The sequence below is a fragment of the Gorilla gorilla genome, chromosome 12, assembly GCF_029281585.2.
Source record: "Gorilla gorilla gorilla isolate KB3781 chromosome 12, NHGRI_mGorGor1-v2.1_pri, whole genome shotgun sequence".
In the NCBI taxonomy this organism is placed as follows: domain Eukaryota; kingdom Metazoa; phylum Chordata; class Mammalia; order Primates; family Hominidae; genus Gorilla; species Gorilla gorilla.
This window is the reverse complement of record NC_073236.2, coordinates 104,899,991-105,044,169: the sequence shown is the minus strand read 5'-3', so window position 1 is coordinate 105,044,169 and position 144,179 is coordinate 104,899,991.

Below are 144,179 nucleotides of genomic sequence, written 5' to 3'. Positions count from 1 at the left end.
ATTCACCAGAGAAATGTAAATAAAAACCACAAATACGTACCATTGCACACTAGTCAGGATGGTTATTATTAAAAAGTCAGAAAATACCAGATATTGGCAGGGCTATGGAGAAAAGCGAATACTTATATACTGTTGGTGGAAATGTAAATTAGTGCTGCCACTGTGGAATGTAGTTTGTAGATTTAGGAAAGAACTAAAAATAGTACTACTTTTTGACCCAGCAATCTCATTGCTTGCTGTATAACCAAAGCAGAAGAGATCATTCTACCAAAAAGACACATGCACCTGTATGTTCACCACAGTATTCACAATAACAAAGATATGGATCAACCTAGGTAACTATCAACAATAGATTGGATAAAGAAAGTGTGGTACACATACATATAGTACATGCATACACTGTGCATCCATGAAAAAGAATTAAATGTTTCCTTTGTAGCAACATGAATGTACCTGGAGCTTATTATCCTAAAGTAGCTATCGCAGAAACTGAAACCCAAATACCACATGTTCTCACTTATAAGTGGTAGCCAAACATTGGGTACATGTTGATGTAAAGATGGGAACAATAGAAGCTGAGGGCTACAAGAGCAGGGATCAAGGGATCAAGTGTTAAAAAAAATACCTATGGAGTACTATGCTCCCTACTTGGGTGATGGGTTTAATCACATCCCAAACCTCAGCATCACATAATATACCCTTGTAGCAAATCTGCATATGTACCTTCTGAATCTAAAGTAAAAGTTGAAAAAATTATGTAGCTATTCAATCCTAAATGAAGGCAAGCACAACTCCCCGATCTTTAAGTGTGGGCTGCATTTAGTGCTTTTTTTGAGTACAGTTTGAGTAGAGAGAAAAAAAAGGGTAACTCTGAGAAACTTTACAGTGGAGAGATCTGATAAACACAACTTTAGCCAATTGATCAAGATCAATATTAACAGTTATAAATGATGTTAGTAGTATGTACTTATGACATGATTTGATGAAAATGGTACTTTACCTCTCTATTCTTCCCCAAAACCCATGAGAAATCATGAGAAAAATATTAGACTAATACCACCAGAGAGGCATTCTACCTAATAGCTGACTAGTATGTAATAACTTACACAACAACAACAACAAAAAAAACTACAGGCCAATATCACTGATGAAGATAGATTCAAAAATCATCAAAAAATACTAGCAAACCAAATTCATTTAAAAAGATCACTCTCTATGATCAAGTCAGAATCATCCCAGGAATGCAAGGATGGTTCAACATATGCAAATCAATAAACTTGATACATCACATTAACAGAACCAGTAACAAAACCATATGATCAATAGATACTGAAAAAAGCATTTAATGTAATTCAACATCCCTTTATCAGGAAAACCCTTAACACACTGGGTAGAAGAAACTTTTCTCAAAATGATAAAGGCTGTATATGACAAACCTACGGCTAACATCATATTTAATAGAAAAAAAGCTTAAAGCCTTTCCTCTAAAATATAAAACAAGACAAGGGTGTCCAGTGTTATTTTATTCAAGATAATACTAGAAATCTTGGCCAGGGCAATTAGATAAGTGAAAAAAATAAAGAACATACAAATTGGAAAGAAAGATTTCAAATTAGCCTTGTTTTCATGTGACATGATGTTATATTTAGAAAAACCTGAAAACTTCACCAAAAAAAACTGTTAGGACTGATCAAGAAATTTAGTAAAATTGCAGGACACAAAATCAGCATACCTAAATCGGTAGAATTTACATACATCAACAGGGAGAAATCTGAAAAATAAATATAAAAAGCAATCCCATTTACAATAGCTACAAACTATAAAATACCTAGGAATTAATTTAACCAAAGAAGTGAAAGATCTATGCAAATAATACTATAAAATACCTATGTAAGAAATTAAGGAGGACACAAAAAATGAAAAGACATTCCATGCTCATGGATTGGAAGAATTAATATTGTTGCATTGACAATTCTACCAAAAGCAATTTACAGACTCAATGCAACCTCGAAAGCACAGGCAACCAAAGCAAAAATAGACAAATGGGATTACTTTGAGCTAAAAAGCCCAGCAAAGGAAACACTTAACAAAGTGAAGAGACAACCCACAGAATGGGAGAAAATATTTGCAAATTACCCATCTGACAAGGGATTGGTAACTAGAATATATGAGTTCAAATAACTCCATAGCAAATCATCATCATCATTATCTGGCTAAAAAATTGGCAAACAATCTGAATAGACTTTTTTAGAAAAACTTTTGTTTTAGGTTTGGGAGTACAAGTGAAGGTTTATTACATAGGTAGACATGTGTCATGGGGTTTTGTTGTAATACTATTTCAATACCCAGGTATTAAGCCCGGTACCCAATAGTTATCTTTTCTGCTCTTCTCCCTCCTCCCACCTTCACCCTTCAAGTAGACACCAGTGTCTGTTGTTCCCCTCTTTGTGCTCATAAGTTTTTATCATTTTGTTCCCACTTATAAGTGAGAACAGTATTTGGTTTTTCTGTTCCTGCATTAGTTTGCTAAGGATAAGACTCTCCATGTTCCCATAAAAGCTTGGAGTTAAAAAGAATGATCTCGTTATTTTTTATGGTTGCATAGTATTCCATGGTGTATATGAATTAAATTTTCTTTATCCAATCTGTCATTAATGGGCATTTAGGTTGATTGCATGTCCTTGTTATTGTGAATAGGGTTACAATGAACATTTGCATCATGTGTCTTTACATTAGACATACAAATATATGAAAAATGTTCAACATCACTAATCATCAGAGAAATAAAAATCAAAATCACAATGAGATATCATCTCACCTCACTTAAAATGACTTTTATTGAAAAGAAAGGGAATAACAAATACTGGTGAGGATGCTGAGAAAGGGAACCTGTCTTCCACTGTTGGTGGGAATGTACATTTGTTCAGCCACTATTGAAAACCCTACGGAGGTTCCTCAAAAAACTAAAAATAGAATCACCATAAAATTCAGCAATTCCATGACTGGGTATCTATCCAAAAGAAAGAAAATTAATACATCAGAAAGATATCTGCATTCCTGTGTTTATTGCTGTGCTTTTTGCAATAACCAAAATATAGAATCTACCTCAGTGCCCATCAGGATAAATGAATGGATTAATAAAATATGGCATATATACACAATAGAATATTATTCAGTCATAAAAAGAATAAAATCCTGTCATTTGCAGCAATATGGATGAAACTGGAGGTCACTCTGTTACCTAAAATAAGCCAAACACAAAAAGACAAATATGGCATGGGTTCACTCATATATGAGCGCTAACATAATGAATCTCATGAAGATAGAGTAGATTGGTGGTTACCAGAGGCCAGGAAGGATTGGTGGGGGAAGATGAAGGCAGGTTAATTAATGAGTGCAAATACACTGTTTCATAACAGAAATAAAACCCAGTGTTTGATAAATCAGTAGGCTGACTATAGTTATAATAACCAATTGTATATTTTAAAAAATCTTGAAATGAGTAATTGGAATATTTCTAGCATTAAAAAAAGACAAAATATAAAGTGATGGATATTATAATTATACTTATTTGATGTTCACAAATTATACTAATGTATTAAATGATCACATATACCACAAAATATATACATCTATTTTGTATCAAATTTAAACAACAAAAAAATAAGTGGTCTCCTGTTCGTGAGGTCCCAACTGGTGCTTTGCAGTTGTCACTATTAAAGGGCCTTTGTACATTGAACATGGAGGTTTAAAAGTAGCAAAGCATTCGACTGTAATGTATAGGTCCCAGATTTCTGTGTGGAGGCCTAAACTAAATAAAATTATAATAAATGGGTATGTGGTTGTAACATGCGCATCATGCTCATAAAACTTTAACTAATTTATGTATACCCATGTAGAAACTGGAAGAAATATGTAAAAATAATAAAAGTTGCATTATTGTTGTGGGACTACAAGTAACTTTCAAAATTTCTTTAAAAGAAAGAAATCATGTAAAGAAGAAAAAAAGCATTAAGTACAAACTAAGGAAATCTGAATAACCTATGGACTTCAGTTAATAATAGTTTATGACTACTGATTCATTAATTGTAACAAATGTACCAAACTAATGTAAGAGCCATAATAGAGGAAACTAAGATTGGGATACGTGGGAACTCTGTATTATCTGTTCCAATTCGTTTGTAAGCCTGAAACTAACGTGAAAAATAAAATCTATTAAAATTGTCACAGAATCCTGGTTTCCAACCAGAAAGCTTGGAGTTCATATTTTATTTCCTGACCATCCAATTCTGTTTCAGTGTCACTGTGGGTTATCAGCCTCCCAGAGGTGCCAGGAAAATAAGCACAGGGTGCTGGAATCACTGACAACCAGGTGTTCAGACTCAAAGCCAAGAACACAAATTGGGCACTCAGCAGATGTGTCTGGTTTGGCCATAAGCATTTTTGGCAGATTCTAATGAAAGATCCGGGGAAATGTGTTGGGCATGAAACAATGTAATTTGACTCTCTAAAGTTTCCGTGCCAGCAATAAGCTGTCCATTGTGGCAATTTTAATACAGGATGTGTTCCAGGTTTTGTCCATTTCTATTTCTATTTTGGCTATTTATCATCTCTCATATTTGTGAAAAGCAACGTACAAGCAAGATGTTTTTTTTTTTTTTTAATGTGGCCTAGATATACCATTCCAACAGCATGGGACTAACTCAGCATGGGTTAGTTTAATTCCATGGGGTCGGCCATGCATTAAGAAAGATTGTTTCTCAATCTTAGGCTTTGAAAGACACTGAAAATACAGGTGTGAATAGAACAGAAAATTAAGGGAGGTGGGCTAGCTTTATTCAAATGGTTAGAAATGTAATGCAGGCATGCTTGGAAAAGGTGCATCAAGGTAAATATATTTTAACTTTCCAGACCTACAATATATATTAATACTCACAGGCAATTTATGTTGACATATATATAGTCCCGGAATAAAAATAATTTCAGATGCAATAATGATAATAATAAATATTCAGATGACTTTAGTAAAACTATGCACTTGAACGATAATGAGCCTTCAGGTTATTAATATGTAATCAGAAATAATCAGAAGGGAAATGTGTAATGAAAGGTACACATATTAAAGACAAATACACCTTTTGTTGATAGATGAGGACAAGGATAGAGACAATTCCTCGATCATAGATTATTTGTATCACAATTGGAGGTGAGGACTACAATTAAGAATAGAAGCTTGACTGAACTCATAATCATGGAATTTTTAAAAACATAAAAGTATATTTTATTATTTTTTTATCTTTCATAGGAATCAATTCCCAGTGCATCAGAAATGCTCAATACAAGAGAAAGGAATGATGAAATATTGTTAGACTCCTTCGTTTGTGCATATGTGTTTGTGGATGATTTGGAATGACTCCTTAGTGATTTTACTGAAATAATGTTCTCTGGGCTTGTCAGTAGACAACTTCAGAATATCTGTGAGTTACAGGAGATTCAATAATCATCATGGGTTAATTAATTATGTGTTTTCTGACTTTATGTCGAGAGAAATATTTCCTTTTAAAGGCCCATACTATTACTATCATTCATAAAGGTGATTGATCTTGGTTTAAACATTAAACATTCAATAATTCGTGCTTACTGGCATATTTTTTCAGTATTATTGTGATTTTCTATCTTCAAATTCAACACTACGTTGAGGTAAGTGAGGCATTGGGTACAAATTTACAGGGATATGAAAAAAACTTCAATAATCCAGATAAATACAATTTTACTCCAATACTTTAAAATGTTAAGATACAAACATTTTAAATAAAGACAGCCCTATGCCAAGATGTACTGAATCTTGAAGCCAAAGAAAAGATGTTCTCGTGTATATGTTATACTAGTTTCCTGGTTTTAATGAAAGCATGCTCATAAACAATATTTTCAAAATCTATATTTGGAAAAAAATTAAAAACAAAAATTAAAAAGAATTAGAGTAAATAAAATATTTAACCTTAAAATAATGTGAGTTCTAATACACCTAATTTTTAATTTTTAAACATTTTTAAGCTACATTAATGTTATGGAAAAATATAAAAATTAAAAAATATAAGCTGGGTTCAGTGGCTCATTCCTGCAATCTTAGCCCTTTGGGAGGCTGAGGCAGGAAGATTGCTTGAAGCGAGGATTTTGAGACCAGCCTGAGCAATAGAGTGAGACCCTTTCTCTACAAAAAAAAAACTTTTTTAATTAGCTGGGTGTGGTGGCACTAGTCCCACCTATTTAGGAGGCTGAGGTGGTAGGATTGCTTGAGCCCAAAAGTTTGAGGCTGCAGTGAGCTATCATCACACCACTGCATTCCAGCCTGGGTGACAAAGCAAGGCCACCTCTTAAAAACAAAATAAAAGAAAAAAGAAAAAGAAACATATAACATGTACCCGATGAATAAATATGTCTTCTTTGTACCCACAAAATTAAAAATTAAAAACGTATGAAGACATGTATACAGGGGCACATTTTTTCTTTTTCCTTTTTGCCCTATCTTATGCTACTGAACATTTTTCTAATTTCCTCAAGATTCACCATGGCGTGGTAATGTCAGATCCTATCTTTATTTTTTTATATTTTATTCATCATATTTTTTCTCATTAACTTTGATTTTTAAAGTGTTTCACTCAAATATGATGTATCTGAAATATTTTCTTGGATTTCTCAAGTTTAGTGCCCAAGACAAGTGTCTCACTCTCCTCAACCTAACCCTAGCATTGTGTTGGATGAACGATTTATCTTTCTATCATTCGATACCCTCAGGCACTGTAAAGATTGGTACTTTTAACAAGTAGCTTTCTTTCAAAGACAGCACAGCTTTTGTTTACCTTAACAAGGACCAAAGAAACTCTGATCTGCAACTTTAAAGAAGTAGTAGTTCATTTGAGGAAAAGAGTCTAACCTGTACCATAAGATTTAAAAAAAACCTTGTCCTGTTATAATAAATAATAGTTTGGACTAAATTTTTAAAAAGTGAATAATAATTTCTATCACTTTGAAGAAGATGTCTTTTGATTCTTAATCTTAGGATATCCTATTTTCCTGTCTCATCTTTTGTGTATATCTTTGCCAGTTTTAATGAGGGATGTTAGCTTTTGAGGTCAGGTGTCTGTCTACTATTGTTTTAAATATTTCTGTCCCTGGCTATTGCCTCAAGAAATAAATTCAAACTTTCTGGGTAAAAATTATACATGAATTAAAAAAAAAAACTAAAAAGGTTACTTAACTCTTTCCTGCTTTTTTTTCCCAAATTTTATGAGGTGGTTTTTTTCTTCCTGCTACTAAATCATTCCTAAGAGCAGAGAAAGCAAGTTATGCTGGAGCAGATTTCGTTTGTTTAGAGAAAGCCAACAGAATGGCCCTATTAGTCACTCAAATGTAGGATATAAATGGAATAGTTATTTTTGCGGAAGCCCAGGTAGTAAAGTAATTAGTCTAAATTAGCAAATATATCAGACCTAATACTCTACATTATAATGTCTAATTGTTGGGAAAAAATCTTCCCAGCTTTGAAGACACCTTGAACATCTTTTTAGTGAATTTTTGATTTTCACCTCCTACATGAAAGCAAGTATGAGAGAGAGAAAGAGCGACTGCTGAAGTGCTGGAGAGAACTAGGAAGTCAAAAAGAGGAGGGAGGGAGGAGGGAAGAAGAAAGCGGAAAAATGGAAGGCAGCCTGGAATGGCTGAGTGGAAAGATTGCAAATATAATCAAAACTTAGAGTTGGGGAACTAGTGTTGAGCGTAAGAACAGCAGGTATTGGAAATAAAACAGCTTCAAGGTTAGATTTGAGATTACGTTATTTTTCTTTTTTGACCTCTGAGAGTTTTCTGCCTTGCTTTTTGTAGGGTAGCTGCTACTAATCTGCTGTGTAAATGAACTCTATTTGGTCAGTTGATATTGTGTCATTGTAAATGCATAAAATTGAATGATAGTGCTTTGGTGAACCTGGGTAGTTTTTTTTTTTCCATGTAAAGCATACACTAAAGTGCATACCCTGTTCAATCAATATTGTATATCATTAAATTTAGAAAGACACATCTATTTTCCAGGCTAGTCAAATAAGTAAATATATTCTATGTCATGTTTTGGTATAAATTTATGAGGTACGAGTGCAATTTTGTTACATGCATAGATTGCCTAGTGGTGAAGTCAGGGCTTTTAGAATATCCATCACCTAAATAATGTACATTGTATCCATTAAGTGATTTTTCTCATCATTTACTCCCCTTCATTTGTTACCTATAATTGGATAGATAGAGAGAAGGAAGGGAGAGATTTTTTTATAAGAAATTGGCTCATGTTAATACAGATGCTGAAAAGTCCCAAGACCTGTCTTTGGCAGTCCCAGAAGAGCCAATGCTGTAGTGCAACTCTGATTCTGAAGGCTCTAATTATGTAAATTTGACTTCAAAAGCTAGCAGGCTCAAGACCCAGAAAGAGCTGATGTTTCCATTTGAATCTTAAGGCAAGAAAAAAAACCTGTATCCTGCCTCAAAGCAGTCAGGCAGAAGTTCCATTTTACTCTTAGGAAGATCAGCCTTTTTGTTCTATTCTGAGCTTCAACTGATTGGATGGGACCTACTCATTAGAGAGTACTATCTGCTTTACTGTCTACTTATTCCAGTGTTAATCTCATCCAGAAAAACCCTAACAGGCACATCCAGAATAACATTTGATCACATATCTAGGCACCAAGTGGTCCAAACTAGTTGTCATATGAAAATAAACATCACGACTTCTGACACCAAAAACTACAAGATAATAAATTTGTATTATGTTAAACCACTGTGTTTGTGGTAATTTGTTACAGCAAGAATAGGTAATTAAGAAATAGTCTTAGCAAAAAAATGCATACTCAATAGGAGAGAATGGAAGAGAAGACCCCTTAGTGATTCTCTGTATTCCAGAGAATATTTCCTGTTTCATTTCTAATTGACTTTATTTGCATCTTCTCTCATCTATTCTTGGCTAATCTCGCTAATGGTCCATCAATTTTATTTATCTATTAAAAGAATCAGCTTTTGATTTCATTTATCTTTTGTATTTTTTTCTTTCAATTTAATTTAGTTCTGTTGTGATGTTCGTTATTTCTTTTCTTCTGCTGGGTTTTGGTTTGGATTATTCTTGTTTCTCCAGTTCCACGAAGTGTGACATTAAATTGTCTATTTGCGCTCTTTCAAACTTTTTGATGTAGGCATTTAATGCTATGAACTTTCCTCTTAGCACTGCTTTTGCTATATGTCAGAGGTTTTGATAGGTTGTGTCACTATTATCATTTAGTTCAAAGAATTTTTTTTTTTTTTTTTTTTTGAGATGGAGTCTCGCTCTGTCCCCACGCTGGAGTGCAGTGGCGCGATCTCTGCTCACTGCAAGCTCCGCCTCCTGGGTTCATGCCATTCTCCTGCCTCAGCCTCCCAAGTAGCTGGGACTACAGGCCCCCACTACCACGCCTGGCTAATTTTTTGTATTTTTAGTACAGACGGGGTTTCATCGTGTTAGCCAGGATGGTCTCCATCTCCTGACCTCGTGATCCGCCTGCCTCGGCCTCCCGAAGTGCTGGGATTACAGGCATGAGCCACTGCACCCAGCCAGTTCAAAGAATTTTTTAACTCCCATCTTGATTTCATTGTTGACTCAGTGATCATTCAGGAGCAGGTTACTTAATTTCCATGTATTTGTATGGCTTTGAGGGTTCCTTTCAGAGTTGTTTTCCAATTTTATTACACTGTGGTCTGAGAGAGTACTTGATAAAATTTCAATTTTCTTAAATTTACAGAGACTTAATTGTGGCCTATTATGTGGTCTATCTTGTAGAATTTTTCATGTGCTGATGAATAGAATGTATATTCTGCAGTTGTTGGGTAGAATGTTCTGTAAATATCTGTTGAGTGCATTTGTTGTAGGGTATAGTTTAAGTCCATTGTTTCTTTGTTGACTTTCTGTCTTGGTGACCTGTCTAGTGTTGTCAGTGGAGTATCAAAGTTCTTCAATATCATTGTGTCACTGTCAATCTCATTTCTTAGGTATAGTAGTAATTGTTTTTATAAATTTGGGAGCTCCAGTGTTAGGTGCATGTATATGTAGAATTGTGATATTTTCCTGTTGGATTAGTTCTTTTATCATTATATAATGTCCCTCTTTGTCTTTTTAAACTGCTATTGCTTTAACGTTTGTTTTGTCTGCTGTAAGAATAGCTACTCCTGCTTGCTTTGGGTGTCCATTTGCATGGAATGTCTTTTTCCACTACTTTACCTTAAGCTTATGTGAGTTCTTAGGAGTTAGGTGAGTCTCCTGAAGATAGCAGAAACTTGGTTGGTGGTTTCTTATACATTCCATCTTTCTGCACCTTTTAAGTGGAGCATTTAGGTCATGTGTATTTCATGTTAGTAATGAGATGTGAGGTGCTATTCTATTCATTGTGGTATTTGTTGCCTGAATAACTTGGTTTTTTTTTTGTTGTGTTATGTATGTCCTGTGAGATTTATGCTTTAAACAGGTTCTAATTTGGTATATTTTGAGGATTTGTTTCAAACTGTAAAACTCCTTTTAGCAGTTCTTGTAGTGCTGGCTTGGTAGTGGCAAATTCTCTCAGCATTTGTTTGTCTAGAAAAGACTGTATCTTTCCTTTATTTATGAATCTTAGTTTCACTGGATACAAAATTCTTAGCTGATAATTGTTTTGTTTAAGAAGCGTAAAAATAGAACCCTATTCTCCTACCTTGTAAGGTTTCTGCTGAGAAATCTGCTGTTAATCTGGTAAATTTTCCTTTATAGGTTACCTGATGCTTTTGCTTCCCAGCCCTTAAGATTCTTTCCTCTTCATCTTGATTTTAGATAACCTGATGACTAATGTGCCTAGGTGATGATCTTTTTGCAATAAATTTCCCAGGTGTTCTTTGAACTATTTGTATTTGGATGTCTAGATCTGTAGCAAGGCTGGGGAAGTTTTTTTTCATTTATTCCCTCAAACAAGTTTTCCAAAGTTTCAGATTCCTCTTCTTCCTCGGGAATACCAATTATTCTTAGGTTTGAACAGTTAACATATGTCCAACCTTCTTGGAGGCTTTGTTCAATTTAAAAAGTTATTTTTTATTTGTCTTTAATGGATTGGGTTAATTCAAAAGTCTTGTCTTTGAACTCTGAAGTTCTTTCTTTTGCTTGTTCAATTCTACTGCTGAGACTTTCCAGCGCAATTTGCATTTCTCTAAGTGGGTCCTTGATTTCCAGAAGTTGTGATTGTTGTTTACTTATAGTATCTATTTCACTGAAGAATTTTTCTGTCATAACCTGTATCATGTTTTTGGTTTCTTTATGTTGGACTTCACCTATCTCTGGTGCCTCCTTGATTAGCTTAATAATCAACCTTATGAATTCTTTTTCTGGCAATTAAGATAGTTCACCTTTGTTGGATCCATTGTGGCTGAACCAGTATGATCTTTTGGGGGTGTTAAAAAACCTAGTTTTGTCATATTATCAGAATTGTTTTCCCGGTTCATTCTCTTTTGAGTAGAGTGTCAGAGGGAAGAACTGGGATTCAAGGGTTGCTGTTCAGGTTCTTTTGTCCCACAAGGTGTTCCCTTGATGTGGTGTTCTCCCCCTTTTCCTAGGAATGGGGCTTCCTGAGAGCCAAACTGTAGTTATTGTTTTTGGTCTTCTGGGTCTAGCCACCCAACAGAGCTCCCGAGCTCCGGGCTGCTACTAGGGAGTGTCTGCAAAGAGTCCTATGATGTGATCCATCTTCAGTTTTTGCAGCCATGGATACCTGCACCTGCTCTGGTGGAGGTAGCAGAGGAGTAAAGTGGAACTTGGTGTCTTGGTTGTGTTTTTGTTTTAGGGCACTGGTTTGTTTTTGTGTTAGTTGGCCTCCATCCAAGAGGTGGCACTTTCAAGAGCATATCAGCTGCAGTCCTATAGGGAGGATGCAAACTTGCCCTAGAGACATCTGGTTAAGTATTTGGGTTTCTCAGGGGTGGGCAGGGCCATAGAGCTCCCAAGAGATTATGACCTTTGTCTTTGGTTACCAGGGTGGGTAGAGAAAGACCACTAGTAGAGGGCAGGGACAGGCTTGCCTGAGCTTAGCCTCTTCTTGAGCGGGGCTTGCTGCGGCTGTGTGGGGAATGGGGATGTGGTTACCAGTCCAATGGAGTTGTATTCCCAGGGGGATTATGGCTGCCTCTGTTGAGTCATACAGGTAACTAGGGAAGTGGGGGAAAACTGGCAGTCCCAGGCCTAACCCCACTTCCATGCAGCCTGCAGTCCTAAAGAGGCCAGACTCATTCCCACCGTGTCCCCTCAACAGCACCAACTCTATTTCCAGGCAGCTGATGGCCAGGGCTGAGAACCTGCTCCGGACCACCAGCTTCTCCATTGAGAAAGCAAGCAGACTCACAGTTTTTTGGCATCACAGGGAGCCTGCAGCAGTGATCCATTTCCTTCAAAGGTAGGGTGCATTTTCTCAGCTTTCCTGGTATGTTCCTGTGGTAATTCTTGAAGCAGAAGTTCACAATGTGAGTTTCCACATGCTGCTCTGTCCATTCGAATAGGAGCTGCAAACTAGTTCTGCATCTTATCCAAGAGTTTCTTAAATTGTGTTAAACATACAACTTTGTTTGTTAGTTCTCTGTTGGAGTCTAGAGCTTTTATCAACTTTTCAAATGGGCGAGATTCAGTGGCGTCTTGATAACCAGTGGCTTTCTAGAAAACAACAAAACGCCTGATTGGCTGTTTTTGTTGATATCCATGGTATAAATAGTCCTGTGTTGACTGATTTCAAGCTACCAAATATTTATAAAGCCTTCATAAAATTTCTGAATATTTAATAATTGGCTCTTGTGAGGTAGTCAGTTCTGGCTACAACCCAATATCAGGTAAGAATAGGGGAAAAAGGCACTATGGAATTGCCCATGATTATCAGTATATAATTTAGATCTTGTGTATCAATTGCCCTTTAAAATCTTCTATTAATGTATTCAAATATTTTAAGCTCAATTCATCCCAAACTAAATTTATAATGTTTCTCCTCATGTTACTGACAGTTCTAATTTATAAAACCTTACATAATACCCTCAATAGCTTTTGACTGCATAATAATAAATGCCCAGTTTACTGTAGTGGGTTGGATAGTGTCTCCACTCCCAAAATTCATATCCATTTAGAAACTCAAAATAGGACCTTATTAGAAAATGGCGTCTTTGCAAATCTGCTTTGTTAAGGATTTTGGGATGAAATCATCTTGGATTTAGGGTGAGCCCCAAATTCCTTGACTGGTGACTGTATTAGAGAGGAAGAGGACACAGAGACACATGATGGGGAAAGGCTTGTGAAATGGAAGCAGAGACCGGAGTTATGCTGCCACAAGCCAAGGAACACCTGGAGCCACGAGAAGCTGGAAAAGACCAGGGGAGGTTCCTCCCTAGAGTCTTTGGAGGAACTGTGGTCCTGATGCACCTTGATTTTGTATTTGTGACCCCCAGAACTGTGAGAGAATACACTTCTATTGTTTTAGGCTACCCAGTTTGTCAGTTTGTGATAAGTTGCCATGGCGGCCCCAGGAAATGGAAACTCTTACCACGGCATGCAAATGTCTTCATGGCCTAACCACTGTTTATTGCCACAGGCTCATTTTATGATTCATGTCCTATTTTCCAGAACCTCTAAACTACTTACGGATCTCTAAATATATCATGCATGTTTTACTTCCAGTTGTTCGTTCCCTTTGCCCATTCTCTCTGGAAGATGTCAACAACCCTTCTTAGTGTGGCCATTTCCTCCTTCAGTTGTACTTTAATGTTACCTTCTCTGGAAAGTCCTTGTGGACCCTTTAAAGATATATGAGGTTACAATGGATTCTTAGAGTATCTTGTGTCTATCTCATCACAACACAATATTATAATTCCCTGTTTACTCTTATTGTCCTCTAGACTGATTGGCTCTGTAGAACAAAGACTGTGCCTTTAATATCATTCTAATTTCTGTGCCTATCACAATGAAAGTCATCTAGAGATGACTCTATAAATATTTGTTAAATGAATTGATGACACAGAAAGATTAGGCACACACACACACCCCACCCCTCACTCCGCCAGGGAAGAAACTTATGTTGAGAAGTAACAGTGCGTCGATACCTTCAAGTGAAGGCAAGCTTTAAATGTATAAACACATCATAGTATGTCCAAATGAATGTGATCATACATATAAGAGCACAAAAAGAAAACCTATTTTATGTGCGTAGCAATAGAGGAAATGGGTGGGAAAGCTGAAGATGCAAATTTCAGGTAATTTCAACAGGTATCAAATAGTATATGCAGGAACCATATTCACTCAGTGGTTTTCAGTGTCACCATGGTATCAATGGATAGCCATTGGAATTATTAAAAAGCTATTGTAAGAATATATTCTATAATTATAAAAATCATTCCAAAATCTAATGAACTTACTTGTGAAGTAATGTACATTCTCCCGCAGGGGAAGAAAGGTCGGGATAAATAACTTTAAGGATATTTATATAAGTGCTGTACAGCAAGAGATTGGATTAGAAGAAAAACCAGTAATTTTACTCTAATTTTCATCGAGGGACACAAGCAAATACATTATTGATTCCTATACTCAGCAATACCGAAGAACACTTTTTCCTGAAGCATTACTGCTCTATACACTTTGAAATTCTTTTACCACTGGTGATAACACAGTAATAAGAGTTAGGGCAATTTAGCTGAATGGTTCAGTATATTGTACTGTCATGAAGTATAGATATGCTGAAGTGAGACAATCCCAAAATATGAAATCAACTTAGTTATAGTCATCTTTCATTATTGAATTGTTTTGTTAATTATTGGATGACCTCATATTCTCACTTACATACTGAATTTGTGTTTTGATTTACTTGTTTATCCTGTTATAATAGATAATAATATTCAGAAATAATAAAATCTGGCATTAGTCTCTTTTTTTATCTAACAGGCATGTTTCTCTGCTATCAACTTTCTTAAAATTATTATCTTTTCATCCTCAAAAATCGCTGATTGCCCCAGGAGTCTGTTAATGGTATAAAGAATAAAATATCTTCTTGTAATTTATGTCATTGGATATAAATATAAATTGAAAATAACCTTTCAATGCATGAGAGAAGCCTCTTGGAACATTTGTTTTCAAGTACCTGATCAATAAAAATAGTATTTGGAATTAAAATCTGAGTCAATAAAACAGCATTTTCTGCTAAGTACACACACACACACACATGCGTGCATACACTCACATATACACATAATTTCTCAGCAGGCAATAGCCAAGGGGGCAACAGAATTCAACTGCAGTGAGGCTAATAGGGGCATCTGATACTGAAATAGAATTAAATTGAGAGTCAGGAATTAAACTTGACAGAGAGATTAATAATTCAGCTGGAAACATAGAAAGAAACACACATGGTTTCAGCCTTTGCTTGGTGATTGAAAGAAACACACATGGTTTTAGCCTTTGCTTGATGATTGTGTCATCTGAAAAGTAAATAAATAAAATAATGTGAAATGAAATCAATCACACTGTAGACCTTGATACTTTTGGAAGTAGAATACTGAATCCCTGCCAGAGTCCCTGAAGTTAATCCTGTGCCCCGTGGAAGGCTGCTTTCACCAGTTTTTCCTTATGCTGATTTATTGATTGGTCATAGCTGGCAAGCATTAGAGGGAGAAAGAAACTTACTGGCATCATATAATAATGTATATATTACATATTATATATACAATATATTAAATATATTTATATATACACATTTAAATAGATGCATTATAATTTTACATATTTATTAAGTATAGAATGATATATCCATACCTATAGACAAATGCAATGATTAATTTAGGGTTACTAGCATATCTATCACCTCAAACATTTATTATTTTTTGTGTTAGGAACATTCAAAATTATCTCTTCTAGCTGTTTGAAAATAGACAATAAATTATTGTTAACTATAGTCATCCTATAGTGCTGTAGAAAACTAGAACTTATTCCTCCTATCTAGCTGTAATTTTGTATTTATTTGCTATCCTCTCCTTACTTTCTCTCCCTTCTCTTCTTCACAGCCTCTGGTAGCCAGTATTCTACTCTCTACTTCTCCAAGCAAAACTCTTTTAGCACCCATGTATGAGTGAGAAAATGTGGCATTTGTCTTTCTGTGCCTGCCTTATTTTACTTAACTATGTTCCCCAGGCTTATTCATGTTGCTGTGAGTGACTGGATTTTATTACTTGTTATGACTGAATAGTATTCCATTATATATAATCCAATATATAATATATATTAATATACATATAATATACATTTATATATTATATATAAATATATTCTACGTAATATATAATAAATAGGAATATATATAATATTATATATATATCCCATTTTCTTTATCCATGTGTCCATTGATTGACACTATATCTTAGCTATTGTGAATAGTGCTGCAGTAAACATGGGATTGCATATTTCTTGTTGATATACTGATTTTATTCCCTTTGAATAAATATCCAGTAGTGAGATTGCTGAATCATAGGGTAGTTCTATTTTTAGTTTTTTGAGGAATCATCATACTGTTTCCATTAAGATTATACTAATTTACATTCTCATCAGCAACATATAAAATCTTCTTTTTCTCAGCATGCTTGTTAACATTTGTTATTTTCCGTATTTTTTAAAATAGCCATTCTAACTGAGGTGAGATGCTATCATATTATGGTTTTGCTTTGCATTTGCATTTCCCCAATGATTAATGATGTTTAACATTTTTAATATACCTGTAGGCCATTTGCATTTCTTGTTTTTGAGAAATAAATATTCAGCTAATTTGCTCACTTTTAATCAGATTTTTGACGTGTTTGAATTCCTTGTATATTCTAGATATTAATCCCTTGACAGATGAATACTTTGCAAATCATTTCTCCCATTCTGTACATTGTCTCTTCACTCTGTTGACTGTTTCTTTTGCTGTACGAAATATGTTAAAACCAAAAACAAACACTACCCGTCTTATTTGTATGATTCTATTACTCCTAGTCAAAATGGTGGTCAGGAAGGAGAGGCAGAGCTAGATGGCAGAATAGAAAGTTCAACCAACTGTGCACCCCCCATGCAAGGACACCAAGTTACCAACCATCTACACAGAAAAAATACCTGCATAAGAACCAAAAATCAGGTGAGCATTTGTAGTACCTGTTTTTAAATTCATATGGTAAGAAAGGCACTGAAGAGATAGAAAAAAACAGTCCTGAATCGTCGATGCCACTCCTGCCCCAGCCTTGGCAGTGGTGGACTGGTGCCAAGAGCTTCTTGTGGCACTGGGGAAGGGAAAACACCACAATTATGAGGCATTAAACTCAGTGCTGTTCTGTTAGAACAAAAAGGAGAACCAAAGAAAACTCAGCTGAGCCTGCCCACAGAGGGAGCATTTAAACCAGCCCTAGCTAGAGGGGAGTCTCAAATCCCAGTGATCCAAACTTGAGTGCCCACAAACCTCACCAGCGAGAGCCAATGTGTTCTCAGTCTCTAAGTAAACTTGACAGGCAATCTAGGCCATAAGAACTGGAACCCTTAGGCAAGACCAGAGTCGGTGAACCAGGGGGCACACAACATACTGATACACTGGCTGGGGCAGCGAGGAGTTCTGGCATCACCCATGTCCTAACCTCAGGCTGCGCAGCTCATGGCTCCAAAAGAGACCCCTTCCTTCTACTTTAAGAAAGGAGAGGGGGCCGGGCACGGTGGCTCACGCCTGTAATCCCAGCACTTTGGGAGGCCGAGGCGGGCGGATCACGAGGTCAGGAGATCGAGACCATCCTGGCTAACAAAGTGAAACCCCGTCTCTACTAAAAATACAAAAAATTAGCCGGGCGTGGTAGTGGGCGCCTGTAGTCCCAGCTACTCGGGAGGCTGAGGCAGGAGAATGGCGTGAACCCGGGAGGTGGAGCTTGCAGTGAGCTGAGATCGCGCCACTGCACTCCAGCCTGGGCGACAAAGCAAGACTCTGTCTCAAAAAAAAAAAAAAAAAAAAAAAAAAAAAAAAAAAAAAAAGGAGAGGGAAGAGTGAGAAGAACTTTTTCTTGCATCTTGGATACCAGCTCAGCCACAGCAGGATAGGGAACTGGTCAGAATCATGAGGCACTAGCTCCCAGATGACATTTCTAGACATATCTTGGGCCAGAATGAAACCCGCCAGCTTGAAGAAAAGGAAACAACCCTGCCAGCATCTATCACCTGCTAACTGATGAGCCCTTGGGTCCTGAAAAACAAACAACGATACCCAGGTACTTCATCAAAGGCCTTGGTGAGCCTCTGAGACTTGGCTGGCTTCAGGTGAGACTCAGCACATTATCAGCTATGGTGGTTACAGGGCAAAACTCTTCCTGCTTGAGAAAAGAAGAGGGAAGAGTAAAGGAGACTTTGTCTTGCACCTTAGGTGTCAACATTGCCGCAGGAGGGTAGAGCACCACCTGGATTCTTGAGGTCACTGATTCTAGAACTTCACTCTTGTACAGCATTTCTAGACCTGCCCTGGAGCAGAGAGGAGACCACTGAGCTGAAGGGTGAGCCCCAGGCCAGGCAACATTCACCAAAAGCTGACTTAAGAGAACTTGAGCCTTAAGGGAACATCGGTGGTAGTCTAGCAGGATTTCTCATGGCCAGGAGTGGTCATGGCTACCAGGTGAGGTACCACTGCCTTTGGAAAGGAGAGAAAAGAGTAGAAGGACTATGTCTTGTGCTTTGAGTGCCAGCTCAGCCACAATACAATAGAACAGCAAGTAGAGTTCTAAGGTTTTGACTCTAATCCCTGACTCCCAGATGGCACTTCTGGATCCACTCAGGGCCTCAGGGGAACTTGCCACCATGAAGGGAAGGACATAGGCCTGGCTGGCTTTGCCACCTGCTAATTGTACAGCCATGGGGCCTTGAGTGAACATAGGCAGTAGCCAGGAATTGGTTACAGCAGGCCTTGGGCAAGACAGCGTTGTCCTGGCTTCAGGACTGACACAATGCAGTCATAGTGGTGGTGGTCACAAGGGTGCTTTTGTCACTCCACCACCAGACTTAAGTGGCTCAGAACAAACAGAGAGACTCTGCATGTTTGGGAGAATGTAAGGGAAGAGAACAAGAGTCTCTGACTGGTAATACAGAGAATTATCTGGGAACTTGTCCAAGACCATCAAGGCAGTACCTCTATGTGTCTGCAAGAACCACAGTGCTACTGGGCTTGAGATATTGCCTAGAGCAGAAACAACTTAGATCATAGCTCCCAAGTCCTTTCAAGTATCTGGAAAGCCTTCCCAAGAGGGATATCTACAAATAGGCCAAGAGAGTGAAGACTAGCATAAATACGTAACTCTTCAATGCCCAGAAACTGAAGAACAACTACTAGCATCATCAACATCTAGGAAAACATGGCCTTACCAAATGAACTGAATAAGGCATCAGGAAACAATCCTTGAGAAACAGAGATATGTGACCATTCAGACAGAGAATTCAAAATAGCTGTGTTGAGGAAACCCAAAGAAATTTAGGATAACAAAAATAGAGAAGGAATTCATAATTCTATCAGAAAAATTTAACAAAAAGATTAAAATAAGTAAAAAGAATCAAGCAGAAATTCTGGAGCTGAAAAATAATGTAATTGGCATACTGAAGAATGCATCAGAGATCTTTAACAACAGAATGGATCAAGCAGAAGAAAGAATTAATGAGTTTGAAGACAGACTACTTGGAAATACACAGTGAGAGGAAATTAAAAAAAGAGTAAAAATCAATTCAGCATGCCTACAGGATCTAGCCAATAGCCTCAAAATGGCAAATCTAAGGGTTATTGGTCTTAAAAAGGAGGTAGAGAAATAAATAGGGGTAGAAAGTTTATTCAAAGTGATAATAACAGAGACCTTTCCAAATCTAGAGAAAGATATCAATATCCAAGGACAAGAAATTTATAGAACTCCAAGCATATTTAACATAAAGAAGACTACCTAAAGGCATTTAATAATCAAACTCCCAAAGGTCAAAGATAGAGAATCATTTCTTTATCTCTGGATAAAGAAGAGCAAGACAAGCAGCAAGATAAAAAGAAAAGAATAGCGTAGAATGGAGCTCCACTATGTTTGGCAGCAGACTTTTCAATGGAAACCTTACAGACCAGGAGAGACTGACATGACATATTTAAAGAGATGAAGGAAAAAGATATTTTACCCTAGAAGAGCATATCCAGTAAAAATATCTTTCAAAGATGAAAGAGAAATAAAGAATTTTCCAGGTATACAAAACCTGAGGTATTTCATCAATACCAGACCTGTCCTTCAAGAAATACTAAAGGGAGTACTTCAATCAGAAAGAAATGGTCATTAATGCACAATAACTAATCACCTGAAGGTACAAAACTTACTGGTAATAGTAAGTATGCAAAAAAACACAAAATATTATAACATGGTAACTGTGGTGGGTAAACTATTCTTATCCTAATTAAAAAGACTAAATTATGACCCAATCAAAAATAATAGCTACAACAACCTTTCAAGACATACTCAGTATAATAAGATAGAAACAACAAAAAATAAAAAAGCTGGCAGGGGGAAGTTAGGGCGCGTTTTTACTAGTGTTTATTTATTTATTTTTTGCTTATTTGTTTATGCAAATAGTGTTAAGTTGTTATCAAGTTAAAATAATGGGTTATGATAGCATCTGCAAACCTCATGGTAACCTCAATCCAAAAAACATACAATAGATACACAAAATATAAAAAGCAAGAAACTAAATCATATCACCAGAGAAAATCATCTTTACTAGAGGAAGACAGGAATAAAAGGAAGAATGAAGAGAATACCACAAAATAACCAGAAAACAAATAACAAAATGACGGGAATATGTTCTTACTTATCAATAATAATATTGAATGTTAGTGGACTAAATTCTGCAATCCAAAGACATAGACTGGCTGAATGGACGGAAAAACAAGACCCATTGATCTGTTGCCTACAAGTAACACACTTCACCTATAAAGACACACATAGACCGAAAATAAAGAAATGGGAAAAGATATTCCATGCCAATGGAAATGAAAAAGTATCAGGAATCACTATACTTACATTAAAAGAAAGAGATTTCAAGGCAAAAGCTATAAAAAGACACAAGGAAGGTCACTATAAAGCAGTCAATTCAGCAAGAGGGTATAGCAATTTTAAGTGTATATGCACCCAACACTGGAGCACACAAATATGAAAAGGAAATATTATTAGAGCTACAGAAAGAGATAGGTCCCAGTACAAAATAGCTGGAAGTTTCAACTTCCCACTTTTAGCTTTGGACAGATCTTCCAGACAGAAAATCAATAAAGAAACATCACACTTAATCTGCACTATAGACCAAATGGATCTAATATATACTTAGAGAACATTTCATTCAAGAGATGTAGACTACACATTTTTTTCTTCAGCACATGGATCATTTTCAAGAATAGAATATATTGTAGGTCACAAAACAAGTCTTAAAACATTAAAAAAAACTGAAATATCAGACAAGATTGGACGTTTTCAGGATGGTATGTTCATAGACAAAAAGACTGAAATTATATCAACCATCTTCTCTAATCCCATTGGAATAAAACTAGAAATTAATAACCAGAGGAATTTTGGAAACTGTACATATACATGGAAATTAAACAGTATGCCTCTGAATGATCAGTAGGTCAGTGAAATAAGAAGGAAACTGAAAAATATCTTGAAACAAATGATAATTGAAACACTTCATACCAAAACCTGTGAGACACAGCAAAAGCAGTACTAAGAGGGAAGTTTACATCTGCAAGTGCCTACATCAAAAAGATGAAAAACTTCAAATAAGCAATGTAATGAAGGATCCTACAATACTAGAAAAGCAAGAGCAAACCAAACCCAAAAATAGTAGAAGAAAATAAATAATAATGATCAGACCAGAAATAAATGAAATCAAAGTGAAAAAATTACAAAAGATCAATGAAATAAAAATTGTTTTTTTTTGAAAAGTTAAACAAAAGTGACAAATCTTTAGCAGGACTAAGAAAAAAGAATAAAAAGATCCAAATAAACAGAATCAGAAATGACAAAGGAGACATTAAAACCAATTGTAGAAATTCAAAGCATCATTAGTGGGTACTATGAGCAACTCTGTACCAATAAACTGGAAAATCTAGAAGAAATGGACAATTTCTTTTTTTTTTTTTTTTTGAGGCAGAGTCTCACTCTGTCACTCAGGCTGGAGTGCAGTGGCACTATCTCGGCTTACTGAAAGCTCTGCCTCCCAGGTTCACATCATTCTCCTGCCTCAGCCTCCCGAGTAGCTGGGCCTACAGACGCCCGCCACCACACCCGGCTAAATTTTTTTGTATTTTTAGTGGAGATGGGGTTTTGCCGTGTTAGCCAGGATGGTCTCTGTCTCCTGACGTTGTGATCCGCCTGCCTCGGCCTCCCAAAGTGCTGGGATTACAGGCGTGAGCCACCACGCCCAGCCAAAATGGACAAATTTTTAGACACATACACCTATCAAGATTGGACCAGAAAGAAATCCAAAACCTGAAGGGTTCATAACAGATAATTAGACTGAAGCCATAATTTAAAAAAAAAAAAAAAAAGTCTTTTTATAGGAAAGCCCAGGGCCTGACAACTTCACTACTAATTTCTACCAAACATTTAAAGAACTAATACCACTTCTACTCAAACTATTCTGAAAAACAGAGGAAGAGGGAATACATCCAAACTCATTTTACAAAGCCAGTATTACATTGATACCAAAACCAGACAAAGACCCATTAAAAAAAGAAACTAAAGGCCACTATATCTGATGAATATTGATGTGAAAATCCTTAACAAAATACTAGCAAACTGAATTCAACAATACATTAGAAAGATCATTCATCATGACCAAGTGGCATTTATCTATAGGATGCAAGGATGGTTCAACATATGCAAATAAATCAATGGGAACATCATATCAATATAATGAAAGATAAAAACAATATGATCATTTCAATTGATACTGAAAAAGCATATGATAAAATTCAACATCTCTTCATGATAAAAACTCTCAAAAACCTGGATACAGAAGGAATACACCTCAACATTATAAAAGCCATATGTGACAGACCCGCAGCTAGTATCATACTGAATGGGGAAAATCTGAAAGTCTCTCCTCTAAGATGTGGAACACAACATGGATACCAACTGTCACCACTATTATTCAACGTAGTGCTGGAAATTTTAGACTGAGTTATTAGAAAAGAGAAAGATAAAAAAGGTATCCAAAATGGAATGGAAGAAGTCAAATTATTTTTGTTTGCTGCTGTTATGAATTTATATTTGGAAAAACCTAAAGACTCTATAGGAAAGCTATTAGAATTGATAAATTAAGTACAGTTGCATGATAAAAATCATCAGTAGATATAGAAATCAGTAGTATTTCTATATGCCAACAGTGAATATTGTGAAAAAGAAATCAAAATGAGTAATCCCATTTACAGTAGCCACACATGAAATTAAATGCCTAGGAACTAACCAAAGAAGCAAAAGATCTCTGTAATAAAAACTATAAAATATTGATGAAATAATTTGAAGAGGACACAAATATTGGAAGAATACTCCACGTTTATGCATTGAAAAAATCAATATTGTTAAAATGTTCTTATTACCCAAAGCAATCTACAGATTCAATGCAATCCCTATCAAAATAGCAATAACATTCTTCATGAGGAAAAAAAATTCTAAAGTTTATATGAAATAACAAAAGACCAAGAATAGCCAGAGCTATCCTAAGCAAAAAGAACAAAACTGGAGGAATCACATTACCTGACTTCAAATTATACTGCAGAGCAATACTAACCCAAACAGCATGGTACCTGTATAAAAACAGACACAAAGACCAATGGACATAATACAGAACCCAGATGCAAATTCACACACCTACAGTGAACTCATTTTTGACAAAGGTGCCAAGAACATACACTGGAGGAAAGATTGTTTCTTCAATAAATGGTGCTGGGAAAACTAGATGTGTATATGCAGAAGAATGAAACTAGACCCTTATCTCTCACCATATACAAATATCAAATCCAAATTAATTAATTACTTAAATCTAATACCTGAAACTATGAAACTACTACAAGAAAACATTAGGGAAAATCACCAGGACATCAGTCTTGGGTCTTGGCAAAAGTTTCTTGAGCAATACCCCACAAACACAGGCAACTAAATAAAAAATGGACAAATGGGATCACATCAAGTTGAAAAGCTTCTGCACAGCAAAGGAAACAATCAACAAAGTGAAGAGACCACCCACACAATGGGAGAAAACATTTGCAAACTACCAGTCTCACAAAGGATTAATAACCAGAATGTGTAAGTAGCTCAAACAACTCTATAGGAAAACATTGAATAATTTAATTAAAAATGGACAAAAGATTTGAGTAGACATTTCTCAAAAGAAGACATACAAATGACAATCAGGCATAAGAAAAGGTGGTTAACATAACTGATCATCAGATAAATGCGAATCAAAATTACAATGAGATAACATCTCAACCCAGTTAAAATGGCTTACATCCAAAAGACAATAACAAATGCTGGTGAGGATGTGGAGAAAAGTAGACACTTGTACACTTTTGGTGGGAATGTAAATTAGTATAACCACTATGGAGAACATTTGGGGGTTCCTCCAAAAACTAAAAGTTGAGCTACTGTATAATCCAGGAATCCCACTCTTGGGTATATACCCAAAAGAAAGGAAATCAGTATATTGAAGAGATATCTACACTCCTTTGTTTGTTGCAGCACTGTTCACGATAGCCAAGATTTGGAGGCAACCTAAGTGTCCATTAACAGATGAATAAAGAAAATGTGGTACATACACACAATGGAATACAATATAGCCATAAAAAAGAATAAGATCCAGTCATTTGCAACAACATGGATGGAAGTGGTGATCATTATATTAAGTGAAATAAGACTGGCACAGGTAGACAAACATCACATGTTCTCACTTATTTATGGGATCTAAAAATCAAAACAATTGAACACAAGGACACAGAGAGTTAAATGACAGCTACTTATTTGTGGGATCTAAAAATCAAAAGAATTGAACACATGGACACAGAGAGTTAAAGGACAGCTACCAGAATCCTCAAAGAATGGGTCGTTGAGGGGGAAGGTGTGAACGGTTAGTGGGTTAAAAGAAATAGAAAGAATAAGACCTAGTATTTCATAGCACAACAAGGTGACTATAGTCAATAATAACTGTACATTTTAAAATATTAGGTTGGTGCAAATGTTATTATCGTTTTGACATTTTAAAGTAATTGCAAAAACCATAATTTCTTTTGCACCTACCTAATAAGTTGAAGGGTGTAATTGGATTGTTTGCAATTGAATGGATAAATGCTTGAGGGGATGGACACCCCATTCTTCATGATGTGCTATGTCACATTGCGTGCTTGTATCAAAACACATCAGGTACCCGATAAGTATATACACCTACTATGTACCCACAAAAATTGAAAAATAAATTTAAAAAGTTAAAAAAAATGTGGTGTTTAGGTTTCTCTGCCTAGGGTTACACCAGATTTCATTTTCTTCCTATGATATCAATAGGAAAATTAGTTGCAAACCAGTACAGACTGAATGAGCTGACAGAATGTAGTATACAAGTTTAAAATATATAAACAAATCCATAAAAGCTACTATATAAAATGTGTAGCCACAAGTTGAATAATGCACATTAAGTTTATAAGGGTGTAAGAAAAGAAATGAGTAGTCTATGCAGGCAAGCCAGAATACTTCAGAATTCTCTCCTCAACTCCCACCAATCACACCCCAGCATTTCATAGTCACTGTTTCCACAGTACATTGTACATTGACCCACCTTGAAAGGTGTATTATTTTTCTAGGGCTCCCATAACGAAGTACCGTAGACTGGATGGCTTAAGAAACAAATTTATTTTCTCACATTTCTGAAGGCTAGAAGTCCAAGATTATTGTATTGGCAGCTTGATTTTCTCTGAGGCCGCTCCTTGGCTTATAGATGGCCATCTTCTTCCTATGTCTTCTCATGGTCTTTCCTTTATAATTGTATGTGTCCAAATTTCCTCTTCTTATAAGACACCAGTCATATTGGATTAGAGACCACCCTAATGATTTTATCATAACTTAAGTACCACTTTAAAGACCTATTTCCAATTGCAGACATGTTCTTAAGTGCCAAGGTTTAGTACTTCCATATACGAATTGAAGGGACACAATTCAGTCCATAACAGAGGGTTTTGGATTTGTTCAGGTAGAAAACTATCTTTTAACATCTTAACAGGAGTCCAGTTTCCCTGTCCCTCACACTCCTCATTCTTGAACAGCTAAGTGTGTTGGAGTGATGTGAGGGTGTTTTGCACATGAGGTAATGATAGGAAGATGAACTATTCTTCCTGGCATGAGCATCATTAACTCTTACTGGACAGGTAATGAGTTCAATGCTAGATGCTGATGACTTTATACCTTTGTAAGTAATAGAAGAGAAAAAAAAATTAGTGTATTCCATGGATTCATGGGTACTCTATGGTCATATAATTACAATTCTCTTACAAAGCTGAGGTGTTTATTTTATTTCATTTTTGTCCATAGACATTCACATACCTCATATGGACCCCTCTAGTGTATAATATTAGCCAAAGAGTTTTAACTCCAAAAGCAACAGATGGGTCAACACTAGAAATTCTGAAGTACAAAATGGGGAGGTGTCAAAGACATCATAATGTATACACAGCTATGGCAAAGATGTATCTCAGTATTTTCCTCTTTTCACTATACACCTGAAAGAGTGAGTTTCTGTGATCCACATAGACTTGAGTCAGTTTATTCTCTTGAGACCAAGTTAAAGCATTACTTTACTTTTTCATATAGTCTCTCAACTTTGGGAGGATATTAAAGTCCCTAAGTTATTACTCATCCCTTTATATTTTCTAGGTTAATACAGGACTGTCAAAAAGCTGTGGTTGTTTTTATAAAAGGGTGGCTGTAGAACTTAAAAATTATTAAGTTGTATCTAGTTATTTTCCAGTGGCAAAATACAATGTAACAGCCTAAGCAAAATTATTAGGTACACATAGAAGCAGTGCAGGTAAGCAGAATTCTTGAGTACCTATTATGACCAGGAACATAACTAGTTATTTGCATGTAGTATCTTAATCTTCACAATAACCTTATAGGTAAATGTTATAATAAGCATTTACAGATGGAGAAAGAGCTGACAGAAGTAACTAAACAATATGCTCCAAGTCACTATATAGTAAGGACCAGAAATTGAACAACTCTACTCTTCTCAAAATCCATGCTCTTATCATTACACATTAAGACTGCTTTTGCTAGTAAAACCATCATCCAGTTCAGTATACTGTGGTTCCTCAAACAACTGGTTCCATGGGACTGGTGTAACTGCATATTAATTTCTTCTTGTCTTCTTCCTTTTTCCAGGTGTTGTATTATTGTTAGGGAATTCAGTTAACCACCATGGGGGTAATGCCAACATGTCTTATTTTTTATTTCATATCAAACAGTTTATCAAGAAAATAGCACATTTAAACTCAAATGTAATTCAGCATAGCCATCAGACAATGACTTTTACTAATGCTCAATTTTTTTTTTTTTTAAACTCGGTTTCCTCCTTGTCACCCAGGCTAGAGTGCAATGGTGCGATCTCGGCTCACTGCAACCGTTGCCTCCTGGGTTCAAGCAATTCTCCTGCCTCAGCCTCCCGTGTAGCTGGGGTTATAAGCATGTGCCCACACTCCTGGCTAATTTTTTGTATTTTTAGTAGAAACAGGGTTTCACCGTGTTGGCCAGGCTGGTCTCAAACTTCTGACTTCAAGTGATCCGCCAGCCTGCTCAAGTTCTTCTACCATTCATGATTCAGGTATCTGGCACACACCCACATGCACGCACATACACACACACAGAGACACATGCACACTATCTCTTCACATAAGACAAACTTTCAAATCAATTTAATTCTAGCACTGAAGATAGTAATAATTAGTTTCATATAGGTCTGTGAGTGTTTGAAAACTTTCCTAAATACACTCTGGCTCCACCTGGCAGAGCAGTCCCTAAGTGCCAGGCTACAGTTTTCTATGTCAGGAAATGACTTAAAACCAAAGCCAAGAGTATAACTACCTGCTCCGGATTAAAAGTCATTCATTTGTTTTAATATTGGATACATTTACCCATATTCTTAGATTCTGAAGTATTTTCTCCAATATCCAAGTTGGCTTTCCATTTCCTTCATCATTTCCCAGTTTATATGTGTCTAGCTTGAACTTCGGGCCAGATCTGTATATTTGGAGTCACTACTGACTGTCTCTCTTCTCTTAACTCATTAACTTATTTATTTATAAATATTTATTAATCAATTGAAATGTGGGTGTTTTTTAGTTGCTGGGGTAGAGTACTCTAAAAAGACAAAGTTGCTGTTTTTATGTAGCTTATACATAATTAGGATGTACAGATAAAAATAATGGTATGGATGTATAAATCTAGGTAGAAATTCAAACTTTAAAGATAAATTAAAGAGTAAAAGGAGATAAAGATATATAGGCCCTAATAATTTGTTAGGGTGGCAGGGAATGTACTCCTAGGGAGCTGATATTTGAACAAAGACCTGAATGGAGTGAGGAAGAAAACTTCTAGATTATCTGGAGGGAGAGTTTCTAGTCAAAAAGGCAACAAGTGCACATGCCCTAAGGCGGTAGCTTTTTGGGGGTCCTTGAAGAACAGCAAAGAAGATGATGTGATTGGAACATTAAGACCAAAGGAAAACATGGTAGGAATGTGAATACACAAAGTTGTAGTGGTATCCAGAGGCTAGAATATGTAGCCTTTGTGAGTTATGGAAAAACATTTAGATTTTGCTTTCTGTGCTATGAGAAGCCACTAGAAGTGTTTGATTTACTTGGAATCATCCGATCTGATCATGCCTTAAAAAATTACTCTGGCTGCTGTTACTCTGACTGCAGTAAGTAGTGTGGACTGAGAGGTCAAAGCAGCAACAGGAAAAGCAATGAAGAGGTCATATCTGTATGTATACCATAGCATCATGTTGTAAACCTCAAATACACACAATAAATTTTATTTTGCTTTTAGTAAGAGGCTGGCATAGCAATCTGTGTGAAATATAGTGGTGACTTAAAATGTAACAGGAACACTGCTGGTGGTAATAAGAGGTCAAATTCTGGATATAATTTACACACACATATTTAGTGTCAACAGAACTTACTAATGGAAAATCAAGAAAAATCTCCAGGTTTGGTATTTGAATTATAACATTAACAGAGATGATGGTGATAGCAAAAACAACATCTTTGGGAGGGTAATGAAGAGCTCATGTTATATTTCAGATATGTACTAGGAATCCTAGTGGATATAACAATTAAGTAGTAATATATGGAAGCATGAAATACAGGAGAAAATTTATGGCTAAACTTGTCATAAATAGGGAAATAGTACCTTTACAGTTATGACCTTAGATGAGACCAAGAAGAGAGGAAATGTAGATCCAGAAAGAACAAAGTTTGAGAATTGGGCCCTAGAACTATCCAATTTTATAGATTAGACTAAGACAGAGTTTTCTACAAGGAAAACTGGGAAGGAGTGGCCAAGGAAGTATGTGGAAAATCAGGAAAGTGAAATAACTTAGAAGTCAAGTGAAAAAAGTGATTCGAGTTAAAGGACATGCTAAATGATGCCAAATGTTACTGAGAATGTAAGATGATAACCTAGAATGTGGAAATGTGGAGGCATTTGGTATTATTTGCAATAGCAATTCCAAAGGATGAACAGAGACACGATGCTGGTTGGAGGGAGTTCAAGCAATAATAGGAGGAGAATAAAAATAACAAATATAGGCACTTTCTTTGAAGGAAACAGAGAAATGAAATTGTGCATGAAGAAAAATATAATATATGGGGGTGTGTGCGCACATGTGCTTATAAACAATCTTTCTCATTGTTTATACACACAATAATTATACACAATGAGAAAGATACAGTAGATACTGAATTAAATTATAGATTCTGAAGAAAGAGGTAATTTTATTATCCACATTCTTACTAGGATCCAGTATACAAAGGAGGGATTTCTTAGGATCAAACAGATGTTATTTGTCATAACTGGGGAGCAGATACAGTAGATGGGTTCAAATACAGTAATCTAGGAAGTAGACATGGTCATGGAAATATGTTTCAATTTTCTTCACTTTGCTTTTTTTCCCCCCGGTAAAATGAAAATCAAGGTCATAAACTGAAATGTGAACTAGTTGCCTGGGACAGGAGGAGAATGGATTGACAAGAGGAATCTAATAGGAGTCTTGGGCAGCACAGAGTCCCCACTTGTCATTGAAAACATTGATTTGTAAGTTAAGTCACCAGCTTTTCTCTAGTTACATGAGACTGTTGGGTTCACTTATGGAGTAGGCAAAGAATAAACATGTTCTGCCTTGACAGCACAATATGTTGGAGGGGCAAAGGACCAAGACAGTGGAGTATGAATGAAAATGGATTAGTATAGAGATGAATCATGGAAACAGAGTGGATATAGATGAAATTGAGGAGGTAAAGAGAATGATGGGTAGTGAAATGTTGGTAGGGTCAAGGAGTCTTAAATACTGATAGGACTGGGGATTGTGATTCTAGACTGCTAAGTTAGAAAGACAGGTCATACTGTAAAAGCGGACCCATGAAGTGAGCATTATGAGGTACAATAGTAATTGGGAAAAATAGTGTTCAGTAAATAATCCTGAGAATGAGCAATTGAGAAGGGATGGAAGATAAAAGCATCAGTAGTGGGGAGAAAAAGGATGAGAAACACAGTGAGATGGATGAATTATTTTAAAACACCAGCAATAGTGGCCAACATCAGAGTGGAGAGAGAGCAGTAAGCCAAGGGCAAAAAAATCTTCCATGGAAGAGTATATGCCCAGGAAAAAGGAAGTGCCTTCAAAGGAACATAGATGAAGTATCTGATGACAGATAATTTAATTTTTTTATTTTTTTTTGTTTTAGGGATGAGGCAATGAGAAATGAGAAAAAAAGTTCTCTACAGATCCACTATAGTTGTGTTGCTGAGGAAACACCAGCAGCACCATGAGAGGCCTATTGGGGATGTAGTAGTATCTTCAGCCAACACCAACATTACATTCAGAGCAAAAATAAAATGAAGGGGAACTTCAGAGAGGCAGTGGGTATAAGAGGTTTTGCTGATAATAAACAGTGTGCTCTGGACAGCACAGTGTAAAGAATAAGACCATGAGTCCAGCAATGGTTAGTACACTCTAATGGATATGGAAACCTTTATGATATGGGATAGCTAAAAAAACAAAACAAAACAAACAAAAATCAGGCTTCTGGTGGTGACTTGGTAATCAAGGAATCAGTCAGTATTAATAGTCTCTAAAAGAAATATAGACAATCAGTTATTACATTAGTTATATTTCTTGGGACTTCTAGGTGGTTTAGAGACTTTAGGAAGGTCAGAGTTCTATGGGTCTCCCTTGAAATCCTGCTGAGAGCAAGACTGAGACAGGTAGAGATGCAATCTAATCAGAAATACTTGTCCTTGGAACAGTTCCTTCCCCCTCCCATTCTGCTACCATAACCCGATGGGAAAATGTGTCTCCTTTTCTTTTTTATTTTTGTGAATATAGTGCCTATGTCAGAAATGATTAAAGTATATGGCTTACACTTTAACCAGAACAATAGATTATAAGCTCTAGAGGTTTCTATTAGATAATCCAATCATAGATTTACACCTGCCAAATGCTTGCCTAAGACGTATGATATTTGAGAGGAAGAATAGCTGGAGAGAGAGACTGTGTATCCATGAGGGTCTCTCTTAAGTCACTATCCTTATAATTTAGATCACTAGAATACAACAGAGCCTAACACATAATTATCTCAGCTTCTCACTGAGCTGTGATTTAGTAATATGTCTTCTCCTTTATAAAGATTCAATAGTAGATGCATGCATTTGAAAATTTCTGTCTTTTAGGAAACCATAGATTATCCATTGTGTTAATTGCTGTCTCTTAAGCAGAGACTTTTGCTATGAATTCATTTTTATCTTTATTTCAAGAAAATAATTGAACTCTATAAAGGAATTTTTGCTAGATGTCTGGCATTTTGCCAGAGGAAAAAAAATTATTTAACGACTCACATTTCCCTCTTTTTCTAGATCTTGGGAGGCCTGGGTCCTAGAAAGCTTAGGATCCTATGCAAAACCCTACTCTAACTCATTTCAAGTGTCTGGAAATGTAGTACATGCCGTGGATGTACGTCAGGTATTCTCTTCTGAACCTTAACTATACTATTAAACTTTATGACAGAATTCAGACTATCTCAAGTTCTTTAAGAAGTAGGCTAAGAACAAATACTTAGAAACTTAGAATATATAAAATATATCTATTCCATCAATTTTACTCTATGTTAAGAAAAACCCATATTGCTTTTTATGTTATATAAACATAGATTTTCTATGTTCCCAGATAAATCTGAAAAAAAAAATCGTATGCCTTTATGAGAATGCATCGATCTTAGAGTATGAGGAAAGCAGATAAAATAATGTTAATAATACTCTTAATAGCAGATTCAATTAGTCTATTTTTTGTGTGTACTTTTAAATACCTTCTTTAGTCATGACAACTTTACAATTTATGATTGTTATTAACCGTGGCAGCTTAGAGAGAGTAATTAAAATTTCTGCTCTCACATTGCCTGTAGATAGCAGAATGGGAATAAGAATTCATGTCTGTTTGCCTTCAAAGTTTATGCTCTTAACCTTTCACCTGTTACCTCCTCACTTCATTAAAGATACTCCATTTTTTCCTGCATTCATATTTTTACTACCTCTGCTTCCAGCCAAAGTTCTTGCAAAGACCCTGGTACAGAGGCAGAGCAAACCCTCATTACATTGCTGACCTTGTGATTAGAGACCAACTGAAATGGCCCAGGAAGTTTTGCGATTCTCAAGTGTCTTACAAAGCTCAGTAAACATCAATAACAGAAATTCTACTAAGGACTAATACAGTACAATTTTTCCCAAGTGGATATGCTGCCTTCGTTGATTTTACTTTAAAAAGTAGAGGGAAGGTTTAGATCAGAATGCATCAGCACCTGAAACAAAAGCCAAGAGGAAAACAGACGGGGATAAGCATCTTTGTAACATTTGAATTGTCTAAAATAATTTTTGAAAAATATCTAACAAAACCTTATTCATTTGATCAGTCAATTGAAAAGCTGTGTGGCTCAGTGGGGATTTCATGGGGTTTGAGCTGTTACAACTGGGTTTTCAATTTTGATGTGAGCCTTGATCAGTTGTAACAACTTGGATCAGTCAGTCAGTCAGTCAGTCAGTTATTCTAAACATGGGATACTCATGAGTAGCATAATGATGATAAAATAATATCTAACTCATAAACTGTCCCAAAGATCAAAGGATATTATACTTATGAAGACATTATACTGAGAGGTTTGTGGTAACTTTTTTTTCTATTTTAATACACAATGTAAATAAAAGTAGTGGTTTCTACTTTAATGAATGTTTCCATCATGATTCTATAGATTAAAAATATTTATAATGGTGTATTCTTTCAGAAAATACTTTTCTCATATCCCTGAAGCTTAATTTTAGTAGAAAAATGTGGTATAGTTTATCTCAGAAAGGAGATTCTTTTACATGCACTACGTCTTTTTTAATTCTTAAGGAACATGTGGATTCAGAAATGTATATGGGGCTCCTTTCACTAGTTTTAATTCTTTCTTTTCTGGTTCATGTCCTGAATGCTTTTGAAAAGTAAAAGACCATTGTGGAACTCAGGATCCTCTAAGAGTATGCAGCTCATTTAATAAGAAACTCTGAGAAGTTAAATTTATCGTGAGCTAGCTTTCCCTGTTCTGTCCTGGGATACATCCTGAATTTACCCTGCAACTCTTTCTTCCTTCTCATTTCTCTCACCCACGCTAAAACTCTTTATTTTTTTCCATCCTAAAGGTAGGCATTGAACAATTTGAACAATGGCTTTCTAAGTAAAATCTTTGAAAATGTGGTTTCAAAGATTACTTCAATGCTCTGAACTAACAGAGGTAGTTTTCTGCAATGCCCTGTTAGTGCTAGCCTTCTAGTATTTACATGTAACTTTACTTGAGTCTGAAATGAGTATTCATTATATAGTAAATTCTAGCAAGGCAGGGGTTGTTGTTTGTTTCTTTTTAATTTGTATGTTTGTTTATTTTTTTCCCTTTTTGTATGTTTATTCACTGATTAACCCCTATTACCCAAAACAGAGGTTAGCGCCTAGAAAATATTGCTGAAGAAATAAGTGAATGCATTTCAATTTCAAAAATAAACCTTATGACAAGCATTTCTCAGTACTTTCAGCTAAACAATTATGGACTCATACTGGATTTCATCTCAGAATGAGAAAATACATAGTAGTTTTCTAGGAAAGTAGGTAACAAGGCAAATGCAAAAGCCTATAAGAAGTACCGGCTTTTGATTTGACATTAATGGAGATTAGTTAAAAATAAAAGCAGCTGCTCTGCAATAATAAACAAAAATTTCAACACCCCTCTTTCCCTTACCATTCTGTCACTCTAGTCTTATCTTTTAATTAAAACTGAACTTTAAAATAAATGTGTCTGGCTTCCAAGTTTATTAAATGGAATATCAATGGAGATTCTAGATTCAGCAATTGGTATGCTATAGAATGCCTTTTAAAAATAAATGGCCACATCAAAAGCTCTGATTTTATTGAAAGTTCATTTATAGTTCTTCTAATAGAAAGAGTAAAAGAAAGTTGTGAAAATTGAAGCAGCTTAATTTTAGACTCCTTTATAGTATTTTAAAGTGCTCACACAGCTTTTATTTAAAGAATTATTAACTTTTATTAAACATGGAAATTTTGCCAAGAAATGTAAAGTTCATTATGGTTTATATAATGCAAGCCAACTTGAAACTTCAGAATTTACGCTTGCTAATTTTTTATACATTATTTTTGTGCTTTGCTTAAAAGCCATCTGTATTAGTCCATTTTCACACTGCTATGATGACATACCTGAAACTGGGTAATTTATAAAGAAAAGAGTTTTAATTTACTCTCAGTTCCATATGGCTGGGGAGGCCTCAGGAAACTTACAATCATGGTGGAAGGTGAAACAGGCATGTCTTACATGGTGACAGGCAGGAGAAGTGCAGAGCAAAGGCGGGGAAAGCCCCTTATAAAACCTTCAGATCTTGTGAGAATTCACTCACTATTATGAAAACAGCACAGGGGAACCGACCCTATGATCTAATCACCTCCCACAAGGTCCCTCCCCAAACATGTGGGAATTACAATTCAGATTACAAGTCAAGGTGAGATTTGGGTGGGGACACAGAGCCAGACCATATCACCATCATAACCAAATGCACTGAAGATTATCTCAATCATATAACCATTGAGTTAGCAGTGATCAGTGGTTGCTATTTCATCTATTATTTTATCACTAGCCAATGCCATAAACTTGTTAATAATAAAAAATTAAAGGTAATAATTTTGTTTATAGGCATATGTGAACCACATACAGACACTTAATTTTCGATTATGCTGTGGTATATTTAAAGAGCATTGGGTATCTGGAGTATGATTTTTAGTTCTGGTTTTATTACTTTGTGTGACTTTGGCTAGTTTAGCATTTTATAGCACCATTATTATTTATAAAAAAAGAATAGTGATATTTAACCTCGATTAACCCTTTGGATAGGTAGAAGGATAGAATATATGTTGAAATATTTTAGATAATTTAAATTATATCAATGCAGAGCATTAAATATTAATCCTTCAGACATAAGATTTTCAAAACAGAAGAGATAATAGTTTTACTATTATATTGATCTTTGTTGCTGTGGTAGTCATTGTTTTATCAATTTGATCTGTTATAAACAATCTGTATCTGCGTATTTGTGAGTATGTTCAGGAGTGAGTGACAGTGCCATATTTAGGTCTTCAAATTTTTGTTGTACCATTTATATCCACTGGGTAGAAACAGAAGTTAAAAAAAGGCAAAAATAGAGAAAAAAGCAAAGGTTAATTGTAGAAATATAGATGATATTAAATCCTACAATTGACAACATCATAGGAGGTGACATTGGTCATTTAAAAATAAAATATATAATTACAATGTAATATCATAGAAGAAAGACAAGAGGGTGGTTGTATCTTTTGGCATAAATTCATAAGACTTGCTTGTAAACATAAGCATGTATTATTACCTAGGCTTTGAATTTCAAAATATGGTGTAAACTACTCATGGTAATATAGATCTGGTTAGACAAATGTTCATGTAAAAAATGATCTGCAAGCATTATTGTAAAAGAAAAATAACTTGGACTACTTGAATAGAATGGTTTACAGTGTTCAGTTAAAGTTGATACTTCTTCTACATTGCAGTATTAGGGTTTTTTTTCTCTTTTTTTTAACTTTTAAGTTCAGGGGTACAAATGCAGGTTTGTTACATAGGTAAACTTGTGTCATGGAGGTTTGTTGTGCAGGTTATTTCATTATCCAGGTATTAAGCCTATGACCCACCAGTTATCCTTCCTGATTCTCTCCCTCGTCCCACCCTCCATCCTCTGAAAAGTTCCAGTGTGTGTTGTTCCCCTCTATGTGTCCGTGTGTTCTCATCATTTGGCTCCCACTTATCAGTAAGAACATATATTTGGTTTTCTGTTTCTGTGTTAGTTTGCTAAGGATAACAGCCTCTAAAAAGAGGCAATTTACAATTTAGTGAGTATCTGGGATGGTAAGAAGTCCGTAAGCCATACACACAAGGAACACGTTAAATACTAGGCCTGATAGAATGCTCCGCCAAAATGCTATCATAGCACTGGGGCACTTTATCATTCTCTGTAACCACATTAAGCTGTCAACCCTATGATATATCATGTTGCTTATTCACTGTAGAATCCCTAGTACCTACTGTATATTAATTCTACAGTATTAATTTTTCTTCTGGAGAAAAAAATCTAAAAGTGTTGTAAGATTGGTGCATTCAAAGTAAGAATGGGCAAAACAAAAAGAATGAACATTAATATGGAATGCTCAAAAAAATAGAATTGATCAAATGGATGGTTCAATGAGATTAGTTTCAGCTCAATTTAAAGGAAGATATAACCAGAAGACAAGTCTAAATATTGAGCAGGATATTTCCAAAAGTAAAACCCAATCCATCAACAACAATATTTAACCAGAGACTCAATAAACACAGATCAAGATTATTCTGGTAAGGAAATTTCTGTCCTGGGATTGAAGTTTGAATTAAGTAGCATCTAAAAGTCTTTATAGCCTAAATCTCTATTGTTATGTGATTCAGCTCACAAAACAAGAGCCAATAGAAGCATCATCCAAAAGCAAAGATCACGGATCTTTCCCCACCAAAGATGAATCACAGTATGGACTGGCCCAGGGCTACCAAAGATGGTCACTTCCAGATTGGTTGGTTTCCTTACTCCATAGAAGACAGGGACCTGATGTCAACACATTTTGGCTTATCTTGTGCTCACCAGCTTCACATTCTGCTTGTAAAGAATGGCACAATTGCCTTTCCAGGACCTTTTCTTGTCCTGTACTTGTATTATATCTCATTGTCCTTTATGAGATCATTAAAATGAATAAACACAGTAATTACATTGCCAGCAAGTAGGGTTAATCTTACTACATGTATCCTAAATGTCCTAACTGTTTTGAAAACCAGCTTGTCTGTGTTTCAAATGCTGAACAACAAAGGTAATGGCTTTTACACCTAGTCAAGGCAATGGTTTTCTTATATGGGATTTTAGATTTGCCACAGGGGAAAAACTGTAATCACTTTTTTCACAATGATAATAGCTTAATGTACATCATTTATTGTGAGGCAGCTGAAATGGTGGTGTAGTTCACAATTGCATTATCTCTGAGGGCCAGAGCAGGACTGCCATTTTTGGCAAGGAACGGCTAGCTATCCATTTCCTGCCACTTTATTGGAATAATACAGAGATTCATTTGCTTGCTAGGATTTTTTTTTTTTTTGGCTATGAAATCTAGAAAATGTATTCTTTGTTACTGCAGTGATGCTCATTTTTGGGTCCATGCTTTTGTTTCTCTCTTCAGTACTTTCTCTCACCTCTTTACTTCATTCACAACCTAGAAAGAACTACAGGGAAAGGATGCAGTACTCCCACCTGAACTCAGCATTGAAAGGTCTTTTGTTCCCTATCTGAGAATGAGATGGAAATCATTCAAAAGGGAATTATGTGAACACAGCTGCCTTATACCAATTTGTGCCCATGTGGATTCTGGTTCTTGGTTCTCCAGAAGCCTCTCCACCTCTACTATGCAAAGGCCTACATAGCCATGAAGAACCCCATGAAAACACTCCAAGACTGATTTCTACTTGCATTAAGAAGGTCTGCGTTTCCCCTTTTGGAAGGTAGCTGGATTCAATAACTCACTAAATTATAACACCTACATAAGGAGCAAACTTTCCAGCCTATGGGTGAGAGTTGAGAGCACTGAACGATATTGCTACAGTTTAGTGTAGTGATTGAGAGTGCAGTTTCTAATCAGACTGGTTGGGTTTGAATCTCTGCTCCAGCTCTTATTAGCTGTGTGACTTCAGGCAATTTAATAAACTCCCTCTGAAATAGAATTATAAATAGTACCAGTATCAAGGGATTGTTATGAGAATTAAATGTGATAATGTCTCTGGAGCACTTAGAACAGTTCCTATTTCATCATAAGTGTTTAATAAATTCCAACACACTATTACTATTGTTGTCACTCTGCTCCTACTAATAATATTACTATTATAGTGTAAAAGTATTTAATCTCCCACAGATAACAAAGGTAGATAGTCTTATAAGGAAATAAAAATGCAGGAAATGAATTATCCACCTCACCCATAATAAGCCCTCAGTTGTATTTCTGGTGGACTGATATTCATTTGTGGATGTACTTTTGATGAGCTGGTAACCCAGTATAGGCACAGCTGCTCAGGCACTTAAATGACAATCTTACCCAGCGTAGCATGAGAAAAGAGAAAGATTTATACTTTGTGTCATTGTTACTTTTGTCATAGTTGGTTTCGTTTTAAATCTCCTGCCTTATCTCCAGGGCTTGCTGAGTACAGAGCCAGCTGGAAAGAAAAGCTCCAATAAGTACTTATTTATCCACTCCTAGTGCATAACATCCTCAATATGTTGGAGGATACAGGGAAAAGGAAATTACGGGTTGCATTTTGCCAAATATTTCTGTCATTTCACATGATAATTTTGGCTTTTCTTGCCATCAGTTTGATGTATCTAAAAATACGGACAAATTGTCCACGAACAAGGCCACTCAATTGGAGCTGTGTGTGTTAGATTTTGGAGCAAATCCAGATTCCAAAAGTTTGGTTGGTTTCCATTCTCAAGCATGAATTTTTTAGTGTCATTTATATTGAAATGTATCTGAAAATGGATGCATTAGGGAGTTGGTGGAAGTGGCATTTCCTCCAGGGAGCATTCCGTTTGCAGCAACACAGTTACATCCTGGAAAGAACTCTACTTGTCTCACTGCATGATAATAACCTATTTCAAATGGTAAAACAAAATTTCTTTTATGTGTTTGTATTTATGCTTTCTCTGGTATATACATAGCTTATCTTCCTGACATAACATTTTGAAATTCAAAAAAATAGAGGCAAACAAATTGCATGTAACTTTTTCGGTTTTTATTTTATTTATTTATTTCTGTTTGTTTGTTTGTTTGTTTATTTGAGATGTCGCCCAGGCTGGAGTGTAGTGGCATGATCTCAGCTCACTGCAAGCTCCGCCTCCTGGGTTCAAGCAATTCTCCTGCCTCAGCCTCCCGAGTAGCTGGGATTACAGTCGCATGCCACCGTGCACCGCTAATTTTTTGTATTGTTAGTAGAAACAGGGTTTCACCATGGTGGCCAGGCCAGTCTCAAACTTCTGACCTCAAGTGATCCATCTACCCTGAATTTCCTAGTCAGCAGCCTCATTCTAGCTTGTCAAGATCAGGTTCTGGGAAAGTTCCTTAACGGCTCCTTCTTCATTAGTTTTCCCTATAGTTATCTCTCACACATGGTACTTATTACTGTAAGTAACTAGAAAGAATTAGTAATCTTTATTTTTGAAGTTGGTTACATAGTTAATGACCTGGCACCAATGGTATGCAACAATTAACATTTGTATGATAACATTCTGATTCCACAAGTAACTTATTTTGCTTTAATGCTCTCAAATTAGACTAGGTGGCATATATTTAAGGATTAGAGAATTGTGATGAAATAATATAAAACTTCAGTGCACTTTTCATTAGTTCTCTACAGTTTATCAACAGCATATAATAGATAAAATATTAAATAGAATACATTCAGATTATAAGTGCAATTTATAAAACATTTCATATGAATTAGATTAATGGTAGTGCAGTCCTTATACATGAAAGCAAAATAATAGAATATTTCTATTGAATTGGCATTGGTACATTTTTTAAAAATTTATATTACATAAAACGCTTTATTTTAAATAATTTTGCACACAATTAGAAAGCTAACTAAATACGTGGGGTTGTCCTTGTTATAGTATAGGGGAAGCCCTGCTATAAAATGGAGAAACTGGAAAAACATTGAGACGTGAGTTCTAACCTCAATTCAGTTATTTTTGTGAAGGCAGCCATCTCTCTTTTTATCAGTCTTCCAATCTCCTCACCTAGTGATGCTTGCTTTGTTTCAGCTTCTAAACTTTTACTACCTGACTATTCTATTGTACTATCCTATTAGTAGATATTTTACTAAACAGCTTATGCTTATTAAAATCAAGAAGCATATATTATATATGTATATATCAGAAAGCCTATGCTATGTGTCTTTGATTCCTGTTATCACCTTGTATAATACTATATGGAAAAAAGACTCTGAATAATGATTTCCTTAAATAACATAAAATGATCATTAGCAGAATTACCTCTATGAAAGTCAGATAAAAATGCTCTCAAGTAATGATATTAACACAGATTCTTGTCATCATGGTGAAATTTCCAGAATGACTTTCTCTTTGAAAATGTGACATTTAAAATCAAGGCATTCTTACTCTGTCAGTAAGCTGCTTAATCAAATTGCTTTGTGGCTTTTAACTTAACATTCTTTCTCCTTGAGTCTCTCCTATTCAAGTTATGGGCTAGGGGTGAGTACTAGGAAAGGAGGGGGCAACATATGCCACTGGAAGTTCCTGACAGGCCGATACATGGTCCTGATTATCATGTTCTGGCACAGTGCCTAGTGAATAACTGATATTCAGTAGATATGTGTTTAATGAATAACAATACACACTCATAAAATGGTATACGAGAAAAGCTGAGGTTCTTCACAATCTCTAAATCCATTTCTAAAATATATATTTTCTGGGGAAGAAAATTGGAGAGTGAAGAGAATATGGCAAAACATCATCCATTTCAGTTCTTTAAAAATAAACCACAGGAAAGCAATTCCAGAGAAGTGAAGACTTCTGAAAATCTTTTCCTTCCAAAAAACAAGGAGAAACTGGTAAAAATGGTCAAAATCAAGTTTTTCAGAACTACTGAAATTAGTCAAAAACTTAGAACAATTCAGAGGAGTTTCTTAAGAGAGTAAAAACAGTGTACTTTGTGTCAATTTAACACTTTCAAACTCATTTTGGGTGGCCACTATTACTCTGATACCAAAACCAGACAAAAAAAATAGCACACATACAACTACAGACAAATATTACTTTGACTATAGATGCAAAACACCATAACAATACACTATTAAACCAAATCCAGCTGAATATTAAAAGGATTATACATTATGACAAGTTGGCATTTATTCCAAGAACTGCAAGTTCAGTTTAATATATGTAAATCAATCAATGTAAAACACCACATTTACAGAATAAAGGACAAAAAAGACACAATCATCCTAATTGATACACAAAAACACCCTTTGACAAAATTTAAGAACGTTTCCTGACAAAAACACTGAGCAGATTAAAAATATAAGGGAATTCCTTCAGCCTGATAAAGGGCATCTGTGAAATACCCACAGCTAATATCATACTTAATAACGAACTGCTGAATGTTTTGACCCTAATGTCAGAAACAGGACAAGGTTGTCTGCTCTTATTACTTTCACTCAACATAGTACTGAAGGTGTTAACCAGGGAAATTAGAAAAGGAAGAGAAATAAAGAACATCCATACTAGAAATATAAAGAGATAAAATGATTTCTATTTGCAGATGACATGATCTTTTATCTAGAAAATCCTAGAGTCTACACACAAAATGTAACCTAGAGTTAATGAGTTTAGCAGATCGGCAGCATCAAAGACATTGAACAGATATTTCTTTAAAGAACATATACGAATTGCCATTAAGCACATGAATTTATGTTCAATATCATTAGATTTTAGAGAAATACATATTAAAAATATGATGAAATACAACTGCATACCCAGTGAGAAAATAAAAAAGACAAACTATAGCAAGTCCTGATAAGGATGTGAGTCAGCTGAAATGCTTATATATGACTGGTGGGGTTATAAAAACGCTGCAGCCACTTTGAAAAAGGGTTTGCCATTTCCTCAAACAGTTAAACACAGGATTACAATATTATTCAGCAATTTCAATCATAGTTATATATCCAAGAGAAATGAAAACAAATGTTCACATAAAAATTTGTACACAGATATTAATAGCAGCATTATTCGTAGTAGTTAAGAAGTAAAAATAACCCAAATATCTATCAACTGAATGAATAAACAAAATATAAAATATGCATAAAATGAAATTTCATAAAGAAATGAAGTACTTGTACGTGCAATAACATAAATAAGCCTTGAAAATATGCTAACTGAAAGAACTGAGTCACAATAGGCCACATATTATGATTTTATTTATATTAATATGCAGAATAGACAAATAGAATGCAGATTAAGGGTTATTAGTGGATAGGGAGAGGGGACAGGAGAGAGGAGTGACTGCTAAGAGGAATGGGGTTTCTTAAAAGGGTTAAAATGTTTTAAAATTAGCTAGTGAGAATGGTAGCATACCTCTATCTATACAATAAAAAGCACCGAATTGTGCACTTTAAAGGTGTGAGTTTTAAAGTATGTAAATACACTTGAATGAAACTGTTTTAAAATTACAATTTGAAAAGGCAACACAGTTGCTGAAAATCAAATCCCCACAGATCAATATTTTCTGGTTTTAAACTCACTCATTTTCCAATAATTGATTTGACACCTAAACTTTCAGATTGTATGGATTGGATTATAAAGTATGGATCTTGCCATATGGCAACTCAAAATCCCACATAAAGATTAGCATGTGAAAACAAAAAGCTAAATAAAATGTCCTAAGAAGTAACATATGCTTACAAAGTAATCTGGTGAAACAGGGTGGGGAAGAGAATTTTCTTTCCACTTTGGGGTAAGGAAAGTTGTCAGACAAGCTTCACAGAAAAATTAACATTGAGGTCTTTCACAAAGAAAAAGCAAAGGATCTTTCAAATTAATTAGATGAATCTGAATAAAACAGCATTGTAAAATTATGTGGGTTCTTTGGAGGGTAGAAGAATGCGATGTCTTCTCTGATCTGTGATCTCTTTTTATGATCACAGAAGATTGTCATTTGTATTTTCCAGTAGTAGAATAGATCCATCATGTTTAACCAAACAGTAGAGTACCTTACCTATTTGGAACAAAGAAGATGATTTAAAATTTTAAATTGTTTTTCAAATGAGGAATTTCCTTTTCATAAAGAAAATGTTATGATAATAAAGCACTCAAAGTTGAAGCATTGAAATGCTTAATGAAGCTACTTTGAAAATATGAAAGAAAAGAGATGAATAAATTTTGTGGAAAGCTCAAAGGACCAAGATCTAATTGAAATTGTACCTATAAGTTCTATGGCTTGGATTGTACACTGTTGTCAGAAAATCTCTAGAGATTGTGGACAATATTCAACTACTTATAGGCAAAGAGAACTTTTGCATTTCCTTGCAGTAAATCCAGTTTTTTATTAAACTAAATATGTAAAGACATTGAAACATATCCTACCCAATCTTCATATTAAGACATTTCTTTAGGATGTGGTATATAATAGGTGGAAAAAAAGAGTCAATAACGTTTCCGTTTACTCAAATTGCAGATATCTTGTTCTGTATCAAGTTCCATATTCATTTTTCTCATTACTGTTATTAGTTAATAAAATAGAAAACTGCATTCATGTTGCTATTTCCGCTTTTAAAATAAAAAGGTATAGGTTCACATGATGAAGTTTGTGCTCTCTAAGGAACTATACTAATGAAAAATATCAATAAGTTAAGTACATCTTTTTCTTTCTCTAATATGATTTTTTAAATTAAGGTATAAAATTACATACAGTGACATGCACATATCTTGAGTATTACAATTACATAATTTTAACAATTGGCAATGAACATTCCTCAATGTTCATGAGGAATATTCTAAAATTTTCTTTGTCTGCTATGTATTTTTCTGAATCTTAACAGAGTATTGTTGGTCTCATTAAACGACCTGGGTGGTTGGGTGCAGTGGCTCACGCCTATAATCCTAGCACTTTGGGAGGCTGAGGCAGGCGGGTCACGAGGTCAAGAGTTCAAGACCAGCCTGACTAACACGGTGAAACCCCATCTCTACTAAAAATACAAAAATTAACCAGGTGTGGTGGCAGGTGCCTATAATCCCAGCTGCTCGGGAGGCTGAGGCAGGAGAATTGCTTGAACCTGGAAGGTGGAGGTTGCAGTGAGCCAAGATTGTGCCACTGGACTCCAGCCTGGGCAACAGAGCAAGACTCCATCTCAGAGGAAAAAAAGAAAAAAAACCTGGGTAGTGTTCTTTCCTATTTCATGTTCTAAACAAGTTTACCTAAAATTTCCCTTCCTTCCTTTTGCTCCTTCTTTAATGTTCAGTATTAATAGTATTCATGAGTAATACCATCTTGGCCTGGAATTCTCCATGTGGAAGTTATTTATTACTAATAATTTAATTCTATTACAAATACAGAATTATTCTCTTATTTGTTTCCTCTTGAATGGGCTTTGCTAATTTGAGTCTTTAAAATAATCTATTTTATCGAAGGTAACATATCTACTGGAATAAACATTTTCATGATGATTTCTTATTAGCTTTTTAATGTTTCTATGATGTATGGTGATGTCCTGTCTTTCATTCCTGAAATCAATAATCTATGTTCTTATTCTTGTTTACATGACCAGTCAGTTGATATTTGTTATCTTGTTAGTTATTTTATTTCATCTCTATGTATTACTTGTAAAATACCTTTTCTTCTGGTTTTGATTGAATTAATTGAGTATTATTTATGATTGAATATTATCTTTACTCTTATTTGTCATTTCTAAATTTTATTTTTATTCATTTAGCAGATGAATATAATTTATTTAGGATTTTTAACTTTAACTTATGACAGCCCACATTCAAATACTATTCTGTATTTTCATGTGTAGTCTAGGAACTGTACATAATATTTCTTTTTTATCATTCCCATTATTTCTATTATTGCTATCACTTGTTTTACTTCTACACATGTTACAAACTACACAGTATTTTGCTATTATTTTACATTAAACAATCATTTTTTAAAAATCTTATATATTTACTCACATTTTTCATAATTGTTTCCAGTGTACTTCCTTTTTTAAAATTTTTGTTTTTGTTTTGTTTGGTATAGTTCCAAGTTTCCACTTAATATCATTTTCTTTCTGCCTTAAGAACTTCCTTTAGCACTTTTTGTAGTGCTTTCTACATAAATTCATTTCACTTTTGTATACCTGAGAAAGTCTTTATTTGGCCTTTGTTTTGGGGATATATTTTCAATAAGGGTAAAATTCAAAGTTGACAAATTTTTATTTATTATTATTGTCAGGACTTAAAGCTGTTGCTCCTTTGTCTCCTACATTGCATTGTTTCTACTAGAAGTTTCCTTACTTTTGTTCATCTTTACATATTGCATCTGCTTTTTTTCTGACTTAAGACCCATTTTATCATCTGTTTTAAGCAGTTAACTGTTACGTACTTGATATAATTTTCATCACATTTTGTATGTTTGGATCTCTGTGTTCATAATTTTCATCAAGTTCAGAAAATGTTTGGCCATTATTTTTTAAAAAATATTTATTCTGCCCCACTCCAGCAGCTCACTTGTGGAATTCCAACTTGCACAAATATTAGAACCCTTAATATCGCCTCAGAGTTCTTCAATGTGCTTTGCTTTTTGTTCAAATGTTTTAACCTCTATTTTATGTTTCTGTTTCTGTTTGGGAAATTTCTATTGACCTATCTTAGAGTTCTCTGATTTTTTTCCTTCTGTCACTTCCAGTGCGCTGATTGAAGAATTTTTCTTCTCTAATATTTAATTCTGAATTTAAGCATTTTTATTTGAAACATTTTTCATAGTTTCCATCTCTCTGCTGAAACTTTATATATTTTTATCTGTTTTCTATCAGTTCCATTAACATATTATTCATGGTTACTCTAAAATCCTTGTCTGAAATTTTCAACCTATGTGTTATCTCTTTGTCTGGATTTGTTGAGTACTGTATGTTTTGACAGTGGGTCACTTTTTCTTGATTTTATTGTGTCTCATAAAGACATTCAATGCCAGACATATTAAAATATATTAGCAACAAAGATGAATATTAATTACATCCCAGAATATGCACACTTCTTCTTTTATCTGTTTTTGGGTGTTGAGTCAGAATATTCAGTAATTGAGTTTGAGTTTGGGATTTGTTTCTGCATAGTTACCTCCAATGCACCCCAGGATTCAAACTGTCCTGGAAATGGGCTGCCACTCCCTTATGCATCCTGTGTGACTGATGATTTTTTTCTCATTGTACTGGATTCACCCTCAGCTTTCAGAATGCATTTCATGTCTACTCCATAGAGAAGATCCTCTCTGGTATTTTCCCCTCCTGCTGTTCTTTATTACTTCTTAGCTCAAGGTTTGGTTGGGAGGCAGAGAGAGTCTCTAGAGCCTTCTGTTCCAGATTCAGTCTTATGGAAGCGCCACTTACCTGGACCACCAGAATAACCTTTGTCAAAATGTCTGTGTTCTTCTTTCCTGTGGTAATTGGTGCCACAATGAGATTTGTATCAAATCGGATGGGGGAAGTACCTTATGCAGGCACAGGTTTTCTGCCCTGCCCTTAATGGTCATTGCCTCTCCTTTTATTAAGGCAGCATGCTGCACCCAAGCAGGTTTCCTCTCCCCATGACAGACAGCCTTTTACTATATCTCTCCCTTAACTTCAGTAGACATTTGCATGGGAATGAGGGAGGAGGATTATCTTTTTTTTTTTTTTCTCCAGAAGTGGATAAACTTTGCTTCTACTTCTCCCCTAGAGACATTCAATCTTTGCTTAGGAAAAGTATCCTTTCACTTACCTACTGTGTCTGTGAACCACTTGGAGAGTCCCTTTCAGGTACCCGACCTTGACTTCAATCAATCTTTCTCTCTCTTTCTTTCCTTTCTTTCTTTCCTTTCTTTCTTTCTTTCTTTCTTTCTTTCTTTCTTTCTTTCTTTCTTTCTTTCTTTCTTTCTTTCTTTCCTTCCTTCCTTCCTTCCTTCCTTCCCTCCCTCCCTCCCTCCCTTCCTTCTTTCCTTCCTCCCTTCCTTCCTTCCTCCCTTCCTTCCTTCTTTCTTTTATGGAGTTTCACTCTTGTTGCCTAGGCTGGAATGCAGTGGCGTGATCTCAGCTTACTGCAACCTCTGCCTCACAGGTTCAAGAGATTCTCCTGCCTCAGCCTCCTAAGAAGCTGGAATGACAGGCAACTGCCACCACGCCCAGCTAATTTTGTATTTTTAGTAGAGACGGGGTTTTGCCAAGTTGACCAGGCTGGTCTCAAACCCCTGACCTCATGATCCACCTGCCTCGGATTCCTAAAGTGTTGGGATTACAGGCATGAGCCACCATGCCCAGCTGCCTTCAGTCTTTCTTGTAAGCACCTGGTAGTCTGGAGTGGAACAAATGATATAATGAGAACTTGCCTCACATCTGAGACTCACAGTTTTCCAATCTGACACAACATCCTGCCTATACTTGGCCTTTAAAAATAGGTTAAAAATTCAGGTATGGAATTTAGTTCCTTTGGTTGCCTTGCAACTGTATGTCTCTGATTGGCTCAAAATAAGTTATTATTTAATAGATTATCCTAGTTTTAACTTGCTATTAGAGTGAGAATAGCTTCTTCTGCTTTCTAATTTCAAAAGCTTTCTAAACCTAAGAATGCTTCTTAGCTTTCTTAAGTCTAAGTGAAAGTGGAACACCACATGTATTTGATATACTAAATTAATATTATTATCTTCCAGTGTAAAATCTTGCTATTAACTTTCTCTTTATGTCTTTCCCTCATATCTTTATTTTATTTTCTCTCCTTTTCTTCCTTCTTTTCAATATATTAAGTATATTTTAATATTTTATCTTCATTTAGCTTTACCTCTTTGTTGTTTTTAAATGACTGTTTTAGGAATTTATTTTACTGTTTTTTTAAATTTTTTATTTTATTTTATTTTATTTTATTTTTGAGGCAGAGTCTCGCTCTGTTGCCCAGGGTGGAGTGCAGTGGCACCATCTCAGCTCACTGCAACCTCTGCCTCCTGGGTTCAAACGATTCTTCTGCCTCAGCCTCCTGAGTAGCTGGGACTACAGGTGCACGCCACCATGCCCAGCTAATTTTTGTATTTTTAGTAGAGATGGGGTTTCACCATATTGGCCAGGCTGGTCTGGAACTCCTGACCTCGTGCTCCACCCGACTCGGCCTCTGAAAGTGCTGGGATTACAGGCATGAGCCACCGCACCCGGCCTACATTTTTTAATTTTTTAAAAATTGTTGTGGGTACATATTAGGTTTATGTATTTGTGGGGTACATGAGATGTTTTGATACAAGCATGCAATGTGAAATGATCACATCATGAAGAATATGGTATCCATCTCCTCAAGCATTTATACTTTGTTTTAAAAATAATCCAGTTACACTCTTTTGGTTATTTTAAAATGTACAATTAAGTTATTATTGACAATAGTCACACTGTTGTACTATGAAATAGAGGATCTTTTTCAGTCGTTCTATTTTTCGTACCAATTAACCATCCCCGCTTTCCTCCATTCCCTCTACTACCCTTCCCAGCCCCTAGTAAACATCTTTATACTCTCTAGGTCCATGAGTTCAATCGATTTTTAGATCCCACAAATAAGTGAGAACGTGAGATGTTTAGATGTGCCTGGTTTAGTTCACTTAACAATATGATCTCCAGTTTCATCCACATTGTTGCAAGTAACTGGCTCTCTTTCTTTTTTATCACTGAATAGTACTCCCTTATGTATATGTACCACATTTTCTTTCTTTATCTGTTGACGGCACTTACGTTACTCCAGATCTTAGCTATTTTGAATAGTGCTGCAACAAACATGGGAGTGCAGGTATCTCTTTGATATACTGATTTCCTTTCTTTTGGGTATATCCCCAGCAGTGGGATTGCTGGATCATATGGTAGCTCAGCTCTAATTTTAGTTTTTTGAGGAATGTCCAAACTGTTCTCCATAACGATTGTACTAATTTACATTCCCACCAGTGTAGGAGGGTTCCCTTTTCTCGACATCCTTGCCGGCTTTGCTATTGCCTGTTTCTTGGATAAGGATCATTTTAACTAGGGTGAGATGACATCTCATTGTAGTTTTGATTTGCATTTCTCTGATGATCAATGATGTTGAGCACCTTTCCATATGCCTATTTTTCATTTACATGTCTTCTTTTGAAAAATGTCTATTCAAATATTTTGCCCAGTTTTTGATTAGATTATTATATTTTTTCCTATAGAGTTTTTTGAGCTCCTTTTATATTCTTATATATTCTAGTATTAATCCCTTGTCAGATGGATAGTTTGCAAATATTTTCTCCCATTTTTGCTTTGGTTGCCTATGCTTGTGGGGTATTGCCCAAGATGTGTTTGCCCCATTACTCCAGACCAATGTCCTGGAGCATTTCCATAATGTTTTCTTGTAGTAGTTTTAAAGTTTGAGGTATTAGATTTAACACTTTAATCCATCTTGATTTGATTTTTGTATATGGTAAGAGATAGAGGTCTAGTTTCATTCTTCTGCATATGTATTTCCAGTTTCCCCAGCACTATTAATTGAAGAGATTGTCTTTTCCCCAGAGTATGTTCTTGGCACCATTGTCAAAAAAGAATTCATCGTAAGTATGGACATTTGTTTCTGGGTTCTCTATTCTGTTCCCTTGGTCTATTTGTTGGTTTTTATGCCAGTATCATTCCGTTTTGTTTACTACAGCTCTGTAGTATAATTCAAAGTCAGGCAATGTGATTACTCCAGTTTTGCTCTCTTTGCTTAGAAAAGATTTTGCTGTTCTTGGTCTTTTGTTGCTCCATACATTTTTTGTATTTCTTTTCCTATTTCTGTCAAGAATATTATTGGCATTTTGATAGAGATTGCATTAAATCTGTAGATTGCTTGTGGTAATATAAATATTTTAACTATATTGAATCTTTTAGTCCTTGAACATGGAATATTTTTCCATTTTGTTGGTGTCCTCAATTTCTTTCATCAGTGTTTTTTAATTTTTGTTATGGAGAGGTTTCATTTCTTTGGTTAATTGCTATGTATTTAATTATATTTGTGGCTATAGTACATGGGATTACTTTTAAAATTTATTTTTCAGATTGCTCTCTGTTGGCATGTATAAATGCTACCCATTTTTGTGTGTTGATTTTTGTATCCTGCAACTGTACTGAATTTATCAGTTCTAATAGATTTTTGGGGAAGCTTTAGTTTTTTTCAAATATAAGATCATATAATCTGCAAACAAGGAAATTTGACGTGTTCTTTTCCAATATGGATGCTTTTTATTTCTTTCTTTTGTCTGATTGCTGTAACTGGGAATTCCAGTACTACTTTGAATAACAGTGATGAAAGTGCACATCCTTGTCATGTTACTACCATCTTTGTTCCCTTATGTCCCAAAGGCTCTTATATCAGCTTGTGGTGAATGTTTGGCCTGAGACTCACCTTCATAACAGTGGGCTCCCCTCTGGCTCAGGTCAGGTCCAGAAATGCTTTTCAAGGGTCAAGTCGTGAAATTAGGGACCCGAAGAGCCTGCTTGGTGCTCTACCTTCCTGTGGCACCTACGGTGCAAGAAAAAGTCCCCTTGACTTTCCCTCTGCTTTTCTCAAGCAGAAGGAACTTTTCCCCGCAGCCATCACAGCTGGAAATGTGCTGTCTCTCACTTGAAGCCAGCAAATCTCAGAGGCTCACCCAAGTCCCTCGACATAGCACCTGGGTATTGCTGCTGGTTATTCAAGGCCCAAGGGCTCTTCGGTTAGCAGGGGATGAATGCTGCCAGGATGGAGTCCTGCCTTCAAGGCATTGGGTTCCCTTCTGGCCTGGGTTATGTTGTCTGGGAGCTAGGGCTTGGAATGGGGGTCTCATGACCCTGACAGTTACCCTATCCTGCTGCGGCTGAGCTGGTATCCAAAATGTAAAATAAAGTCCTCCTCACTTTTCCCTCTCCTCTCCTCAAGTGGAAGAAAGGGATCTCTTTTAGAGCAGAGAGCTGTGCAGCCTGGGGCTGAGGGAGGAGTGATGCCAGCGCTCCCTTGGTTGCCCCAGCTGATGTCTCAGTATGTTGCATGGCCCTTCAGTCCGGTCTCTGGGTCAAGTTCAGCACAAGGACTCCCCTAAGAGTTACAGTCCTTATGGGCTAGGCTGGCTTTCAAGTCTGCTTTGAAAGGCACTTTGGCTCTCAGTGATGAGGTTCATGGGAACTCAACTTCGGACTGCTGGGATGGGTGATTCCCCTCTGGCTATGGCTGATTTAAATGCTCCTTCCATGGGTGGGCATCAGCGGAGTTTGGTCTGGTTTTCCTTTCTGCTCTAACAAAACAACACTGAGTTCAATGCCTCACAATTGCAGTGTTCTCCCTCCCCTAGAGCCCAGAAATGCATCTCACTGTAACTGCTATGGGTTGAGGGATAATAGGTGGCACTGGCAATTCAAGACTGTTTTTCTAACTCTTCAGTTCCTCTTTCAGCCATATATAGTTAAACGCCAGTACCATAAGGGCTCACCTGATTTTTGATTCTTATGAAGGTGTTTTCTGTGTGTGTAGATAGTTGTTAAGTTGTTGTACCTGCAGGGGGTGGGGGTAAGGGAACGATTAGTGGAGCTTTCTATTCTGCCATTTGCTCTGCCTCCTCAAGCCTGTTTTAGGAATTTAAAAATGCACCTATAACTTTTTACAACACAATATAAATTAAAGTGACATAATTTAATGTATAATATAAAAACTCTTTGATGGTTTACTTCCACTTACTTCTCTTGCTTACTTTGTGCTGTTGTAGTCATGCATTTTAATTCTGTCTATATTATAAACCTCACATTTTACTTCTCTATGTGTTACAAACCCCAGAATACATTATTAACATATTTTGCTTTAAGTAGTCAATTGTTTTGAAATTAAGAAACAGTAAAAAATGTCTTCAATATTTTCACTCATATTTATTATATCCAGTGCTCTTAATTCCTTTGTGTAGATGCAGATTGAACCTGGCATTCTATTCCTTGTACATAAATATTTACTTATAACATTTCTTGCATTATGTATCTATGCAAGAAATTAATTTATCTTTGGTTTATTTTTAAATGTCTTTACATTGTCTTTCTTTATGTAACAACATTTTCACTTGGTATGGAATTCTAGAATGGCAATTTTCCCCCACCCCCAAATTTTAAAGATGTTATTCTATGGAGGTCTGAGCTTGCATTAATTAGTGAGGAGAAGTTAGTAGTATTGCTTATCATTGTTCTCAGCTACATAATTTCTTTAGCTTCCTGTCTTAAAAATTTTCTGTTTTTGCTTTTTAGCACTTTGACTATTATATGGCTGGTAAGGTTTGCTCATTGCTTAGTTTTCTTAGCATTCATTGAGATTTTTGTACCTGTTGAGTTGATATTCTCTATCACAAGTGAACAATTTTTAGCATTATTTCCTCAATTATTTTTTCTATTCTTATCTCTCTCTCTCTCCTACTTCCTATACTACAATCACGAAAATGTTAGAATTCTTCATATTTTCTCATAAATTACAAACTTTTTATTTTCTAACAGACTTTTTTCTCTCGAAATTTTTGTTTGAGTAGTTTCTCTTGCCACCTCTTTAAACTTCACTGATTTTCTTCCTTTGCAGGTTTCAGTTTGCTATTATTATATCCAATGTATTTTTATTTAAATGCTTTTATCTTTTAGTTCAATAAATTTTATTTCATTTTGTTTTATTCTTTATATGACTTTACAGAGAGTACCATTTTTCTCAAACAGTATATTTATTATTCAAAAAATTGACTAAATATTGATCTTTTATATCCCTTAGATCATTTCAATATGATTTTGATATGGTCTGGCTGTGTCCTCACCCAAATCTCATCTTGTATTATAGCTCTCACAATTCCCACATGTTGTAGGAGGGGCCTGGTGGAGATAACTGAATCATGGGAGTGGTTCCCCCCATACTATTCTCATGGTAGTGAATACGTCTCACGAGATCTGATGGTTTTATAAGGGATTTCCTCTTTTGCTTGGCTCTCATCCTCTCTTTGCCTGCCACCCCATAAGACATGACTTTGTTTCTCATTCACCTTTTGCCATGATTGTGAGGCCTCCCCAGCCATGTGGAACTGTGAGTCCATAAAACCTCTCTCCTTTACAAGTTACCCAGTCTCAGATATGTCTTTATTAGTAGCGTGAGAACAGATAAATACAGATTTTATGTGTAGCTTTATTCATATTGGTTTTGTTTTTCTTAATTACAGGCAAAACTTCTCTGATTCTTTATGTGCTTAGCATTTTTTATGTTTTTAAAAATAATTTCAACGCTATAGTGTTCAAAGTCTGGATTTTGTTGTCTTTCTTTAAAAAGAATTGAGTTTCATTCTAAGAAGCAATTAATTTAATTGTGGAATAATATGCTACTAATTAGGGATTGATTTAAAGCTTTGTACGGATAAGTATAGGTTAGGTCTTAATGAATTTCTCAAGTAGTTCTCCTTTTATAGCATGAACTTTTGGAATCTCAGCTGAAAACCTGGGGTATTCAGCATATTCTCTCTACTCTGTCAGATTGGAATTCTTATGTTTGCTTGTACTTGTGGCCTCTGAGATCTCTGTTCAGTGCTTAGTTTCCCAGTAACTTTTTCTTTTTCCTACAATTCATTAAACTTCATCTTCTATATGTGTAGTGTAGTGTTTGTACAAATACCTAACTAGAACCATCCGCAAATTCATAGAACTCCTTCTTTGTGCAGCAACCTCCTTTTCAAGACCCTACACAGCAAATTCCAGCCACTTCTGTAGGTCTGGGGTCAGAATATTGCTTCTTCAGCTCATTAATATTACCATGCTTTGCTTAGGCTCCATTTCATTATATTGTTGTGTGAAAAATGTTTCAAGGCAGACAACTGGGGTAACCATGGGGGAATACCTCATGTGTTTCTCTTCCCTCAGGAATGATGTTTCTGCACTGCCTCTTTTCCAATGTCTGAAAAGTATTGCTTTGTGTATTTTGTCCTGTTTTATAGTTGTTTATAATGGAAAGATAATGGGGTACAAGTTACTCTATCACGGCCATAAGAAAAGACATTTGATTTTACTTTTGGTATTTAAGAGTGTGTAATGAGCCCAGTAGTTAGCTTGAGTAAAAATCATCTACCCTAACTAGATCAACTTATTTTAATGGTTACTAACAACAACTAGTATGTTGACAGATGGTTGTAAAAGCATGTATAAATCCGTGGAAGGAACATTTTGGCAATCAGAAGTTAAAACTAAAGAACATAAAACTAGGAAAGTGGTATCTTTTTCCCTTTCACACAGCTATTTGGTTGTTCTTTAATCACCCTGGTGTACCCATCAATAAACTACCCCAAGTTTTTCATTGAAAAAAATAATAAAATTATTATCCAATGGTCTTAGAGAAAAAGTAAGCACACAATAAATAAGAATATGATCATGTCCAATCTAGACTGGAATGCCAATATTTTCACTACCTATTTTAGAATGCAGAAATGACAGCAAATAATAACCTTAAATATCCTTAAGTTATATGTCAGAACAATATAATATTAATTTGGTTGGAATTACCAGATTTCACTGTCAGATATACTAGCTCGGTCCCATCATGGGCAGTTTCTATCTTTGAGGCCAGTTTTTTTTTTTACTATTTATACAAATTAATATATATATAAACAAGGCATTTAAATTAGGCTTTAATTTATGACTGTATTTGTATACCCAACCACATGTTCTACAAAAAAAGGCCTTTTATTGTAATTAAAATAGTATGTGTTAACATTAATACACTAAATCAGGAAGGGATTAGGTAATTTCATGATACAGACAAAGATTTATGGTGTTCTTTACAGCTGTGCAACCAAAGAGGTTTACATTTGAAGAGATGAGTAGGTTGTATCTTGAGAGAAGACAGAAAAAAAGTATTTGTTTGCAGCTTACATGAAGTAATGACATATGATCATTTTATCATTTTAACTAAGTTGTACAAGTGAATTATAAAGTGAACTGGCTGCACCTTGTGGGTAGAAGGTGGCAAGAATAAGTGAAGTGATACTTATTTTATATTCTTTAACAACCCATTAGTGGACTGTATGGACGAATAGCTACTGGTTATTACTATTTGTCTGAAAAGTCACAGCAGTTGGACATTAAAGGAACCTCAAAAAACTATTTGGTCTAGTCCTCAATATTGAACTAGCTGGAGGCGAAACATTCAAATTTCTATTGCTTTAATTTAGCCCATGGCTTGTTTGGAGTACTTAACCTGTATGGAATAAAGATACTTGGCATTACTTTAATTATGGTTTTTCATCGAAAGGTGGGTATATTAATCTTTATCTGTCTCCTAAATTAAGTCATTTGAAGTTACAATTATTTTAGCATATATATCAGCATATAAGCAAAGCTTGAGAAGAGGCAAAATTTTCTTTATTGTCCCAGAGCAGTTTCAGCCTCATTAATTCGTCCTTTATCTGTGACCTGATTTCTCTTTCCTTTTCTTGGTGGCCTTTCCTTCTGTCATCAGAGCTCTATTATTACAATTCTCTGTTCCTCTACTAGAGCCCTCTTTTCACTTTCGAGGCAGTTAGAATGGTGTCCCCATCCCATTCTCATCCACCACACTCACACTGTTAAATTCAAAGCCAGCTAAACAGCTTTACACATCACGACACTCTCTAAACTCTAACTTGAAAATAGTATAACTGCAAGCTCACATATAATAAATTCAAATAAAACATTCTTTTCAATTCAGGAGATTTTTCTGTGTGTTTATGTTCACAAGTAAACCTCTGAAAGGGAAGAAAGAAATAATTTTAGGATCATTCTTTACAGAGCAGATTTCCTACCTTTGTGAAAAATGAAAATTACAACCCTGGTAAAAACATATGGATCAGCAAATGCTCTGGTCTAAATATTACTTTGGCGTTTATGGCACAAAATGCCTCCCTGTTCTGGCTTTCAGCTTTTTCCTATAATAGCACACAGAGGAGCAGTGCCAGCTTGAAGTGCCAAATAAGGTATCTCTCCTAGGGTCTGGTACTAATTGGACAATGCCTGCCCACTGGCCATCAGTGTTGTGTTAGTATGAGTATCTTTATGCACATAAGTGAGAAATCAAAAAGCCAAGGTTTCTGGTTTTACAAACGTACCTTTCCAGGGTTCTTTTTGACTAGTGGGCAATATTTCAGGTATGGGAAAAGTGCTATAACTGGACCAATCTCTAAGTTAGCAGATTTTTGAATTTAATAATTCAAAATACAGAATGAAGTCCAGGGATCAAAGGTTTAAATGAGGCAAATATGTCTAATTAAGGCAAGTTACATTATTTAGAAAGACATATGAGGCAGTCATAAATATTTTGCAGGTTAAAATAAAATTCAAGGCCATGCTAATTTTCCCCATCTCAAATATAATTGCTGAAGTCCTCTAAATATTACCAAAAAAATAGTGCATCAACAGGAGTAAGCTCTTTGTGACAAATTCAACAGCATCTGTGGAGAAATCCTTTCTGTGTCTCTGTCCCTCTGCTGCAATGCCTGATCCATTCATAACTGGCACTCAATCTCTCTGCTCTCAGCAGCACCAGGCTGCCATTACCAAGGATGCAGGGTTTTAACACACTCCACTTCAAAGATTTCTTCAGGGAGAAAAGGGGGATCGCTAAAGAGAGTGGAAAGAAGTAGGGAATGAAATCAGCAGTACCTTCTATTCTGCTCAGACCCCTTCAGTCAGACTTGGAACACTGTTAAGACCTATTGGCTGACAGAGGCCATGATTTCAAATGAGATGCAAATCAGAGGTCCCGACCTTGCACACCTGAAATGGATTCATAGCGCTTTTTGACAGAGAAATGATCCTGGGATCTTGGCCAGAGTCCAGTATGGTGATTGCATTCATTTACTCATCTTCTCCCAGCAGTTTTTATTATTAACTGGAATTCTAATACATTGTGAAGTGACTCATAGAAAAATTTGCCATGATGTTTCAAAAAGAGTATGTACATAAATTAAGAAGGAGAAAATTAATAATAATTGACATTATTTTATTCTCCATGTGTTCATCTTTTGATATTTATGATGTATTTGTATTAAATTCTTGTAAGATACCTTTGTTGTAGCTAAGCAAGAGATTACCATTAGCTATACTTTACTAAGAAAGACACTAAATAATAGAAAGCAAGGATATTTACCCAAAGTTAAGCAGGTAATCTGTGAAGATAAAAAGAAACCAAGCATGTTCCAGTGGACTAAAAAAAATGTGAGAGTGCCTCTGCTTTTGGTTATATGAAGGAAAGTAAATTATTTACCTAAATGTACTTTTTAGTATCCATTACACTTTAACTAGATTTTGCTTACACAAGAAATGAACAAATTCATTCTCTGCCTAAAAAATGAATGTCATTACCTCCATCCTGTTACACTTCTCAGAGGAAAACCAGTGCTCTCAGTGTGATTTGTTTCTTTTCAGAAAACATACATGTCTGCATCATCACATATGCACACCTATAAGAAAAATTTTTTGTATGTAACTTTTTTGGTACTAATGACACCATACTTTTTCTGGGCTCTGTGCATTTTTCTCACTTAAAAACATAATCTTAAAACGCTGCAACATCTTTGCAGCTGTCACTTTGTATACATGGGTGAATGCTTCTCGGGCTAGTTACTGAGACACAAAATTGCTGAGTTAATTGATGTACATAAGTTAATTCTAAGATATCTCCAGAATTGTTTTTGGCTACATATCCATTCTGATTCTTATAGATCCCTATACCTACTGCATTTCTCCCTTTGTAGCAGTTGATGTGGAGTACCCTGCCCCACTAAGGCTACGGACCCACCCTTTAAGTCCTGGTTCAAACACCAGCTTCTAGTGAAACATTCCTATCTCACAACTGTAATCAAACTTTCTCTCAGGTGAAACCACACAGTACTTTATCTGTACTCAGGCCATGACACTAACTATGTAACTCATTGCATTATAATCATTTATATGCAGAGCTTATCTCCCTCTTATCCCCCATTAGATGTTGTAAACTCTCTAAGGGCAGGATGCATGCCATCGTTTTTATATTTGAATCCCCACATCTAGTTGTATGCCTTGCATAGGGTTATTCAAAAATCTCAATGAAATAAACAAATTGATAAATAAATTGATGCATAATGTAACATTTCATATCAGGCCAGTGGCTACAAAATTCCAGGAAATATCAGTATCACTGTCTATTGTCAATTTCATGGAAGCTTGGTCTAATCTCTAGTTGTCATGTTTCAGTCTAATTACATATTTGCCTTGTTTATGCATCATTTTTTATTACTGATAATGGAAATGATCCTATGTATTTTCATGGTAGTCCTTGTTATACCTAGAAATGAATCCTTGTAAACCATTTCTGAATTGTTTTTCTCCACCAGCACCATTCTCAGCTGCAGTGAGAGATAAACTTGTTTTAGATATTCTGAGCATGTGTTTCATTCTGCAAGGCTGATATGACATCACAACAACTCACATCTCTCCCCATAACCCAGTCAGCAAAAGTGATTTTCAAATCACTCAACAACAGCTGGATATCAAGATGAGACGTGTTTTAGTGGATGCAGAAAAACCTCTTTTCTCCCTCCTTCCTTTCTTTTCTCCTTCCCTCCCACTTTCTCTCTGTGTCCCTCCATCTATAAAGACTGGAATCAATTGAAACAAGTTTGAGTTTGGAATACATACAAATTTTAATATACCCACATTAAACCAAAGGCATTCTGGGTAACCCATATGATTTTTAAGGGGAAAATATTCTAGCATTCAAAAATTCATATATGTACCAAAATGAGTATGTGGAGTTGGTTAAAATTAGTTTTATGAAGAACAGCAGTCCAGCCTGCAGCATCTCCCATCTGCAGGCTCCACTGAAACTTCCATTTGAAGATTTTTAAAATAAACTTACAAAATAGTTTTCTCTAGAGTTTTCTATCTCCTTTTTATTATGAAACAGCCAGTATTTGTGTAAAGACCTGCATTGATTCTAATCTTTATCTTTAAAGAAATTTCTATAATTTAATTCCAACAATATGTTCTATATCTTAAGTTTATGGTACTATACCTGGTTTAGAATATGATTACATAATGGTGACTTACTCATGTGGTCTGATTTAGTCCTTCTAGATTGCATTCTGTTTTATGAATTTATAACAGTCCTTCAAACTTACTAAAATTAAATGCTTCTTCTATAATAGTGAATATCTTAATTGTTGTGTTTTAAATTTTGCTTTCTTCCTCTCTCCTTTCCTCTCTCCCTGCCTCTCTCTCTCTCTCTCTGTCTCTGTGTCCCTCTACCTGTAAGCACTGGAATCAACAGAAACAAGTTTGAGTTTGGAATACATACAAATTTTAATATACTTTCATTACACTTAAGGTATTATGAGCAACTTATACGATTTATGTTATCCTTATTTATATCAACTTATATAATCCTTATTATACAAATAAAGATCAGCCTTAGATATAACCCTCAAACGTATGTCCATTCATGGTTGGAACAAATATATTTCATTGTGTAGATCTTTACATGTTTTCATCAGGAATTTTAGAATTTTAATTAAGAGTAAGATTTAAATTCGATAACTAAAATAGTGATATTATTTCTGGTTTTCATGATGCTACTTTTAAAATATAAAACACATTTAAATTTATCTAGATTGTTATTTCTTTCCTGTTTATGCACCAAGCTCTTCAATTTATGTTTACTTTCCCAAGAAAATTTCAAAATATCTTTAATGATAACTTTGAAATAATAAGACCTTGTTATAAAAATGTTTGGTGTATGTATAATATGATAATTGGATCTTCAATTAGATTGATTAGTTCAAAATTAAAATTGTGTCCATTTTCTAAATCGTTACGTTTAGAATGACAGCATTCTACAACAGTTCTTCCTTGGAATACGTTAAACACTAGACATACATAATTTACATAATATGGTGTGCCATATATAATACATTTATCTTTACTGTCTCAAAAAGAGAAAAAAGAACTTGGTCATCGCTTCTGGAGGCTGACTTTGTTCTTTGAAAGGTTTCTGGACATTCCTTGTGTAGTGCCTTAAAGGAGATAATCAGGGTCTTCAAATCAGGCTTTGAAGTATATTTCAGGAAACTCATCTTTCAAATGCTTGAATTGGAAATTTGATTGAACACTAAACTCAACATAGGTCTCCATTTAGCTTAGTAAAAAACTTCCTTTAAAACCATTCTTGCCTTCACAGCTGCCAGGAATATTTTTCAAAAATATTTATTGACTGCTTTATAAGGTTAATTGAAATGAAAGACTGGTATTTTTTTTCTTGAAAAATAGTGGGCATTTGACCTCCACCTGTAAAATAAATAACAGATATCTTATGACTTCTTGATTTATTAGAGAGATGAAATTTTCTTCCTCTCCGTTTTAAAAGATGCTTTTTTTTTTTTCTTTTCTGGAAGACTGAGTTTTGGTCTCTGTTATCTGCTTTGTGCCACTTTGGAAGACATTTCTTCTCTTTGCACTAATTGAGTACTGGACTTAGTGGTATCCTTTAGAAAGAAAGTGGATTCTTCTAATGGGGCCAGTGTCTACAATTAGCTTAAGACTGTTAGAGAAAGGAACTAAAACATATTTTTCACTGCAATAACGGTTACGCAGACTTTGAAAATTAAGTAGATTCTTCCCAAAACACTAAGCTACTTGGACTGACATGACAGAAGCAGACTGATCATTAAATTAAACAAAAGATGAGGTGGGCATCAACACAAGTGGTATTAGGGTAAATATTTGCGCATTGGGGTGGTTAAAGGAATGTCTTTGCCTTGGAATAGGTCACAGAATGAGGAGAAATTGACACAATAGAGCATTCCTTCTCTTTTTTAAACTTTGATTTTAGGTTTACGGATCTATGTGCAGGTTTGTTATATAGGCCAATTCATGTTATGGGGGTTTGTTGTGCAGATTATTTCATCACCTGGGTACCAAGCCTAGTATCCAATAGGTATAGTTTCTAATCCTCTTCCACCCCCAACCCTTCACTTTCAAGTAGGTCCCAGAGTCTGTTTTTCCCCTCTCTGTGTCCGTGAATTCTCCTTATTTAGCTCTTTCATATAAATGAGAACAGAGCATTCTTTCCATATCACGAATTAAAGCATCATATATTTTCTTTTCTCCTTTTAGTTTTTCATCCTGTCACTTTTTTCATCTACTGAGTGACTACTATGATATAGTTACTACACAAGATATTCTCCACATTCTTTCCTTCACATGCTTTATTTTGTTTCCCCCTTGTAATTCTTTTTCTTTCCCCTCATTCATTGTTCCCTGGTCCTGTGTCATCAAGCAGAGTCTATGCTGGCACCTCATGACAAATGCTGTATAGCAAGTTGTTTGGTCATAGGTAGTGACAAAACAAAATCTAAAGCACTAAATTGAAACAAAATTCTTGTTATAAAAAGGCAAGAACCCTGCCATTTTACTGAGTTATAACTCTATTTTATATAAGCAACTAACTGAGTATATTGAGCTACTTTTGTTAGCTTTTCCTTACTTTCCAGCTATATAATATCTTCTTACCCATGGGATAAAATGAAATACAATAGATAAAGGAAACAGGGAACAGAACTGTAACTTTTGAATTATTACCATTTGAAATTTTTTTCAGTTATACACTGACTTTTTGATTAAATATTTTATTTCGTGTTTAATGATTACATTGTGAATTTTTAGATCACTTAAATTGTGTGTTTTTAATGAGTTCTAGTCTAATATAGTCAGTGAGGATATGGTTGTTGATATTATTCAGTATAGATAGCTCAAGTTTTGAAAGGATATTTCTACTCAAACTACTTATAACTATCTACATACAGGAGATGATGCTAGCATTTCTTTTGCAAACAACCAATATGATGTACTTTCCATTCGATATTGGGCTAAATATTTCAAAGTTTTGGGCATAACTTTTCACTTGACTATGAATTTTTATGTTTTAGACCATAGGAGGTTGTCCACACTCTCTAATCCCTTCCATGAGAGGTTTGCAGATGGAAACGTGAGGGCTATTAAGCTAAATTATCCATTTTGTTTTTTAGTTTCTGGGTTTTAGGCATGCAGTATTGAAATGCAAGGAGAATCTGCAACCCATTATTTTACTTTTGAGTAATCTAGAATATGTCTTCTTTCCACACAGGAAAGAATAATTTCCCTGTTACAGCATTCCCTGAAGAAAAACAGAATTGGATGTTCTGACCCAGCTATGTATTTTTTAAAAATAACTGAGTTACTGAGTCACTGCACACTCTACCCTCTCTGCACAGTTCCAGACTGCTGCCACTCAGAAACCCAGGCCTCTGCACCACTCATATGGAACACAAGCACTCAGCAATGGCAGGTTGTTGATCCCTAGCATTCTCTGATATTTTTCTGTTTATTTCTAATCAATCACTCTGAATGGTGCTGTGGAATCACCACTAATCAATGTCCATGAAATGCTAATATGAGAAGGTGATGTACAAACTGTTTTCATAAATTAACTTATTTAATCATTGACACATATGGTATAAAAAAAGAAAGACACATAGAATTAAAAATGATGTAATATTAATTATACATATATTGATTATATATATGCATATATGTCTATGTCTATATGTACCTAGGTACATATATATGTAAAAAATATGTAAAGACTTTCTGCCTCCCCTCTTGCCTCTGCCTTTAGTCATTTTCCCCATTATAGCTATAGCAATCTTTCAAAAAACACAAATATCCTATCTCACACCTGTATAAACTAATGGATCCCCATGACTTTTAAAATATTGTGCATCTTCCTTATCAAGGATTACAAGATCCTTTGTTACATGGCTCCTTCACAGCTATCCATTCTGAGCAACTGCCACCCACTTCTCACCCTACTCTGTGCACTCCTCAATTCAATTACTCCGAATGTCACGAATATCTTGATCCCTCTCAACCCTCAGCCTTTACATGAGTCATTCTCTGAGTGAAGCATCATTTAACTTCTCTTCCTCCAATGTTTGCCTGGCTAAACAGATACATTCTCTAAAAAAAGAGTATATTTAAAGGTATACAATATGCTGTTATAAGATACATATGTATATAGTAAAATGGTTACTATTGTGGAACGAATTAACATATCTATAATCTCTCATAGCTACCTATTTTTCCCTCCTGAAGCAAAGAGCAGTGGTTATCTACTTATTTAGCAAAAATCCTGAATCCAAAACACTACTATTAACTATAGTCTTCATATGGTATATTAGATCTTTAGACTTATTCATCCTATGTATCTGCCACTCTGTATTCTTTGACCATGGCATCCTTGACACGTCAGCTTATATGGACAGCATTCCCTGATCGCTTTTATACACCCTCAAATGCACATGGAAGACATTGAATAGTGCCTCTCCCCTACATGTACTCTCATGATATTCTCTACTACCCCACCAATAGCTCTCATTGCTTCGTGTTATTATTTCCTGTTTACTCATCTGGATCTCTCACTAGGCTTTTATTATAATGAGGCAGGGAAAGTTTTGACCCCGCTCATCATTGCACATAATGGAAGCAGCATAATGCTATCACATAGCAGAGTAGAATCAATGTTTGCTAAACAAATAAGTAAATAAGTAAATGAGGTTATAGGTAGGGGTTATTTCTGAGTCATACACTATGTAATTATGAAGATTATTTTACAAACTTCAACAAAATGGTGCTGTTTCCTCAGGCAGGATTTTCAAGAAAGAGAAGCTTACAAGTGTAGGAGGATGAGACTACATCCCTAATTTATGATTCTAGCGGCAAAGTCCAATTAGATGCTAACATCTTCATGTAATTTATATGGTAACTGTCCACCCCTCACTCCAATCCCAACCTTCCACTTTCTTACACCACAGGATACACTCTATTTAGGGCTTTATGTTCTAGATATTTTGTGAAAATTTGAGGCATTATTTTTATAATTGCAAAACTAGATAGTAAGCCATTATTGCTATTATCAATTAATGAAATCTACAAATAAGCCAACACTGAAGAACTTAATAATGAAAGTGTTAATCTACAATTGCCACAAAAGCTGCCTGCAAAATTTTCTCCCTCAAATTTTGCTACCAATAACAACATTATGGGAGAGATAACATGGTGTTACAATAAGAAATGTTATAAAATGTCATAGCTCTATAGTTTAGACCGTGCTGGGTTGTAAAATGGTACAAGGAATTCTCAAAATTTTTTGCTGCTATATACTGGGAGCTCTTTGTAAAATTGGTGTTGTTCTATGGATAGATAAGATCACAGTTTTCTTGTTGGTGTGATGTTTGTATGCTTCTATTTGACATAGATCACTTACATCTATAAATATAATGAATGAATTAGAAACAGAACCAAGAACCACATTTAATTTCCAGTTAGATTTGTTTATTAGAATTTTACAGTAATATGACATTTTTCCTTCAGGATTAGAAATCTGTTATATTTACCTTTGAGATCTCATAGTGCCATGTATAATTTATTTCTACATAGAGTGTATCACTGTATGTTTGTTGAATTTGGTTGAAATCAAAATACCTATAGAGTATGTAAAAGAATTAAATGTATTTTGGCAGAGATTTTCAGTGTTTAAACATATATTTACCACCAACATATTAAAAATTATGACCTATATGGTCTATATGATCCAGTAATTAAAATATAGGAATGTGTTATCTAAAACAATGTACATATCTGGAGGATGCATAAACATAATTTAGTTGCTTCCACGAAGTAAAAAGGGCAAGTGTATTGTAGTAATTCAGAATATGGGTGTTGGATTCCAATGACCTGGGTTCTAATCCCAGCTCTGCCACTTAATAGGCAACTTTATTTTCAAAAGCATCAGCGAGTTCATCCAAAATAAGAGTAATACAAATGCCAACCCCGTAAGTATGTTCTAAATATAAACATCACAAATGCAAAGTATTTGGCACAGAGCTTGGCTCAGTAAGTACTAACAAAGATTTGCTGTTGTTAGATACACTTACATTATCTCTTTCTTTCTCAACCTGTAGAAGGGAAGCTGTTGGTAAATAGGAAAAGTAATATAAAATTACTCTGCAGCATGTTGTATGATTTTGAGTGAGCATGTGTCCTTATTTACAAATTAATAACAGAAAGTTTGAAGCCCCAGCAAGGAGATCTAGAATAAATCACTTAAATTTTATAAATTCGTACCTATAAATTGAGAAAAACAATAGCTACTTTGGTTAGCTTAAGTAATTGCCATCAAAAGGAATTTTAAAATATAAAACATTAAACAAATGAAATGGACACAAAACATGCTCTTGACTGTGACAGTTTGCACATAGTGACTTTCAATTTTAAATTGTTCACAGACATCAGAGGATATTAAAAATATGGATGGCAAGAGCCAGATAAGTGGAAAATTAGTTCTGGAAATAATGTTTGTTCAGGTTGTTAGAGCAAGTCCATTTTTTTCCCTCAGGCAGATATTCTGAAGGTTGTACTGGCTTCATTTTCTAAAGAGAAGGGAAAAGAACAGGAAGTTAATCATCTCTGTTCATGTGTCATGTACCTGAGAAGCTGCTCAATAAATATTAATTGATGAAGATGATATTGTAAGGACGATGTTTTTTGAAATTGATTCATAAAAGTCAGCCTTCGGCGACTCTACCAATGTGATTGGGTGTGTCCGGCATGTTTTATTTAACTCTTTTTGTAAGAAGATCATGTTAAATTAAACACGTTTGATTGGGATCCTGAGCCTAGGTATTTATTTCCTTCCTTCCTTCCTTCCTTTCTTCCTTCCTTCCTTCCTTCCTTCCTTCCTTCCTTCCCCCATCACACTTTCTCTATTTATCTCTCTTTTCCTTTTTAACTTTTTTGTATCCCTACATTGCTTGTTTATATACTGTACACTTAAACCATAATTCTATCTGGTAGAGATAGCAACTAGATCAGGTTTGAAACATGTTTTCTCTTTAGATGTAGCCCTTGAAAATTTTTACTTGATAAACTTGGAAGATCAGAGAAGAGGGATAAGCTAATGTGTTTTTCTTCAATTGCCGTTCACAGACACTCAAGACTGAGATGGTCTTTCTGAGAAGCCCATTTTATGGAACATTATGTGACTGTCACGACCTGCAGACATGAGCACTGGGCATAGTAAGCTGGGAATGGATCTGGCCCAGAGACTGGTCTGAAACTTTAGTTTAAAAAATAGCAGTGAGAACACATGGACACAGGGAGAGGAACATCACACAGTGGGGCCTGTCAGGGGGTGGAGGGCAAGGGGAGAGAGAGCATTAGGACAAATACTTAATGCGTGCGGGGCTTAAAACCTAGATGATGGGTTGATAGGTGCAGCAAACCACCATGGCACATGTATACCCAGGTAACAAACCTGCACATTCTGCACATGTATCCCAGAACTTAAAGTAGTAAAAAAAAATAGCAGCCTGACTCCCTGGAACATTATCTTAGTGCTATATATGCCTGAACCAGTACCTAGAATACGTTCCTGCCTTGTATTAATGCCTCATTATTTCACACGACTTTGGCTTACACACAAAGGAATATTTATCACATAAAACCATACCAGAATAGCCTTTTTTAAAAACTCTTTGTTTATCCAAGAGTTTTATTTTTCATGAAATGCAATTATTAATAATTAGAGAAGTCATGGAATTCCTGATTGTGATCTCAAAATATTTATCACTGAGTTGCAGCTTTGCCTTGAGCCCAATCTATGTGCAAAAAAGAGGGGCTTAGCTATGGACGAGAAAGCCAAGTACACAAATAACTAGAACACCTAACAAAATGTCTTAGACTATAGGAATAATCCATGTTATCTAGCAGACTAGAAGGAAATATTGTTTCTGACTTGGTGAGACTGCTGTATTTGTGTGTGTGTGTATGTGTGTGTGTGTGTGTGTGTGGAATATCTATTTTACGATTTTCTTCATTCCCTCTATAGCCATTTGTCTTGATTAGATTTCTAATAATAGCCCTCTCTTCTAACATGGGAATTTTTTTGTATACATGTCTGAGAGCTGCCTATTTTTATTACCTTTTCCTGTACATACAAGGATCTCTGTCTCTGCCTCTCTCTTCTCACATCTTTGGAATCACAACAGTTTATCCGAAAAAGTCTTGAAATGTATCATGTGGAATCAGTTATTCTGGAGACATGCTGTACTGCCTCTTCAAAGCTTAGATTCAAGCTTTGAATGATTTCTGAATGGTATTCTCATTAAATAAATTAAAATATGTATTGTTTTACTTTTCTTCGTCTCTCATCTTTACAGAGGCCACATCTCCCATTTTATGTGTTTTTTAACTTTTTATTTATTTTCAGTTATTTTGTTAATTGTTTCTTTTTTTTTTTTTTTTTTTGAGACGGAGTCTCACTCTGTCACCCAGGCTGGAATGCAGCGGCGCGATCTCGACTCACTGCAAGCTCTGCCTCCTGGGTTCACGCCATTCTCCTGCCTCAGCTTCCGGAGTAGCTGGGACTACAAGCGCCCGCCACCACACCCGGCTAATTTTTTGTATATTTAGTAGAGACAGGGTTTCACTGTGTTAGCCAGGATGGTTTGCTAATCGTTTCTTAGTCTCGTCCATTCTGGCATTTATTTGTTCAATTGTACTCAGTCTCCTCTTTTTTTTTTTTAAATATCTCAAAGTGACCCTTATTTTTGTGCCATTTAATTTTTCTCTTCAATGGCATCTCCAAACAATGGCAGCTTTTTTTTTAATGTCCTTCCCCTGCCATGTCATTTTGTCTTTGTTTTCTTTGTGTGCCTGCTTTAAGCTCTTCTTGTCCGAAGACTATTACTCATATTTGAACGATTTACATTCTTCTGAGAGAAGTTATTTTAGGCAGTTTATGTGAAGGAAGGGCTAGCATTCTGATCTAGAAAAAATTAAAACCTGGATCAGAGTGTGTGTTGGGCGGGAGGGTGGGTGGGGAGGGTGAGAGAGAGAGAGAGAGAACAAGAGAATTCAAGCGCTTTGGTTTGATTTTCTTTACATCTAGACATTCCTTATTCTGACAGATAGCTGGCTGGTCACAACTTGGCCTCTCCTCCTCTCTGCTTTACCTTTGGATAAATCCTTCATTAATGCTGCTTCTGTGGATTCTCTTATTTATTCCAGCAGCTCTAATCTGTAGTATCTAGCAGGATCCAGAGAAATACACTCAGCAGCGCATGTCTCTTGTTGCCTTTATTCCTAACAACAGTGTTGGCTTCTTCTGTCAGGGTGAGGCACCTGCCTTGAGACTCTTTGGATTCTCCTAATCCTGTCTGCTGCACCTGTGGCAGCAGCCATGTTTGATATAAACTTTTCTTGGCCTGACAACCCTCCTCAAATGTTGCATGTGGCGTTACAGTGTGTCCTAGTTAGATAGAAGAGTTTACGTGTGTACTTCTTATCCTCCCTCTAATTTCAGAGATAAAAATAGAAAAACATATCCTTATTCTGCCACCTTAAAATGAAAAGTCTTGATAGTCTTTTTAAAAAAATTCTAGCTGTAATTTTATGACATTTATTTGGGATAAAATGGGAAATAGAGTTGTCAGTCTCTTTAGTGGAATCTTTACTGAGGACTATTCATATGTTTGGCATTGTCCTGACAACACAAACACAATGAAATAAAAATGATACTAGCTGAGGTTTGAGTGTGCTTACAATATTGTCCTAAGCCTTTACACATATCAGCTGATTTAATCTTCACAATCACCCTATGAAGTAGATGTTATTTTGGGCTGGACTAACTTTAAATACTCAGAAAATAGTATATTGCAGCTTGCAGTGTATAGTGTAGCAGAGTTTATGTCGTACTCAGCAACGCAACTTTACCAGATTCATTATTCAATTTTTACCATTGCTAAATGTGTTTCCCAAGTCAGACAAAACAGTGAGGTCAATAACAGATATACATTTCCTTATCAATCGATTCTTAGAAATATGTCATTAAACAATTATCACACTTGACAGTGGAAGGACTATGGAAGAGCTAATCCTTTTGAAATTGACAGGAGCTTGGAGATTGGGGCTGGACAGATCATGTAACAGGCTGCTAAGTGCAGGCTTTGCCTAATCAGGAAAAGTTTGGATGCCCACCTCACTTAGTGTGATCTTTCATGAGAAAAAAAAACCCAAATAACTGAAACAGAGGCCTACATCAGCAAATTTCTGTTCCAATATATATGGTAGCATCTCACTCTTTCCAGTTATTTTCTAGTGTTCTCAGTGTGATAATATTCTACCATGGAATGAGGAAAAAGCAATGAAGTAAAGAGGAGATGAAGGCTATTACCATGCATTTTTCTGAAATATTTTTAATTTATTTGCTGCACCCAAAGGAGGAGGCCTCCTCCTTTCTTAATTAGATGTCTGGTGATTATATACGTTTAATTTAGTTGAAACTTTCTGGTGGTCCAGAAAAATATTGGAATTGGCTGTCTGTATAGGAAGTTAGCCCAGAAACCATTCTGTACTATTTCCTTTCTGCATTACTTTTAATATCAAGTTCATGTTGATTCATATGGTGCTTAGCACAGTAAGTCTTACATAGTGCAAAATCAATAAGTGTTTTTTGAATTAAATGTAAATTCTAGTATGGGTTAAACTATTGCCCTCTTTGTGGTATTCTGTCTGATCAGAATTCTTAATCAAGGTAAGTATCAGGCTAACCACAATCATATGACAAAAGAAAAGAAAGTTCCTTAAGAAATGACCAGCAAAAAGCTTCTTAGCATTCTTGCTATATAACAGTCAAGACTGTGGCACTCAAGATTATATTATTTAGATTCAAACTGACCTGCTTTTAAATTCAAGAGCTACCTTTCCTTGTTGTGAAAATTTGGGTAAATTATTCATATTTTCATTTTCTTCGTTTCTAAAGTGAAGCTAATACGTGTTTCCAAGAACTTTATGAGGATTAACAGAGAAAAATTAATTGAAACACCTTTCATCAAGGCCACACATTTACTAAAGCAAAAGAGATGAATGCTGTCTCCAAGACTCTTGAAGTTCAAGAGTCTGGGCAGGCCAGGCTGAGAACAAAGTCCCTGAAATTCTGCTAATGCCCTTTTGCTTTTTATTGGGCTAAAAAGCACTTTTTATTGGGCCACTTTAAAATCTATTGCTGCATCTTAAGTCTCATATAGGATGGCATCCTTATAGAATCACCTAACCTTTTCTGCAGTAAAAAAAGGTCATTACCCGTTCTCATACAACATCGGTAAGGCAAATCAACATGTGTTCTTATAACAACCAATATATTGAGTAGATCTTTATTACTGAGTGGGAAGATGGCGATAAAAAAATTAGACAAACAAATATTTCTGCCACTTTTTAAAACCATTGATCTCAAGACAAAATATTCTCATAATCTCGGATATGATATACAATGCATGTGGTGTTCCTATCTTCTTTTGGACCGTGTATTGCCTTCTCCTGAGCTCCTTCTGGAAGCTTCCATGCTCTTGTCACCAAGAAAGCTGATGAACATGTTTTCATCTCCATCATTTGAGAAAATGATTTTTAATCCACCAAGTGCTAGAGCTCTGACCCATAACCAGATCTTGTTCTTTCTAAATCTCAATTTCCTGCTTCTGCCATCAGAAATGGAGTCTGCTTCTCTAGCCCACCTTGCACAAGATTTCTTAAATGTAGGTTCATTGATAATTAGCTTAATTATTCTTTTTTTTTTTTTTTTTTTGAGACGGAGTCTCGCTCTGTCGCCCAGGCTGGAGTGCAGTGGTGCAATCTCGGCTCACTGCAAGCTCCGCCTCCCGGGTTCACGCCATTCTCCTGCCTCAGCCTCCCGAGTAGCTGGGACTACAGGTGCCCGCCACTGCGCCCGGCTAATTTTTTGTATTTTTAGTAGAGATGGGGTTTCACCGTGGTCTCGATCTCCTGACCTCGTGATCCGCCCACCTCGGCCTCCCAAAGTGCTGGGATTACAGGCGTAAGCCACCGCGCCCGGCCGCTTAATTATTCTTAGAAAAATTTATTACGGATTATTTCGTATGTATTCCACATGTTTATCTTCTATTTTACAGCAAATTTTAGATAATAAAAAAAGGAACATCTAGTCATGAACACACAAAGATATATAATTCCTTTACTCATGAGAGTTCATGAGTTCATTGTAAACAGTTTCAGTCATTTCAAAGTATCATTTTCTTTCCTTTTGTTTTTGTTTTGTTTTTGTTTTTGGTAAAATTATTACCAGGTATTCTTAAGACAGTTTCCTAACCAACATCAAACTTGATATGTGATACATTCAATTAAGAGTAACTGTTGATTATTATTATTTATTGTTTAAGATAATATGGCATTGCGCATACAGATGGCGCTCTTTCAACCAAAATCTAAGATTTATAAGGCTTTCTTGTTGCCATACTAAGAATAAACAAAAAACACAAGTTTTTTTGTGAAGGAAGGAAGGAAAGAAAAAAAAAGTCCCTGGAAAAGTCAGGCAGAGATTCAAAGATTGCTACTTAGTGGCACTTTGATCTGAGGCAAGTTTGTTTGTTAACCATTTTGAGCCTCAATATTCTCAGTTCTATGTACCTGTATCTCAAGTATATGGTAGTAGCCAAGTGAGTTAATTTATATAAGCACTTATTGCTGTGCTTAAGAAACATAAGGCAGGCCAGGCGCGGGGGCTCATGCCCGTAATCTCAGCACTTTGGGAAGCTGAGGTGGGTGTATCGCTTGAGGTCAGGAGTTCAAGATCAGCCTGACCAACATGGTGAAACCCCGCTTCTACTAAAAATACAAAAATTAGCAGGACTTGGTGGTGCTCACCTGTAATCCCAGCTACTCAGGAGGCTGAGGCAGGAGAATCGCTTGAACTGGGAGGTGGAGGTTTCAGTGAGTCGACATTGTGTCACTTTACTCCAGCCTGAGTGACAGAGTGAGACTCAATCTCAAAACAACAATAACAAAAAAAAAAAAAGAAAGAAAAGAAATTTAAGGCACAATGTCCATTATTTTTCTTTTGCTCCTCCCCCTATCCTATAGTCATGGACTTTGGCACTTGCAGAGTGAGAGAAAATAATATCTACTGAAACGTATGCTCCTTTTCATCCTGAGTCAAAATAATTCTTTTGGGATATTTTTTAAAAGGGAGACACCTAATGAGATAAGCCCAGTTTATAATTTCATCAAGACTGTAGTGCCTAGTACAAATAAAAGTCTTCCTCATTCGATGAAGAAGAATTGCATTCTCTTGAGGTGTATCACATATACAGATGAACAAAACTGAACACCGAGGATCGGGGGAAGGAAAGAACTGTACCCCAATAATAGGATGAACAAATAATTAAGGATGTTTCAGGAAATGTAGAAAAATAATGATTACCAGTAACTTACATTTAATTCTATTGCTCCGATTATACCAAAGTGAATAACAAACCTTATACTTAACCTGTATATGTTCTTACTGTGAAAGGGCTGCCAGAAAACACATGCTGCCGTGGTCTGGATATTGGGAGTGGGATGTCTTACAATATCGTTTTGCTAGGGTTCATCTGTCTAAGGGTTAAAGTGAGAGAAAAACTGTAGCAAGGACAAGGAGACAAAAGGTCCTTAGCCACTGAAAACACAAGAAGATCATCACTGGTTTTAGCCACTTAGGCAGCCACAGAAAATGTTGCTTTTAGAACAGAGTTTCATTCCTTTGACCTTAGGTATCTAATGCTTGGATTTGGGAGAGGAGGACTAATCAAGCTGTATTATCTTCAGTAGGTTCTGGAAACCCTGATGGCAGGAAATGACTTGGAAGGAAACAGATGTCATTAGGACAGTATGTAATGTTGGCTCCTTTCAATATTAAGCACCAGCAACTTCAGAAAAGGCAGGGCCAACAGCAGGAATGGTGACATCTTAAGCAAGTGTCAGTAGCCCAGCATTGCATTTGGTGTTAGCAGGGGCAGAGGCATTATACAATTTTGAATGAAGAAAAGTAAAAAAGCTGACTTTATGTAACAAGAGGATTTCATAGAGCATAGCGTGGTCATCTATGAAGACTTCCAGCACGACTTAGGAAGAATTTGAGTGCAAATGCTTTCTCATGACCTTCTAATGATGGGAGAACATTACAGTCTTTTCAAAAGCAAGAAGTGGAATAGAAGTAAAAATATAATAATTTATTATGCCATTTGATATTTCTTTTCATCCTTTTTTCTCACATCAACATCTCATCCCCAAAATAACTTAAGAAACAAAACAAAGCTTAAGTATGTTGATTTGTAAACTAGCCGCATGATCTGCTTCTAGATTGCATGTAGATATTCATAAAAAGTAGACAGTTTTAACTGTGAGTCATAAATTAATTTGCTGAATGCATTAGATGAGAGAGATGAAAGTATTAGTAAAGGAGAGTTTTTAATTATTTTATTTTTACTTTTAGTCTTCCTCCTTTTTAAAAGATTCTAATAGTGAATTTTACTTGGAAAAAGTTAGTTAACCTAACGTTACTGGCCTCACTGCCAGAGGCTGACTTGTTTGGCAAATAGCAAGTATTTCATTTTAAATGTTCACCAAAGAGCACCACCAAGAGGGAGGAAGTAATTGCCTCTGCTTTTAAAACATGTTCTCAAATATATATTTTTAGCACAATGTCAATTTTTGTAAACTGGATTGTTTTTCTCCTCCTTTTGGAGAAACTGAAGTTCAGATTATCAGTTATTTTTGAGTTTCTTGAAAGCAAATGCCTAGAACTCTTTACAATAGAAAAAGCAGATGGTCCCCACACAAAGCAAGCTGAACTGATTTCACTCCAACATTTTTGGGCTATAGTAACATACTTGAAATCGTGTTATTTATGATGTACTCCTTTTCTTCAGCCAAAATTTTGCCAGTGACTTTGAACACATTTATTAACATTTCACAGCACAGTATGTAATCTGTCTTTGCTTTTGATATTTTGTTCAAAACTAACAGAAGGGCTGCCTCAGAGAATAACAGACAATGATTTGGGAAAAAAATAGGGCATAAAAAGTTCACTGTTTTCTTCCCTTTAAAAAAAAATCTGTGCATTAGGGGAAAGAGCCCAGTGGATCATAGAATGCAACCTAGAAGATCATAGCAATGATATCTCATGGGAACCATCAAGGTTGTAGAAACCAGATGATGTTTCAGATACTGTACAAATCCCTAACAAACTCTGTGATATCATGTGGCATCTGAATCAGTTGAGCCGATGGCTGGAGGTTTGGTTTCTTCCTCATTTGAACTTTGTTTTCCTATTAGCTGACATGCTGGTTAAGGGTGTAAAAACTCTAATTAAATCCTGGTTCTGACCTTAGTACTTGCAGGTCCTCAAACTCATAAAGCATCACTTTCCTTATCTTTACAATGGCAATAAGGAAATAATAAATATTTCATAGGGCTGTTATAAGGTTTAAGTGAGTTAAATAGTGGAAAGTGCTTAGCACAGTTGTTTGCAGATATATAACTCTCAGTAAGTGTTAGTAATTTTAATAAAGCGGGAGCAGGAATCATAACACAAAGATATTCTGTTAATTGTGTGCATATTCCAACACCCATCACAGTCATTGTTATTGGAGGGTTTTCCCTTCTGCACAGCGGATAGGCAGCTTCTCCATCTATGAGATGATCTCCCTTTCTAAGAAAGAAAATACAGGAGGAAAAAATTAAGACTTTGTGTTTTTGGTTTTGTGGCAAAGGAAAATGATTAACAATATTGACTTTGGCTATATTATGTTGGGAGTGCTCACATGTGAAAAGAAAAGGAGAGATACAAGGGTTTCTAAACTGAATGTTATAAATGAGCTTCATCACTGGAAAAAGAAAATTTCCATGGCAGCAGCAGATTAAAAGCAAACAATAATAATGAATGGTTGCATAGTGACATAAAAATTTTTTCGATGTATATATTGATTTTCTTTTCTATTATTTTATCTAATTCCCATAGATACTCTCCATTCTAGAGTTCTTTGTTTTGATTTGTTTTGTTTTGTTTTTTGTTTTGAGACAAGGTCTCACTCTGTTGTCCAGGCTGGAATGCAGTGGCATGATCATGACTCAGTGCAGCCTCGACCTCCTGGACTCAAGTGCTGCTTGAGCCTCCTGAGGAGCTGGGACTACACGCATGGATCACCATGCCTAGCTAACTTTATTTTTAAATGTTGGAGAGACAGAGTCTCACTTTGTTATTCAGTCTTCTAGATATTATTATTATTATATTCATTAGATAAGAAAAAGTGTGGTTTAGAAAGGTTAAGTAAATTGCTTAACATCTCATAGCTGGGCCTACTGACTTGAAACTCCACACTAAACACACACACACACACACACACACACAGACACAAGGACGCATTAACATACATGAACATATATGCATATATATGCACAACACATTTATACACACACACATATTTGAGAGTGAATATGCTATCTGTACCACTGTGTTGAATATACCCAAAGATATTCTGCCAAATATAAACGCATAATTTGGGGCCATGTAAATTAAGATGTTAGTTGCAAAGATAAAGAATTCACATACACAAATTGTACTTGAAAATGAATTAGAAGTACAGTAGTACTGCCTTATGCACAGTTTCAATTTCAGTTTCAGTGGTTTCAGTTACCCACGGTGAACTGCTGTCCAAAAATAGTTCAGTACAACGCAATATGAATTTTGAGAGACGGGGAGAGACGACCTTACATAGCTATTATTATAGTTTGTTATAATTTTTCTATTATTAATTGTTGTTAATCTCTTAGTGGACCTAATTTATAAATTAAACTTCATCACAGATATGTATGTATAGGAAAAAACATAATATATATATGTGTGTATATATATATGTGTGTGTATATATATATTTACATATATATTTACATATATACACATATATATATTCACATATATATATACACATATCTATATAATTTAGCATTATCCTCAGTTTCAGGCATTCACTGGTGGTCTTGGAACATATACCCCACCGATCATGGAGGACTACTGTAATTGTCCTAGCTCCGTTTGTTCAAATGATTTTTAACATTTCCGATATGAGATTCAGGTGAGTAAAAATATATACAGCTTATATTGAAGCACATTACCTATTAGATTCATTTTATTTGTATCTTTTTTGAAGAATATAATCAATTTTAACAAATTGAATTCATTACTTACTCTGAATTGAATTAAAAATATTTCTTGCCTATCTTATGTGGAAGAGGTCACTGGGGTTTTCAGTCCTCTCAAACACAAGTTATGAATTCATTTCCATTCTTAGGTTGATTCTAGGTATAATGAAAGGCTTTGAACAGAATTCAGAAAACATCTTAAAAATTAAGATTTTAGCATTATTCTAAGCAAAAAATGAAGTCGAAAAGCAGGAAATGGAATTACAATTACTGAGCACTAATATGTTAGAGAGATTTTCACTTATATTGCCGCATTTAATCCTAGTAACATCACAACACTACAACTATTATCCCCATTTGAAAATGAGGAAATACATTTACAGATAAGGCATTGAGAACACCTTACCTAGTAAATGGCAAAACTAGTAAATGGCCTTCAATTGAATATTTTCCCAAGTCCTGAGACCACGCTATTGTTACAAAATTACTAGTTTTCTTTCTAATTGAATTTGTCAACCCATAATCATTTTAATAAACTAAAAAGATGAAGCATTAACATTCTCATGTGGCCACTTCTCAATCCTTTCTGCGTTTTCCATTCTCTGTGAGTCCTCAGCTCTCTCTGAATTTCTGAGTGTGCTTTACTGTTAAATCTTACGAGAAAGTTAGGAAACAACCCACTGAAGTTGTTACCACTAATTTGCTTGATAACCTTGGAAAAGATTTTGTATTTCACTGAGCCTCCGTACATAGGCACATAAATTGAATATAATCCTGCCTAATGCAATTAATTAAGAGGAGAAAATAAGACTATACGTACAAAATGTACGCTACAAAATATTTTTATCATGTCTATTTATCCTGTTTTAGGGAATTAATTTGTTGTGAATTAGTGGAAAAGGTAAGTTTGAATTTTATTTTTCATTAGAGAACCAAGGAAAAATAAAGGAATAAACAATGACTAAACCATAAGAAAGACACAAACCAAAAAAAAAAAAATAGAGACAAACTACTGGATTGTAATGATAAATTATACTGAAATAGTTCAGTAAAAATCTTGGCTAAACATCTTGACCCATGCTTCCTTTCTTCCTTTTCCTTTTCCTGTATCAGTCTTGTCTCTCAATGGATATTGTTCAAAGATACTTGGAGTTTTTTTTTTTTTTTTTTTGAGATGGAGTCTCGCTCTGTCGCCCAGGCTGGAGTGAAGTGGTGCGATCTCAGCTCACTGCAACCTCTGCCTCCTGGGTTCAAGTGATTCTCCTGCCTCAGCCTCCTCAGTAGCTGGGATTGCAGGCACACGCCACCACGCCCAGCTAATTTTTATATTTTTAGTAGATATGGGGTTTCACCCTGTTGGTCAGGCTGGTGTCAAACTCCTGACCTCGTGGTCCGCCCACCTCGGCCTCCCAAAGTGCTGGGTTAACAGGCTTGAGCTACCATGTCCGGCCATACCCAGAGTTCCTATCTGATGTAAATAAACTTATTACCATTGCAGTTCTGACAGAATATTTAGTTCACACCAAAACCTCCTTCTAGATTTGCTTTCAAAGTCAGGATTTTCAGGCTGTGCCTTGCCTGAAATTGCTACCAAGTAGGTCAGCACTTAAACTGGCTTTTTTGGAACCTGGTTTCTCCCTTCCTTCTCTCTCTCTCTGTCTCTCTCATCCCCAGGTAAAATGTACAGAATGTTTGCATTTCTCCAAAGCTTTAATCCCAATGTGATGGTATTAGAAAGGCAGGCTTTTGGAAAGTATAATTAGATCATCAGAGCGGAGACATCATGATGGGATTACTGCCCTTACAAGATGCACCTGAGAGCTGGCTAGCTCTCTGTCTGCCATGTAAAGGCACAGCAAGAAAATGGCTTTGTAAACTAGGAGAAGGCGCCTTGCCAATAACCCAATCCTGCTAACACATTGATCTTGGAATTCCAGCCTCTAGCACTGTTAGAAGTAAATGTCGATAATTTAAGCCACAGAGTCTACGGTATTCAGTTACAGCAGCCTGAGCTAAGAAACCAGGTTATATGGTAAGTGCTGTTAATACTTGGCAAAAGTCACTAAAACCCAATTCATGCCTTCAAATACTTAGGAACATTTTGAAGAGACAAGAGTGTAAACAGACAATTTCAATATATTGTAATTAGAACTAGAGCAATTATTCCAGCCTGGTGTTCAGACTAGAGTTCCCACAGAGATAACAGCTTACACTTGAAGGATGAGTAGGTAATGAGCCAATCAATAAGGCATACAAAGGGCTTTCCAGGTAAGAGGAAAAGCAAAAATAAAAGCTCAGTCGGAGGAGCAGTATAGTTCCTGAGATCACATATGCCACACTTTGGCATATAGGATAAAGGTTATCTTTCTTTCTTCCTTTTACATTTTAAATTTTGATGCTGATTTTTAGCAGTTGTTTACATAATATAAAAGTAACCATTTTAAAGTGACCAATTCAGTGGCATTTAGTGCATTTGAGGTAGGGAAACTGGCAGGACTTGTTTCTGGTGATAACCCTGCTGACCAAAACAATATTTGACCCGGAAAGTATAAAGTGAAGAAACTGACAGGAACCAGCAGATGGTGACAAAAGTGATCTCTAGCTGCCCTCATTGCTCATTGACATAAGACACTCCCACCAACACCATGACAATTTATGAATGCCATGGCAACCACCCCAAAGTTACTGCCCCTTTTGTAGAAAGCTGTAAGTAATTCACACCTTAATTTGGATTGCTCAGCCCATTAATCTGCATGTAACTGAAAGTGAGTTTACTTGAGTATAAATGCAGTTGCCAAGAGCCTGCACATTGTTGACTCTGAGAGCACAGCCTATGAGTTAATCCTGCTCCTCAAGAAGCAATACTGTTTAATAAAAGATAGGCGCCTAACACCACCAGCTTACCCTTGAATTTTTTTCCTTGGCAAAGCCAAGAACCCTCTTGGGTTAAGCCCCAAATATGGGGCTCACAATCCCAGTAGAGTGAGCTTTAAAATTTCCTCTGTGTGGCAGTTGTGTTTATTTTAAAACTGTCCTGCATCACATTCATAATGTTGTGCAACTGTCACCTATATCTAATTCTAAAACATTTTCATCTCACTAAGAAAAAACTCTGTACCCACTAAGCAGTTGCTCCCCATTGCTCCTCCCCTTAACTCCTGGTAGCAACAATCTTGTTTTTTGTCTTTATGGATTTACCTAATCTAGACATTTCATAGAAATGGAATCACATAATATGTAAACTTTTGTGACTGATGTCTTTCACTTAACATGATTTCAATGCTCATTCATGTGGCATTTCTCAGTACTTCATTTATTTTTATGGCTGAATAAACAAAACATCATGTATTTATATCACTTATAATATATAATTAAACATGATACAGGAAAGAATGTCAGCACTCAAACACTGGTTCCCTGAGATAATTCAGTCAGACAAAAATAAGGAAAAAACACTAAAGAATACTGAGCAGCTTCCAAGAAATATGGGTCTATGTAAAGAGACCAAATATACCACTCACTGGCATCCTCAAAAGACAGGGAGAGAAAGCAACAACTTGGAAAACATATTTGAGTATATCATCCATGAAAAATTTCCCAACCTTACTAGAGAAATTAACTTCCAATTTAGGAAATGCAGAGAACTACTGTGAGATACTATATAAGACAGCCATCTTGAATACATATAGACATCAGATTCTTCAAGGTTGAAATGAAAGAATTAATGTTAAAGTCAGCAAGAGAGCAGGGAAAGTGACATAAAAAGAAACTCCCATTAGGCAAACAACAGGCCTTTCATCAGAAACCTTACAAGCCAGAAGAGATTGGGATCCTATATTCAGCATTATTAAAGAAAAAAATTACAACCAGTAATTTCATATCCAGCCAAACTAAGCTTCATAAGCAAGTTTGAAAAATAAAATACTTTTGAATACTTATTATTCATAAGCAAAGTATGAAAAATAAAATACTTTTGAATACTTATTATTCATAAGCAAAGTCTGAAAAATAAAATACTTTTCAGACAAAAAAAGACTGAGGGAATTTGCACACAAACTAGAAAATCTAGAAGAAATGGGTAAATTTCTGGAAGCATGCAGCCTCTTATGGTTGAATCAGGAAAAAATTAAATGCCTAAGCAGACCAATTTTGAGTTCTCATATTGAATCTGTAATAAAAAGCCTACCTATCAGAAAAAGCCCAGGACCAGGTGGATTCACAGCTGAATTCTACTTGATGTATAAAGAAGAGCTGGTACGATTCCTACTGAAACTATTATAAAGAATTGAGGAGGAGGGACTCCTTTCTAACTCATTCTGTGAGGCCAGCATCATTCTGCCACTGAAACCTGACAGAGACACAACAAAAGAACTTCAGGACAATATCCTTGATGAACTTAGATGAAAATATCCTGAACAAAATACTAGCAAACAACATTCAGCAGCACATCAAAAAGCTAATCCACTGGCTGGGCACAGTGGCTCACACCTGTAATCTCAGCACTTTGGGAGGCAGAGGAGGGCAGATTCTGAGGTCAAGAGATCAAGACCATCCTGGCCAACATGGTGAAACCCTGTCTCTACTACAAATTCAAAAATTAGCTGGGAGTGGTGGCAAGTGCCTGTAGTCCTAGCTACTCGGGAGGCTGAGGCAGGAGAATCGCTTGAACCTGAGAGGCAGAGGTTGCAGTGAGCCAAGATCATGCCACTGCACTCCAGTCTGGTGACAGAGTGAGACTCCATCTCAAAAAAAAAAAAAAAAGCTAAAAGCTAATCCACCATTATCAAGTAGATTTTATCCCTGGGATGCAAGGATGGTTTGATAAAATGCCAATTATCCTTAAGTGATCTTTAAATACAATTCAATCTCCAATCAAAATTGGGTGAGCCTTTTAAAAAAAGTGATTGGCAAGCTGATTCTGAAATTTACACAGTGAATCCAAAGGTGTAGAATAACACAATGAAAGAGAAAAACAATGCTGGAAAACTTGCCTTACATGATTACCAGCCTTACAATAAAGTTACAGTAATCTAAACAGTTTATTGGCATAAGGATAGCAAATAGATCCATGAAACAAAAGGGTACCCAGAATTATACCTGCACTTATATGGTCAATTGTTTTTTTAAATAAATGATTTGAGGTAATTTTAGATTCACATGCAGCTGTGAAAAATATCTTCAGTAACTTTCCCTCAGTTTCTCCCTCTGCTAGCATCTTGCATAGCTATGATATCATATTAAACCAGAAAATTGACCATGATACAATCAACTAAACTTATTCACCTTTTCACCATTCTATATGCCCTAATTTGTGGGTATTTGTATATTTAGTTCCAAGTAATTTTAGCGTATGTGCACATTTGTGTAACTGCTATCACAGTTAACATACAGAACAGTTACATCACAACAAAAATTCCTCATGCTATTTTTTAGAAGCCACTTTTCTACTTAACTACTGTTCCCGTCTTGAACCACTAGCTAACAACTAATTATTTTTTGATCTCTAGAATTTTGTTATTTCAAGAATGTTGTATAAGACAAATAATGCAGTATACAGTATAATAACCTTTTATGGTTGGATTTTTTTTCACTAGGCACAATGCAGTTAAGATCCATTCAAATAGCTGCATGTATCAATAATTTGAATAAGATTTCCAAATATATTGGGCATTGATGGTTTCCAAATTACAAACCACAATCATATGTTTTCATTTCATAAGATTAAGGATTAAAATACTGCTGGATGAAGATTACATCAGGGGACTGTTATGTAAGAATGGTCAAGTAACATTATTTCTTATGACTTAATAATTGCTAAAGATTATTTTTTTGGCGTATTCAAATTTTAAGTCATATGGCACTGTAAGATTCAATAAACTAGGTGAAAGGTCTGAGAATTCTTCAGCAAATTTAGCAGAAGCTGCAATTGTTCTCAGGAAGAAGAATATCCTTTGCATATTGGATCAATAGACAGACTAGAAGAATTGGTCTTGAGTAAATGCCTCTAGAACATGATCTAGGCTGAACTTTCATAGACATAGCGTTTTTTGTATTATATATTTTTTATGAATGATATGTTTCCTAATTTCCTCCAACACACAAATTGTTATTTTTAATAAGCTTTGATTTTTTAGTTTTAGGTTCATAGTAAAATTGAATGGAAGGGGCAGAGATTTTTTTTTAAATTTTACTTTAAGTTCCAGGATACATGTGTGTACACCCCCTAATCCTTAAATGCATAGCCTATCCCATTGTCAACATCTCCTACCAGAATGGTACATTTATTACAGCTGACACATCACTATCACTCAGAGACCATAGTTTGCACCATGGTTTACTCTCAGTGTTGTATATTTGGTAGGTTTAGACAAATTTATAGTGACCACAATTGTTGTATCAATCAGTCATTTAATTGCTCCCCAAATCCTTTACACTCTGCCTATTCATTCCTCCCTTCCCCCAATCTCTAGTAAGCACCGATCATTTTACTGTCTCCATTGTTTTGCCTTTTCCAAAATGTTATCTAGATGAAATCATTCATTATGTAGTCTTTTTCAGTTAGCAGTATGCATGTATATAGTTTCTTTCACTCAGTAATATGTATTTGAGTTCCCTCCATGTCTTTTTGTGGCTTGATTACGAATTTCTTTTTAGAGCTAAATAATATTCCATTATCTGGATGTACTGCAGTTTATCCATTTAACTACTAAAGGACAGCTTGGTTGCTTCCAACTTTTGGCACTTATAAACAAAACTTCTATAAGTTTCCTTATTCAGGTTTTTTATGGACATAAGTCCATGCATAATTTTTCAACTCCTGGTAAATATTGTAGAGTGCAGTTGCTGGGTCATATGGTAAGAATATGTTTGGTTTTGTAAGTAATCTTCAAACTGTCTCCCAAAGTGGCTGTACCAGTTTGCATTCCCAGTGGCAATGAATGATATTTCCTATTGGTTTTACATCCTCTCATCATTTGGTTTTGTCAATGTTTTAAATTTTGGCCACTTTAACAGGTGTGCAGTGGTATCTTACTCTTGTTTTACTTTGCATTTCGCTGATGACAAGATACAGAGCGTCTTCCCATATGCTTATTTTATATATCTCTTTGGTGAGGTGTCTGTTAAGGTCTCACGTCCATTTTAAAATCAGTTTGTCTGTTTTCTGATTGCTGAGTTTTAAGAGTCATTTGTATGTTTTGGATAACAGTCTTTTATCAGATATGACTGTTGCAAATATTTTCTCCCATTATGTGGATTGTCTTTTCATGCTCTTGAAAATGTCTCTTGTAGTGCAGATATTTTTAATTTTAATGAAGTCCAGCTTATTGTTTTCTTTATGAATCATGCCTTTGATATTGTATCTAGAAATTTACTGCCAAATACAAGCACTTGTTCATTGTACTATATAGGAAATTGACTAATTTTGTATATTAATCTTGCATCTAACAACTTGGCTATAATTGTGTATAAGTTGAAAACATTTTTGTTGTTTATTTCAGATTTTCTACAAAGGTAATTATGTCTTTTATTTCTTCCTTTCCAACCTATATCCATTTTATTTATTTCTATTTCCTTTTTTTCTATTATTACATTAGTTAAGGCTTCTAGTATGATATAAAAAAGTGAGTGGCGAGAAGGGACAGCTTTGTCTTGTTTCTGATCTTAGTGGGAAAGCTTTGAGTTTCTCACCATTAAATCAATGTTTTTGATAATGTGGAAGACATAATTCATGTGATTTTGAGGTGGCATTGTGAAGTAATTGAAGGCAGTGTTGATTTCTGAGTTCCATGGAACAAAACATAGATGGGTCTTATTAGTTCAGATAAGTTTTAAACTTATTGTCTACAACACTCGATCTTAGATATTTTCTATACCGTCTTTTTAAAAAATGTTTGTATAATTTTTAATATTCATAGGTTTGTCTTTATGTAATTTTTTCCAATATCTGTCAAATAATGAACTGCTTTTAAAATACTAAAATTTTTCCTCAGAAACTTAGCCAATTCAATCAACAAATGTATAGAATGCATTTTAGAACTATCCAAATATGTATAACTTGGAAAGATTAAAGTATCAGCTTGAAATAGACACAGAAGGAAACTTTATAATTTCAGAGTTCTAACTTAAAGCCTGAAAGAAATAAGATGTCCCTTGGTAAAGCCTTGAACCATTACTGTCTATATAATAACTTTTCCCAAGGCAAATATTGACTATCTGTATACAATAAGAAACCAAAAATTGTCAATTGCATGTATTACTGTGGAGAATTTTGTAGAAGAGACTAGCTGATATATCATATTTGCACTAGGCACTACAGAAAAGTGAGGAATATATATTTTAATTGCTTGCATTTTTTTTAATTTTTTTTGAGACGGAGTCTCACTGTGTCACCCAGGCTGGGGAGTGCAGTTGGGTGATCTCGGCTCACTGCATGCTCTGTCTCCCAGGTTCATGCAATTCTCCTGCCTCAGCTTCCCGAGTAGCTGGGACTACAGGTGCCCGCCATCACACCTGGCTAATTTTTTTTTGTATTTTTAGTAAAGACGAGGTTTCACCGTGTTAGCCAGGGTGGTCTCGATTTCCTGACCTCGTGATCCACCCGCCTCGGCCTCCCAAAGCGCTGGGATTGTGCTTGCAAATCTTGAACAAACATATAACTTTATAATTTGGTTACTGGTAAAATAAGTATTATACACACAAGTACTAGGGATGATTATTTTCTTTTCTATTAAAATAGTCAGGATAGATCTGTGTACTCCTCAAGTTAAAACCTGAGGAGAAAGATTATGCAACTTGTTACTTGAGAAAGTAACAAACTTGTTACTGACAAAGATTATATAATAACTAAAAATATCAACCTGAATGTTAACTTGTTTACCTTATATTTTTAACAATATTAATACATTCGTTTGTTCATAAATATTTTGTAAGATTATCTAATTCTCAATTGCTGATTAAAGATTTTCTAATATTTACTTTAGGAAAACAAACATTAAAATACCAGCTATAAAATAATTAAAGGTATAACATATTCTGGGAACTCTGTTCACGGTCTTTCAGTTAAACATTTTTTGGCAGTTTTAGTTACACAGTAAATCTCTGTGTATAAATTTGATAATAAATTTGATAGGGTAGTTTCTTAAAAGATAAGTACTCTGGAGATAATGGTCACAGCAGGACAGTTAAAGGTTTATACATAAAGAGAGTTGAAATTATTAGAAATTCATACTATTCAAGTGAGAGTAGAACAAGGGATCTGCCTTTTTATAATAGTGAAATTTATGATTGAAACAATGGCTACCATATCTACAAGAAAATGCCATTTTTGTTGAGTAATTTCTTGGAAGTTAAAGGGATAGGCAGTTATTGAATGCTAAATGTCTTCTTCAAGGCAGCATCACTGAGTAGGTTTGGGTGAATTGGCACATTTTTGTGCTAATATTGATACTAGCTGTCTCAATAAACTGTTTCATTACAGAGTCTGAAAGTAAACTTATCAATAGGCCCTTAGGTCTTAGACGATGTAGAAATTTTGGATTATTTTTCTATTGGGGATCAGTTATTTATTTGAGAGGCCATATGTTTGTCTTAAATGCCAGTTTTTTAGGTCCCTTTGGAAATATCCTTTTACATGATAGAGATATACCAGATCTATAATTTTCCATCCCAATTTAGTCTTCTGACCAAATTCTCATTTAGGTCTTATATTAATTACAAAAAGAGAGGATAAGGAAAAATTTTTATCAGTTGCGACCAATCCAATGTAAAATCTAAAAATATCTTGAAGTCAGTTACTAAAGTCTTCTGGGGATTCATCTATTCCATGTTTAAAGTTTGGATTTTATCAAACGATCTTTTAAATAAAAAACTTTATATATATGTGTGTGTATATATAGAGATTATACATACATATTATACATATAATGTTTTATATATATACACATAATATATAGTTTTGCCATCTGTTTCTTGTTCTCTAATCTCTGTTGAGAATTACATAGTTGGAATTCTTACTTTCTTTTGTTTTCCACACAGTGGGAAACAAAAAAGACTTCCACCATCTTTGTCCACTGAGGGACTCACACTTAAAAGGATAAATGAATAAAAGTCTTAGAGCCCTGGAATACAGGGGTTGAATATGATTTGAACTTCAGTGGTAAACTTCTTATCTATCCTCTTGTTTTCTTTGAACTTTTTAAACAGCTCTACGAGGTATCATTTATGTATCATAAAATGTATCCATCATAATCGTATAATGTGATGAATTTTACTGAAAAGAATTGTGCAACTGTTAACACAGTCAAGGCTATGAAATTCTGGTGACACCCAAAATTCCTTCATGAACCTTTACAGGCAGACCCTATATCTACCATGAGACCCAAGTGACCACTGATGTTCTTTGTGTCTTTATATTGTTGCCTTTGCTACTAATACCATGTAAATGGAATGACATAAAATGTAGAATTTTACATCTGGCTATTTTCACTTAGCATAACAAATTTGAGGTCCATCTGTGTTGCAGCATGTATCAATAGTTTGTTTCTTTTCATTGCTGAATAGTGTTGGTTGTACGGATATTCCACATTTTGTTTATCCTTTCACTTGATGAACATTTGAGTTGTTTCCAGATTTTGGCTAACAAAAATAAAACTTTTAGGAATGTTTGAATACAAGTATTTGTATGAACATCTGCTTTCATTTATTTGGGTAGAAATGATGGATTAGAATAGATTGTCTTGGGGTAGCTGAATATTTAATTTATAATGAATAGTCAAAATTGTTTTTTTTAATTGATTGTAATATTTTACACTAACTGGCAATGTATCAGTAAGAGTTCTAATTTTTCCACATCCTTTCGTAACTTAGTTTTGTTAGATTTCTAGTTAAAATCTTTCGGCTGGCCAGGTTGCTCACGCCTGTAATCCCAGCACTTTGGGAGGCCGAGGTGAGTGGATCACCTGAGGTCAGGAGTTTGAGACCAGCCCGACCAACATGGTGAAACCCCTTCTCTACTAAAAATACAAAAATTAGCTGGGCATGGTGGTGGGCACCTGTAATCCAAGCTACTCAGGAGGCCAAGGCAGGAGAAATGCTTGAACCTGGGAGGCAGAGGTTGCAGTGAGCTGAGATCGTGCCATTGCACTCCAGCCTGGGCAACAAGAGCAAAACTCCATCTCAACAACAACCACAAAAATCTTTCTAGTAGGTATGGAATGGTCTTAAATTCTGATTTTAATTGCAAATTAATTGATCACATTTTGATGTGTTTATTAATCTTTCCTATACATTGTTTGGTAAAATGCCTATTCAAAACTTTTGTCCGTTTTAAAAATTAGGCCATTTCCTTATTATTTAGTTTTGAGAGTTTGTTTCATATTCAGATATAAGTTCTTTATGAGATATGTGATTTACAAATTTCTCCTAAGAAGTGGTTTATATTATTGTTCACTTAATAGTGTTTTCAAGGAGCAGAACATTTTAATTTTGAAAAAATCCCATTTATCACTTTTTAAATGGATTCTGTGTTTGGTAGTGTATCTAAGAACTTTTACCCTAACCCAAGGCCATGAAAACTTTCTCCTAATTTTTCTCCCAGGACTTTTAGGATTTTCATTCTTACATTTAGATCTTTGATTTATTTTTAGTTACTTTGTATGCATGGTATATAGGATGGACTAAGTTAAGCAAAGGAAAATAGATAACTAGGTTTGATTAAAATTAAAACCCTTTGCTCACCAAAATATGCTGTTAATAAAATAATACATAAGCAAGAATACATAAGCCACAACTGGGAAAAATATTTGCAAAATCTCTCTCTAACAAAGAACCACTATTCACTATATACAAATTACTCCTATAACTCAATATTAAAATGACAATCCAGTAAAAATGTGCAAAATATTTGAACACACACTTCACTTAAGAAGATGTATAAATGATGAGCAAGATATGAAAAGTATCCAACTTCATTTAGTCATCAAGTAAATGCAAGTTAAAAACATAATGATACATATGCATAACAGAATGGCTAAAATGAATAATATTAACACCAACAAATGTTGGCAAGGATATGAAACAATAAATCTCTTACTCTCATGCCTTGCTGATGGCAGTGCAAAATGATAACATCTTGCAAAATGTTCTGGGAATTCTTTCATATTTTATACAAAAATTAAAAAGGCACAGGCACTAATTTCATGACCCAGAAATTTTACCTAGGTGCTTACCCCCCAATTACAAACTATGTCATCAAAAATATTGTATAACAATATTCACAGCAGCTTTATTTTAATATCCAAAATAGAATGGTACAGATGTCCATCCATAGGTGAATTGTGTTGATATACTAATGCAATAGAATCCTACTTAGCAATAAAAAGGAACAAACCACTGATACACAGAATACCATACATAAATCTCAAACATATTACAGTAAGTGTAAGAAGTTTTACCCTAAAGAGAATAATCATATGGAAATATGCAATAAATAGGCAATATAAAGTATGCCGGGCAATCAAGACAGTAATTTTTTCAGTGGGATTAGGATTTGGATTGACTTTTAAGAAGGTATGAGGAAACACTCTGAGAAGACGTCAATGCTCTGTGTGTTGATGGGGTTGGGATTCCACAGGATTTTGTATATATTTGTCAAAACTCAGTGAATGTACTCTTAAGATCTATGCGTTTCATTGTATGTAAATTTGACATGTAAAACAACAAAAATGTTAAGCAAATTTTCAATTCTATAGTTTATAAAATCCATGAGGAATTGTTTAGATAGAAGTATACTGATGTCTGCCACTTATTTTGAAAGATATCAGAAACATTACTTCAAATGCGTTAAAATATTAGATTAAGAGATGTGTTGAAGGATGGTCAAGTAGATACACGTGTGAAAAAGCAAGAATAGTAAAATTTTAACGGTTGAAACTAGGAGGTGTGTGAATATTCACTCTAAATTTCAACTTTGCTTAATATTTGAAAATTTTTATGATAAGATGTTGGGAAAAAATAAAGAGGTAAGTTTCAATATTTATGAGGTGTTTGTTTGTTACATGGGTACATATCGTAACCAACATTACTGAATTGTAGTTTTAAGATGCTTGCATTTTACTTTTATATAAATTTTGTTTCAATGAAAAACAAGCCTTTAAATATTTGCTTTAATTTCTATTTGAACAAAGCATTTTAAATAAGAATACTATGTACTAAAGAACTAACTTAGGGAATTACTATAGTAAGATTTCCCTATGTTTGTATTTTCTATGTATATTTTTAAGTAGGAAACATGTTAATATCATGATGCCAAAATGTGTAGAATATTGCACATTTACTAGATCCTTTCTTAAAGACTTAACATTTAGTCCATGATATTGAAATATTTAACAAAATAAACATTTATCTAGAATGCACGGCACAATGAGAAATAAAATGAATAAAGGCTTGGATTTTTGGTATCAAGTAACTTACATTCTGTTGGTTAGCTTAGAATGTAATGGTAAAGCTGATAGTCTTTGATATGTAGTTCCTGGTAAGAATAGTTCCAGGCACTTTAAGATTAATTTCAAGGTAACAATCCATGGGATGATGAAATACACTAACTTCACTGATTTTGTTTATGATGATCTACAAGGAATACATTTGTCTAGCAAAGAAATAAATTTTTAAATGTTCATATCATCTTGCTTAGAATTAATCCTCATGAAAAATGCAAAACAAAGTTTGTTTCACTAGGGAGATCTGTAGGACTTAATGTCATTCATAGACAACAGGTCTGTTCATAATAGTTGTTTTGAGAACTTCTCACTATGATTTTTTAAATATTGCCTTTCTTCAAGGGAGTGCTATCAACATGGGCTTTCTGGTTGTGTGCTCTTATCTCTAAGGGCATATGAAACCGTCCTAGTATAAACACAACATTTTGTCTATATACTCAACTTCACTGCAAGCTGAATAATTTAACATACTCTATTTATTTTTAGAAAACAGAAATACATTATGGAATAGAAAGCAAATTTCCAGGAAGTTTTAAAATAAAATATGTGACTTCAAAGACACTTTTTTGTGCTGGGCTGCTTCAGACTCTGCCCTGGGTCTCCCTGAAGGCACACACAATCTGCTATGCTTTGGGGGACACGTTGATGGAAAAAGAGAAAATCTGCAACTGCAATACAATACCAAGAATGGAATTATGTGGAACTCTACTGGTATAGATTTCATCTTAGCAGGTACAGTTTGGTGAAAAAAGACACTTTTCTTCTCAGTCTCAGACTGTGCTTCTGTAGGGGCCCTTTGACGTTAAACTTAATTATTGTAGTTAAAACCATCCAGGGAAGTGTTCAACATCTAGTTCCAAATAACAGGCACAGAAATCTGTTAGAGATCGTGAAATGTCATTGTGGCACTGTCAAAGAATACATATAGCTCAGCAAGAGAATCTGAACTGATTTCAGGATGTACAGATAGAATAATCACTTCTGAAGGGAAGAGCTATGCAAGAAATATTTAAATAGGTTGGAAAGGTTTTACTCTCTAATCTTCAAAAGTATAATTCCTGAGATCATGTATTAGAATATCAGACTAAACTTGGTGACAGTTCTGAAGAACCAAGCTATTTCACCTATTCCACCTTTATGTGAAATGTGTCCAGTTGAGGCAAGGGTGTACTAGCCAGTAAGGATAATTGAATGCATTTTTATCCAAACAGTTGTGTTTAAATTCAGAGAGTAAAATCTAAAGAAGTCAAAATGTAGTTTTTACCTTTGGGATATAACTCTGAGAGGAAAAATACTGGTAGTAGAAACAGATTCTTAGAGTTTCTAATATTTAAGGACTGGGTGATAAAAGTAGAGTTAAACAAAGAATCAAAGAATAAGCTACCCAGATGCCCAGAAGAGAGCAAGCATAATGAGGTATCATGGAAAACACATAAATGTTCCCAGAATTTAGGAAAAGAAATAAGAGAAGGTCATACATTCCAAGAACTAGAGAGGTGTTAAGGAGAAAGACGGCTGAGAAAGAACCATTGGATTCTGTAAACACAACCTACTACTGACTTGAGCAAGAAGAGGCTGTTGATTCACAAATCATTTGTTAATTCATCTCATATTCAGAACTTTGCTCTTCAGGTTTTAGAATTATGCATAGAACTATCATTCCTAAATCATAAGATTGTAAGAGCACTATTATTGTCCAAGAGCTTACTCTAAGCTCCATGCATAGAAAAAAGGTAAGAGAACAGATATATTCTGTTCTTTGTTTAATATTTTAATTCATCATAAATGAATTTAAGCATGCATCTCCCAACAACAAATAATTTGGGGAAGACAGTTCTAGATTTTTCTTTTTTAACCAACCGGCTGACACATCCAAGATATCATTAGAACCATAATATTTTACCTGTTCCACCAGTTATGAAATGTGTGCAGTTGAGGCAAGGGCGAACTGACAAGATAAGAAAATAATAATTAAATGCATTTTTGTCCAAACAGTTTGTATTTATATCCAGAATGTGGAACCTATAAATCTAAAGAAGTCAAAAATGTAGATTTTACCTTTGGGATATATATCCCAAACTCTGCCTATACCAGCAACTATAAAAATAAATAATGTATCAAAACATTGTAATCATTCTAATAAAAAAGATAAGCCTGGAGAAAATAGGTTTCCCTACAAGCCTTCTATACAACACAAGCCTTGTTATGCCTGTATTTAGTTACAACAATAGAATATAGTGAGGTCTAGAAATTTGTCTTCAAAATTGCTCTTCTTTGGAAACTAAAACAATTTCTCATTTTCTTAAGGCCTTGTGATCAATCTAGGCCCTGGCAATGACACTACTATGTGTTATGATAGCTGAGGACCAACTGCTTTCTTATTCTATGCTTTCATTCACAATTCTAAGCAAACACCCTGGTATTCCTTCCTTTTTTCCTTTCCGTTTTTCCCTTCTTTCCTTCCTCCCTCCCTTCCTTCCTCCCTCCCTCCTTCCCTCCTTCCTTCCTTATTATTCTTTTTTTCTTCTTTCTCCCTCCTTCCCTTCCTCCCTTCTTTCTTCCTTATTTATCTCCTTTCTTTTTCTCTTTCATCCTTCCTTTCTTTAGTAAAGCTACTACATATTTAATCAATGTTTAGAAAGTGCTAATTTCATTGTCAAAGGCCCATAAGGAAAAAAATAATAATGAAAACGTTACAAAATTCACTAATAAAATTTTCCCAATTTTCTCAACCTGTATTCTGATTTAGCTGGGCTTTATGTGGGTTTTGTTGCAATGGACCAAAGGTAGGTGACATTTGATTTCTTGTATATTCCCTTGTATACCCACTTTAAGTTTAAATCCAGCCATTTAAAAATGAAATGTGTCATCATTTTTATATAATTCAAACTGCTTTTGTTAAACAGGGCTTACCACTCTGGATTAACATTTAATTCCTTTATTTTCACTATTCAATATTATTCAAATACTGTACACATTTCTAGTTTCTCCTTACCTCTTCTATGTTTCTGCTCTTTTTCTTAAGGCATAGCCTTAGGAAAAAGAAATGTCTCCCCAATTTGAACACCTTAACTTTGTGTTTACTATCTGTTCCCAAGTAATTGAAAATAAGAAATAGAAATGCTACTTAAAAACAAACCAAACGAAAAAACCATGATTCCACTAGAGTAGTTACAGTCTTTCCCTGGAAGTCTTCATGCTGAATCAGAATGACCCCTACTTCAGAATGCTAAAGACGTAGAAGAGTCAGAAATGATATCTGCATAGAACAGAGATTTGAGTTTGATGCTTTTTCAGATATTTTTCTCACCTTAGGTTGTCTGATTTTATTTCTACACCTTTATGTCCCTTAACTCTTCTACATGAACTCGGTTATCTTTCTCAGAGTCTGAAACTCATTATTTCCTGAATATGTCTGTGCCTTTCTGCTTCCATGCATTTCCTGAAACTTGGCACTTCCTGAAACTTGGCACCTCTACCAGAAAAGCCTTTTGACGTCACTCTTCAATTGTCCATGCCCCTGCTATAATTGAAGGAATGTGAAGGAGGACTAGCTGGCTGTTACCCATAAGAAAAACCAAGCATTCTAGACTGCAAAAAATCAGCTTACTAACCTTAATAAACTGGATGGGATACCCTTATAAACTGGTGAGATCTAGAAACTTGTCTATCAAAATTGCTCTTCTTTGGAAACAAAAAACAAAAACAACAATCGAGATCAGCTTATTAACCTTAATAAACTGGGTGGGATACCCTTAATAAACTGCTATCCCATCCAGTTTATCAAAGTTAATAAGCCGATCTTGCACTCTAGGGCATTGTCCTCCCTGCTTGTCTTATTTAATTCTTTTTGCTGTGAAAGAGACAGCAATGAATTAATTCCTATGTTCCATGAAGAAAATGACTGCCTTCAAGCTTCGTTTCTTCCACAAATCCTTCAATGATGTGCCTGCCTTCCAAAAACTTGACAGTAAATGCCAACCTTAGCTCTTTAGTAGCAGGATCATTGCATGAATAATGGTGGGGGAGAAAAATAAGCATGTAGGGTGATATAAGACATGTGATTCTTCTTCATCACTGCCTCTCATCCAGTGGGCTACTGGCCCCAGTTACTCACTCAACAGTAGTGCACTTAATTCAGCATTCATATTATTTTTATTGAATATAAAGAACTAATTCAGGCTCTCTGAATGGTAAATTGAACACGTGTATTAGTTCATACTCCTTTTATACTTTATTATAGTTAGCTTAATCACACACAAAATTTATTTCATAAATCGTCTTTTAATGAACCTTATCAAGACTTACACTGACCATCCATAACTTGCTTGAAATTTTTGATTTGTCTTATACTACCTCTTTCCTAAATATTCAATTAAATTGTAGAAAAGAATTTACTATATAAGATCCTTCCTCATACAAAATTACTCTTTCTTCATATCCTTCCTTGCAAAAAAATATATATTCTATTCATAACTTTATGTCTCTCTTCTATTCATTGGTTCCCTCATATTTTGAACCTCCCTTTTAATAACTTCTGAATTAGACAAAAGTTTTTTTATTCCAATAAAGAATACATCTTCTTTGACACATTTTATATAAACCTAGGAAAGAAGTCCTGAACCTCCCACCAGACATTGGTATTCTATAGATGAGAACCATTTTGTAATTTTAAGATTTTTACTATACAAAAAGCTCACTGTTTACATGTATTCCATTCACATATATTTAATTTTTTTCAGTTTTACCTAGACCACCTACAAGAAGCAAGATAGTACGCAAACTAGTCACCATTTAAAGTCATTTTAACCATGTTAAAGCCCATGAACATCAGTGATTTACATAGGTAAAAATCTTAAAGTTAAATTTTAGAAGATACAACACTCTCTTCAAACTAATAAGTTTAGACTAGTCTTGTTCAATTTATGAGTGATAATTTAAAAGCCATTTGACAACCTGCTAGACACAATGCACATCACAATATCTGCATATACACCTAAACAAATAAATCAAATAAAACCCCCTAAAAATAACAACTGATTTCAAGTCATTTACAAAATTGAGATTCATCTACCTGTCCAAATCATGTTTGTCCCAGTAGGTATGGAAGACAGAGGCAGAGAAGGGGGTCCTATAACATCAAATAAGGAAGGAAGCAGGTGAACTGTATTGCTGAAAGGGAGATTTTGGAGTTCCTGAGCCACTGCAGAAGTCACCCAACAGTGGTGACACTGAAAAAAATATTCAAGTGGCCACTTGTCTTCCACTGTGGAAAGCTGTTTATCATGTCAAGGGTCAGAGACCCCAGTAAACTTACTTGAGCAAGGGAACTCTCTGGGCTAGTGAAGATGGTTAACTCTGGAATTGATGGGGTGCTTTTTTTGTCTCTCACCGGGGACAATTAAGATATTCTCATCGTCAGTAGCCCTCTGGCTTACAGTAGTAGGCATACTGATTCTGGCCCATGGGCTCGCAAGTCAGGGCCTCTTCTGGGCATCTCACTGATTCCACAATACTTTCTCAAAATGGGTAACCCTGAGAGGGCAGGGGGCTTGAAGTATTGGCTAATATTTGCGCCTTTTGGCTATTTGTTTTATCAACCCTTTTGCCCTGTCCCTATTGTTGCACACTTTAAATGCCATGTTAGGGTTGGCTTATAGGGGTTTGGGGTCCCACTGCTGCTTTTTGTAGCTTCCTTCTGATGTTAGATGCAGATTAGGTAATAAAATGTATACCCGGGAGAGCTTGCCCTTCTGGGGAGTCTGGGTCTGTTTAAGCACATTTCCTGAGTGCCTCAACTGAATGACTTTTCCCTGAGCTATTTCTCTAACCTTGTCATAATTGACTGGCTTAACAACATACTTTTTCCTGTTCTTTTTTCTCACAGCACAGAAGCAGATGACAATATTTGTAAGTCATGACAAGTTAAATCAAAGAACATAGATTAACAAACTCCTCCATAAATTTTTCTGGGTTCTCTGAAAACTGGCCAAATTATTTTCTTGTATAAAGCCAAATTAGACATAAAAATGGCACATGTACTCCAAGTGTTGCCCCATTTCCATCAGCTGCCTCCTACATTTAACATAGGTTTGACTTTAGGGGCTGATATGGGGCCTCATTCCTGGTGGTACTGATTGAGCTTACTTTCTTGGGCAGTGAGGTCTATTATAGGCTGAGGCTATGGATAAGGGAGAAGGGATGCCTGATGATCTTGCAGTGGGATCCTTCATTACAGATCTAGTTGGACTCCGCTACCCAGAATTAGAGGACTGAAGAGATTCTGGGGAGGGCGTAGGCCTTCTAAAGGGAGTAGCTAGGAGGAGATCCCTTAGGTGCAGCTTCCTACTGCCCAGAAGCAACATGAACCAGTAAAGTGCCATAAAAACCTGTACATAAGGGACTCTTTTTATTTTCCTTCTTTTTTACAGAATAAGTCCAATTGCGAAATATCATTATCACTTATAGAATCATGTTTAAGCCAAATCTGTTGGTTTTCTAATTGAGATTAACCACAATGTTGCAATATAAAGCAAGTTTCTTTTTCTTTAAGCCAAATTTGAATTTGCTCCAATAGCCTAAAAGATACCCAGCGCGATTCCCCTGTAATGCGTATCATTGTCCCCATGACTAACAAGGATTTTTACTGGACACAGAAGTTTTTCTACGTCTAGAAAGAGGGAACACAAGTAGGCCCTTGCTATTTTTCCCTTTTCAGATTCTCACTTCCTGCAGAGAAGGTGTAAGTATAGATATCAAGGTGTTATGAAAGTGGATTATAAGCATCTGCTGGTGAAAGAAATACAACAAAAGAAGTATTTTTATTAAGCAATAAGGAAAAGTAAATAAAGTGATAGTAAGAAAAGAAAATGTTATTATAGAAGTGATAACTTTAGGGCAGAAAGAAAGAAAAGGCAAGACTAAGATTCCCCCAGGGTGGGCCTCCAACACACAATCCTAGAAGGAATGCCAATGCTGAAAACCCCAGAGCATCCAAGGGCTGGCCAACAATACCAAAAGCCAAAAACCTGGAGTACCCAAGCATCAGCCAAGCAGCGTCCCCACACCAAATGCCAGAAACCCTGGAGAATCTGAGGAACAACCAAATGCCAAAATCCCTGGAGCATCAGGGAGGCATCCAACAGTGAACCCCAACAGCCTGGTTGGAGCCACAGAACAACTTGACTCTGACCATGAGTCCACACAATGGGGGACCTCTCACAATCAATTGTCCTGCCTTAAACAATTGCCCAGGGAGGCAAGGCTGGTTCAATATACGCAAATCAATAAATGTAATCCAGCGTATAAACAGAACCAAAGACAAAAACCACATGATTATCTCAATAGATGCAGAAAAGTCCTTTGAAAAAATTCGACAACGCTTCATGCTAAAAACTCTCAATAAATTAGGTATTGATGGGACGTATCTCAAATTAATAAGAGCTATCTATGACAAACCCACAGCCAATATCATACTGAGTGGGCAAAAACTGGAAACATTCCCTTTGAAAACTGGCACAAGACAGGGATGCCCTCTCTCACCACTCCTATTCAACGTAGTGTTGGAAGTTCTGGTCAGGGCAATTAGGCAGGAGAAGGAAATAAAGGATATTCAATTAGGAAAAGAGGAAGTCAAATTGTCCCTGTTTGCAGATGACATGATTATATATCTAGAAAACCCCATTGTCTCAGCCCAAAATCTCCTTAAGCTGATAAGCAACTTCAGCAAAGTCTCAGGATACAAAATCAATGTACAAAAATAACAAGCATCCTTACACACCAATAACAGACAAACAGAGAGCCAAATCATGAGTGAACTCCCATTCACAATTGCTTCAAAGAGAATAAAATACCTAGGAATCCAATTTACAAGGGATGTGAAGGACCTCTTCAAGGAGAACTACAAACCACTGCTCAATGAAATAAAAGAGGATACAAACAAATGGAAGAACATTCCATGCTCATGGGTAGGAAGAATCAATATTGTGAAAATGGCCATACTGCCCAAGGTAACTTATAGATTCAATGCCATCCCCATCAAGCTACCAATGACTTTCTTCACAAATTGGAAAAAACTACTTTAAAGTTCATATGGAACCAAAAAAGAGCCCGCATCGCCAGGTCAATCCTAAGCCAAAAGAACAAAGCTGGAGGCATCACACTACCTGACTTCAAACTATACTACAAGGCTACAGTAACCAAAACAGCATGGTACTGGTACCAAAACAGAGATATAGATCAATGGAACAGAACAGAGTCCTCAGAAATAACACTGCATATCTACAACTATCTGATCTTTGACAAACCTGAGAAAAACAAGCAATGGGGAAAGGATTCCCTATTTAATAAATGGTGCTGGGAAAACTGGCTAGCCATATGTAGAAAGCTGAAACTGGATCCCTTCCTTACACTTTATACAAAAATTAATTCAAGATGGATTAAAGACTTAAACATTAGACCTAAAACCATAAAAACCCTAGAAGAAAACCTAGGCATTACCATTCAGGACATAGGCATGGGCAAGGACTTCATGTCTAAAACACCAAAAGCAATGGCAACAAAAGCCAAAATTGACAAATGGGATCTAATTAAACCAAAGAGCTTCTGCACAGCAAGAGAAACTACCGTCAGAGTGAACAGACAACCTACAAAATGGCAGAAAACTTCCGCAACCTACTCATCTGACAAAGGGCTAATAGCCAGAATCTACAATGAACTCAAACACATTCACAAGAAAAAAACAAACAACCCCATCCAAAAGTGGGCAAAGGACATGAACAGACACTTCTCAAAAGAAGACATTTATGCAGCCAAAAAACACATGAAAAAATGCTCACCATCACTGGCCATCAGAGAAATGCAAATCAAAACCACAATGAGATACCATCTCACACCACTTAGAATGGCGATCATTAAAAAGTCAGGAAACAACAGGTGCTGGAGAGGATGTGGAGAAATAGGAACAATTTTACACTGTTGGCGGGACTGTAAACTAGTTCAACCATTGTGGAAGTCAGTGTGGCGATTCCTCAGGGATCTAGAACTAGAAATACCATTTGACCCAGCCATCCCATTACTGGGTATATACCCAAAGGAATATAAATCATGTTGCTATAAAGACACATGCACACATATGTTTATTGCGGCACTATTCACAATACCAAAGACTTGGAACCAACCCAAATGTCCATCAATGATAGACTGGATTAAGAAAATGTGGCACATATACACCATGGAATACTCTGCAGCCATAAAAAATGATGAGTTCATGTCCTTTGTAGGGACATGGATGAAACTGGAAATCATCATTCTCAGCAAACTATCACAAGGACAAAAAACCAAACACCACATGTTCTCACTCATAGGTGGGAACTGAACAATGAGAACACATGGACACAGGAAGGGGAACATCTCACTCTGGGGACCGTTGTGGGGTGCAGGAAGGGGGGAGGGATAGCATTAGGAGATATAGCTAACGCTAAATGACGAGTTAATGGATGCAGCACACCAGCATGGCACATGTATACTTATGTAACTAACCTGCACATTGTGCTCATGTGCCCTAAAACTTAAAGTATAATCATAATAAAATAAAAACAAAACAAAACAAACAAACAAAAGAAAAACAATTGCCCAGGGAGTCAAAGAATAAAAAAAAGACTTCACACAAAACATTCACTTTTTTAAACAGAAAAATAACATGATTGGCAGAGCAATAAAATGGAATCAAAGGAGAAAGGACTGGGGGAAGGGGTGACAAAAACATGTTTTGGGGCACTCAAATGACCATGGACTTTTAACTACCACTTAGCCAAAGACTTTTATTCCCTAGCTTAACTAATGTTGGTTGGTGAGTTGTTGGTGGAGGGGAGGGGGCGTTTGGGGATGGCGGTCAGAGAGGACTAGACGAGCCCAAATGGCGTTGACTGATCTTCCATGTGGGAACCAGGTGAAGGTCTCTCCAGGTTTCCTCGGCTTGGGTGTGCTTGGCTGCCATGCCAGAGGCAGCACAGGGATAGGTGACTTGCTGGCCTCCTGGTAGGAGTAGCTGGTCTCACATGAGGCGCCACCATGGCCACTTGCCAATTCCCTCAGCTCTGCTGCCCATTGTGAAGGATGATGGCTCTTAAAAGAGCCTTTGGCTAGTGGGACAGCTCTGTAGTGTTAACAGCTCTTGATTGATACAGACTCAGGGTTACAGCTCTGCAGCTTTTGATCAATGTCTTGCTGTCTCTTGTCAATCTCTGCCTCTCACTGTCTCATCCTCCCACTGTCTCAAGCTTCTTGCTGTCTCACCATCCTGCTGCCTCTCTGTCTCTCTTCAATCACCGACTCTCCACTGATCACTGACTACCACCATCGCCACTATCTCACAACCTATGGCTAGTGACTACCATAATGGACAGTGCAAGACAAGACTTTCCTAAAGACATTCAACAAGAGAATTGAACTGAGCAGAAGGTTGCTTTTTGACCTTGGGGTTAGTATCTCACGAGTTAATTATATAATTTGGGTATTTAATTGTCTCAGGCTAAGATAATGAGGCGTATGTTATGTTCACAGAAAGCATATGCCTTGTCTGGGAATAGCACAGGTTAAGTGCTTGGACCAGGAATGTCTCTTTATATTAAGTAGTGCCTAGTTGGATACACTCCGTGTTTACCTCATTCTTTTTTGTTTTCTAAGTCTAATAGTTAATACATTCTTTCTTTAAATATGTTAATCTCTTCAATCAAATTAGAGTCATGTCCTACTTAGGGAAAGTTTTCCACCTTATAGTAACTTGTCCTTCCTTTCTGTATTCCACCATTTTTAGCCTTGAAGAAGAAACTCCTTTTCTCTTACTAACATGGTTTCAGAAAACATTTTATCACAGCTCACAAGTACGGGAAACTGGAATCCATATTGCATGCATATGATTGGCATCTCCTCATATAAACTCCTATAGACATGAAGCTAGCAGGTTAGCAGGTTGAAAATATGTAGCTAGCAGGTTGGCAAGGTTAGCAAGCTGAAAATATGTAACCTCACAATTCTTATATTTGAAAATACAAATTATATTTTAAATTTGCCAAAATACTCAAAAGTATAACATTTCTGACATGTCAATTACTTTTCATTGTTTTTAGTAAAAAATTAGTTTTTGGTTGTTTCAAATATATTTTATTTATAAACTGTATAAAATAATAATCATTACTTTATACAAGTGTTTCAAAAATGCAATGAGATAATATGCAAAATATATACATTATAAAACTATTTATAAATGACCATATTTAATATCACTAAATATTTATCTTATTTTTGTAACAAGTATGTAAAATTGCAAAGTAAGGAACATACCACTGGTACATGTCAGCACACATTTATAGGTCAGGAATAAATGCACTTTAAATGACAGGAATGGACAAGAAGCACCTTTTTAAAATAGCAAACATTTATAGAAATAAATATGTAAAACTGTAAATACAAATACCATTTTTCCATTATACCTCATTTCTCAATTTCTCATCAGTTATTTTCCTGGCAAGTTATCTCAGCAAAACATATTTTTTACATTGTATTTGACAAATAATAGAAGCTTTGTATTGATTAGATTACTGGTTAGCGAAGCTGGCTCCAGGAGCTTTTCTGCTGCAAAGTGGGACATATTGTTTTGTTTATCATGTGCAAAAGAAGAGATCAGACAAAATTATCCTGAAGAATCTTCCTGGACTCTAACATACAGAAATATACATATGACAGGGCTCAAATGTCTCCTGTCCTTGATAGTCACTCTGCCTACCCCTTTGAAACTTAATGAAGATTTTCTAGGACCACTAGGAGAATTGCCAAGTTTCTTGGAAGAATATAAGCTTATCCATAATTTTTCTTTTTCTTTTCTTTTTATTATTATTATTATTATTTTTCGAGACGGAGTCTTGCTCTGTCGCCAGGCTGGAGTGCAGTGGTGTGATCTCGGCTCACTGCAACCTCCGCCTCCCAGGTTCAAACAATTCTGCCTCAGCTGCCCGAGTAGCTGGGATTACAGGCACACACCACCATGCCCAGCTAATTTTTGTATTTTTAGTAGAGACGGGGTTTCACCGTGTTGACCAGGATGGTCTTGATCTCTTGACCTCATGATCCGCCCACCTCGGCCTCCCAAAGTGCTGGGATTACAGGCGTGAGCCACCACACCCAGCCCTATAATTTTTCTTGGAAGAATATAAGCATATCCATGCATCTGGGGCTTCCAAGGCCCCAGAAAATCAGATATCCTGGGTTTGAGTTCGGCTTCTACTATTGCATATAAGACCTTGGGCAAATCACATAATAGCCTTTACCTTCAAAGTCCTCTTATATAAAACAAAGATAGCTTTTACCCTGCCTCTCTCACATGCTTGTTCAGATGTGTGGGTGTATGAGTGTTTATATCCATGTGTGCATGTATACGTGTATGCGTATGTATATATACCTAAAAATGCCAAACAATAATAAAATGAAAAGTATTCGTATATTTTATTCAAGTCAAGAAGCATTTCCTCATTTTTACTATCAGCTCTAAGTCACGTGTGATACTGAGACCTTTACTTCCATTGCCTGTGTTTATCTCTATGAGGTACAGTTACTATTCTTCTTTTCCAGATGAAGAAATTGAGAATTCAAAGTGTTAATTAATTACCTAAAATAAGACTGATGGTAAATGGCACAGCAGGGATTTAAAAATGGGAGTCTAGCCTAACCTCAAAGCCTGTCTAAAATAATTCTGGAACAATCACAGTAGTTTAGGGTTAGGGCTTGTAATAAGCAATGATAAAAATATACTCTCCATTACTTAGAATTATGTGACCCTATTTATTCTAGGGGTCCCCCAATATCTCTGACTTCCTGTTTCTTTTTTTCTTTTTCTTTTTTGAGATGGAGTGTCGTTCTTGTTGCCCAAGCTGGAGGGCAATGGCGCGATCTCGGCTAACCACAACCTCCGCCTCCCAGGTTCAAGCGATTCTCCTGCCTCAGCCTCCCGAGTAGCTGGGATTACAGGCATGTGCCACTATGCCCGGCTAATTTTTTGTATTTTTAGTAGAGACGGGGTTTCTCCACGTTGGTCATGCTGGTCTTGAATTCCCGACCTCAAGTGATCCGCCCGCCTCAGCCTCCTAAAGTGCTGGGATTCCAGGCGTGAGCCACTGCGCCCGGACCTGACTGCCTATTTCATCTGTGAATTTCTAAGCTTCTGTTATCTCACCTGTTAAATTATTTAATGAGATTCAAATCCTACCCAGGTTCCCTGCAGATGTAAACATCTATTTTTGTTTTCTATTGGTTGGTTTAGGTCTTTATATTACTCCCCTACAGCAGTGAGTATTTTCTGAATTTGAGGTATTCTTTTGCATCCTTCTTATCTCTCTTTCTTTCTCTACCTCCTCCCTCCAATTTTATTCCAATCTAACGTCTCATCTCTATCCTCTACAGTAACAATATCTAAGTCTGTGTGTTCCATTATCCTAAAACAATGCTCTATTGCCTTGCCTTTTAAAACAGCTAATTGTTGTTCTATAAACATTTCTTCAGTTAATGCCCCCACTTCTGAATTATATTACACAAACATTTCGTTCTTCCTTTCCTTCCTTCCACTGTACTTGAAACTGCTCTTTCACAGTCAGCAATGGCCTGTAAAATGCTTTTCTCTTCTTAGTTTACATACTTTTTCTGTGGGAATTAGCACTGTTGGCCACCCTTTCTCTACTCTTTGATTTCCAAAATCTCCTAAGATTCTTACAATTTTCAATAATCTTTATTGAGTTATTAGCTCCTACTTGCTCATTCAAAGAAATAAAGGAGAATGGCAAGCAGGGAGAAATCCATGCTTCTATCTTGTCCCTTGAGGGAATCAGCAAAGACCACTTACATGAGAATGACCATAGGCTATTGTCTTAGTCCATTTTCTGTTGCTATAACAGGGTACCTAAAACTGGATAATTTATAAAGAAATTCATTTCTTACAGTTCTGAGGCTAGGAAATCTAAGGTCAAAGGACTGCATCTGGAGATGGCCTTCTTGCTAGTTGGGACTCTCTGCAGAGTCCTGAGGTGGTGCAGGGCATCGCATGGCAAGAGGGCTCATTACAGATAGTCAAGCTGTCTTTTATAAAATAACCGCTCTCATGATAGCTATCCCATTCCCTTGAAAGTCCCTTAATTCATTAATCTATTAGCCCATGAATAGATTAATACATACATGAGGGCAGAGCCATTACGACCCAGTGACCTCCCAAAGGTAACACAATGCTGCCTTGAGCACCAAATTTCCAACACACGAGCTTTTGGGAGACACATTCAAACCATAGCACCTACTTATTTAGGTTTTGCGATAGCAAGAAAATCAGCCACCATCGCTTGCATTTGGCAGATATTCAAAGGCAAACAAGGAAGTTGGAATGCTTTAGAGCAGAAGGCAAAAAAGGGAATGCTTTAGGCATACCTTGGAGGTTGTTGTTATGTGAAAGCTAGAGCTGAGATAACCAGCATTCTATGTGATTGGTTTAGGAAGCATATTTGCTTACCCTAGATGATCCTGAGTTGGAAGCAGGGATGGAGAGGATAAAAATTAGGATAGCTAACATCCATTGCCCAAGTCCTGATCATTTGGGGATACTTGCTGTAGAAGGTGTGGTTTGCCTTCTCAAAGTGGTTACTCCTGGACTGTGATTAGAATTCTACTTTTATATACGGCATAGACATTGTTTGCTTCTCTCTCACCATAAATTCCCTATAGAGGCTGCTTTTAGAGAAATTCGCCCTTGCTTCTGACTGTGCTTTTTGTTATTTTTGTTGATTTGTTTCTTTGTTTTTGCCATAGATCATATATAGGCCATAGCCAAAGAGTGAGGACTGAACAGATATTCTCTCTTTCTAACCTGCTTCAACTATAGACATGCTAATGGAACAGTGTGTTCATTATAATTCATACAGTAACTGGGCAATCACATGAGGAGAGAGCTTAAATATATGGTAGGGCCATTTTGTTTCCAAAATGGATTTAAAGGTAGATGCCCAACTGGAAATAATGAGTATTTAATTTTTCTCCTGATTTACACAGACCAGAAGACACCTTAAAAATTGGATAGACTACTTTTTATCCATCTTCACTCCTTTTTCTTCCAAATAATTTCATTTTTTCTTCTGTCCTTTAATTCTGCTTCACAGAGAGTGATGCATTTCCTTTCTAAAATCTGTATGGTGTCATCTGAACCAGGTATACCACAGTAATTTGAATCAAGAAGCAGATAAATCATGTGTGATTGATAATAGAGTTATACACTGAGAAAAGAAAATGAATTACAATAAAGAATAATCAGCCCTGTTGAGCTAGAAGGCAGGTATAATGGGGCTTAATGTTGTATAAATATGAAGCTCTAAGATTTTAGACTTTTATGCAGTACTACCATAAATCATCGCACAAAACATTTCTGTATTTCACAGATCATGCACACACACATTTCTTTTTATCATTTGGCAGACACATTTCAAGATTCATTAGCCTAGCTTCTGTTGTGCTTCTCTGAGTAAAATGTGACCTGTTCCTATATACATCCAAGGAGAGGGCAAAAATGTTTCAACAGACCACATATAAGAGCCCTAAAAAACTGAATCTTCCTCCTTTCCCAGAGCAAACTACAAAATTTTCTTTCAATGCTACTCAACCTTACATTGAGACAGTGACACAAAGTTATTTTTATTTATTAATGTTATAATTTTCATGTAAAATTCAATGAATTTTGGCCATAATACTATTACATTTCTATCATATGAAAAATTTCCTCATGCACTTCACCCACCGGTCCATCTAACCTAATCTTAACCCCTTGTCAGAAGCTTATCACTATTCTGATTTCGATTTCCATATATTAGTTTTCTCTGTTCTTGAACTTCATGTAAATTATGTACACTTCATACGGGGTGTATTATTGTGTTTGTGGCCAGTAGCTCTTTCCTTATCATTGCAGTATAGGATTCCATTGTGTTTATATACCACAATTTGTTTATTATCCTATGGATGGAAATTTGAGTTGTTTCTTTCCCGTTGAAAAAATAACACTGCTCTAGAGATTCATTTAGGTATTGTGTGTATATATGCCCTCATGTCTCTTGGACATTGTGGAATTGCTAAGTTATGTCTGCTTAACACTGTAAGAAACTGACAAAGAGTTTTCCAAAATGGCTGTACCATTTTACATTCCACCCAGCAGTATATGATAATTTCTACGCCTCCATATCCTCAATAACTCAGGGTATTGTCAAACTATTACATTATAACCATTTTGATAGATGTAAAATGGTATCTAGTTGTGGCTTTTCACTTTCATTTTCCTGTTGATTAATGATGTCAAGCACCTTTTTCATGTCTTTAGCAATCACTCATATGATCCCTGAAGTGTATATTCATGTCTTCTGCCCATTTTACTGTGTTGTTAGTCTTGTTTGTCTTTTTATTATTAATTTGTTGGTGTACTTTATATATTCTGGAAACAAATCTTTTGGGCTTCAAATTATTCTTGACGTGTGTCTCCACTGGATCTCTACATACTATTAAACATTTTGTTGAAAATTAGGAAATACTTTGTTTAAAATTAAGAAATAGTCTAGATAAACAAAAATTCACTAAGAGTGATGGAACAAACACTTCCAAATCTGTTCACCACACCAGATATGCCAACCATAATTTTCATACAGTAAAATACTGCAAATGTAGTCCAGTTATTCTAGTATGCCACTTTCTAGTTGCATTTCCTTATAGCAACATCAGGAAAACACACAGAAAGCATTTTCGTGTTACTTTTTATCATTCCATGTGCTTATTTATGCTTGTGTAATGCATATGTGTATACCTGATGATAAATAATATTTTAAAACCTGATTATAACAGTATCATGTTATATGTATTTTTCTAATATTGTGTAATTTAGAGTATCTGTAAGAGATGTTTTGAATGTTCTCACCACAAAGAAAGAATAAATATATGAAGTGATGGATATGTTAAATACTCTGGCTGGATTTTTACATAATGTATACATGTATTGAAACATCATGCTCTACCTCATAAATATTTAGTATTGTGTGTCAATTTAGAATGAAATTTAAAACAGTATTTGTAAGGTATATATTGCAGTTATACAAAATGAATAACAAATCAGTATTGATAAACATGATTACATAAGACTTTAATAAAGGAATCATATTTTAATGGGAAATGGAAAAATATAAGTGATATAAATTTTCATAAATTTGTTTTAGGCTTATTGCAATTTCATAAAAATATCAATAAAATTTAAGATAATTTTATCAATTTTATTTAGAAGAATTAATACAAAGGATCCAATATTATAACTAAAGTAAAAAGGGAAAATTCACTACCGAATTGAAAACCACAATGAGTTCATAGAGGTATAAAATAAAGCACCAAGATACCAAGTGAAAAAAGAGAAAATTACCAAAAAGAAATTAGTAATAACAGCCATTTAATTTATTAAAATATTAAATCCCACGATAATCAAATAAGAACTAATAAAAAGTTATACTATTGTATTGCCATAACTGGGAGTATCAATATAAATTAATTAGTTAATTTTATTTCAGTTAGTGTTTGAGTATTAACAAAAACATTCATTTTTCTACTCTTCCATATTGATTCTTGTATGCCTACATCTATAGATCTTTGAGTAAAATTCTTTGGAATACGTTCCTAAGAACAAAATTACTGTCATAAATAAGTTGACATATACAGTTATCTTGCTTGGAACAGGCTTGAAATAAGTTTATTGTCTCAGAGTAAATATAAATAGCTTCCTCTTTCAATCTCAAAGTTGTATGTTTACCCTAATCATAAATTATATGCACATTTAAATGACTTTACAGGTTGCTCTTCACAATGGCTATATTAGTCTATACTGTCTTCAGAAATGTGTCAGAATTTCTATATACCAACATCACTGCTAGTGTAAGGCAATATCCAGCTTTCTGATTCTTTTAGCCAAACAGATATAAATAATAGCTTACTGTGTTTTTTAATTTTTATTTTTGTGAGTACTAATAATTTTGAGTATATCTTATGCTTATTAGCATCATTGATTTCCTATTTTATAAATTGCATGTTTATACTAATACCATTTTTATCTGTGTACCTCAATATTCCTAACTGATTTTCATAATTAAAAGCAAAATATTAGCTTCAAAGAAACCATGGAATATTAGGACCATAAGCAGCATTTAAGTCAAAGAAAACAAATATTTCCTTGATAACAGAATTCCTCTTAGCTTTTTTTAGATGATTAAATACAATATTATTTGTTCTCAAATATGACCTACATTTAGCTCTGTACCTAATAATACTTTTTATGTTTTATTCAAATAACCTGATTCCACAATCCTGGCATTGAACTTGAAGTCAGGGAGCACAGTGAATAAGGAAATGGGAAAAATAGCCTTGGAACTGAAAGGCTAACTCTGGGCATGACATGAGTTGATGAAGTCTCTGTATGCAGCTGAGTTGGAATATCTGTCAGATGCTCTTATAGTCAGCTTCTCCCAGTAGATTTGAGTTAACCTTTAGGAAATAAGATGTAATTTCAATATATGCCCTTCAGACTCTAAGACATTAGGTTTTAACATAGAGCTCCACAAACTTTGTTTAGGTATAAGGAAAAAGGATAAGATATCACTTTCAAAGTTAATGATATAAATCACTGAAGAAAGAAATTAATTTTAATCTCTCAGGTCGCACAGCCAGAATCTCCCAGTTTTCTATTTTGTAACTGTTAGCATCCTTTTGTGCAGAAGATGCAACCATTTCCTCAGGAGGTTAACTTAAAATGAGTGCACAGTATAATTAAACACCCTTTGTCTTGGAAAAACATCCCATACTTCAGATTCAAAAAAAAGCACTTTAAAATATTATTAGCATATTTGACCATTAAGAATTAAGAGTTGTATATGAGAAATTGGGATAAACAATTATAGGAATCTTTCTCCATTTGGCCATCAACTGGGGAAATATCTATGTATGTTATTTTATTTTTTATTATGCCATGTCTTGATAATGACTGTCCCTTTACATTAAAAAATATCTTAACAGACTGCGCATGGTCAGTGTTATAAGTTTAGCCATTTTAATGGCTTATTAATATTACTTCCCCATTGGCTAGATTTATTGCTGAGCAATCAGTCTTTAATGTGACCCCACATTCCAAATGGAGCATAACATGTTCGATTTGGTAGGGCAATTTTAACACTGCTAGCATGGACACTAAATTTTTGTCAGTCTCACTCTGTGTCCTTGGTCAGTTCATTAAATTTTCGGGTGGATGAATATCTTCCTCTACTAAGTTGATGATATTCTACTTGTCAAGAATGGAAGAAGAAAGAGCTAATTAAATATGTGAAACACTTTTAATGCTAACAAGTGTAAAATAAGTGGTAAGTTGAACAGTGTTAAACCTTCATACTTGCACTACATAACTATGAAATATAATTAGTTACAATGTTAACTTTACCTTTTACCCAAAACGATTTGCAATTTGATTATATAAGGCACACAATATAGATAAAGTTTTGGCTCAGGATATATATCAGGTTATTCTTAATTTTAGCCAGGAGTGAAAAAGGAATGAAGATGATTGAACAGGTCCAGGATAGTAAGACATTATTCATTAAATTAATGACAATAATTTTAGCATGTGAAGTATGAGTTTTTGACATTTTAAATACCCAGATGTAATTTATGTGGTTGGTTGCTTAACCAATTTCACACTTTCTCTAAAATAATCTGTTTATTTTCTATTGTTATCTCTTATTCATTCAACATAGACTCCCCCTCCAGCTTGCTCCTACTCCCAGCTCCAAGCTTAGTTATGACTGGTCTACAAGTAAACTTAATCACTGGTGAAAGTATAAAGTTCAGGAACTCTAATTACACCAATTACCTAATGGCATTTCTCTGACCACAGAAATAGATATATGACACAATCCACACCATTTTTTTAAAGTATATTTGCCAGGATTTCCATGAAATAAGTTTACTTTTTAAAAATATTTTAAGAAGGCCGGGCGCGGTGGCTCACGCCTGTAATCCCAGCACTTTGGGAGGCCGAGGCGGGCGGATCACGAGGTCAGGAGATCGAGACCATCCTGGCTAACACAGTGAAACCTCGTCTCTACTAAAAAATACAAAAAATTAGCCGGGCGTGGTGGCGGGCACCTGTGGTCCCAGCTACGTGGGAGGCTGAGGCAGGAGAATGGCGTGAACCCGGGAGGCGGAGCTTGCAGTGAGCCGAGATCGCGCCACTGCACTCCAGCCTGGGCGACAGAGCGAGACTCCGTCTCAAAAAAAAAAAAAAAAAAATATTTTAAGAATAAAGGACAACAAAAAAATAAAAATTCTCTTTATCTTCAGATATCTCAGGATATCATGGTATATGATTACAAATCCTGAATCAATTATAGACTTTTTTAATGATGGGAGATGCTAGCCAGAGGCTGAAAACAATATATGGAAAGAAGGATGTAGCATAGGCCGACCAAAGAGTTGGAGGCAGAACCATGGGAATTAAGTCAAGTTTGCATTTGTTCTACTTTTGTACTTCCAGTTAAATGAATAGTACATTTAATTCTTGTTTAGGATCAAGTCCCTCTGCATATGGTTGCACAGGTGGTGTTTTATAGAACTCCAGTGGGTGCTATTTGCATAGACTCCAATATGAAGGATGTTTCTGGATTGTTTACTGTGGTGACCCTGAGTCAGGAGTTATGTTACCTCAGGGAAAAGCATCCTAAATAATGCAATGGTTAATGCAACCTGCAGTTAAGATTCTTTCCAATGCTTAACACTGCTAAAAGTTTGATGTTGCTAAAAAGGTTTAGGACTATCTGGATAATGGTAATATTAGCAAAAGTTTGAGTAATAGCCATAATTCAATTATATTCAGCTTGATTATATTAACATTTTTGCTTAGCACTTACTGTGTGCAAAGCAGTATACTAGGGGATACAAAGGTTAAAAATGTCATAAAGATACAGTTCTGACCTTCAGGGATGTTACATAGTTTGAAAAATAGATCAACAGAAACATCATACAAAAAAATCAACAAAAAGCACAAAAATATCCAAGTGGTTAGTAGGAGATTTAAAGAAGTTATAAATGATATATAATTCAGATTCTAAATTGCCTCACTAAAGAGGTGCCTTGAAGTATGCAGCTTGAAAGATTTTGATAAATGTAAATGTAGCAGTGGTATTTTGTAAGCAAAGAGATAGAAACTGAAAAAAAACTGCATATGAAAAGTATGATAATTATTGTGAACAAATCATTAGAGAATTTCAACAACATATTTCAGCTAGCAGCAGGAAAAAAATTAGTGAATTTTAATATAGATCAAGTAGAAAGTATGCAATCTGAGGAGAAAAAAAATTGAAAAAAATAAATACTTGGAGATCCATTATACAACATTATACACACACACACACACACACACACGCACACATGCACATATTTAATGGTAGTCTGAGAATCCAGAGAAGCAATAGCAATGTGGTGAAATAAATTTTGAAAATGTAAGATTTTCAAATGTGCTAAAAGTTCTTAATCTACAGATTTCAGTAGGATAAATACATAAATCACACCTAGACACATCATAGTGAAACTGTTGAACACCAAAGCAAAGGAAAAATCTTGAAAGATGAAAGAAAAAAATCAGATAGCTATTTAGAGGGGAACAGTAACACACGTAAAGGCTGACTGTTCATAATGATGCAGACCAGAGGGCTGTGGGATGGCATATTCAAGTTGTAGGAAGAGACATTGTTAACCAAGAATTCTATATCTAGCAAAACTATACTTCAAAAAAAAAACAAGCGAAAAAAGTCCTGGATAAACACAATTTGAGAGAATGTATTGCTAGACAACTTACCTTTCAAAAATACTAAGAAAAATATCTTCAGCTTTAAATGAAATGACAGGAGAGATAAGTGCACAGAAATATAAAAAGTAATAATTCTGGATTTATACCCTATGTGTATATAGTAATAATAGCTAAAAGGAAGGAGCAGAAAGCAGAGCTGTATTCAAGCAAATTTCCATATTGTGCCAAAATAAAGTCAGTAAAAATCTAAAGTAGATTGTAGTTTACTAATTTGCATATAAACTGTAGAGCAACCACTAAGAAAATAAATCCAAAAAATATTCAAAAAATTAAGAAGAATTAAATGATACATGAAAAGTATTTATTTAGCACAAAAGTAGACAGCAAAAACAAAACAAAACAAAAATCAATGTGAAATACCTAGAAAAATTAAAATATGAGAAAGTTTACTTTTTCCTTGGGTTAAATTAGAAAATACAGAAGGCCTACAATCTTTATAACAAAAGGTAGTTTAAAAAAAATTTTTTTTTATTATACTTTAAGTTCTAGGGTACATGTGCACAACGTGCAGATTTGTTACATATGTATACATGTGCCATGTTGGCATGCTGCACCCATTAACTCATCATTTACATTAGGTATATCTCCTAATGCTATCCCTCCCCTCTCCCCACAGCCCACAGCAGGCCCCGTTGTGTGATGTTCCCCTTCCTGTGTCCATGTGTTCTCATTGTTCAATTCCCACCTATGAGTGAGAACACGCGGTGTTTGGTTTTTTGTCCTTGTGATAGTTTGCTGAGAATGATGGTTTCCAGCTTCATCCATGTCCCTACAAAGGACACGAACTCATCCTTTTTTATGGTTGCACAGTATTCCATGGTGTATACGTGCCACATTTTCTTAATCCAGTCTATCATTGTTGGACATTTGGGTTGGTTCCAGCTCTTTGCTATTGTGAGTAGTGCTGCAATAAACATACATGTGCATGTGTCTTTATACCAGCATGATTTATATTCCTTTGGGTATATACCCAGTAATGGGATGGCTGGGTCAAATGGCATTTCTAGTTCTAGATCCCTGAGGAATCGCCACACTGACTGCCACAATGGTTGAACTAATTTACAATCCCACCAACAGTGTAAAAGTGTTCCTATTTCTCCACATCCTCTCCAGCACCTGTTGTTTCCTGACTTTTTAACGATCGCCATTCTAAGTGGTGTGAGATGGTATCTCATTGTGGTTTTGATTTGCATTTCTCTGATGGCCAGTGATGATGAGCATTTTTTCATGTGTCTGTTGGCCGCATAATTGTCTTCTTTTGAGAAGTGTCTGTTCATATCCTTTGCCCACTTTTTGATGGGGTTGTTTGTTTTTTTCTTGTAAATTTGTTTGAGTTCTTTGTAGATTCTGTAGATTAGATGAGTAGATTGCAAAAAATTTCTCCCATTCTGTAGGTTGCCTGTTCAGTTCACTCTGATGGTAGAAGACAGTTTTTCAATTTAGAGAAAAGTGCCCACCTAAGTCAGACTCCTGCTGTTCTACAGAGGCTGGAAGATAAGGCGACATCTTCCTTGATAATTACCTTTGAAAGGGATGGTTCCCAGGTCCTGGAGAAAGTGAAACCTGAATTGTAAATCTGCTAAAGACCTTTAGAACAGATTTACATCTCAAAGCGGCCGGGAATGATATACAATTACAAGTTTTCTAAAGCAAATGCTCTAAGAAAAGGGAGATTAGAGGCCTTGAGACGCAGAAAAAACATTGACTTAAAGTTTGGTCAAGCTGAGGGAAATATTAAGGCATTCTTGCCTTAACAAGCAAAGTATGTCAACAGCAAACTATTAAAAATAAAATAAGATTTCACAATATTACCAAGTAGACCTGATCCCAAGCATTTGAGGTTGTTTACTGATCTTTGACAATGTTGGCAAAAATAAACAATGGGTAAAGGATACCCTATTCAATAAATAATACTGGGAAAACTGACTAGCCATATCCACATGAAACTGGGCCCCTACCTCTCATCACATAAAAAAATTAACTCAAGACGGATTAAAGACAAATGTAATACCTCAAACTATAAAAATCATAGAAGAAAACCTTGGAAAAACTCTTCTGGACATTAGCACAAGCAAAGGATTTATGACTAAGACCTCAAAAGCAAATGCAACAAAAGCAAAAATTGACAATTGGCGCTTAATTATACAGCAAAGGAACTATCTACAGAGTACACTGAGAGCCTACAAAATGGGACAAAATATTTGAAAACTATGCATCTGACAAAGGACTAATATCCAGGATCTATACAAAATTCAAACAAATCAACAAGAAAATACAAATAACCCCATAAAAAGTGGGCAAAGGACATGAAAAGACACTTGTCAAAAGAAAACATACAAGTGGCCAACAAAATTATAAAAACATACTGAACATCACTGATCATCAGAAAAACGCAAATTAAAGTCACAAGGAGATACTATCTCATACCAGTCAGAATAGTTATTATTAAAAAGTCAAAAAATAATAAATGTTCATGAGGATGAAGAGAAAAGGGAATGCTTATCATTGTTGGTGGGAATGCAAATTAGTTCAACCTCTGTGGAAAACAGTATGGAGATTTCTTAAAGACCTAAAAATAGAACTACCATTCACCCCAGCAATCCCACTACTGGATATCTACCCAAAGGAAAATCAATTGGTTTTCTAAAAAGACGTCTACACTGCTCTGTTTATCACAGCAATATTCACAATAGCAAAGTAACAGAATCAGCCTAAGTATCCACCAACAATTGATTGGAAAAAGAAAATATATATATACCATGGAATACTACACAACCATAAAAAAGAATGAAATCATGTCCTTTGCAGTAACATGGGTGCAGCTGGAGGTCATTGTCCTAAGATAATTAACTCAGAAACAGAAAACCAAATACTGCATGTCCTCACTTATGAGTGGGAGATCAACAGTGGGTACACAGGTACATAAAGATGGAAACAATAGACACTGGGATTCCAAAAGGCGAGGAGGGAGAAAGGAAGGCAGGAGTGGAAAATTTACCTATTGGACACTATGTTCGCTATTTGTGTGATGGGCTCAATAGAAGCCCAAACCCCAGAATTACGCAATATATCCAGATAACAAACCCTTATATATACCCCCCTGAATTTAAAATTTGAAAACATAGTAAAAAAGAAAAAAGATAACATACCATATTAATAGGGTAAAGCACAGAAAGAACAGGATCACAGCAGATACAGAGAAAATATTTGACAAAATCCAACACCTGTAAACGTTAAATAAACTAACAGTAGAAGGGATATTTCTTAACTTAATAAATGACATCTATGAAAATCTGTATTTAGGAAGAAAGACCAAATGTTTTCTTTCAAAAATTGGGGGAAAGCAATGTATCTGTTAGTTTTCAGGCAATGCAATAGGTAATATAAAAGAATTTAAATATATATATATATGTGTGTGTACATATATATATACACACACACTCACATACTTATGCATCTATAAAAAATATATACAGATTGTAAAGGAACAAGTAAGCCTATATTAGCAAATGATACAATTCATTATATAGACTATATAGACTATATTTATAGACTATATATATAGTCCTAAAAAATACACACAAATATACCCATTATTAGAATTGATTAGTGACTTTAGCAAGATCACTTGATACAAGGTCAAAATGCATAAATAAGTATATCTCTCTAAATTAAAAAAATAAAACTTTTGTAACGTTTCTATTCGTAACAGCATTAGGAAAAATATATAGTCAATTCTCACTATTTCTATACAATCCTCTTGAACACTGAATTAGTGAACTTTTACTATTGTTCCTCCTAGGAGGAAAACAGATATAGATCTATATCTAATCTATATCTACCTATATACATCAGATACATAATATGCTATAATTTTAAATTTTAAAAACATCTTATCCTAGTAGATTTTATTTGCTTTATTTTACAAATGAGAAAAGAAGATTCATGATTATTAAGTGATTTGCCTGAAACCACCCCACTTACCGATGCCAACGCTGGAATTCAAGCCTTATACACCTGTCACCAGAGCTGAGGCTTCTTACATTGCATTGCATTGTCCCCACCCTATCTATGCTCTGGCCATCTCTGTGTGAAAGCTGAAACAAGAAGAGAGAGCATAACTCTGTTCAACTTCAGCTGGATGTATACATGTCGGCTGACTAAAAGTTTTTTGCCACTTTGCACATGTCCTCAAATTGTCTCAAAAGCACCATGAGTATTGATTTGAAAGTTAAAAATGAATTTTACCAAGTAGGTGAATTCACAAATACAAAAACTGCAAATAAAGAGGATTAAGTGTACTTAAAAATAAACTTATCTAAAATGTGCAAGACTTTAATCTTGAAAATGATATAATAATGCTGACAAAATTATTGAATGTTTGAATAATTGGTAAGACATTCCACGTTTCTCCCTCTTTTTTTTTTTTTTTTTTTTTTTTTGAGACCAAGTCGCTCTGTCACCCAGTCTGGAGTGCAGTGGTGCAATCTCGGCTCACTGCAACCTCCGCCTCCCAGGTTAAAGTGATTCTCCTGCCTCAGCCTCCCAAGTAGCTGAGATTACAGGCATCCACCACTGTGCCTGGCTAATTTTTGTATTTTTAGTAGAGACAGGATTTCACTATGTTGGCCAGGCTGGTCTTGAACTCCCGACCTCAGGTGATCTGCCCTCCTCGTCCTCCCAAATCCTAAAGTACTGGGATTACAGACATGAGCCACTGCACCTGGCCAATATTTTTAAGATAAAAATTCTCTAAAAGTTAATTTATAGATTTAATAAAATCACTATTAAAATCATAGCAGGCTTTAATTTTATTCTCTGTAGAATTTGACAAACTGGTCCCAAGATTGAAGTAATATGAAAAACCTAGAATAGCTGCAATGATTTTGTAAAAGAACAATGTTGAAGGACATACACTTACCAATATCATAACTTTTTAAGGCTGTGGGAATTAGTATGGGGCGGTACTGGTGTAAGAATTGGCATATAGATCAGTGGAACACAATGGAGAGTTCAGAAATAAACCCCATATGTACAAGTTCAATCAATTTTAAGCAAAGATGTCAGGGAAATTCAATGAGTAAAAGTAGTCTTGTTAAAAAATTGTTGATGACACAACAGTATAACCACTAAAAATGCCTTTTACTAACACTATACTAATGCCCAATAAATTTAGCTCATAATGGATCATGAATATAAATGTAAGAGCTAGAACTATAAAACTATTTGTTCTTACTGAACGAAATATGGGAGAAATGTTTTGATCATGGATTGAGTAAAAAGGTATTAAATGCAATATCAAGAGCATGCATTAGTGAAAAATTCATAAATTAAAATTTGCTGGAACTAGAACTTTGTTCTTCAAAATACATTATTAAGAAAGTAAAAATATAAGCCACATATTTTTGATAAAATTAGCAAATTATACATCTGACAATGAATTTGCATTGAGAATTTATAAAGAATCCTTATAAGTCAATGTTGATATGACAAAATCCAACAACAAGTTCAAAAGACTTCAATAGACATTTCAATAAAGAAGACTACCCATGACTAACAATACCTTAAAACATGCTTAACACTATTAGAAATTAAGATAACACAAGTTAAAACCACAGTAAGATAACACTACATACTTCCTTGGATGGCTATAATAAAAAATGCAGGCAATGCAAAGTTATTTTGACAGTGGAAAATCTTGAGTGTTCAAACATTACTGGTGGGGATATAAGATGGCATAGTCATTTTACAGACATTTTGACAATGTATTTAGAAATTAGATATAGTTACCATATGACCAGTAATTCCACTCCAAGCTATGCATCTCAAAAAAATAAGGATATATGTTAACACAAAACTTATATGTGAATGTTTAGAGCAGCATTATTCATAGCTGAAAAGCTGAAAACAAGAATCAATTATAAATTCATCAACTAGTGGAAGGGTAAAGTATAGTATATCCATACAATGCAATAGTATTCATGAAGAATAAGGGAAGCATTACAGAAATAGGCTGAAGTATATATTACCTCATATGTGTTGTGCTATTTGAAAGAAGCCAGACACAAAATACTATATTTTGTAGAATTCATTTACATAAAATATCCAGAATAGGCAAATTATAGACGCAGACATTAGTACTATGGTTTCCTAGGCTTGAAGATGAGAGCAAGGATAGATTGTAAATGGGAATGTGGGAGTTTTATGAAATAATAGAAATGTTCGAAAACTGAGTTTTAGAATGATTGCAAAAAACTATAAATTTACTAAAAATCTTTGAATTGAACAGATGCAACTTTGTGGTACAGAAATTATATCTCAATAAAATGTTTACAAAAAGAACCAATGAGACCATGACTTAGCACGTTTTTTGGGACACAGATAAGTCAACTATGTAGTTATAATCCATAATCTTTGGCATTTTACAAAGGATTAAACAGTTGAGAAAACATGGGGAGGAGGAGGAAGCAGTTTTCTAGAAAATTGGAAAATAGTGTTCCTAATGAACAGAAATAGAAAAATTAGGAAGATAAAATTATTTTGGAGAATAGACACTGACATTTATCATTAGGCAGTTAATAAACATGAAGGTGCTGTAGGTTAAAATATTAGATTACAGATTAAAAAGTGAGTCAGGATTTGAGAACTATATTTTAGAGTCATATTTGTATATGTGTGTGTGCAGCTATACTTATCTACTGAATTCTAAAATTACCTAATATAATTTAGGTAATTTATGAATAACCAGACCAATTTGTGAATAACCAGATGATTATTCAAAGATAAGGCTAAGGTTTTAGATAATTTTTTTCCAATACCAGTTCTGGTCATCATCTGAATGCCATAAAATGATTTGCCTACTGAGATTAAATAATAGACAACAAACTATTTTGATCATCTTTATCCTCTCAGCATCTACATTTCAGATGCTAGTTGAGACATCTATAATGTCCACGCTTGCAAGCCTGTATTTTTTTTTTAAGTCTAGACATATCCTTGCTATACTGCAAGAGTCAGCAAATTATGGCTTGTCAGCCAAATCTGACCTGTCCCTTTTCAAAAAAGTTAAGTTTTGTAAAAATGCAGCGACATCCATTTATTTATATGCCATGTAAAGATTTTCTTGGATTACAACAGCAGAGTTGAGTAGTTGTAATAAAACTCTGTGGGTGACCCTTGCTGTATAGCATTCATTGTCTTTCAATGCTCTTTAACAAAATTAGTGTATTAGAATATCATGAATATGTACATATTTTCTATTGCATTTTGAGTATTTGATGATAAAGAGTACAACAATTTTTGGTTTTTTAGCTATCGAAAGAGTATTATGAAAATTAGGCAAGATTATGTTTGGATATTTCTTGTAATTCAAATGATTTAAGTTTTTGTTTATTCATCTACTAATTTGTTTTCCACTTATTTGGAGAAGTCTCTCATATAATTGTTTTTGAATACTTTAAAACAATGATGATTAGACCTGGCATAGTGGCTCAAACCTGTAATCACAACACTTTGGGATGCCAAGGCAGGAGGATCAATTGAGACCACGAGTTCAATACCAGCCTGAGTAATATAGCAAGACCTTGTTTTTACAAAAAAATAAAAACAAAAAAATTAGCCAGTTGCCGTGGTAAGTGCCTCTAGTCCCAGCTACTTGAGAGGCTTAAGCAGAGGACTGTTTGGGCCTAAGGTGTTTGAGGCTGCAGAGAGCTATCATAAGGCCACTGCACTTCTGCTTGGGCAATAGATTGATATCTGTTTTTATTTGATCTGTATCGATTTGATATCCCAAAAGGCTTAATATTTAGCCGTATTATTATTATCATCATTATTTGTGTTAGGCAATTCTTGCATTGCTACAAAGAAATACCTGAAACTGGGTAAGTTATAAAGAAAAGAGATTTAATTGGCTTATGGTTCTGCAGGCAGTATAAGCATGGCTCTGGCACATGCTTGCCTTCTGGGGAGACCTCAGAGAACTTATAAACATGGGAGAAGGTGAAGGGGGAGCAGACAGGTCACATGTTGGGAGCTGCCACATCACATGGACAGAGCAGGATCAAGAAAGAGAGTAGTGGGGAGGTGCCACACACTTTTTAAACAACCAGATCTCATAAGTACTCACTCGTGAGAACTTACTCACTATCCCAAGAACAGCAGCAAGCCATGAGGTATCTGCTCCCATGATCCAAACACCTCCCAGCAGGCCCCTTCTCCAATATTAGGGATTATAATTCAACATGAGATTTGGGCAGGGACAAATATCCAAACTATGTCATTGTTAATATTATATTAATTATGTCATTTTTGTATAAACTTTACCAAACTATAAAAGGGATACACATGCATGCCTATATATAGATATGGACATATAATTTTTCCTTTTATGAAAACTGTGTCATATGGTCAGTACATGTGGTAGTATAGCCAATCTTATATGAAGCAGATATACTGTGTAGAAGTGAGGGACCTATGATTAGATTCAGGTAAGTTGATTCCTCATACTGTGTTCAGTAAATGCCACGTGTCTTGAAACCTCCCTCTTTCTTCTTTACACATTTATTAAGTCTCAAAGCTTGGCACTTTCCTTCACATTTGATCTTATGTTTTCATTTCTATCTCCACCCAAAAAGTATATTGTAATAAAGTCCTAATGGGTTTGATTAGAGTATTTTCCCTTTCAAATAATTAACATATGTCGATTTCAAAAATAAATAAATAATATATATATATGTATATATAACCTATATCTTGCATGGTGAAAGAAAAGTCATGATCTCATTATTAATCTCCATAAAATACAATTTGAATCCTCCCCTTCAACTGTTCAAAGACTTGCAAAGGATTTTAAATGAAAAAATAATCACCATAATATTATTTAAGGTATTCTTCCAGCCTGCAGTTTTAATTCATCTCCTATGATTTAGATAAAACTTTTTATTTAACTACTCTGGGTTCTTTAATAGTATCTTCATATATTTTTGTCTTGTTCATCTGTTTGATCCTTCTATTTCTGCATGGAGGGCCACTTTCATTCTTCTTACCTGATCTTTCTTCCAATTTTAGCTGAATATTATTCAACTTTGAAAGCTCAGTTCGAAAGTTATTCCACATCTCCATAAAGATATTCTGGATTATGAAGATCAAAATATGTCTTAGCATTTACTGTCTGGACTATTTATACAATTAACATGCATGCTGTGTATATAAGGTTTAATACTGTCATTGTTTCCATTAGAATTGTTATGTACAGGTTAGCAAAAATATCTCATATTACTGTGTAGTTACTTAAAAATTTTTGCTTTAGGGCTGTGTACATAATAGGCACCAGAAATATTGCTGTGAATTTAACAGCTACCATGTGTTCTTACCACTTCTAGTGGCCCCAATTGAATGATTATAATCAATACAGCCTTAATAGAATTAAAAATTCTGGGAGCAACTAGTTAAGAGCTTCAGAATTAATACAAAAATCATCTCAGGTCCAAAGATTTTTAAGCATGACTTCTGTCTCAACAATATCTGATTATATGAGATTTTAGGTAGACAAACCTGCTTGAACCTGTCCCAAAGCAAAACTGTCAGGAAATAAAGAAAATAGTTTATTTTGAATCTCTTTGGTCATGGGAATCATTTATATCATCGTACATGTTTATAGAAGACATGTCTCAAACACAAATGAATCCCCAGTGACGATACAGACAATTCTGGGATAACCTGTATTTTCAGAGTAATCACAAGTCAAGAGATTCTAGAATTAATATACATTCTGGAGCAGATATTCTGGTCTTGATAAGAACAAAGTGTCTGAATTAGGCATTTGCCCTCACAATTAATGAATAACATACGCAAAATGTTGTTTTGTGGTTTTAGTAGAGGCAGAGTTTCACCATATAGGCCAGGCTAGTCTGGAATGCCTAACCTCAAGTGATCTGCCTGCCTCGGCCTCCCAAAGTGCTGAGATTACAGGCGTGAGCCACCATGCCCGGCCTGTTTTCTGTATTTTCTTATTTATATGTAAATTAACGTCTGTACAAATATCTAAACTTGTAAAATGATTGACGAGTTTTTACAATATCATTGTTAACATATCATTTTTAGATTAAATAATGTTTCCCTGTGTTTTTAGAAACTATTTCTGACAAAAGAGTTGGATTATATCTCAATAGATATAACTTACTTTTTGAGGCATCTTAAACTATTAGATAAGCTATTTTTGGCTTCATAACTTTATTAGATAGACTTGGTAAGCAGCATTGATTTAATTATTTGTCCTGTATTGAAACAAGGAGCTCTTTGTGTGCTTTGAAAAACTGAGATGAATTTTTTTCTAAATGATATAAAATTCAATTTAATGATGAGTTTTCTGATGAGTTTTCTGCCTTAAGAGACCCAACTCCTCCTGAATAAAATTTAAATATTTGTAATGTGTCTTAAAAACAGACAGTATTTTTAGTTTTCTTTATTTTGAGTGAAGATACATTTTCTATGCATTTGTTGCTTCTAATCAAACAACCAGCTTACAAGTGTTAACTACATAGAACAGATGGCAAAACCTTTGCACATTAGACTTTATATCTGAAAAAGAGGCACTTTATTTTAAAATTGCCACTTGGGAACATAAAGTGCTCTCATGAGAAAAACACATTTTACACTCTTAAGGCAGTCCATAAAAGAAAGGCAGATGTTTAAATGACTTCTTAATTAACACAAAACGAACATTTACCTACACTGTGGAGGTGAAGCAGTGCAATTAAGATGAACCTCTTAAAACAGCCTGGGACATATTTTATGCAAAGCAATAGCAAATATTCTATCTTTTAAAATTTTCTGTCTTTTGTATGAAAATAATAGTTTATCTACAATTCACTAATTTGAAAACTATTATAAAAACTATAGCTGTCATTTTCTAGCTCTGATGAAAAATGGTAAAAATGTGCTTAAATCTAAAGGATATTATCATTACTAATAAACATTATTTTCAACTAATTATACAATTATGTTATCCTCTTAAGCACTGAATACTTTTATTACCTAAGCAAACATTTGTTAAGAGACTAGGGAGACTATGTTATTTCTCAAAATGGCCTCATATGAAAAGTATGCATAACATATTCCTTATAAAATAAACTTGCAGATAGTATAAGTGTTGGACAATCATATGAGACAGATAAAACAATAAAAATAAACCACTTTTACATACAAGAAATTCTTTTTGGTAAACCAAGCATGCTGACATATATTTATAGGGTTAAAGTGACAGGACAGAAAAGAACACTAGACCACCAGACAGGATGACAGCGAAGTACGCTTTCTACCTAAACAGGGTCTACTGTTTTAATATCTTTAAATAAAAGTTTAGAAATGATGTAAGAAACAATAAAGCTAAATAAAAGTTTAGAAATGATGTAAGAAACAATAAAGCCAAGAATGTTTAGGGCTTACCCTCAACTTCCGTTCACGTCAATAAGTTTTATTTGCCTTGTTAAAAGCAAGAAGAACAAGGAAATGATAGTGTCCTATTTGGAATAGTTGAAATAAATACAAAGAGGTCATACAAAGTAAAAGACATCCTTTACATCCAAATGGCTTTTCTTCTATAACAAAAGGAATGACCTGAGCTGGAAAAAGAGAATAAATATAAACAAGTATCAGCTTCAAAGTTAACTGTACAGGAAATTTTTTAAAAAGAAGATTAGCATCTAATATCCAAAAATAGGAGTAATAAAGAAATTATACTGGAGATGAAGAGGATAACAAAGTAAAGTTAACATGAAATGACTAAAATAAAAATCATGCATGGTCTTAGTGGACTCATAGAAAGAGGAAGTCATTAACTGAGGATTCTGATCACTACATTTTTATTGTTTCATTGTAATTACCTGAAAAAATCTTAAAGATTTATATTAAATCTCTAATGGCCCTTTTCCCACAAATAATCCAGTGAAATATTAATTTTTTAATTCTACTTGTATTGTATGCCTTGGTTTTGAACAGTTAGTAGAAATAGTTTCAAAACACAGCTGGTAAACATCAATGAATATAAAAAAAAGGAAAATGTTAGAAAACATTAGGCTAAGTGATGATTTCTTAATTTTATTTAAGTAACAAAATGTGAGTTTCAAAACTACAAACCCAGTTTTGTTATTTTTAAAAAAGTCCTAGAACTTTCATCTTACAAAAAACACATCTTTAAACATATACTGAGTGCACACTATGTTCCAACTGCCATACTAAGAGCAAAATCATAATCGTGAACCGAATAAAAAATCCTTCTCATTTTGGAAGAGCACAATTTGATAGGAGAGATGACGTACAAATTACTGACCATGCTATATTAAATGTATTTTAATGAAAATATGTAGAAAATGTTACACATTATTGAATGGTTGGATTAGCAAATTTAGTAGCACTAATCAGCAATGTTAACAAAAACACCAAATTTGGGTCTCGCAAAACGAGTTAGCGTATATTTTGAAATTGTTTATGTGAGCATTTAAAAAAATATACAAGAAGGCTGAGCGGGCACGGTGGCTCACGCCTGTAATCTCAGCACTTTGGGAGAACGAGGCGGGCGGATCACCAGGTCAGGAGATGGAGATCATCCTGGCCAACATGGTGAAACCCTGTCTCTACTAAAATACAAAAAATTGGGCGTGGTGGTGCGTGCCTGTAGTCCCAGCTACTTGGGAGGCTGAGGCAAGGGAATCGCTTGAACCTGGGAGACGGAGACTGCAGTGAGCTGAGATCGCGTCACTGCACTCCAGCCTGGTGACAGAGCGAGACTCCGTCTCAGAAAATAAAAGAAAAAAAAAAAAGAGAAAAATATATACATACAAGAAGAGGCCAGGCACAGAGGCTCATACTTGTAATCCCAGCACTTTAAGAAACGGAGGCGGGAGGAGTTGAAGACCAGACTTCGTCTCTGCAAATAAAAAAAAATTTTAGTTGGGCATGATGGTGCGGCCTGTAGTGCCAGCTACTCAGGAGGCTGTGGTGGGAGGATCACTTGAATCAAGGAGGTTCCGGATGGGGTGAGCTGTGATCAGACCACTGCACTTCAGCCTAGGCAACATGATAAAACCCCATCTCAAAAAAAGTATACATAAATAAATAATATACAAGAAGAAAATATGAAAAACAAATGAGTCACTTAAATCAATTGTATTTCTTTTTTTCATTGTAATTTTTGGATAATTGTGTTGCCTTATATATACATTTCATGAATATATTTGGAAAGATATTTCATTATTTACTCATGGCTTAAATGTAAAATTGTGGACTAGAAAATATTATAGGTAGAATTTTAATTGGTTTTACAGCTACACTTAAAATATTAATTAGTAGATCCTTTGCCAAACCTGTAACTATTAAAAAAAGATAGGGCATCTTCATGGTGTATACTTTATAACTGTTGTGTCTATATTATGAATAAGGTGTTGGAAAATTTAAAAGATAGCACAACACTTTGGACAGGGATTTTATCAAATATTGGCTTCTAAAAATAATGATTCAAAGTATTCTGCACTTTGACAGTCTGATATAGAGATACTACATGCAAATATAAGATAAATTTTAGAGAAGTAAATGTAAAATGCTGCATTTGAGTTAAAAATAATTAATTGAAGATGTACAGTTTCAAAGATAACTGACAAAGATTATGATAAAGAAACATGAACTGGTATAGTTTAGTTGATCAAAGATATTTTCAGTCATAACTTGAATGCAACTGCTTTAAAAACTAATAAAATATTTTTTCTACTTATTAGATGTGTCAAAAATTATATTTATTTAGCCCAATATATCAAGAATATTATAATTTTAACATGTAATCAGTACAAAATAACTATTAATGGAATGTTTAAGCTCTCTTTTTCTGTTAATTTTGAAATAAATTTTATTGTGTATTTTTAAGGTGCACAACATATAGTAAAGTTGTTACTATATTGAAGTAAATTAACAGGTCCATCATCTTACACTTAACCTATTTTTGTTATTGTTGTTTGAAAAAAGCAGTGATATGGTTTCTCCCCACAAAAATTTCATGTCAAATTGTAATCCCCAAGTGCCAAGGGAGATGCCTGGTGGGAGGTGATTGGATCATGGGGGTGGATTTCCCCCTTGCTGTTCTCATGTTAATGAGTGAGTTCTCAGGAGATTTGATGGTTTAAAAGTGTGTGGCACTTCCCCCTTCCTGCTCTCTTTCTCCTGCTATGCCATGGTAAAGATGTGCTTGCTTCCCCTTCCGCCATGATTATAAGTTTCCTTAGGCCTCCCAGTCCATAGAACTATGAATCAATTAAACCTGTTTTCTTCATAAATTATCCAGTCTCAGGGAGTTCATTATAGCGCACAGCTACCATCTACTCATTTAGAAAAAATACTGAATAAAATACACTGTTTTTAACTATAGTCTTCATGTTGTGCATTAGATCTGCAGACTAGTCCATCTAAATTTCTGCTACTTTGTATTCTTTGAACTACATCTCTGCATATTTTTCCCCAACCCACCCTTGAATAATCAGTTTTATTTTCTATCATTTGGCTTTTATTTTATTTTTGAAATTCCGCATATGATATCATGCAATATTTAGATATTTATTTTTATTTTTATACCATTAAGTCTTACAGTAAATTGATGGAAATATAGGGCCACGATCTAGAAATACATTAGCTCTACAGCATTTTAAAGAGTTTATACCAGTTCTAGACTCCTGAGTTCAGTTGTGGGTTTCAAAATATGTGAGGAAAAATAAATTACCAATCATTCAAGAGTAGATTGGTAAGGAAATGACTAAAGGTGAGGAAGACTTTTAAACTTAAAGAGAAAACAATTAAATAGAAAAGTTAATAATGTATTCAATGTTCTCTAAGTGTCATGAAGAATGTTTATATTATGTTGCTTTAGAGAAATGAAGCAGAATTAGAGTATAAAATTAAAGGTGAAAATTTGAGTTTCAGAGAAGACATAAAAACATTTGCTTAGTTAGGTGTCTAAAATGGTCTGCTTTTTAAACTTTCAACTTTCCATTTTGAAATTGCTCAAGCAAAGACTGAATGATGCATACATTACAGAAGTCTCACACCACGCATAAAGTGAGATAAGAACTTAAACTATCATCAAGAATAAAATACATGAAGCCAATGAAAAAGCCTGAAATCTTATCCAGGATCAATGAAACACTTGAAGAAGTGTAAAAGGCAAGCACAATTTTTTTTTTTTGGTTTTGTTTGGTTACGTACACTTCTACAACCCCAACAGTTCAGTGTTGTTGTTTTTTTTTTCCTACTCTGTGCACTATCCCCAGGAGACATAAGAGTTCTTAGCACATAACAGTAACAAAACAAATATTTGTTGAACAAATTAATACATACATACATTCTTGAATCATGTAATTCCCAAGGAAGGGGGCACAATTGCCAATGAACATAAACAGACACTAAAATTGTTAAAGTGCCACTATAAAATACAACCTCAAAAGTAATTCAGCAGATAAAATCAATGAAAAAATTACATCACACAATAACACAAATGAAAAGATACTATAAATTATGCACATTTAAATGGTTAATGAGGTGAAGGAAGATATAGCAATAGCAGTAAAAGGAGAATTATATTGTGTATGTTGGTAAAAGTAGAACTACAGTAATAAAATTTAGCCATCTGAATTTGAAAAACATTCAGTGGATTTTAAATTACAGATTAGGCACAGCTGAAAAAGAACTGGTAAACTGGAAGGCAGAGTTGAAGAAATTATTTTTAAAGAAGAAATTAGGAAGAAAGTTTACAAGTGGAAAATACAATTAAAATGTCATATATACTATTAACAGAAATTCCAGAGACAGTATAGTGATGATAATGATAACAATGATAATAAAAGCTTTTGAGAATTTAAAAACAAGGGGCAATGCTTTTAATTCTATTAATAAGTCTAGGTAATTCAGATGAACTCTCTTAACTGAAGACAAACGAAAAGAAGAATCTTGTCAAAATATAGCTTAGAAAACTTCTATAAAAGCATAAAAGGTCTAATACAATAATGAAAATTAACTGGCCATGATTAGGAAGAGGACAGAAATGCAAATATGTGACCTAGGCATTTAGAACATTAAATATAGATAGAAAGGATGATAGATAGATAGATAGATAGATAGATAGATAGATAGATAGATAGATAGATAGATGATAGATAGGGTATGCAACATGATGTTTTAATGTACATATAAAGTGAAATGATTACTACAGTGTCTGAGGCACTTTTGTCTTGTTAGCATTTGATATTAACAGATAAAGTTCCTAAAAGGCTGGAATATTTGTGTGTGTGTGTGTGTGTGTGTGCGTGTGTGCGTGTGTGTGTGTGTTGAGGAGTGGTATGTAAAATTTAAGAGACTTTATTAAATCATAGTTTCAGACCCTGAAAGGTATACCTTGAGTAAGATTAAGGCCGTACTTATGCAGAACATCCAAGTCTGCAGTTTAAATACCACTTTTTAACCTATAGATCACAATTCCTAAAATTTGAACAGAATAATCCTGAAGTACCCCAGATCTATGCAAATGCAGACATTTCTTAGCATCATCTTTGGCCTAAGAATATTAACTCAGTACTTTTAAAAACAATGTTCAGTACACAAAGATAATTAGATGCCCAAGAATCAGAAACAACAAGCAGCTTATTCTACTGAAAAAGATGGTGGCAAGGTCCTTCCATCTGTAACAGAATTATACATCATTTTAAAAAAAAGCTCCTGGTATAGTATTCGTGTCCTTCTAGAGACAGAACACCTTGTTGTAGAATATCAAGTGACCATGTAACCAGAAATGCTTATGATGAGCAAGATTCTGTCAGATCCATTAAATCTTAAATGTAGAAGACCTGGAAGCTATCCCTTATAGTGTGAAAGTGGTCCTGCCAGGACTGAGCAAGAATTTAAACTGCACTGCTATAAATAAATAAAGAACCAAAGGGCCCAAGAAAGCCAAATCATCCAGCTTTTATCATTAATAATTTTACAATGGACTAATGAGTGTAGTAACCATTCTAAAAAACGTGGAGGCTATGCATGAGTCCAACATAAATGGCTTCTAGTCACTAAGACCAATCTAACTACTGGTTTTGCAAAATGTAGTGTGTACCCACAATGGAGACGAGTGTTGATCTTCAGATACAATATCATCCATCAAGGAGACCAATTAGTCACATTTTAGAGGTTAAATTACTTTAGATCCATTTCACTATGGAAAAGGAAGTAATTAATCTTTAATCAACACAAATTACAGGTATGAGTCAATCTTCACTGCGCACAGGACCTTAGCCAGCACCGCTCCTGAAGAGCATCCAGAGGCCAAAAGACTCATTTTAAAATAAAAGGACCCACAGGAATGAATCCATTACCATAACAATTACTGTCTCTATCCTATAGCACACCACTTGAAGAAGACAACCTGGTAGAATGAAGGAGCCATCTTTTGAAGACTCAGCTGAGTCATTAACTTGAACATGATATTCTATAAAAATAGGACACTATCCTCCAGGACATGGAATATACCCGAAATATATAACCTCTATATGGTTCTTTCAGCAATATATAAAATACATGGGTTTGGGAGCAAAAGGAATAGACTCATTTACAATCATTCCTAGTGACACATTTGGAGAATGTTTGAATTCTCTCCCTGCCACTCTAGGCTCTGCTGGCCTAAAGTTTCTGTTTTCCAGAAAGGGAATTTTTCTGCCAGGAGAAGCAGAGTCTTCTTTAAATTGTGGCTGCTACAATTTAAAGTGTGGCTGTCACTCCAGTCTTCCTATTTCAAAAGTTCAGCAAGCATGGTCATTGACCCTGACTATCAGGAGGGTTTAGGACTCTTACCTCCTTGTGGCAGGAAGAAAGTATGTTCGGCCAACGGTTATTTGGTTGGTTGATACACTGGAGAGTCCCTTGGCCCTTTCCTAACCATGACAATAAATGAGTAGATACAGTAGTGATGGTCTGGGAAGAGCATGCTGACCACAGATTCAGAATCCTCACTCATAAGTGTCTGGGTTATTTCATGTTAAGATTCCTAGAGCAGCAGAAATCCTAGCTAAGGGGGAAGGGACTCTAGAGTCGGTAATATAGGAAGAAGATAATGAGTATCAGTTGTGGCCTTGAGACAAGTTGCAATGGACTGGTCTTAGAGGAGGTTTTTCCAAATAAAGCTTACTGTTTATTTAAAATAAGTGGTCCTGAGTAGAGAGGCCTCAAGTAGATGCTGTGGGTGCATTGCCTGAATATTCCTAATCACTCATCCTCCAATGGCTGAGAGTGATGGTTGCTGATGAAAAATGCTGTCTTGTTCAAGGTTATACCCTTTTCCCAGGAGAAGCCTACATCCAATGACTGGTTGTTACAGGGAGATAAAGACTTGACCCATTTGCCTCTGTTGGGGCTATGTCTGAAAGCTATGCCATATTCAGAGCGAGCTAAGTGACTAGCTAATGACAATGTTGCAATTTCATGAGAGTTCACTGCCTCCCTCTGCCCAATCCTGTTCTCTTGCTCTCTAAAAGGGGTTATTTTCAAAAGTGACTCCTAGTAAGCCTCTTGCATGAAGTTCTTTGAGTATCAGAGTCTGTTCTCTAGGGTCAGGCGGCCACAGTTATACTTTAAAACAAAAATTATTCAAAATTCAAGCTAGAACTAGAATATTAAACAAAAATACTATGGATTTGGAAAGTATAATAACGGGCTTTAATGAATCCTAAATTCTTTTTATAATTTAGTTAGAAAATATAAACTGAAGAACTTAGATTTTTTAAATTAAATATTGATATAATAAATCTTGTCAAAATTAAAAACCTCTGCTACGTAAAATAAACTGTTAGGAGAATGTGAAGACAAATCATAGACTGGGGAAAAGTATTTGAAAATCACATATCTGATAAAGGACTCCTACTTAAACTATTTAAAACATTAAACTCAATTAGAAAACACAATCCAATAAAAATACACAAAAATTTAATAGACACTTCAGGAACAAAAAATTATGGATAGCAAATAAGCAAATGAGAAAACATTTGGCATCATTAATCATTAGAGAAATGCAAATGAAACCTATAATGAAATACTAGTACACACCACACCAATAGAATTTTTAAAATTAAAAATACTAATCACACTGAGTGTCTGTAGGGATCCACTGGAACTTTAATACACTGCTGACTGGAATATAAAATGAAAAAAAAACAGCTTAATAGTTTCTTATAAAGTTAATCATATATCAACCCTATGACATAACCATTCCATTCCTAGGTATTTACCCAAAAGAAATTAAAGCATATGCCCATAGAAAAACTTGTAAATGAATATTTACTCATAGGAACTTTATTACTGAAAACTCAAAACTAGAAACAACCCAAATTTCACCAACAGGTAAGTGAATAAAGAAGTTGTAGTATATACATACAATTTAATACTAACAATATAAAGAAATAAACTGTTATTGATGCTCATGACAGCATGAATAAATCTGAAAATTATTTTCCCAATATAAGATATAATAAGGATTACAGAATACAGATATACCTTGGTTATATTGCAGGTTTGGTTCCAAACCACTGTAATAAAGTGAGTATCACAATAAAGCAAGTCACACACATTTTTGGTTTTCTACTTCTTATAAAAGGTACATTTACACTACAGTGTAATCTATGCACAATAGCAATATGTTCATAAAAACTAGGTACATAATTAAAATATTTTAATCTTAAAATGCTAATGATCATATGAGCCTTCACTAAGTCATAATCATTGTGATGGTGGAAGGTCGTGACTTCACGTTGATGGCTGCTAATGATCAGCGTGGTGATTGCTAAAGGTTGGAGTGACTGTGACAATTATTAAAATATTAATAACATAACAATGAAGTTTGTCACATTGATTGACCCTTTCACAAAAGATTTCTCTGTAGTATATGATGCTGCTAGATGATATTTTACTTCCAGTAGAACTTCTTTCAAAATTGGAGTCAATCTCAAATATTTCCACTGATTTATCAACTAAGTTTATGTAATATTCTCAAGCCTCTTTTTGTCGTTTCAACAATGTTCACAGTATGTTCATCAGAAGTAGATGGAATAGATCTTATCTCAAGAAACCATTTTCTTTATTCATATATAAATAACTCCTCATTGGTTAAATTTTGATCATGAGATTACAGCAATTCGGTCCCATTTCAGGCTCCACTTCTAATTCTAGTTCTCTTGCTACTTCCACCACATCTGCAGTTACTTCCTCCACTGAGGTCTTTAACCCCTTAAAGTCAGCAGGAGGACTGGAACTGACTTCTTTCAAATTCCTGTTAATGTTGATATTTTGACCTCCTTCCATGGATTATGAGTGTTGAATCCTTTCTAGAACGATGAACATTTTTCAGGTTTTCTGTTTACTTTTCCCAGATTCATCAGAGGAATTACTATGTTAATGATAACCTTACCAGAAGTATATCTTAAATAATAAGATTTGAAAGTCAAAATTACTCCTTGATCCATGGGCTGAAGAATGGATAATTTGCTAACAGGCATGAGAACAACGTTAATCTCTTTGTATATCTCCATCAGAGCTCTTGGGTTACCAAATGCATTGTCAATAAGCAGTAATATTTTGAAAGACATCTTTTTTTCTGAACAGTAGGTCTCAACGGTGGGCTTAGAATACTCAGTAAACCATGCTGTGAACAGATGTGCTGTCATCCAGGCTTTGTTGTTTTATTTATAGAGTAGAGGCAGAGAAGATTTGGCATAATTCTTTAAGACCCTAGGATTTTGGGAATGACAAATAAGCACTGGCTTCGATTTAAAGTCACCAGCTACAGTAGCCCCTAATAAGAGAGTCAGCCTATTCTTTGAATCTTTGAAGCCAGGCGTTGGCTTCTCCTCTCTAGCCACTAAAGCCCTAGAAGGCATCTTCTTCCAACAGAAGACTGTTTCATGTACACTGAAAATCTGTGGTTTAGTGTAGCCATATTCATCAATTATCTTAGGTTGATCTTCTGGTTAACTTGCTACAACTTCTCCATCAGCACTTGCTGCCTCACCTTGTATTTTTATGTTATAAAGATGGCTTTTTCCCCCTTAAACCTCATGAACGAATCTCTGCTAGATTCCAATTTTTCTTAGGCAGCTTCTTCACCTCTTTCAACCTTCACAGACTTGAAGGCACTGATTTGGATTAAGTTTGGGTTCAAGGAAATGCTGTTGCTGGTTCGATCTATCCAGACCACTCAAACTTACTCCACATCAGCAGCAAGGCTGTTTCACTTTCTATTATTTGTGTGTTCCCTGGAGTAGGATTTTAATTTTCTTCAAGAACTTCTCCTTTGCATTCACAACTTCCTTAACAGTTTCATGCAAGAGGCCTTGCTCTCAACCTATCTTGGGTTAAAACATGTCTTCCTCACTAACCTTAATCATTTTTTCTGGCTTTTGATTTGAAGCACAAGAGGTGTGACTCCTCCTTTCACTTGAATCCTTAGAGGCAGGCCATTGTAAGGTTATTAATTGGCCTCATTTCGATACTGTTGTGTCTCAGATACTAGGAAGGTCCAAGGAGAGGCAGAGAGATAAGAGAACAGCTGGTCAATGGAGCAGTCAGTACACACACAACATTCATTGATTATGTTTGCTGTCTTATATGGGCATGGTTTGTGGTGTCCTAAATCAATTACAATGGTAACATCAAATATTACTGATCAAAGATCACCATAACAGGTATAATAATAATGAAAAAGTTTGAAATATTGTAAGAATTACCAAAATGTGACATAGAGGCAAGAAGTGAGCACATGCTGTTGGAAAATGGTGCTGATAGACTTGCTTGACACACGGCGTTGCTACAGACGTTCAATTTGTAAAAACACACTATCTGTGAATCACAATAAAGTGCAATAAAATGGGGTATGCATGTATATGCTACGTGACAATATTCGCGTAACATCTCAAAAATAAAATTAATCTATATGACAGAAACCAAGTGTTGTTTTGGATGAAAAGAAGACAAGGGCAATAGGCAGGGAATGTAAAAAGGTAGAAGAAAACTTTTTGGTAAAATAGATATGTTTATTTTCTTAATTATGATGATTTGATGAGTGTTTCTTGTAAAACTGTATGCCTTAAGTATTAATTCAACTAAATACAAAATCAAAATTAAAATATATTTAATTTAAAATTTTAATTTAATTTATAATTCAGCTAATGTGTGCAAGAGTGTATGCATATATGTATGGGTGTGTATATAGATATGCATATGTGAGAACTTTTGCAAAATCGGAAGACTTACAAAATTTATTCACACTCTCAATCTACTTAAACCTCCACAGATTTCTCTAATTAGGAAACTTTCTGGTAGTAGGGAGGAGATATATTTTTAACTGTTGACCTCTTGCAGACTCAGGGTTTTGAATTTAGGATCCTCAGAATGGTATCTGAAAAGTTATCTCGTGTTCACTTTCCTCACTCTTTTTTTCAGCTGGAGCAAAGGACACAGCAAAACATAACTGCTTTATTTCTTTGCCAAGGAAGATCTTACATAGACTGATACATTTTTTGAATTAACTAAGCAATTACTTACTGAGCCACAAGTACATGCTAGATACAGGCAAAATATGAGAGAGATTAAAGAATAGTGTCTTAAATTTTAGAGTGGGTTTTTAACTTTATGTAGTATGGAGAATTAAAAGGAAGACATAGAAACATCTTAATAGCAAGAACAGTTTTGTGTGTTTGGCCTAAGGATGGTCCATAAAGAGAATGGATGCTTTTCTTCTCTGAGTTCTGCTTCTCCTTCCTTCCAGTCCGTAATACTCTCCTCTGATTGCTACTCTATCCTTCCCATATTTGGCACTGGTGGTTTCCACAGTGTAGAGATTACTGTGTGCCAAAGTGTGGGTTTATTGCTCTCAGCTGACCTGAGCATTTGCTCCTAAGTCTTTATCTAAAAGACTGTGCAACAATTTTGTTTGCAGCTTTCCACCAAAGATACCGTCTCCTAACCTGTTTTAGACACAATATTTAACAAAACAATCAATGATCTTGAATGTTGGGTTGCCTTCTGTTTCTTAATAGCTCTGACAAAATTGTTGATATTTCCTACTGATTTATTGCTGCTTTTAGGGATTGGTTTAACCTAATAGAATACTCTTGTTCCCAACTGAGCGAAATAACTTTTGAGTGAGGAGAGACTTTTGAAGGGCAGTTGTCTTGCACAGATAAGATTGATTGGCTTTTCCTCAAGCAGGAAACCATGATCATTAAATTCTATTATTGATTTTTTTTCTGAAACTGATAAATTAACAAATTAAACTAAATAACTAATTATCTAAGACATGCAGTACATGAAATTACATAAACAAACAACTAGAAAAAAGTAAACATGTTCAGTCAGCTAAGAGGAGGTTTCTGATTTAAAATGAAATTATTTTAAATATACTGTGAAATAACTCTTCTCTCACTATAGGATATTTTAAATCAGTGGCTGAGAATGTCTTTCTTGAAAGTTAAATTTTTGGCTGGGTGGGGAGGCTCATGCTTGTAATACCAGCACTTTGGGCGGCAGAGGTGGGAGGATTGCTTGAGACCAGGAGTTTCGGACCAGTCTGGGCAACATAGCAATACGAAAAAAAAACAAAAAAATAGCAGGGGGGCATAGTGGCTATGCCTACAGTCCCAGCCACTGGGTTTATGTGTGTGTTCGGGAATGGGGTGTTGTGGTGGAAACTGAGGCAGGAAGATCCCTTGAGCCCGAGAGTTCTAGGCTGCACTGTGCCACAACCTGGAAGACAAAATGAGACTTTGTCTGAAAAAATGTTAAAAATGTATTTTTTTAAAAAAGTTAAATTGTTTTTCAGTTTTCATTTAAAAACAACTCTTCCTCATCTCCTTTCCTTTATAGACTATTGTTCAATTGACAGAGCTCTTTTTTAGTTGCTGTGGTAACAAAAATTAGGTCTGCATTAAAACTGTAGGGAGTAAAATTAGTCACAGTTTTATAGAAGTTTTACAGTTTTATAAAACTCTCCTTATTCTTCTTTGCTTAGGTTATTTATATTTTTTAGTAAACTTAGGTAAACATAGCACAACAGTGGATGTTCAACACCAGTTTTTGGTCGGGCGTGGTGGCTCACGCCTGTAATCCCAGCACTTTGGGAGGCCAAGGTGGGCAGATCACGAGGTCAGGAGATTGAGACCGCTAACACGGTGAAACCCCATCTCTACTAAAAATACAACAAATTAGCTGGGCGTGGTGGCGGTCACCTGTAGTCCCAGCTACTCGGGAGGCTGAGGCAGGAGAATGGCGTGAACCCAGGAGGTGGAGCTTGCAGTGAGCAGAGATCGCACCACTGCACTCCAGCCTGGGCAACAGAACGAGACACTGTCTCAAAACAAACAAACAAACAAACAAACAACCAGTTTTCTCCTTGTCAATAGAACAAGATATTCTTATGAAAAAATAACACTGTTTGACATATTAAGGCGTTGGATAACATCAAAGAAGGGTTGGAAGTTGTCACAAACCCCATGGCGAGGCTAAATCTACCCTGCTTGGGGAAGTTGATACTGTACTGGGCTTGTAACCCAAGGTCCCCGGCTCTTCAGGTGCACACTACGAAACAGTTAACATACCCGCTTGTAAACATTGTGCCTTGAGTTTCCATTGATGGATTGAGAATCCATCAAAAGGTTCCAGGAAGTCCTGACCACAAGAAGCCTAGCTATAGCAAAACAAAAACGGCTGGAACCAGAGATGCCTGAGTTAAAGATGAACTTTGGTGAACTCTCCACATTACCATACCTAATCTCCACCTGAGGAGAAGCTTATCTGCCATTTTTTGCACATGTTATGTCTGAAGAAACATGATTGGCAAATGCTCTTGCTCTGCCTTTGCCCCACTTTTATGTACAGTGACTTAGCTATCAAGAACAATAAAAGCCCCGCCTTCACCTTTGTTGGGGGAACAATGTTCTGGAAACGATCCCCAGTATTCTCCTTACTTGTCACAAATAATAAAATACCCTTGCTAAATTCTACTTGGTTGTGATTATTGGGTAAATGCCTACCAAGTGACTGAAATCACCAGTTGTGTGTGTAGCAGGCTTTTCACAGTTTTTTTCTGAGATGTTGGATGGATGGATGGATTGATGGAAACAGTTGTTTTATTTATTTGAGGACATGAATATGATACTACCTGTCACGATATTTTTTGACTGGGATAATTTAAGGACTCAAGAAATGAGCATTTGCCTTACACTTTAACAGGTGAAAGTATGCAGTTAAGAAACTTCTACTCAAATCAGGTGCTAGTATAACAATTTTATTGTATCACATGTGCTACCTGTTTGTGGGATATATACCAGACATGCATACCTGCTCATTGTCTTGCAGCCATAATCCTTTTTGAGACTGTGTCATCTCATTCATAACAATTATTCATGGAGTACTTCAGCTCACCTCATGAGCTAGAAGACCAGACCTTACTCATTTTCCTGCTCAAAAGAAGATATACAAAGGTCCTCACAGTATTAGAAATACTATGAGAACACCATGGATTATATTATATCTGTAAATACATTTATAATACCATAATAAAATATTTAGAAGCAATTTGTGAATTTTAGAGCACTACACAAAATTTGCTATTATTATTTCTAATGCTGTTACTACCGTGGCTACTACTACGTAGTACTAATAAAGAGGTTCTGACTTTGATCCCAAACTTTGGGCCTTATGAAGACTAAGTATTATTATACCTGTTCTTACTCATTTGTGGAACCTTAAAAGGTTGATTTCATAGTAGAGAACAGAATAGTGTTACCAGAACCCATGGAAATGGGGAGGAAAGGGGTAATAGGGAGAGGCTGGTCAACAGGTACAAAGTTATAGTTAGACAGGAAGAAAAACTTCTGGTGTTCCATTACACAATAGGGTGACTGTAGTCAATATTAATGTACTGCATATTTCAAGATAACTAGAAGGTTTTGAATGTTATCATCACAAAGAAATGAAACACATTTAAAGTGATGGATGTGCTAATTAACCTAATTTGATAAGTATAGAATATATACATGTATTGAAACATCAGACTATGCCCCATAAATATGTACAATTAGTATGTGTCAATAACAAATAAAATGAAACTTTAGAAATGAGAGCGTCATTTAATATCATAACTTAAAGTCAATGAAATGGATTTAATTCAAGATATTTGTTTCATTTATAATATAGTAGATTGATATATTTTTGTTTTGGTTGGGGGATCACTTCATGTTTATAGACATCAGAGAAAATGACCTTGGAAAATATCATTATCATATATTTTAATTTCCCCTAATTAATATCAGCATTGAATCTGGAATATAAAAGGCATATTAAACTATCTTTGAATGTGTCCACTTTTGAAATCTATTTCAATACATGTGCTTATGTATCTCAAATATCTAGGGAGCACTAGCAAATTTCTAAATTTATTTCACTATGTTTATTTTTCTCCCTAACTTCATGGGACTAAAAGTATTGTTTCATGAAATACGTATTAAAAAGATCACTCATTTTTGATCCTATGAATTTATCAGAAAAGGCATTTTTCTACAGGTAGAGGTTTTGAAAGGGTGAAATAAGTTTGGTAACATCTCCCTTTGAGAATGCATATGCAATAGAGTTTTTTAATTAAAAAAACTTAAGTGCATGTCAAACTGGCTACTTAAAATTATCTTTGGGGACTTTTTGTAAAAGCAATAATCATCTTTTAACAATCTGTTTTAGAGTTTTAAAGTTTCATGCAAAAATCTTTTTTAAACATTTATTTTAGGTTCAGGGGTACATGTGCAGTTTTGCTATATAGATAAATGGTGTGTCGTCATAGCTCGGTGTACAAATTATTTCATTACCCAGGTAAAAAGCATAGTACCTAATAGGTACTTATTTGATTCTAATCCTCCTCCCACCCTCCACCCTCAGCTAACCCCCAGTGTCTGTTGTTCCATTCTTTGTGCCCATATGTACTCAACGTTTAGCTCCCACTTATAAGTGAGAACTTGTGGTATTTGGTTTTCTCTTCCTGTGTTAGTTTGCTTAGAAAAATGACCTCCTGTTCCATCCATTCTTTTTTATGGCTTCCTAATATTCCATGGTGTATAAGTACCACATTTTCTTTATGTAGTCCACCATCGTTGGGTATTCAGGTTGATACCATGTCTTTGTTATTGTGAATAATGCTTCAGTGAACATTCGCATGCATGCGTCTTTATGGTAGAATGATTTATATTCCTTTCGGTTTATACCCAATCATGGATTGCTGGGTCAAATGATAATTCTATTTTAAGTTGTTTGAGAAATCACCAAACTAATTTCCACAATGGCTGGACTAGTTTACATTCCCACCAGCAGTGCATAAGTGGTGCTTAACATCACTGATCATTAGAGAAATGCAAATCAAAACCAGAATGAGATACCATCTTGCACCAGTCAAAATGGCTACTATTAATGCAGAATTTCTAAGAAATAAGGTAAAACTTTATTTCTTTGGAGAACAAAGATTTTCAGACACTTTATTATTTATTAAAATACAGACATTGCGAGAAGCAATGTTTTTATTATGCGTTTTTCTCAATGCAGAATTGATTTATATCTATTCATTGCAGTAGATTCTTTTAATGCCCTCTTGACCCTCTGGTTGTCTCTGTATCGTATAATTCAGTAGAAATTACCATAGAACCATGCTATGTATAATTATGGTTGAATCAATAGCCTGTAGAATGAACACATGAAAGCATTAAGGACATTATGATAATTTCAGGATTTGCCCAACTGTTCCTCTAGGTAGACAGGCCACTGCTGAAGTTTTCATCTGTACTGTGCCACCATGTTTTTCTGCAGTTAATGTGGAGGCTGTAAACTGAGCATGTCAGTGAGGTGTTTTAATGTGTCTGCTACCTCTGGATTCCAGACAGTACTTTTTTATGTCAAATAAAACCCTAGTAGGCTGTCGAGAAAACGTTCAAAAATCAAGGGTGAAATGATTATGTTTGCAATATGGTTCTTGAACATTGTTTTGAGTTGCCAGCTAGTAAAATTTGTACTGCAAATGTAGAGACATAAAAACAGTTCACATTCTTCAGTGCAGCTACAGATCTAAAATACGTAGAAACTTATTAACAGTGAATTCCAGTTGAAATTTTCAAAAACAAATTAAAACATACACATGTCATTTGTTTCTGTCTCTGTTTAAAAAAAACTGAAATAACATTTTTTTTTTCTGACAAAATCCCAGGGCTTCCACTCCTGAGAAAAAAAGGAAGGAAATAGAATTCTGGGAGAGAAATAAGGATGAAGAAATTGAGTGAACCCAATTCCATGTCAGATAATTCTCTCCCTTTTTAAAATATCCAATTGTGTATAGCATGAGTTTTCACTTTCTAGATGCCTTCTTTCAGACAGCTCTCTAAAACTTTGAAGAAAAACTGGATTTTTTGAAAGTTGCCTTTGAGAAATGTTCAGTTAAGTGAAATGTTATTGGATAAAGGAGGAAGATATATTTTTTCCAGCATTGCGTATTAGCTAAAATGAAAAGAAGTGCAGAAGTTTGAGTTTTTATAGTTTGTTTTTCTACACCTATACTTTGCTTTTTTTGTAAATCTGTCTCATATCCTCATTTTTCCTCTCATACATGTAATATAGTAGTTAGCTATATAATGATGTTTCAATGACAAAACGCATATACCATGGAAGTCCCATACAATTAAAATACCATATATTTCTGTGCCTTTTTTATGTTTAGATACAGAAATACAATTGACTGCAATATTCAGTATAGTAACATACTATTCAGGTTTATATCCCATGAGGAATAGGCTATACCATATAGCCAAGGTGCATAGTAGGCCATATCTTCCAGATTTGGGTTAGAACAATCTGTGATGGTCACACAATGATGAAAGTGCCTAATGACACATTTCTCAGAATATATCCTGGTTATCAAGCAACACATGATTGTAATCCATCTGGTCCTCCAGTAGATGTAATAGCTGCTGCAGTAAAAATAGTCACATCTGTTCACATATATTTGGTACAAATGAAGAAACTGAAATTATTCTGTGATCGTAATCTGGAGAATTCACAAGTTTTGCCATATTTTAATATGATTTTTTATATTTATGTCTGCTCTTGAATGAATACGTATAAAGCATCAAGTGCTAAAATTTATAGCTAATCAGTTAAAAATGTTGCCATTATTTGTTTATATTTTCAAAGATCCCTGAAAATTTTAAACAAATCTTGAACAAATGAAGAGGCATTGCTTACTCACTTAAGACTATTCAACATCATAAAGATGTCATTTTTCCCAAGTTAATATATGAATTTAATGTTTATTAAAGTTTATTTTACTCTGGGATTTGATATTTATTTAAACTGTATATAAAAAAATGAACAATTCAGAGTAATTAAGTAAACCCTGAAAGAGAAGAGCAACAAGAGAGTAATATTCCTACTGTTATTAACACAGTCTGTGAGACTTCTTTGTGTGAACCAGTGGTACTGGGCATGCATTGATGAACAGGCCAGTCAAATAATAAAATAAAAAGTCAAAATACAGACCAAATGCATTTAGATACTTTGAATATGGTAAAGATGACAGCTCAACTAATTGGACAGAAGGGGGACTTTTTAATAATGGGGCTGGATAAAAGATAGCATTTGAAAAAGATTTTCAAGTTCAATACTTCATACCATACATTAGGATAATTCTAAATTGATCAGATATTTAAATGTGAAAATGAAAGTACGCAAGTACTAGAAGAAAAGATGGTGAGTTCTTCTATAATTTAGGAATGGTAAATACTTAAACTATGACTCAAAATCCAGATCCAATTAAAAATAAGATTGGTAAATCAGACTATTGTACTTAATAAGAAAGAGATATCTTTATGATAAAAACAAAAAAATAAGTAAAATAAAAAACAAACCACATATTGGGAGGAAATAAACACAATTTACTTCATAAAGGACTAATGTCTCTAACTCATAAAGAGCTCTGAAAAATGGAGAAATAAAGGCTGGGCACAGTGGCTCACAGCTGTAATCCCAGCAATTTGGGAGGCCAAGGCAGGTGCATTGTCTGAGGTCAGGAGCTCGAGACCAGCCTGGCCAACATGGTGAAACCCTGTCTCTACTAAAAGTACAAAAATTAGCTGGGTGTGGTGGTGGGTGCCTGTATCCCACCTACTCAGGAGGCTGAGGCAGGAGAATTGCTTGAACCCAGGAGGTGGAGGTTGCAGTGAGCTCAGATTGCACCACTGCACTCCAGCCTGAGCAGCAGGGTGAGATTCCGTCTCAAGAAAAAAAAAAAAAAAAAAAAAAAAGGAGAAATAAAAAGACAAAAACCCAATAGAAAAAAATGTAGCAAAAACAGGAGTGGGTTGGGCAAGAAGTTCAAAGAGAAAGCAAGGCTAAAGGCCTTTAAAAACATGGAAAAAACAATCTCACAATGAGAAATTAAAACTACATTCAGATACCATTTCTCATTTATCATATTGACAACACATTTTGCTAGTGAGGTTGTGGATAAATGGGCAATTTCATACATGCTGGTGAGAATGCAAAATCCTTTAAACTCTAAGGAAAGAATACCTAACAAATTTAATTACACATTTAAAACATGTAACAAAATTACATATGTGTTTATCTTTTGATCCAGCAATCGAACTTCAATAAATCCATCCAGAAGATACACTTCCACAAATGCAAAGCAACATATAAAATAGTTATTCATTGCAGCATTATTTGTGATAGTGAAAGATTGAGAAAAAATACAAATGTCTACCAAGAGAGAACCAGTTTAAATAAACGATATCCACACAGTGGAGTTCTGTGAATCAGAAAAAAACGTATGAGAAAGGTCTGCGAGTTTAAGAGTCGGATGTTACACTTGAGCAGGGCAGGCAAGAGGGACCCCAGGAATGCTGGGCATTTGTCAAGCTATGGTGAAGTAACTATAAATCTCTCCTTCTAAATAATGAGCAGGATATGGGAGGGACCCCGGCGCTGCCTGGTCTCATTAAGTTAAGGACAGACAGGCATAAAACTATCCCTCTGAGATAGTAAGTGGCCATAACTGGTGCTGTGAGAGAAATTTTGCACCAGACAGAAAACACCTGGCATTATCAAGACGTAATCATGATAAGATTTCGAGCATGCGCAGTAAAGGGCAAGATGGTGGAATTTCACCAGTATATATAACCTTCCTCTAGGGGCATTCAACCAGTAAGGAAGAACTTTCCCAAGTAAGCATACACACAACTTCAATAAACATGTTGCACATGCAGCCTCTCCCAAGTACTGGCAAAACCATTGCGCATGCAATAATTAAGCGATGGCCCACCCAGTGGAAGAGCAAAGGGAGGAGACAGAAAGCCAGGGAAAAGATAGAAGCTATAAAAACTCTAAATCAAGAAGCGAACAGGGCCCTTGATTTTTCAAGTCATTCACTTGGCCCTCTTCCAAGTGTACTCTATCTTATAAACTCTTGCTTTGCTTAAAATAAATTATCCCTTCTGCTTTGAACCTTGCCTGTATTTCTTGTTTAAATTATTTCCTTCAAGAAGAGAAAGAAGTTTCTCTGGATAGCTGCAGACTCACCTGCTGGAGTAGACAGAAAAGAATTTTTTTTTTTTCTGAGATACATTGTTAAGTGAAAAACAAATTAGAGAAGAATATGTAAAGTATGTTATATTTTGTATAAGAAATATTGAAAAATAAGAATTTATATAT